Below are 121,122 nucleotides of genomic sequence, written 5' to 3' on the forward strand. Positions count from 1 at the left end.
TCCCAGGAGGATTGGTGACCATCAGGTGAAAGACCCGATGTTTTGCTCCCAGGTTCCACGTAAAGTCCAGCTCGAAGCATGACTCTCCTGTTTAATTTTTGTCTGAATTTAAAACACTTTGGAAGAAAGTGGTGTCATTCTCTGAGCATGAATCCAGCCCGAAAGGTTTGAAACTGACAGAGCCTGAGGAGCTTTGAATTACTGATATTTGAGGGCAGATGGAGTGCTGGATAATGTCTCTGCCTGCTCCAGAGGCAGAAAAGGTGAGCAGGGAACTCCCTGCCAATGGGATGTCCCCTGGGCTCTGGGGAGACAAGCTGCTGTGAGAAGCTGGAGGGCACGCAGAGGTGAAGAGGCACTGAGCTGGTAAAAAAAGCTGGGGAGGGTCATCTGTGTGAAAGAAAGCAACGATCATGAGCTTCGTGAAATAGATAAAGATTAACCCAGCTGTGACTGAAGTTTTGGCCAAAACAACAACCCACAACGAAAGGCGAGGGAATCACATACCGCAGCCCGAAGGGCGGATCGGCGTGAGGCTGCACAAAGCAGCATTCCGAGGGCTGGGAGGATCGCCCGGAGAAACCTTCCATGGGCAAAACCTCCCTTTGCAGAATCTAGAGCTGAAGTGGGTACACCCCTCAGAAGTGCAGTGCTGGACTCCACCTGCCCCGGAGGGGATCGCCGGTAACACCGCGCCGCCTCCTCCTTTCCACCCCCGGCACCCGCATCCCCCGAATTTCCGACTGTGTGGGCGGGAGGGAAGATTTCCCCCAGCCGCCGGGGCGCTGCAGTGCCCGCGGGGAAGCCGGGCCTCCCTCGGGGTCCTTCGCCGGGCTGGGAGGCGGGGAGGGGGCGGTGGTTTCCCCGCAGCCAGGGCTGCCCCGGAGCCAGAGGTTCCAGCCGGCCTGCGGGGCGAAGTGCGGGCGGCCCCAAGCAGGGGGGCTCAGGAACACCTCCGAAAAACCTGGCAATCCCACGGAGCTACCATGAGAACTCCCCTCCCCAAAAACCCAGAACACATCAGCCCCCTGCCCCCCATCCGCTCCGCAAGGGGCGAACCCGGGCCGAGCCGGGAACCTCCGTGCATCTCGGGCACGGAGGGGAGCGGAGCGGCGCTCCCCGGCCGTCCGGCGCCGCTCTCCGAGGGCAGCACCCTCTCGGCTGCGGTGTGGGCCGGGGAGCAGCCGGGTGTCCGTGGGGGCGATCCCACCGGGCTGGGGCCGCGCTCAGTGCGGAGGCAGAGCGCGGCGGTGGAGCCCCGACGGGAGCATCGGTCCCGCGGCTGAGGCGGCGCTGCCCCGCCCGCCCCGCCCGGCCGCCTCACGCCGGGCTGCGGCTGCCACCTGCCGGCCGAGCGGGGCGAGGCGCCGCCCGCCGCCCCCGGCCTGCTCCCGGCTCCCCCCGCCGCCGCCGGGGCCGCCGGGCTGCGGCGGGAGCGGCTTTTGACGAAAGGGGCCGGATTCCCCCTTCCCGGACGGGGAGAGACCGGGATATCTGCGGCACGGACATCCCCTTCCCCTTCCAGCATGAAAAACTCCTGCCCAGGGTGTCAGTTCAGTCCGAAGCTGGGGGTACTACTGGGGAATCAGGGTCACCCTCGGCGCGTTCCACAGTGTCCATTGCCAGCACTTGTCGCATTGGCAAAGCCTGGCCGGGAAACGAATACAGGGGACATATAGAGGGCTGCCATGAATCAGCAGTGAGGGGCTCAATACGAGGACCCTTTGGAGGGCAGGCTGTGGGTGTACCTAGGAGGCTCCAGCACTGTAGGTGTGTAGGCACAAAACTGCACTACCAGGGAGTCACAGGGCCAAAGCTGGCACACAGAGAAAGGCAGAGCAAAAACTAGGCCCTGCAAAAGTGATTCTGTCAGTGGAGACTAAGACTGTGGTGGCAGAGGAGGAGAACAGGTAGCATGACTACAACTCAGCAACCCTGATGTGCCCAGACTGGCAAAGAGTTGCAAGACCCTCAGATCACAGTGACTCCCCCCGGGAAGATGCTGGGACAGTCTGTGGGATGGGATAGGAGAGGTGTACTGGGATCTTACCTGCTCCTAGTAGGATAGACCATCCATCCAAGTCCAAATATGTCCAGGGAAGAGGTAATACTAATTTTGTCCTTGGCCACTTCTCATCTTTGCTTCAGCTGCCCCTTCATAAACTTGGAGGTAGAGAGAAGGCGGCGTGACAGTGCTGGAGTGCTTCGGTATCAGTGACAGCACTTTTCCCGGCATGGAGAAAGACAGAAGCACAGCAAGGGGGAGGGAGGTGGTGGGCATTGCCCCACAGCCACTGCTTACACCACTACCTGCTCTTCAGCCCCTCTGACGTTACCTCTAGGTGAGGAACAGAAACACAGCTGGAGGGGGCTGCGAAAGGGAGCAGACAGTGAGGCTGGCTCTCAGCCCCCAGGTGCTATTCCCTCTTCTTCCTCCCACTTTCCTCCAGCTGCTGGTGCTGCTCTTTCCTCCCACACAGCAGCTCTAAGAGGCTGGAGGAGACAGTAAGGAACAGGGGAAGCATTTACAAGCTGACAGATGCCACTGCCTGGTTTCTTTCCAGAGCCCCATCTTCTTTCGACCTTCACTGTCTCCTCCATTTGCTCCAAGTTGGCAGCAGTACTCACAGAGGTGTCTGAGCTGCATGATGTGGATGAAGTGGGGCACAGAGAAATGTGGGTGCCTGGGAGCTAAAGCTGGTCACTGAGGCCCTGGGAAGAAGTCACTTTGCTGCAAGTAAGGGAGGATAAATGTAAACAAACAGAAAAGTAAAGCTCATGGGTTCTTCCCCCAAAAACCAAGCCAAGATCCATTTTGCTGGAGATCTCATGGGTAGTGTGCAAGCTAGGCTCTGAGATGGTAATCAAGGGTTGCTGGTGACACTTTGAAGTGAAAGAGTCACAGGGATGAATTAATTTCCATTTTATCTGCTGTGACCTTGCTGTTCGTTCTAGTAATACCAACTTTTAAATGAATACTGTGAATTCATTCACACTCTGCATTCCCCTCTCAAACTTCCTAGAGTCATGCTGACAATACTAGAAGGTCTTGTTCTTCTTTTTCCCACTTGAAGGGTTGTGTGCTGAACAAAGAAATCACAGTAACCTGATATGCTAGGACATGCTATCCAGACTGAAAGAACTAAAACTGCCACTCAGTCAGTCAAAAAGATAAAAAAAAAAAGCTCAGGGCTAAGCCAATAAATAAAAAGATGGAAAGAAAATAAAAGCCCTGTCCCTGGATTCACATAGGTAATGGAATGGAATTGGCTTATCTTCTGAAGAGTTTCTAAAGGAACTTCCACCCATTTGGGTTTTTTTCCTTATTTTTGTTTCTTGCACGTCCTCCAACTGAAGAAAGCAAGCTTTGCCTACACTAAAATACACCAAATTGTTTGTTCGTCTGGTCAAAATGTCTTTGAAACATTTTAGGAGAAAGTGTTTCATAAGAAACACTCTAGGTATCTAAAGGCACAAAATATCCTGTTTATGAAAAGGGACAGAGGGTTCTTTGTCAGGGTACCAGAAGCTGTGTGGCACTGATCGGATCTGCTCCTGAGGAAATGCTGTCACTTGGGTTGCAGCCACTCAATTTTCTAAGAGCATTTAGTGATGCTCCAGCTAAGGCTGGTTATTGTAAGCAGGTGTAGGGGGTGTTGCTATAGATATTCAAAGGAAGGCCCATATAAACCCACAGTGACAAGGATAAGAACTCTTGTAGAGCTCTTGCAACCCAATGTGCTGACTAAGCTGCTGCAAATAATTAAAATTGCTCTATGATGACAATCAGGAATTAAATAAGTAGGGTTTGAAAGATCATTCAATTCACCTCTCTCAGATCACTGAAAAAGACTGTAATGCACTACTGTATTCAAGAGATAACACACAGATTATACAGATTTTAGACGCAATTCTCATTATGGCAGTCTAATAGTTAATAGAACTAGTTCAGTGACTGAGGTAGGGTACATCACGTACTTTTTGTTGCGCAAATCTGTACATCCGGCCGTTCTTAGGGACATACACACCCTGCCATCATACCACCCACGTGCACAGAAAACTGCCCACAGGCAGACAAGTCCCAGTGTCACACAAGACATAGAACTCACTATTTGCAGGTCCCCAGGAAAGAGGGCAAAAGTGAGTGGGCCAGAAGATGCCTCTGTGTGCGTGAGGTGTAGATTTGTTTCCCTGGTGTTAACACCTCAGTTACCAGAATCACATCCTGACCTTTCTTTTCCAGATGCAACTTCAGTCTAGGCTGAGAAGGCAGAAAAAAAGCAGATTACATATGCTGTATACAGTCTTAGTATAAAAAAAAAAATCTTAAAATAGCTTTTAAGCAAGTGTTCTACCCTCCCAAAGAAGTCAGTAGACTAAAAGCCAAGCTGAGTCTGCTCAGGCCTCAGTTTAGTCAGGAAGGCATGCCTTAGAATAAGCATGTCACAGAAAAGGCGAGGGAGAAAAGCTGTTAATGATTTTTTTATAACACAGAAGTAGTAGGCTCAAAAAGAATAGATAGTTCTTCACTGGAAACTGACCTCTGGAACTCTTAGCTGTAGGTGACTATGGGAGCTTTCATTCCAGTCCTCACAGGACATTTCTGCACTTACGCTTGTCCCTCAGCCAGGGAGGCTGAGCAGCTGTGGCCCTCCAAACTCCATGGACAATACTGACTGTGCAGGAATGCACGTCAATGCCAGGTGCCCCACTGTCTGCAATGGCTTTGCAACATTGACTTATGGCTTCTTAGATGTCCTTCTCCTTGTTTTCTGATGCCTCCAGACAACCAGAAGGAACCATCCACTTAGGCCACTGCTTTGTCCTTTTTACCTTGTCTAGTTCTGCCACCAGAAAGTCGCTGATGCTACAAAAAGCAAGACCCTTGTCTTCCTTGCTTCTTCTACCTGGAGCTTCCTCTCTCTTCTTCAAGAGTCTCACCACTAAAGCCTAGTTTCTTTTCTGTTTTCAGAGAAAACATTTTCCTAGGTTAGCTTCTAGCATAGTAGTGGGATAAGACTGGCTCCTCCATCCATTTAGTTTGTTTGGATTGCATCTGCCCACAAGTTAGTGTCCCTTAACAACTTTCATATACCAATTCTTTGCTCCTCAGCATATGAATCAGAAGACAGGGCACAGCAAAACGCACTCCTAAGACATAGTGGTAACTCATGCTATCATACTGTAATCTGTAACAGCTGTAGCTTCTGGGAAAAGAAAAAACCAAACCAACAGTAGAATTAGACTATTTTATATATAGTATATATATATATAGAGAGAGGACATGATTGGATTTAGATCAAGAATCAGAACGGACAAAAATTTTCCATTGAATTGTAGTAGAATGATGATCACTGATTTGTCAGAGTATTATTCTCAGAGACATAGGGATGGGTTGGATTTCAAAACCACCAGTGATGTCTGACTGTGGCCAGAAGATTTGACTCAACAACTGTCTGATCCCTGACTAAGGCGCCAGTAGCCACTGAAATTCTTCTGTGGGCCAGTGTCTGGGGCTATACATCCATCAGAGCAGAGACTGGCTCTTCTGTGAAGTACCTGGCATGCCATAGGCACAAATAAACATGCACAGCAATACACTGTTAGACTAGTAATAACCCAATTCTGAAGGACTGAAAATTGAAGGAGAAGCCTGAAACGAGATTAAAGAAAAAACTCAACAAATCAAAACACCTGCATTAAGAAAATACCCCTAGATTATAAATATCACAAAGCTAACTCCTGCTCACCTGTATTCGAAATCATTCCTTCTGTGGCACTGTCATTGCATCTCCTCTGGGACTACTGAACTTGAATACTATTATTTTTTCTCTGGAATCCAGAAGTAGATCATTAGGTTTAAAAGTTTAAAAAACCAGCTACTTACAAAAGTTTGGGGGAATGCTTTTTTAAGCAGTCAGCCTTATCAAAACAACACTCCTAATCAATCCTGAGCTTAAAAACACTTAAAAATGAAAAAAGCTTAAAGTACAAGAACCCTCTCCCTTAATTCAGATTGTCACTTTTTAAAATTTCTTTGTGTGGAATATAGGTTGAACCACTCTTGTGCAGATTCCCTAAAAATGGTAGTGAAAACCAATTGCCTTTAAACTCACTGCCTGTCCCTTTGTGGTAGTCATTTGCACAACTTTCTGTTGGCTCTCACAGATGACCAGCCACTGGACTTCAGTGAGAGGACCATAAATTGATAAGAAATCTTCATAAGCCTCAGTGTTCACAGAGCCAAATTGTTTTCTTTGAATAAATACTGGCACACTTGAGTACATTCAGCAAATCAAGAGTAAAAATAAATTCAACAAAACCAATCCTACATGTGACAAAGCCTTCTCTTGGGGGATGTTTCTTTTAAGAGAGTCTCACTGACTCAAAGATGACCAGCTGGTCCTCTAAGAATCAAGACAACCTCCAGCACTCCAGGACACCTCTAAGTGATGCTTGAGATGGGAACCTGGCACACAACATCCAGTAGCTCTTCCAAAGCATTTTCACTCTTTCAGTGCTGATACAGGCTATTAAACTTGGCCTATTCCCTGTTTCATAGGTTGTTTTTAATTTGGGTTGCTACTATTCGTAACCTCTGACATTACAACTGTGTATCACACCAATTCATAAACAGCAATAATTTCAGTTCCAACCCTCCCCCCCCCCCCCCCCCGCGTATGTTCTACAAAGACATCAGCCCATCAATGAGACAATGTGTGGGAGGGAGAGGTACAGCAAGGAGGGGAAACGTGTTGCCTAAAGCCATACAGGAGGACAACAACAAGGGTAGGAACATTACTGACCAAATCTATTCAAATCTGGGGGTTCCTAAATTGGTACCCAGAAAAGCTAATGGCAGCTACTGCAAATTGTAGGAAGCAAAAGCATCACAATACAGCAACAGAACTAATTAGCATATTCAGCTATACCATACTATTCTAAGGGAGAGGTTGTGGGTTTGTTGTTTGTTTTTAACCTTTTTCCTGTGAGAGGGAAAGAGGGAGAGTTACAGGGTGGGGAAAGAAGGTTGTGAGCTGCATCAAAAAACTTTTCTGATGGCCATTTTCTATCATAGGTGATGCAAGGCATTCACAGGTGATCTGTCTCAACTGCATTTTAAAACCTCCTTTGAATATGATCCTGTGGTCACACTGGATGCCAATACAGTATTTCAGTGTTTCCTTCTTTTGTATGGCATCAGTGCAGTCCTGATCAGTACAACTAAGGCATCAACAGTGAAGCAATTCCAACCATTTATAGATGGAAGTGTCCGATTCTTTTCCTGTACCATTTTCCCTCAAAAACCCCTGAATGTCAGGAGCTTTAGAGGCTATGTCTGAGGATGCTGAGGATTTTAAGGATGCTATCTGTGAAAAAATTGAGACTTTTTTTCCCAATTTATACTTAATTCCTGGATATGCTCTGAAAACAACTGAGAAAACCCCATCTTTTTGGAGAAGAGAGGATTTTGCCATTTACCTATGGTTATGTCATCCTTAAATCGGACTATTTCGGTGATATGTTAAGCAGAGCAGTCAATGTGAAATGAATTATCAATTCTCATTATTAGAAACCATATTGAAGTTCAGTTTGTCAAAGGTATCCCAACAGTCAATGGAAAGGAACAGGCAATTTGTCACGCTCTACAACAAGGAGGGTAGATCATCCTCTCAAGATAATCATCTTTCCCATTTATGAAATACAGAGCCCAGAAAACCACCTTAGCTTATTTTGAAATAACTTAAATGGAAGGAGATGCATGTACTCTCTAAACAGGTAACTTACCCTGCAGAGAATCACACCTTTGCTCTTAAAAATTTAGTGGCCTACATTTCAGCATGCTGCCCAACTTGTTTTCTGTTCATAGGATCAGCATAATTAATTTTAATTGACTAACATTTGAACACAGTCAAACCACTGAAACCCACCACTTCTTGGCATTTATTCCTTCTCCAAGGGCAGAACCCAGCATTCCCCAGCAGATCACCAGGGGGTGAAATCTTTAAGACACACACTGTTGCTAGCATTAGGCCAAGTTTATGCTCCCAAGTAGATCTTTTTACTTCCCTGCTTCAGCTGGATGTACTGCTTGTGCAGTACACATCCAGGAACTGCCTAAAATTTCAGGAAATATAGTTAAGAGGGAAGCATAGGCTATTTTAAAGTTGGCTGTATGGCAGAGAGAGCACGCAGTAGCCAAGTAGCAAATGAACATCTGTACATACAAATTTTATGGGACTAAGGCAGTACACATTTAAGTACTTACCCAAGATTCAGAACTCCATCATCAGACTACTGCAGTTTTCAAGAACCATTTATAACAGGCAATTTCTCTGAAAATGCAAAGATAGCAAGAACAGCAATGTCCTGCTACCTATGGCCACACACAAACTTACGTCTTCCTGCATTTTGCTTGATGTCTGTGTACAGTGCATCTTGCTGTATTTCTTAAATAATTAGTAAACACTGCAAAAAGCAAAATGTAAGCTGGCGTGAGTATTAATTACCAATTTCAAGTGCCCACCAGTATTGTCTATGAGTATAATCCTTGCTGATCCAGAAAAGGTCTATTTTAATTCAATCTTTTGTCAAAGCCATGGATGACCATCAGTGCTCCACATATTGGTGCTTTAGGTTCTTAAGGACCAGCCTTACTCTTCACTTAAATCCCAGCAGCAGTGAGACAGATGCAGTAGAAAATAGTTCAACACATGACAACTACATTAGGAAACCAAGTTGTAAGGTACAAGCTCTGTACCAAGCTAAGTTTTTGCATACTACATTTTAAAACCAGTATATGAAATGGAAGGTTTACCAAATGTATTTAAGTGACTCCCAACTATTTATCAACCACTATAAAAGTGAAGCAGACCAGTTAACAAAACTGAATAAAAGCAGCTGCTCTGCACATTAATTGCTCTTTTTTCCTACATCAAATGAAAATTCTTTCCATTTACTTGCACCTGCCTTGCTATTTTCCCCTCCCACAGCTCTACATTAGAAATCTTTGTAATTCATTATCCGAGTCCATGATTTTAGTGGTGGTATTTGACCTTTCATGAAGTGATCTGCCTCTTGGAGTTTATTCAGAGATACAGCTATGCCTGTCTCCAGCCAATAACATTCAGCCTTCCAGGAGCCTTGGGAAGAGCATAAAATCTGACATGCTGTTGGCTCTGTTGACAAAAATTTGACAGGTTCACACGCTTTTAATAAAAATCTGCCCAACAGTAGCACTTGCTCATACCTCTGTCAGCATTCCTAGATAAATGGAAATTACTTGCAATAAAACAGAGGTAAAATCTGCATTAGAACTGCTCATCTTTAGTCATACATAAAAATATTCAGGGATCCTTTTATGAAGTAGTAAGTTCCAGTATTATAAAATTACACTGATATCACAGTTTCTACCACTACCATACTTACTCTTAATTTGCATCAATGAGACAGGAAAAATATTGGGGGAGAAAAAACACCCAGTAACTTCACAAGCATTGTTAGTTCTTTAAAAAGAATCACAAAGAAGCATGTTTAACACTAGAAGCTGCAGACCGGGTTACATGACAGCTGAGTTAGTTAACTTTTCCTTATTTCCTTCTGCCACAAACAGAATCAGACACAGAGGCGCAAGGAATTTTCCAAGGGTACACACAAAATCACTGGCTGATCAGGATTGTCAAAGGCTTTCCTGGCTCCCAGCTCAGTCTGCTCCCAAGGAAAGGCTGTAGCTCCTCCGGATGAACCTGGACTCTTGCAAGTGGCGCATGACATACACAGTACAGGAGAAGCTGTGAGTTGTTCATAAACAATTTATTTTATTTCAAGTATGTGCCCTTTTTGATTTTGGAGAATCACATCCTCCACCAACCAAAGACGAAACTGATTTGGAAATCTTCCACCTGACTTTTTTGCTGTTGATACCTTGACACCATGTTCCTCCTCCTCCTTGGCAGCTGAAAGTATGGCTCAGGGTGAGCATAAACTTGCACCTTATTCCAAAACGGCTAGAAATACAGTGAACAAAGAATTAGTAAATCAACCACTCAGGGAGGCAGAGGGCTATGAATATACAGACAAATATAAAACATCTTATTGGGATTTTAACCAATTTTTTTTTATCTGCAAGTATGATTAAAAACTACTTTGACTTTAGAGTTCTGCTGTTACCTCCTCCTGATTCCCCCAACAGAAATGAAGAATTCCAAAAATGCTTCATGTTTCTCATGTTTTTTAATAAATATTTAAAAGTCTGTTCCTCTCCTTCCAAAAAAGCAGGTAATGTGGTATGGAGTGAACAAGACTGGACAAAGCATGAGTTTCACATGGATGAATTGCTGATTATCTCTTCTTACTATTTGGTATGGTTGTGTGCTTTGCATTTCCAGTGGCTTAGATTATAAGACATGAAGCAAGTTATTTTGGATGCTGATGCCAATCTGAGCATTATGGAAAAACTAACAGTGCCTAGGTCCTGTTACAGGTGGTCATGGACTCATGGAAGTTTCTTGGTTTAATATTTACACGGATGTTTTAAAATTATGGTCTGTGAAATATATTTTCAAAAGATGATCCTCTATTTGACAAAAAATAAAAAAAGAACCCTTGATCCAAATCCCATCTCTTTTTAGTGGTCTTGTTAAAAATTTCAATTCATCAATTTATCTTAGCACACCTAAGAGCAGAATAGAGAATAATGACATTTTTAAAAAAGAGAAAGATGCTGATCTCTAAGGAGACCGTCGCTCTTTTTTCAGAAGTAAATGACACTGAATGGTGCGGATTCGGTTCTTTGCTGGGGCAAACTCCGGCTGAAGCTTTAGTGTTGACTCATACCATTTCATGGCCTTTTCAAACTCCTCCTAAGAAAGAAAGAAACCAGAGTGCAAAGAGTCAGATTCTAAAAACAGTGAACGCATTTCTCTATGCCTTTCCCATCCCAACCAGTTATGCAGCATGATGTGAACAAAAGTAACGATACCAATCCTTGTGATTTAGGATTTTTTTCCTTCTACCATAAATAACTGATATTTTCTTGGGCTAATGACTCAGTTCTGCATAATCCATGGAAAAGAGTTGAGTTATTGCTGAGAATTATTGACCAATGTTATCACATTTTCTTTGTAATAGTATACCTCTGTATTCTTGCTGTGAAAGTAACTTCTAAAAACAGATTTCAGTCAGAATTTGAGTAGATCAAAGCTTTAAAATCATGGACAATGCAAAACCATCAAATTTTCTGAAAAGCTAATATCTTTAGAAACAACCTGAAATTATTTTGAAAAGATTACTCAATAAAAAGAGTAAACGTGAACAAAAACCCCCCAAAACTTAAAGAGCATACAATAGCTAGACAATTTCAATTGATAAGCTGGACTCCAGGCTGGTAGTTAGAAGCATTCATGTGGAAATAGCACCTATTTTTGTATAGGTGAAATCTCATTACCTATGCCACCCTGCTTTTTTATTAATTAGGAAAGCATGCCAACATCCGATAGAGTATTAGAGGAAAAAATGAGAGGAGAAAAGACCCAAAACATTCTGGGGCTTTCAGTTAGTTTCATAACTTATTTTATTCTCTTAAGTTCCTTTTCTCAGTAACTTTAGTTATGCAGTAGAGATAAGATGAATTTCTGGCCATAAAGGCTAAGTAGGTCCAGGTGAGTTGTAAATCTTTATTTTTTAAAAAGATGTATTTTAATAGTGTATATAGACAGTATAAAGAAATATGAGTTTAATCTCAAATTATGTTGGGCATTAATAATCCAGATACTGAAAATGAACTTCCCTTGTGTTTGTTCACCACAACTGCGAGTTGGGTTTTACTTATTATTCCAAGCTTAGCTCTTCAAGATAGAGACCAAATTAATCGTTAATTTTCCAGAAATACAAAAATATCCTGTATTTAGATGGGTGGACAATCCAAATTACCAATTTGGATTGGTAGACAATGGTACTGTCTTTACAAAGCTTTGCCCACAGCATTCTTAAGCCAGCTTATAAAAATGTTGGCCTTAAAGTACTAAATGAGAAATAGGGGTAAGATAAGTAATAAAAGTTTTGTCTTTGTAAAGATACTACTTCTTGATGATCATACATAATTTCTTGACTGTTGCTCCTTCAAAATTATTTGTGAGAATAAGACTTTTACATACATGTAAATAGTGTCCCAAAGACAGCCATACCTGGGCAGCAGCACACTCACCATTGCTACATAGACATTTGCCAGTGTGAAATGATTAACCACGAAGTGTGGCGCTATTTCCACTGCCATGGTAGCCACAATGATGGCATCATTCCAGAGTCTGGCGTTGTGGAAGATGTTTGCTAGGCTTATTAGTGGTACATCCTGGAGGAGAAGAGCAACAAACAGTGTCTTTTCATTGCAATTGTCTCAGGATCAGCAAGACAAACAGAAGAATCCAGCACCAAACTGCACTCATCTGGTTCCTACCCACTTCCCTCTCTTTTGATGTTGAGAATAATGATCCAGACCTATTTTAATACAAAACTGCATTTGAGCCTTTGTGTTTACAAACAAAAAAACCTCACATCCACATCCACTCACAATAGTGACAAACATTACTCTTGGACAGAAAAAACAACTCAACAATTAACTCACTTAAGTGAATGTACATTTAGTTTTTAGAAGCTCTTAGACCATTTTTCCCCCAAAGATGAGGTGCACTCTTTAGAGACAAAAGAAGCTGTTTTGTTTGAATACCCTCCTTCAGGTCTTGTATAAAAGGAAAGGGAATATGAACAAAGGGAAGAAAACATGGTCTAACCATTAGTGCAAAAGATGCACTATTTTTTGTCCTGCCTCTGCCACAGAATTGTTATTCTGATGCTGAGTAATAGCTATAAACAAAATTTTCTCAGCTAGACACTGATAGTATGTTCTTTATTTCCTGGATTTCCAGACTGTTACCTTGTCTGACTGAAAAAACTGTAGAGCCCTGGCAGCCACAACAGACTCTCTGGGAGCTGGACCTCAAACCTTCAAAGCACAAAATACAGCTTAGTACCAAGGCTTAGGTGCCTTCAACAGGACAATAAAAAGTTCTGGATGTATGTGATCCCTGATTCCTTAACCTACACATGTCAAGGAATACCTGTGCTTGACATGTTTGCAAAGCAGATATTATGGAAGTCATAGTCACAAGAGAACTTCACAGGAAAATTAATTACCTTTTATTTGCATGAGAAAAGTCAAGAGAAAGTAGCCGAAGTGCATAAAAGCAAAGAGGAGGATAAACCAACATACACAAAATAGCTTTTCATTCAGTGCTAACTCTGAGTAAAAGTTGCAGCTCTATCCTGAAAAACAAGATCCAGAGTTTTCTCTGGAGGCAGCTTCAATATGGAGGACAAAAACAAGCCACAAATTCTAAGAGTCATACCATCTCAAGCAACATTATATTATACTTCTAGAAAAAAGCACTACTTCACCATAATCTTGACAAACTGTAGTTTGCAATTCATAGTTTGACCCTTACAAATCACACAGCTAAGGACTCCTTTCCTGAGGAACCGATTGCATGGAAAGACAGGAAAATAAGCAAAAGCTGGGTGTGTCAGGTCTTGGTTCCAATCTTGTTTTAAAGGAATAATGCAAATAAACAGAATTATAGGAAACATACCAAGGATGTGCAGTGGGGATGTACATTTCTTAGTTGAGGCATTTCTGCTGTTAATGGTTAAATCCTCCTAATAATATCCTGAAAGCGTGAATTATTTTGTCTCGCAATTTTCAGAGAAAGGTTGAAGACCAAGATGCCAGCAGAGTTTGCATTTTTTCAGGCTGCACAATTTGTTGCCCAGGTCAAAAAGAAAAATCTGCTATGTTGAGTAAGGAGCCTATATTGCATTTATCAGTTTGCTAGGGGGAACTTGGTGTTTAAGAGCAGACATTACAATGCTCAGCACCTGGCAAGGTGAAGGGTACAGAGCACTTCAGCAACTGAAACACTAAAGAGAAGACTGTGTCCAAAGTACTGACTTTTTTTTTTGAGCAAGGAACTGCTGCACAAAGTCAAGGACTAGTGTACAACTGACATTCACAGCCCAAATGCTTAAGATTCAAGCACTTAAGTAATTCCTTTTGATAATCACCTCCCACCCTCTCTAAAAGCACAACCAGAAAACATACTCCCTTCTCTAAAAGCATAACCAGAAAACATACTCCCACATCTTAGGTTAGAAGACTTGTCCAGATGAAGGCTGATGAAGACTTAAAGTCCTAAATAACAGGAGGAAGTTCAAGTCTGGGATGCCCAGAGGAGGTGTCACACCCACTGAACTGCAGGAAATTCCACTGAACCTTTTCTGCAGTTATCTTAAGAGACAGTCTAAACGAATGATGAAAATCTTGTTTTCACCTCAACCAGCTAGTATCTAATACATTACAAACACCTGATATATAGTGTTGGCCTTAACAATAGTCTGTGAAAGCTCTGCTGTGATAAGCAAAACATTCTTTCACCTGAGCAGTGGGCACACACACGTGTACACACCTTCATGTGATGGGGTGCATAGTGCAATGCTTGCCGTAAACAATCAATTGCCTTCTTTCCTTGGCCTTTCACCCTCCAGTAAAGAGCTGCCATGCTAGAGAGAACCCATGAAGTCTGATTCTGGCAAAAGAAGAACACAAAAAAATACCATGTAAACACCGGTAGTGAATACTCTTCCCACCTTTCGCTCTTCCAACTTACTTGATATACTGAGGTAGAGGATGTTACTTTAAAAGAGCATTAAACTATTACAAAGCAGCAAAAAGTTTCTGACAACATATATGCAACAGCAAGGTAAATGAGACTGCCAAATTCCAAGCGCAACATCATTTCCTTAGGAACAGAACAGCAGTTAAATAGCTTTCAACAGCAACAACAGTTTCAGCAGCCACAACAGCTTCTAACCAGCTCTCTGATGCTGAGCATCTATATGTGCACACACATTACCCAACATATAGGAAAAAACTTAGCTAAATTAGCTGATTGGACCTGTAGGCTCCCTGCAGTCACTGGAAAGAAAAAGGATGCCCTGGGATGCAGCTCAGTCCAGAAGCCTGCCAAAGCCCAGCCTCTATCTGGCTGATTCCCAAGCCCTGTGTTACAAAGGAAAATACTGAGAATTCTGTTTCTAATCTCTGCACTAAATATTCAGCTTATTTGGATAAATCCTGGTGTCTGCAGGGGAAACTAGCATGTAAGTGAAAAAGCTAGTATACCTCTAAAGCGAAAAGAAACTAGCTCTTGTAACGTGAGGATAAGAATAATGTCTTTACTTTCAGGGGATGGACAAAGCTATATTGGAAATAATTTCAAAGTACAGCAAGTACCTCAGACAGTTTTTGGTCCAAGAGGCTAGAGGCACCAAACTATTTTCATTGAGCTCTCTTTTCCACAGTAGTTTGGGATATTGTCCCTACTAGTTGTAAATAGAGAACAGCAATCCCTGACATTCCTGTCTGCTTTGTGGGTCCTGTGAAAATTATGTCCCTAATCCTCTCATCCTAGGGTTCGCAACTGAGGTCCTTTAGCTAGAAAGCTTGGATTGGGAGAACAGGAAATGCAGGCTTGCACATGGTACCACACCTCTGCTGGAACCCATCTGACACTTCAGGCCAACACTGCACCAGGTAGAAGCAGCAGGCTGAAATAACAGGAAGCCCCTTTGAGCTGACAGCAGCATGCCAGGAGTATTACTGGAGAGGGGAGACATGACTTAACTCCAATCTCCATAAGCTCCAGGTCAATGTAGCATAAAGAGAAAGAAGAGGGTTGAGAACTGTTGAAATAGTTTAATAAATCAACAATCAGCAATGCTGCTCACTACAGGGCAGGAAACACTGGGACATCTGACAAGCTTAGGTTTCAGCAGGGAGATATGGAAGACACTTGATGGTATAAGCATAGGCTATACCTCAACAAAATACCTGTGAGGGCATTACAGATGCTAAATAGACACAAATCCTTAGTCCAAGCGCTAATACGTTCCTTGAGCAGGATTTCAGACAAAAGATTTGAGACCGGATTGACCACTACGCCAATCATGAGCAGTAAGCCCAGACTTCTCATCTTCTCCTTTACACATACCTTTTCCAAAGCTTTGGCTATTCGAGTACCAACTTGTTCTAGTGACTGTGGTGAGTCGTGGTCTTTGCCAAGATTCTGTAGGACCTGTGGAAGAGGACGTAAAAGTGCTTAGATGCTGGAACCTGGTAAGAGATGTCCCCTTGCTTGTTGGCTGCTTTTTTGCCTGGCGTTTTACAAATGATGTAACCTGCTTCAACCTAAACACCACTGTCTTTCTTGAGTTGATACTACCTGTATAACACAGTGCTATAGCTCCATGGCACTGAATACTAAGAGTATTCTGAGTTGGATTTGCCTTCACTAATTCATCCACGAAGAGCTATAACTACAGAGATACTAATGGTGTTTTAGGATTTCCCTCAGGCAGACTGTAGATGGCTGGGAAAGCATTCTGGTAAAATTTCATGCTGCACTGTTCTTACAGTTTTATCCAGGCATTCACTCACTGAAAGTCACCTCTGGAGACAAGGCACTGAGCTAAATGCACCTTGAATCTGCCACGGTATGGACACTTCTGTGTGACGGCCTTTAGCTTTGGCATACCTCTTTCAGCTGACTTTCTCCAGTGTAATGCAAGCTGGCCCGACTAGAGACACCTTGCAGGTGGTCCAAAGTATGCATACTGGCTGGGAGGTTTGGGTTACAAAGGGGCTCCATGGCTGGTTCCTGCAGCTGTGTGGCAAAATCAATGTGTTCTGTAATGCTACAAATGTCATAAAACAAGTCAAATTAGTTAAGAGAACAGAATAGTCATTAGAAAGCTCTCTAGTGAAAGTAAACTGCCCAGAATCTGGCAGAATCTCATTTGAGGTAGCTCAAGAAGCAAGAGAAACTGGATCTTTCATCTGCACTTGCACTTTTCAAGTCTAACTGATGAAATTCCACATGATGTTTTCAAACTTAGAAATCCTGGAAGTTCTTCCTAACATAAAATCTTACACACAGTGAAGACCATGTTTACACACACTGAAGACCATGTTACTGTCCTGCTTTGTGTAAGGAACTTACTTAGGGCTCATATCCAAGATACTCACTCAATGTTTTTAGCAGAAACAGCAAGCCACGTGCTGGCTACAGTTGTAAGCTCTACCCTGCGGAGTTTCAGGCATTCATCAGGACTTGGCCAGCCAAGGCTACGGTAGTCACGCCTTTTTCCTTAAGAAAGTAAAACAAAAATAGAAGAAACTTTCTGGAAGGAGAAAGACATTCTACTTCAGTACAATTACTCTTAAAATACTTTATGCCAGTGGGTACATCCCCTACATTAGAAAAGTCACTGTCTTGCAGAGACATTTCTTTACGAACATTCCTGAATCTAAATGGACTGAATGGGACTGGTAGCACGTACAGACAGAACCAGATTGTGCACAAGACAGATTAGGAGATGAAGTTTCAAACCTGTTTCACTACACTTTTTCCAAAACTACAGATTAAGAACAATTGCCAATCTCATTTACAGGTAATGCCGCTATTTAAATGTCCTTAAACCAAATTTGTGAGTCATCATTAATGTTCTGCAGCTACAGCTGAAAACTAATAAAAGTTGACTGGTCTATCTGTTGACAGTTCCAGGTGAAAAATACTGCCAATACTGTTCAATGAGTATTGTCTAAGACAATCAGTGGCTTTTACTGTGTTCTTACACTCAAGATAGAAACCTTCCTGAAACTATTTAACACTTATACTTTTGCTCTCCCATTTTCAGAGAAGCAAAGCAAGGCAGGGAAAGGTTAAGTAACTTGCTTTATGTTAATTAACAGATCACTAAGAGAAACATGAACCTGATCTTCACATATGAACTAAAGCCTACTGAAATCTCTCCCTCAAATTTGGTGGATACTGTATCAAGTCCTAGGAAACTGGCCTGTGTTAAATGTTAGGAAACATCCTCCTCTCCTATCAGAAACATGCAAACTATTTGGAACATAAGAAAAATTCACTACAGCAGTAGATTTGCACAGTGGGAAGCCAAGTTTAACAACATGCCAGTCTATCAAACCAGCTATGTAAACAATATTTCAGTATTTATTTCTAGCTACATGAAATTTTGCCCATTTGGATGCAATGCCTATTCTTCATCCAAGTTACAGTAAACCACTTAATCATATTTTGCAAATAATGAAGAAGTCTGCAATATCATGTATTTTGTAAAATATTGTGATAAAAGGGAAATTAATTTTGAGATACACAGAGGAATTTCAAAGGGAAATGGTCAGTTCTCATCACCACCACTGTGAACTATCCTATTGCAAGCTCTTACTGGCACGAAAAGCAACGGACATAAAGAGGTATGGAAATGCTACAGACATAGTTCAGTAGTCTGGGAAGGAATGAAACCCAAGTCAGATACCATCATTCCTCCGTTCTCCCAAGAAATTCCCAGGTGATCTTCAATTTGTTACTTAAATTTGGATGATTTAGTTCTTGCAAAGAGGATGCCAGCAGACCCTGCCTCACAGGACTGTTGGGAAGATTACTGTACAATCGAGGGACGCTATGTAATAAAGCCTCAAAAGTAACTCGGAGGGAAAGAAGATAAACATTGAGGAAAGGACAGGTGTGTGCTCTGTTTTCATGTATTCCTTCCCTCCCCATTTAAATATTTAATTCAATAACCTACATTTGTCAGTTGCTAAAAAAATGCAGTTGTTAAAGATTTAATGTAAAAGCCTTCAAAATGTGAAATCACTTTCCAGGTCATCAAATCATCAAGGACTAAGATGCACTGTAGAACTCTGCTTACACATTAGTCCCACAACATTAAGATTTTAGCTCCATTAAAAGGTAAGAAAAGAAGTATAGGGGTCAATTACTTGGGTTTTATTCTTTGGCACCATATTAACAGATTATTCTCCAATTCCTCTCATTCAACTAGCAAAAACTCCATCTGCCTCTCAAAATCTCATCTGTGTTGGTGCAGAACTCTACTCTTCTGTAACTACACTGTTTTGGAAGACAGATTCTAAGTTTTCCCTTATAATATTACCAAACAATCATAGCAGAACACTTGATTTTTATTTATTTACTTCATTTTTATTAGACTGAGCTTCTAGCTCTTTCTCTTTGAGTTGCATGTCTTCTGCTTAGCCAGAAGTCAGTACAAACTCTTGTTCTGCATCCTGATAAACTAACTCCTCTGCCCATTCAGTTTATCAAAAGAGATCACCAAAGTCCCCTCTTTCTTTTACAACTTCTACTCACAATATCTACCTCTTTCATTCTCCACTCTCACCACCTCATCCCCAGAAGTTTTGGAAATTAACTAGAAAGTTTTCATTCAACACATAAAGTTAGGCTGCACTTCATCAAGAAAGTGCTGATGGAAGAGATTTCTTGTTTTTCCATGCACTCATCTAGAAGGGACATTTCACTATGTAGTTTTTGTAATGCTTATTTTCAGCAATAAACCAGTGTAACATAAAGGCTGCAAAGGAAATAAACCATAGTAATACAAAAGCTGCAAATGATTTGCTTTCTCTAGAAGTTGCAGGTTACCTATTGGTCCAGGAGAAGGTATCTTTGGTCCACTGATCTCTAGAGTAGTTTGGTAGAAGTTCTCATTTTCTGCATTAGTCCCTTCTTCCACATTTCTCCCAGGTGGCTCCTGAAGATCCAAGGTTTCAACTTTTGGTTTCTTTAAACGTTTGACCTGAAAAGTGATCTACCAAAAGAATAGTATTAGCAAGGTTAACAGTAAGAAACACCATGACTGTTGTCAGCTCCAATGCACTACTTTAGTCCAAAGATGTTACAGATGAGATCTTTGTCTCTCTCTTTTCCTCCCCATCTCAACTCATTCGTAAAGCCTGCTCCTTTTCACTGCCTCACACCATGCAAATCAAATATACAACTTCTGACCTCCAACACAGGAGAAAATCAATTTAACTGCTAGAGAACTGAAAGGCATTTTTCATTACATATTTTACTGGTAAGATGATGACAAGAGGGATTTCAGTGTTTTCATGCTAACTAGAACTTTCGGTTAAAATCTTATTTTATTTTCAACTGTGAGCAAGAAGTTGGTGATGGATTGAAACTACTTGCTCATTTCACACCAGCCATCAGTGACTACGTCTTTTAGGCTCATAGGGGAAGTTCACAGATCTCTATCTCCCAGTGCTAAACCTCTTGAACTGTTCTCATCTTTCCCTTGCCCACAACATTTAGGCCAAGATTTAAGTAAACTAACTCAAACTCACCCATTCAGCTTCATCATCATCACCACAGTCCCCAAAACAGGAGCTAGCAAGTCCATCCTGAGATCCCTTCTTCAGGACCCGGATTCCCTGCAAGTCCATCCGACGACCTTTTACCTCCAGTGCCCCTTCAAAAGCTTCCTGAGGCCAAGAATTTTCAAACTCATCCACCAAAGCCAGCATCTCTTCAGATATCTGATCATCTTCTAAACCCTCCACTCCTTCTGAACCATTGCTTTCTGCAGTGACTGTGTCTAAGAGGGAATACCATAAAAAACTTCAAAAATTATTTTCCCTGTGCTTTCACAAATTGTACAAAAAGAATCTTTTTTTCCGTGACCCGACTTTTCCACAACCCAAGTATCACTGACTACTCACTGCACACTGCAGAGAGAACTAGTCAATGCAGACCTCCTCACCACAAATAAGCATCCCTGTTGTGCTTGGAGAAGAATGGTGAAGACAATGAAACTAGTTTATGGTTACTTGTTACTTTATGGACAGAGAGGGGCAAACATAGCTTCTCAGTGGAAAACAGACAGCTTTTCTGAAAAATCTAGAAACCATTTTATTTGCCAGAACTGATTTTGTAAGGCTGACTTACTTTCCAGTCTCAAGAAGGAGGGATCCCTCGCTGAACTCTGAGTAAGGACTTCTGGATCTTCTGTACCTCCCTCAGAGTGTCCTTCTGTCATTGCTGTAGCTGACTCATAGTGGCCATCAAAGTATTTCTCCTTGCCATAACTGCCATCTGGATTTTTCTTATGACAGTGGCCTGAAAGAGAGAAATTTAATGATATACCATGAGAAAAAACTCCTCCTGGATACAAGTGGAGAAGCTGTATTGTGGAAACTATCATCTTCTAGTTTTCTGTGGATTTTCTATGTTGTTAATCTATGGATTAAAAGAATAATTCTGCAAAGTATGAAAGACTTCATTCAGTGATTAAAAAACTGATCTGCTCACTGACAAGGGAGATAATGTAAAACAGTTACAGGAAACTGTGCTATGAGATATATGCTGTGAACTACTTATGCAAGAAAAATCAGCTACTTTTCAAGGGAAGGTTGCACAGGAGATGAGAAATTACTGTTTGCTGGTACCCACTCCAAGGAACACTCCCAAGACATGTTTTAGTGACAATGCACCATATGAGGTGTTTGCCTGCCACACGAATTTTCACTTAAGACACCACAGTGGTCACCATGCTTACGTGCAAGAGAAAAAGGGCCAAGGCAGACTGATCTGGGAATGCCAGACTGAGCTTCTATGCCAGCAGACAGCATGTTGGTATGACTAGTTCATGAAACAGAAAAACAAAAGCTAAGAGCTTTAATCTGTGCAAAAAATCAGAAGTTTATACAGCTGAAAATTTAACATCTATAATTTTGTGCTCAGGTTACAAGTCCACATTCCACCAAATGCAAAGATCCAGGAATAACATTGGGAAAAATCCAAATGTAGAGTCAGTAATAAGCAGAAACAAAAAAAGCACACATTTGCAACAGTAGCCTTTGAGCATCCTTTAGTACCATATAAGCACTCAAACACTTTAAAGGGTGGCCACCTGCATCTTTGTAACAATATTTTTGATAATAAGTACATTTTAACAACAGATCCCAGATTTTCTAATAGTAATTACTTTCCACGGCCAGAGGTGCTTAGGGAACACAGCTAATGACACCATTCTCCACACGTGCTGGGAACTGCCCTGAACCCCAAGGCACAGCTACAGGGCTGACACACAGACTGGGGGCACTTGTCTCATCACACAAGAAACCGGGCCCCACTGAGGAAAATGTATTCCATGTACACAGCTACTGCTCTAAAACCCTTCCTTCCTTTATTTCAATCACTTGTGAGTGAAAATAGTATACATATACAAATGAATTAAGAAGCCCACAGTAGAATAAACTAAAAATTAAATGCATTAGATTCTCAAGTATATTCCCCATTCTGCCTTCTGAGTGCAAACTGTATTTCTCTATGCATATGGGAAGCATTTTTTTTTTTTCAACCAGAAGCATAAAATAACAAGAATGTGAATAAAGTACATCAGTGACCTCTTTCTACTTCACACAATGATCCTATATTACAAAGGATAATTCTAGGTTTTATGCCTTTATCAGGCCAGTGGGATGAGAGGATGGTTCTAACTCTCATGTAAGGTTAACCTGTTCCACTGCTTCTCTGCAAAGTGAAACTACAGCTTTTAGCTCTCTGCTTCTCCATCTGGGAACACTCAAGTATCATCTCTGGAGGAGAAACAGACCAGTATTTTCTCTGTGTGAGTGACCAAAATCAAACAAATTAAACTAGATTTATAAATCCTTTGGGAAAACTATTTCCTGTCCTAGCTTTTCTGCTGTATGTAAGAAGACAAACATTGTTATGAGTAAATATATAAAACAGAAGTAGTTAACTTCATGAACTCTTCTAATATCCATCCAGTTATACTCAGCCTTTCCTACTCTATCATTGATTTTTTCTTCAATCCCCTGCCCACCTCTCCCATTCTGCCAATAAAAAACTAATTCTTAAATTTTTAAATGAAACTAATTGGTTTCATTAAAAAAAAAAGGAAAAAAAAAGAAAGATAAAACAATAATTTCAATATATGGAGAGCCTCACATTTAGTTATGAGAAATGGTGCACACAGAACACTTAAGTTGCCCCCACTTGACATGAACTTAGCCTGATTTCAATGCAAGTCAGGTGCTTCTCAGAAATGTGATGGCCACAATTCCCTTTGCTGAAGATCCACTCATCATGAGTATAAAGAAAGAAGCAGAGGCGTTAAAACCCAGACAACTATTTTTAATTGAAATTAAAATGCCAAAAAGAATTTTAAAAGTTGGAAAGCACAAGCAGAAGGAAAAAAAAAATGATGGCGCTTAAAATTCTACTTAACACCAACTCTGTTAATATTAATTTACAAATACTGACAGCTAAAAACATGCTAGATGACTGTGCTGGCTTTCTTGGGATCTGAGAGCTGCTATATATAGTAACCTGAGTGACCTAATTTTTTCAAATTGCTGCTTTCAGTTGTCTGATATTGCTGGAGACAAAAATGCTAGTTGAAAAACCAATGGAAGTTGAAGATCTCTAGTGAGTGAACCATGAAGCTGGTGGTACTGAAATACTACAAGCTTCTGTCAGCCAGATGCCTGAAACCTACCAGGAAGTCCAGTGGAGAAGAGTGTAAGACCAGCAAGGGAACAACACAGCCCCAGACTCCAGGCACATTAAGTCTGTAGAACTTTGGGTGCATCACTGCGATGCTTACAGCACCCTTGTCATGTGAAGGACAAAAGTCACCACTGACCTAAAAACGCACAGCTATTTATTATTAATATTTCACATATATTCTGGCTGTCTAAATCAGCACATGTGAGTCTCAGGTGTAAAGTTCTGACACAGTGTTATTACAAAACTTGGAAGTCTAAAATTTCTACATCATATTTGGTAAGTTCCGCTTACTCCATCTTGAAAATTTACTAGAGAAGGATCACTTTCTTGCTCATTTATTTTCTGAGATCAGCTGTTGTCACTCTTCCCATTGATTCTGTAGAGCTAAGCAAGCTCAGAGGGAAGTGGATCTTCCCTCCCTTAAGAGTCTGCCTTACCTTATGTATTATGAGACCTGGTTACTAAATGCCAGACAGTAAAACAAAAATCATAGTGATGATACAAACAGGTGTCTGGGCCTTTATTTAAGTGATGTAAGTAACAGAAACAGTCTGTACCAGAAAACCCCCACAGACTAGATCCTAATTTACAAAGGAAAACCTCTGGAGAAAAAAGCAAATACAAACTCTAAACTGAAGCCTTGAGACCTTGGAGACTAAAAGCAGAACACAGCATTGTTTATTAAAGGACTCTATTCCCATATTGTTACAATTTGTAATTTTTTTGGCCAACGTGAACACACTTGCGCAGCATTAGCACAAACCAAACTTTAAATATAGGAAACATTTGCTAGATTATCCATCCCATTTAGTATTAACCACCTTCATGATTTTCAGGACCCCTCTCAAATGTCCACTGAAGCTGTGGTAACTACTGCAGTTGGTAGGGCAGAAAAACCTTAGACAAAAAGTTAGGCTCAAGTGCTTTAGGAATGGGGTGAACTCTTAAGCTGAAATCCACTTAGCATAAGGAGGGAAGCACCCAGAGTGTTGACATCTGTCATAGGGAAGGAGAAATATTAGGAGGGAGAAGCAAAGCAATAGCTGAAGTTTAAGAGTTGCTCCATCTATGAATGGGTAACAAACACTTATTCTGAACCATATTTAATGTTGCCACATTTCTCAGAAAAGTTACACCTGGAAACCATTATGAACTTTCCTCACTACACATGAACTTTTCTGGTTAATTTTTTTTTTTTTTTTGTCTAAGAGCAAATTTCTGTCGATTTAGGTGGCTCCAGATGCTCAGATTGAAAGCCACTCACCTAAGGCAAGGAAAGAAATGTGGGAAGTATGGAAAAGAGGAAAGATAACAAACAACATCCCCAGAGTATCACAAAGAAGTGCTGCACTTTGAGTAAGGTCTTCAAAAGTAATCAAACCTCACCATTAAATAAGGCACTGATTGTTCTAAAAATGCAAATTAACTGCCACTGTAGCTGTTTGTTTCCTGTGGTACATCTGACAGAGAGAACGAGGCCTCATTAAATATTTTCACTGTTTGATTCCTATATACCAACTAAAGATAGATGATTTGGTGTCATCAATAGCATTAGAAATAAAAAGTAAAATTACCTCCAAGTGTCTTTGGTCAGCACAAAATTTTTACTGACATTTAGCTCTTTGTCAGGGCAGAAACTGAAAAAAAAAAGCCTACGCCATTCCTAACTCCACCACCTATGTTCCAGCATCCTAGGTTTATGAAAATTACTGAGTCCTAACTTCTAATGTTATACAGACTATTCCCTTGAATTTTTTTCGGTACATATTTAGAAATTACAGTGGCAGAATAATGCCTCAGAACTAAAAGTCAAGTCATTTTAAACTGAGGTACTGATTTTTTTTTCCCTACTATTTGGAATAAACAGAGCTGCATTATCTCCTGAATTATTACAAGAGTCAAGGACTGTTGCTGTAGTCAGTGACTTGCATTAGGTTTGGCAAAATGCATGTTATTTGGAGATATGTGTCACTTAAATGATTTGCCTCTTTATGGGTAAACACAGCCACGAGAGAACTGCACTTAATACAGATGTAAGTCAGCCTAATACCTGAGTTGTCAGAGTAGAGAACAAACTTAAACCAAGCTGCTAACACAAATTACTGACTCCATACTTATTTTTTATGAATGCTTAAAACTAGTATTCCCCACAGTGAAATTCAGTAAAGACAGGTCTTTTTTTTTTTTTTTCTTTTTACAGCAGGAATGACATACCACTGAGCTCAGTGGAAGTAAGTTTCAATCACTGCATGCAGATGAACAGACTTATATACAGACATCTCAGCATCAGTGCATCACTAGTCTTCTCTTTACTTCTGCACTGCTTACACAGATGCAGATACACATAAGTAAAAGGAGGTGGTGTATTACCACTTTACATATGAGAATGAGCAATGATGCTGCTTAGAGGTCACGTGAAAAATATGGGTGTGCTCACTACTTGAGTGACGTATATTTACAATTAGGCTAAAATATATTAATTACAGAAATTAAACTGAAACCCAGCACATCAACACCCATCACTTTTATAGAACCAGTCCTGATCAGTGCTTTGTGTCACAGGCAATATAATTTACCAGAGTTTACAAAAATAATCTAGAATGAGAGAATTCACCTACCAGAACCTTTTGTGGATCTAGAACTACTGGGATCTCAGTCATCAACATTTGGGCTAAACGAGCACCTTAAGAACTGTCTTACTTTCTGCACCACAGTGACTCTGTTGCAATCTGACATTAACAAGCCAGGCAGTGTCACAGGGAAGTGCTGTTTGGGAGACCATCCTCTAGACAACATAAAAACATGAACTTTGACTTTCATGGCAATGCTAACACTGGTGATTACCAGTGTTTAATTTTTAATTACCCTGATCTTTCAAGGTGAACATGGTTATTTCCTAAAGATCTTCTGAGACATTAAGAGCAACCATGTTATTCCAATCACATATAAACATATATTTGATTGCAAAGCATTTGCTAAGGGAAAAAATCCAAGCCACTTATTTTGACATGAGTTTTAAAAGCAGTAGGATGAGCAGTAACTACAGAAGAGACCTATCTTTAGCAGCTATTGCTGCTCTGCTCGCCTTAATAATAAATTAACATGGTTTTATTTAGATTTTGCTCTAAAATTAATGCAGTCCTTTTCTTACCGTTTCAATGAAAAAAAAATACGTTTCAAAATGAATCCCACGATTGAGCTCTGAAAGCAGAAACTGCGCAACACTTAGGACTGAACAGGATTGCCATCAAAAATGTTAGCCAAAGGTCACAGGCCATAACTGCTGAACTGTACAACAGTACTGCAATAAAACTCCAGAAGCAATACCAAAGAAATTTGTTGCTTTCCACACACACAAGCAAGTTGTAAAAAAATACAACTAAAAGAATATCCAGTTAATTTTTAGTGAAAAATGATCACCAAATGATAGAGCAGGTACGTAAAAGGAGAAGAAAAGTAGAAGTTTTAATTAGAATTAGCTGGCTGTGCAATACTGATCTGTGAATGTTTGCTAGGCCTGTATTTAGTTCAAGAGAAATACACCAGATTTAGCATACAATCACCGTGCTTTCAGACACACCTTACTCAGCTCCAGAACAGTAACACCAGTGGACCTCCAGTGCCTTTTACAGTTTTAACACACTGGATAAACCACTAAAAAGATGTATCTACTATGCACATATCATTACAGATTCTGTTCTGGATAACAAAGACAGATTGCACTAGGTTCCCACTCTGATGAAGCCAAGTATCCATATGGGTACTGGAAAAGAATGACGAGTGTAGCACCCAAATTCTGAACTAAGCTTTTAATGTGTTTTCTCCCTACACACAAACACTATTTGTTAATTTTTAGCTTTTTCCTTTAATATAAATCCTCCTTTGAAAAGCCAGAATTTACAAGACAAAAATAAACATTTTCAAAGGACAGGACAAACTGCTGATTGAAAAAGTGAAGTATTAAAAACAAATAATGAAAAGCAAAATGAAGTACTTTAAAAGCTGACTTTCATAAATTCCTCCCTTTGATAGCAAGTGGCCCTTCTTCAAAGATGATGAGAGGTGTGTTCAAAAAGGAATAGTCAAAGAAAACATTACATAAAAAGCTTTCATTTGATGCATAGCAAAAAACAGGATGATCATTTATGCCATCAAAATTTAGACCAAAGCACACAAAATCAAGCCTACAGAAGTTCTTTCTTTTTTATTATTTATTCCAACAACAGTTTTCCAGTTAAGAGGCTTATATGGTAAAACTCTTCTCACTCGTAGGAAGTTTTAAAATCTGATTTGTAGCAAAAAAGCTGCCTCTAAATTGGCTTAGCTATAGATATAAAGGTTATCTATTTGTCTCATCACAGCAGTTCCAATTAAACCTTCCAAAACATACAAATGCCAACAATACAGAACCAGATTTCTTGATCATGTTGAGAGAAATATCTCACTACTACATAACAGACCAGTCCCTGACGAACAGATACAAAAATTCTCCTTATGAAATATAAAGAACTGATAAATAAAACATGGGAAGAAATTAAAGAGAAAGACAAACCTATTTAAAATAGAACATAATGCAGTTTAATAAGGGACGTGCATGCAAAACACCCTGAAGAATTCAGCAGGCTACTCTATGACAGAGTAGAAAATATTCATCTTCCTCCCAGCATCACAGAGACTGATTACCTAAAGTCTTCACTCTTCACCCACTAAAATAGGAACTTATTTTTTTCACGATGCACATCTAGAAGCAGAAACTTACTCTGTGATTCCAGGAACAGGGCATAAAACAGAAACATCTAAATATCTATATGCAAAACCCCCCAGTCCTGTCAGTGAATAAAAGAAGACTGGAAAATGTCTCTTTCAGAGGACCCTGTTTCTATGTATAGAGCAGGAAGGTAAGTAGCCCTCCAGTCTGAATTTCAGTCTGTGCCTCAAGGGTAGTGTTTTTTCCTGTTTGCTTGTTCTGAGGAAAGAGAGAAAAAAACCAAGAGAAGTAAGCACATAAAAGTTCTGAAGACAAAGGCTTGTCCTCAGTGACTTCTCCCTGGGCCAGATTTTTTTACTGTAGGTAAGAAAATAGTTACTTATTAATTTGTCACCTGCAGTAGATTCCAAGATAAAGCTTGCTGTGAATAGTAAATGACTAATATTTACAGCCCTGTACACAATACAATTCTGAAATCTGTTGATGATTAAGCAAAAGACAATTCTTAGTTTAAGTGTCACTAGCATAAGCGAAGCCTACCTACAGTGGCTTTTTTTTTGAGCTTTCTAATCTTTCCTCTTTTCCATGTATCTATTATGTTAAGCATCACATATTTTGTAGATCCTGTTAGATCCTAAGTATCTATGAACTCAAGTCTAAAAAGGACTTTAAGTACAACAGTAACCTTCTACTGAGAAATGGTATCAGATACTTGAACTCCATGAGAGTTAGAAACTCCACTATGGGTTACTGTTAGCTTCCCACTTCTCTGAATGCATGGGATTGAAACTCCAAAGCCAAGGAAAGGCCTTATGTGTGTCTCTTGATAATGATTTTGTCTGTGAGGTTTGCATCATATACAGGAATTTAAACAATATACCACAGGGACCTGATTACATGGTTTTTTTATTCTGAAAAACTATTTTGATAGGCTGTATTTATGTTTATCTGTGTATCTCTTTACTAGGTTACACTGCTCAGCAAGAGCAGATTCATAGTCAGACTCGATCCATGACAATTTATAAATTTGTTTGGAATAGATATCCATGCAACTGCTCCTCAAAGCAGAGGTACTGATCACCCAAACATCATACCAGGGTTAACTGGTCAGGTAGGCCTGTCCCTTACTAATCTAAGAGAGCTTTTAAGTGCTTGACAGCTTGCCTGACAGGGCACATTCTACACAAATCCATTAAAAAGCAGAACTGTTGTTGTAAATAGGATAAAAAAAATCCTAGTGTTGATGGTTGTGATGATCAAGATTAGCCTTAAGTAAAGAATACCTGCAGAAGGTTATGTTTGACAAGAATACTGCCAACCACTCTAAATTAGAATTCAACAAGAAAACTCTCTCCTCACACTGCCAGAACAGTACAAAGCCATAGAATAGTTACTGCAGAAAGACTAAAAATTTTTGCAAGAATGTCCCTTTTCCCCAGAATGGTTACATTCAAAAAGTTTCAATCTCTTCCTCTAGGTAAATGCTGAACTGTCCTAGTTTCAGTCTCTAGTAGCCAGAACAGATGATAGATTTAAAGCTTTGAGGACAGTCAGAGCACAACACAAACTCACATGAACCAAGCAACCAACCTTAAAAGGAAAAAACAAATCAATAAAGCAGACAGATCAGGGGTAGTTAAGTGCCTGGCAGTACGTGGCTCAGCATGCAGTGCTCATTTTAATCTGAGCACATGGCATTGCATGCTGCTTCCAGACAACCTCCGCATGACTCATTACAGGCTGAGGCCACACATTACCACTTTACAAGTTCTCAGATTTAGGCCAAGTGAATACAGCCTTCAAGGTCTAGGCCAGCTGCTAATGACACTAAACTACACATTATCATTTTCTCATATGTGCTTCTTTTTTCTTCCAAACATGCTTTAACCAACTCGCTAATTCAGTGTGTACAGCTCAACTATGAACATGTTTGTGAAACTACATCTCCCTGGAGATGTAGCTGGGGAATTACTATTCCTACTAAAAAGGCTGTTGAACATATGCAGTAGTTGGAACTTTTAAAATAGGTCCAGCTCTAGGTGGTGCATCCAATTAAGGTTCAGTAAGAAATTTTAGCAGCTACATGTAAGTAACTGCCACTGGCAAAGACATACTCTCAAACAGAGGGGAAGACAGAGTCACAAATTTCTCATTTTCTCTACATTCTTGTCACAGAAAAGCACCACACTGCAGAGAAATGTTAATACGTCTGATAATTGAAAGTATCAACTTCTGAAAACTTAGTTGGAGAGGGAATCTTTTCCCTTTGAGCAATGCCTGATGTTTCTCCTCCTCCTACATGAACATGTAGCTATTGCTCAAGTAAAGGAAAGATCCAAGTAACATACAAAGCGTAGTCTTTTGCACTGTAAAGGCAGGTAAAAATGGGAAATGTCGTATTATATTTAGTTTAATACTGTACTGCTTTTTCTTCATACTGAATGGTTTTGCATCAGTAAACTCTCACTGAATTCTCCAACAGTTCTAAATTCCCTTCCACAGTGCAATTCTCATTTCCTCAGTCACTCCAGCAGCTGAGGCCATGATTTTCTCCTCTCTCTTCTGCTAGCCAATGGCCTTCTGATCTTGGGAAAAGACAGAATAGATACAGAACACTAAATATTGCAGGTATACCATTCTTAACAGCATGATGCAAAGTGACACTGATGACTGTTGGGAGAAGCTGTCAGGTACACTGCCATGCAGGAAATAAGCAGGCCATGTGTGTAGCATAGCAAGACATACTCTGCGTGATGAAAGAAGCTGCAGAACAAACTCACTCATTAGCATATTTAACACATGCAAAAGAGAATGACATTTGAGCAACACAGATATACTTAAGGAATCATGCATTGTTTACAGAAACCTTTAAGATTCTCAGTGCCTTCCCAGCAAGCAGCAGCTTGGAAGCAATGTGCATAAGCAGTGGGTACACAGCCTTTGGATACTGGTGTAGCTAAAAATGCCATGTTTAATGTAGTACCACATTCCTTCATTTTTCAATTTAAGCATCTCTTATCTATACATCTTTTATATAGTTTTGACAAGAAAAATGCATTGAAAGGAAAGACAGATTTCAATGAGCTTGGCACAGCAGTATTAGGGCAAGGTCGTTCACCTTCAACTTCCTTCAGCCAATCAAGAGATACTAAATGAAGACTTTTCACGGAAAAGTATGATTTATAAATCAGGCTCCAAGGAGTGAAAAGTACCAAGAAGATTGCATCTGGTCAACTATCTTCAAGATCACATCAATATTCTTAATATTCTAAGATTTCTGCAGCAAAAGTGGACTGTGGGAACTGCTTCTTCCCTTACTGGGCTAGTGGTGCAGAAACAGTAGCACAAACCCAAAATAATTGGGTCACAGAATTCTTACAGAGCACATTCTCACGTGCATTTCTCCAAGATCTTCCACTCAGAAGCACATCTGATATTTCCTGATACCCCCACTCCCCAGGGATGTTGGCTTCTACCAAGACAAAAAGCAGATGTCATTCTCCATATCACCCATCTGCCTGTATTCTGCAAGATGTTTTCACTCTACACAAGTACAATTTAACCTCCTCTTACTCCTTTAGCACTAAAGAGCCCAAATATGGTGACCTAGAGTCTACCTGTGTGGCACCCACCAGATGATTCAGATGGACGGTCACTGTACGATCTTCAATGACAGAGATGCTTGACTGCCAGAGGGAGAAAGAATCCAGCTTGATTTTCAGATTCCAGGTGGAACTTGCAGGGTGAACAACAGGTACATGGGTACACTCCTGTGCATGTATGGGGCACCAATAAACAACAGAGTATTTAACTTCAAAGGATAACAAGGATCTTAGAACTGCCACTGTTTCACACAGAACCCACTTTCTCCATGCTACTGCTAAATGACCAAGGTAAATTATTGCCCTGATGTGCTTCTGAGAGCTCTGACAAGCTGTTCATGTGCTTCATAGAATTCTGCTTGTTGTTTAAAAACTCTAGTGGTGTTAACTCTTTTGTTCATACAGATGAACTTTACCAAAAGGCAAGAGAGACAGAAAAAGCAACAGAGAAACAAATGGTCGCAGATCCTTTTGCAAACTCTAAGATAAATAAGAGTACTAATACATGCAGTATTCTCAATAAGGTTCAGGAACACTTACAAATTTTGCCTTCTAATATGCAAATCAAGGTGAGAAAAAGCTGGATTTAAACATACAGAAGTGCTCAGTTCAGAATCCCGTATAATTGGAATAATTTCTGGCCTTTTGCTTCAACTAAAACACAATTAAATTCTGAGCTAAGCTCAATACCCCTTGTTCCAAGAGTAAGCATCTTAGGGGATGTTTGTTCCGTTAACATTAATGTAACGCCATTAACACTGTAAGGGATTAGCATTCATTGGACAAACAAGATACAGCGGCTTGAGAAGGAGGAAACTACTTTTACAACAAAAATGTCTAAAAGGACCTCATTTTATAGGAAATTTAGAACAAAAATTTAGCTGTCAGTTGCTGGGACTATCAAGTCAGTCATAACTAGTAGGGAATAACTGAGTTAAGTGAAAGGTGCATTTAAAAATGCAAAGTATTTCACATTCCTGTGTCTTAACACACTATTGAAAAGAAAATGATGTCATGCTTTTGCTTAATGTTTGTGTATCTCAAATCACTAAAGGGAGTTGAGGTGATTGCAGCTGTCAAACTAGTGTCAGAGGCTTGCTTAAACTGGGATGTTGATTTAAGGAAGTTATTTAATCTGTCATAAGCTTACTATTAGAGTTTCAAGTAGAGACTTTCCTTTCAGGTCAACTTCTCCCCTTTGGGTCAATTTGCTTAAAGGTGTAAGCTTATTAACTTTAACTTGCTTGAACTTGTAAGAACCTAAGTGAGGGATAAAGGGAAATTCATACACATATAAGCTGAAACACCTTTCCCGTGTTTTATTTTAAGGGGAAACCAGGAGTTTTGATTTCATGTGGCACAGAGTACTGGTACCACAAGAGGGCACTAAAGCCACGCCTAAAGCGGATCCACATTACACGACTCACTCTGAGGAAGAAGGATGAACTGCTCTCACAAACACTCACTCTACACACAAGGATCCAGGTTTCTTGGTGGCGTGCACATACATTCATAATGAACTCACACTCTCTCGACTTTGCACAGAGCAGCACAAAGCCTTTTGTAAAAGCACTATCCTGTCAAGGATGAAAGACAGTGAGACTTGAACTTGAAGCTTGAAATAAGTCATGTTTCATGTTCCGAATAGCATCAGTCTATTCATAAGATTTTGAATTTTGGTCTTGTCTAAAAGAATGTGAAGTGCATGAGCTCATAACCAAATGGAACTTTGAGTCAGAGATAGATGCTTAGTCTGATAAAAATATTTTGAGTACAAAGTACTGTTTGCCCAGGCAACAATTCTGTTTACACATAGAAAGGAAAGTCTTATCCAACAGCAACTAACAAATCAATATGTTTCAACGGCCAGCTGACCATCACACTAAAAATATGGTTCTCGTATTCTGTAACCTTTTTAATAAGGCTTGGCAACATCTGAATATTTACATCAGCCAGTGAAGTACCACAGGAATAATCCCACAGAGGATAGTCCTCTACAGACCTTAATACCTGGTAAAAGCTACTTGCAGTATTTTAAGCCATGAAGTGTGCAAGACAAATCTCATCAATGCACCATTCAGTATCAGACAAAAATGATGCTGGCTTTCACTACTTTCACTAGCTTAATTAGCAGTCCAAATATTTCATTTCTGTACCTTTGAGAGTGTCCCTGTTTTTCACATTAAGCTTTTTACACTTGTTAACACACACCTCTTGGTCCTGTTACCTGTGGGTCAGACATGGGTGCTGAAGTTATCTGTCAAGCAACACGAAGTTTCTTAACTTGCTTCAGGAACTGACTCACCAGTAACCTAACAGCTGATGTAGCAACACCCGTAACACTGCCAAGTCACCTCTAGAACGATCACCACAGGATAATGCTGGAAGAATGAAGTCTTCCAACTGTTTTCTCAGGTATTTGGGAATAAGGCACTGTGTGGGTTCTTGCTGTATATAACATCTATATTAGATGCAACTGCCTGAACTCCTGCAGCTGTCTAAAATACCTGTCACAGGTGATAGGGTTGGAATAACTTTGGACACTTCACACATACCCTCCGTAAGAAAAAACCCCCACCAAAAACCTCTGCAGATTTAGAAATTCTTTTACAATGAAAACAAACATTTATATAAACTTGAATACAAAAGGCAAAAGTTAAATAGAAAAGTGTTGGTCTGAGATTTTTAATTCTCATTCTCACGTGCATCAAGTGACTTGGGTTTGAAATATAAATTATCTGTACCAGAAGTAAGTTACTAAAAAACAGGACCAGGCAGCAGTACAGACAGGAAAATATAAGCAAGCATCCAAAAAGTCAGTGTTAGTCTGTCACACTTCCAACGTCCTGTGCTAACAGCAAACGTCCCAACATGCTTGAGAAAATGCCTATTTCACTTATTTGAAATAAACACCAAGCACATACTGTAATCAAAAATCAGTCCATGAATTCAGATTTTTGATCCCATATTCCATCTCATGCTAGCATATAACACCCACTGACCATTTGCTGGATTCTGCCGATGGCTCACGGCAGCAGAGCAAGGAACTCCATGTCTCACTACTGAGTTCAGTTTTCATGAACAGAGGCTTTTGACAGGCGAAGCAAAAACACAGCTATCACATGGGCCTACAACCCAAAGCACAGGAAGCCTACTGCTGTTACTTTCAGAAATACTGAAGGAATGCTCATCAGAACAAGATATTAAACCAGAGAAACATATGACATTCCAAACTGTTGGTAAATTATTCAGCATAAGATATCGATCTCAAAGGATACAAATACTTTATGACATGCCATCAAGTGAATAATAATAACGTCTTTTCAACTGTTTTCCTTGGACTGAAGGAGCAACAGAAGACTCACAAAGTTTTAGGATACTTTTAAGTGCAAAATACGATTTCTGAGTACACATTCTTGAAATCATTCTGGTTTTGGAGACTTTACCTCACTTTCATATAGCCTGTCAAGGTTCCTCTTGAGTCAGCTGAAGTTTACAGTGGGGGAAAAAATACTTACCCCAATCTTATGCAAATAAGATAGGTAAATCTACTTTTCAATTTTTAAATTTTGAGTTTGGACTTAAACCACAAATCACCATCAACGCTGAATTAACCAATATGTTTATTTTACACTCTGCTCAAGAATGTACAAAGAATATTTACGCTTTTTGTCAGCTTTATATTTTCAGGTTTCTTGCACTAAAACAGAAGATGACCTAAAGGATGTTATAAAGCAAAATAGAAAATAAATATTAAGAAAAGTCCTAGAAAAAGGCAAATAGTATAAATAAATATAAAAAAGGCAAATAGTATAGACAGTATAAATAGAGTAAAATACTTAAATAATGGAGTACTGAAATTTAATAAGCACATGAACATGCTAAGGCATATTCTGCTCCTTCTTGATTTAGTAGCTTCACAAATTCCTTATTGACCAAATCCCTACTACAATGTATCAGATGAATATATTCATGCTCACTTTGCTAATCAGTGGCCAAGCTGGCAAAAAAGGGCAAGACAACACTTTTCTCTTAACCACTTTTGAGATGGGCTTTCCCTCACATTCAAGAAACACAGACTTCCTAAACAGCATATGCTGTAACAGCTGACCTCAAAATGAACATCCTGGATCAGGAACCATTGCAAACAGAAGCCAAGAATTAATCAAAGTCCATTATGAAAAGTTGAAGGAAGAAATACATATAAAACAAAAGATGTCATAGATAACTTGGAGTTCAGATACAACCACTGCTTGTTACTGTTTCTGTTCTGTGAATATACTTTTAAATTGCTTTCTGCTTAACTTCAAAATAGAGTAGCTATGACTAAGGTTTGACTGGAATAACTTTAACCTTGTGAGTTATAGACTTTTAGAAGACCTTACTTAAAAGTAAACAAACATTGCTTTTTCTTTTTAGAAGAGTGTGTCTCTTGTGATGAAACGGGCAAGTTCCATTACTGCTCACAGTACCTCCTAGGATTTCTCTACAAGGGCAATCTGAAGTTAATAGATTCATTGTGAGGTACCAGCATAGGAGTTGACATTATGGGTATCGGCAAGAGATCCATCAGCTGGGCCGCTACACCACTCACTACAGTGCACTCAGCCAAACAGAATTCATTTCTCTGCCCAGCTGATGGGCTCTCAATCACAGCAAAATGCACAGGGCCATATAAAGTAGTATTATTTTAATGGCACAGTCCTGAAATTTCACCTACGATAGTGTCATCCATACTTTACCAGGAGACAGGATGGCCTCTAGTCTGTGTTTTGACAGCACAATTCTAGATGCTAAATCAGAGGAGGTTTCTCCATGTCTCTCCACTGGAGAGGCAATTTTAAAAAACCTTCAGAGGTAGTCCTAGCAATGCTAAACATCACAAGCATTTCTCTGATGAGGTTTACGCTCAATTACACTTGAAAATAAAGAAAATATTAGATGGAAAGATACCTTAGTAACAATTTGAGACAGGAGGGATTAGAAAATATATTAATAAATTGTCTTCAAAATTGCTCATGAGTATCATATTGGCCATATTCAAATACAGACAAAGTACTGAAAATATTCAGTAGGATTGAATAAAATTAATGAATCCATCTCCAAAAACTATTACTTTTTTAAAATATAAGTAGCCATTAATGACAATAAATCATTCTGTTGAAAATATTTACCAGTTTTTTGGGGGAGAGATTGGATTCTAAGTCATTCTTACATATTTTTGGAGTGTTAGGAGCAGTGATTGCAGGTCTCATACAAATAATATAATGCTGACACAAGACTGTCTATTCCTTGAAGATTGAACTCTAGAAAATGACAACCAAAGTACTGAACACACTGAAAGGATATGAATTAAAACTGCTCTTCATCAAATTCTTCAGCTGACTGTAAAACCTGAAGGGATGTAAAAAGGGGTTATTGAGCAGCCTAGCAGTAAATGTGCACTTCCATAAATACTGAATCCAGCATTCCTCATTTACCAGTAAGATACTGGTGGTGCTGTTAAGGTATTACTGACAGTCAGGAAGTAATCTGCACTCAGTGGAAGCCCTCTAGATATTCAAGAGGTCATCCTCAAGCAATTATTTAATGGACTGTAACTTTTCCATTAAAAGCAACATCTCAAACGTGAGCCATAAAGGTAGAAAGCACTGTGAAGCAAAATGGTGGAAACTTGGAAAAAAAAGTCTTCCACACGCAAGGCAAAAAGACATTATTTGACTTGTGGTCCATCTTTCAGCAGTCGCTTACCGCTGCACACAGAAGAGGTGGTGATGTTGTACAGGAAAGGATAAAACTGCAAACAGCGGATCATCTTCAGGCTGCTTTCACACTCCAAGCACTTGGCTGTCAAATCCAGAGCATGTCTGAAGGCCTGCAGTGCTCCACTAATGTTGTTCTGAGCCAGGTAAGCATTTCCCAGGCTCAGAAAAGTCAGGGGCTGTGAACACAAAAGTGACACACTGCAGCATTCGAAGAAGTATGTTCACTGTTTTAAGAATGAAGCCAACTAGGAAATACCCTTGTCAAGTCACACCCTCCCAAATTTGGTGGAAAGAATTTAGAAAACTTCCTAAACAGGCATTTATGCCTTTCAATTCTTTGTAAAACAATATTTTTGCCTACTGCTTTTGGCTCCTCTCCCTAAAATAAGTACTTTTTTGAAAAGTAAAGATTATAGACACCTTTTTCACTGGGTAGAACTCAACACTAATACAGGCACACAGTAAAACATTACATTCATTGGTTGACTGAAAAGTTTTTCACTTGGACAATGCAATTTGCTGCAATTAACAGTACACTGCTAGAATAATGAATACAGCATTGTAATTTAAGCAGTCATTTTTCCTACTGAAGCAGTTTTTACATTCATTATCTAAAAATGTGAAGACTGAGCAGTAGCTGAAGATTTTTCCAACTCAGCTTGCATTACTAAACAGCATTCAGAAAACTGTGCAATATGATGAACACGATTTTTTTTCTTTTTAACAGCTTGTGCTGATGAAGCACATCTTTTATTCCCAGTAGTTGTAATTAATTTTAACTTGTATTTACTTTCCATTATATTCTAGGAAATACCATTCAAGTACAATGCCTCCTGCTAATTTTTCTGGTACAATAGGTATTACAGGACTGAGTACACCTGAAAAAAACACGAGCAGGCATTACTGTAATGAGGCAGCATTTACAAATATTTTTCAAGAAAAGCCCTACTCACACAGCATGGTCCTAAGGATTCCTAGGCTCCTCCCCTCCAAGGCTGGTTTTTTTCAGATGTTTATAAGACACATGATTCAAGCATAGTTCTTTCTCTAGTTCCTTTTTGCACTCTTACCTGCCACCCAAATGGACTACATTCCTTTCCAACACCTGAAAATTGGTTTCTGAATGCTACACTGAATAAACTTACTCTGTTTTCAGCTTTTTTATGTGCTAGGTGACTGATGGCTTGGCAGGTTTAAATGCTGTTAATCTAACTAGAGGTAGAAGCACAGGAGAGAAGTCACTTAAACTTCTTACTGAAGTGTCTGTGATGTGAGACCAAAATTATCTGCTAGAAAAAAGGTGTTCCCTGCTATGCCATTCCCTCCCCCTTTCTTCTCACAACTGTTCTGGCCAGTCCAGTAGCTCAAACAGCTTATACAGAAACTGCCTATATGACATAGGTGACAACCTACAGAATGTTTATCATGTTACTGTTCAGAAATACAAAAACCTGTTTTGAATCTATGGTCAGAAGTAAAGCCACCAAACAACTAGAACACATTTTCCTTAATGTATATAGAAAAAACCTAGGGACAAATAAAATTGTACAGATAAAATCAAGTCTCACAGAAAGATGTCTATAAAGATCTTGGTAGCATACACACTACCTTAAGGGTTTTAAGAATGAAGATACAATGCTGACAGCTTGACAGATCTCTGTTTTAGGTTAAGATCTTGCCAAACACCAGGATTAAATTCCTTGGAGGCACTGCTGATAATACAGGTTTTGGGAGGCTAGAAGTCTGTCACTGATTTACAAGAACTCCTCTAGATGTTTATACTCTCAACAGTCAGCATCACCCCGGTGCAGTCAAGAGTTTACATAGAAATTAACATCCATTGCAAATTACCAGCTGGAAGATGAACTAACTGCATGTGCAGGTAAACACAAGTAACATGTACTTAGAAAATAATGAGGGAAAACACATTCACTGCTGGGCAAACACAAAACCCCATCATCTTACCTCAGAGGCATTTATGGCCAAAGCCTTCAGCAGGAGCCTGCTGGCATCCGAATGAAGACCATAATGAAACAAGAGGTTAGCAAGGTTGACTAGAGGGATGTCCTGATACTCATGTGGAGCCAAATTATATGCTTTTTGCAAACAGGTGATAGCAAAGGTGCTATTTCCAACTGCACGCCAGTACAATCCAGCTTCATTAAGCACAAGCCATAGAGGATCTTCTGGCTATAGGAGAGTAAGGGAAAAAGATAAAAGATAAAGGATTTCTGTCTCAGGAAGACAGAAATGCCTGCTCTTTAATAAGAAGCAAACAGAACTCACTCTTGCATACTACATTGTTAACTGGATACAAATTAGATTTTGCTGTGACTATTAGCAGATTATTCAGTCTGCTCCATTCTACTCAAATGGACATGATTTACAGGCTGAACTGCAATTTAGTAGCAGCTGTTGCTCACACTCTACTCATATGAATGCTTTGTACCATGACCAAAAATCCCTTAAGATGTAGAAGTGATAATGGTTAGTTCAGTACAGGAAGCAACGCTTGTGGGCCACTTCAGAGACTTAAAATTATACAAACACAGATCACAGGTCTGTGTAAAATGCTACAATTTGAAAGTCAGGCAGCTATTAAACTACAGTTAGATGCGCTTCCAGGTCTTCTGTGTAATATTACCTTTCCCTGTCAATTCAGGGTTTCAGAGTTATTTTTTCTTAGATTTAGTTATCTATTTGTTTTATGAAAGTTGACAACTGGCATGCATTAGATACTGTTTAAAGATTATAAAATAGTAAGCAGTAAGTGGGGGCAGGAAGTGTCAAAAAGAAGCACTCAAACTAGAGGAGAAATAGCAAAATTTAAAAATAATGACAAGTTGACAGAGGTAGGTAAAACATCCACTTCCAGATGCACTTTGAAATTATTTAGAGGCATGTTCTAGTTTTTAATGTTTTCATCATTCTGTATTACCCAGTTCTACAGAACATTTACAGTATAAAAGCAACTCAAAAGGTGAAATGGATGTTCAGTCCTACCTACATGTCTGAAGCCCAAATGCACGCCTGAGTAGCAAACATGCAGCTAGGATTAAGGAAGCAAAACAGTGATACTATGCTGAGTTAGTAAGAACATTTTTGTTCCGAGTTTTAACAAACCCCTCCCACAGAAGGGTTCTAACTATGGTTCTAGATGAACTGGAAGATATCATCATGATACAATATTGTTTGTTTGGAGTACCTTACATAATCTGTGATTTCAAGATTATTAATGACCTCTGTTTTACAATGCACATACATAACATTACTTGCATGTTTTTTCATTCCAAACTCCTCACTGAATTACTCTCCATTCACAGGTCTCAAGGACCTCCTATACTAACTGTGACATTCCTGCGCTAAGTAGTTTATCATTATCAGAACAGGTAAAACACTAGACTGTTCTTACATCAGTAGGTAGAAAAGTTCAGGCTTTTAGCATGACAGCAACGGAATACTACAGTTAAAACCAAAATATTCATGCACTGCACAGTAAGATATTAGACATGTATAGGAGTGTTCTGAACAACATAATAATAGGAATCAACTCCTACTGCTCATTTTTTCTCCTGGTTAAGACAGATGCACATAGTAAATGGTACTGATTTTAGACTAAAAAAGTATATGCATATAATACCTTGACACAACTTCTACAAGAAAGTTAAACTGAGAAATATTAGCTTGACATGTCAAAAAGAGTCAACGTCTCTGTCAATGCTTCCTGTCATTTGACTCTCAAAGGCCCCACGCAAGATGGAGGTGGCATTCCACAGAGTTCTATACAGAGGTACATTCTTTGCCCCAGAGTGCTAATTATCCTGACAGAAGATTGACAGAGGGTTGGTTGCCTTGGAGGGAGAGTAGGGGGAAAAGCACAGTAGTGGGAAGGAGGAGGAAGAGCACAAGGCAGGCATGCAGGAAAGGGTGGCAGACAGAGGAGTAGTTCCAAGCTACTTCTCCCAGTTAAGCAAATGGCTGCCAGAATTAGCTAATATATTGCTGCTCCATATCCTCACAACAAGAACAAGCAACTACAGGGCTGTTTGGTCGACATCAAGCTAAATTAGATACTTCTCTATGTATTTCTGCTTTACTTGTAAACATTGCTTTTAAAGTTAGTTTCGTCTCAGTTACAGGCAGCAAATAAACTCCTTTCTAGTGCGTCTTTAGAAGTATAAAAACTGACTGCTTCAGAAGTATAAAAACAAATCTCAAGTAAGAATTCTGAATTCATCTCATGTGACAGATTGACATACCTTTTTAATGGCATGATCTAGAAACACTCCTATCTTCGTCAGTGTAATAGTTTCATTGTTGATACGAGAATGCAAAATCTGGAAGACAAATATTTGTTTTTCCCCAAACTACTGAATAAATTTTACAGTCAAGATCTATAAGGGCCATTCAACATTTGCTTCCTTAAATCTTCTCTTTAGCAAAGGGAAGATAAATACCTTGTACTAAAAAGAGGATGTGAACACTTAACACTTAAAGCAACCAATCTCCAGAATGCACTATGAAGTTACCAGCTTGGTAGAATGCAGTAGCTCTTGGAAATGAATTGTATCAAGTGACTGTCAGATTTAAAAGAAAGATGTGATTTCAAAGAGTAAATTAAATTTCCCATTTTGTGTTCTTTTGGTCAGCATCTGAAAGAAGTCAGACAAGTTAACCCTTTCTCCATTACTATCAGAAACAATTTGCCCACATTTTTCAGAAGTACTGTTTACCTTGAAATATCAAAATCTTTCATGATCTGAATAACATTTTTAAGGCAATAAAAAAGAAGGATTTTAAACCAGAAGAGAACCAAGAAAACATCTCTTACTTGTCTTGCTTGATCGTCTGGCATCCTGAATTTCAAATCTAGATTAGTGTCTAGTTCCTTGACCAGTATGTTTAGAGATTCATTATTACGAGCATCAGTAATGGAAGAACAATCTGGTGCCTGTGCTTCTCCATGCCCAACAGTATCTCTTGGGATATTCAGTATTGGCTGGATTCTAGCAATAAGGAGAACCAAGACAAATTAAGAGGATGTGCTGCATGTCACCATACAGCAATCTACTAAGCCTTGTACTGCAGACCTCTATGAGATGCGAGCTGCAAACATGAAGAACTCAAGGATCACCTTTCCCTTGAAAAGTTAATTTATAAGGTCTTTACTTTCCATTTTTAAGCACAGATTAATAAGAACAATGAACAGTGCAGTAGAGATAACAGAAGGTTCTCATATTATCCTAAAAGGGATTCTATGAAGTTTAGGACTAAACAGATATGTGATAAAAAATAGTTGATTTTTTACACTAGAACTTGATTTCAAAAACATCAAAAGGTAGCCAAATTATGCATAAAGAACATTCTAAGATGAAAACTGTTTTTTTCCAAAGGAAGTTGCTGGATGTTTTTAGATGGGAACCTTTAACACAAGCTCAATACTAGTATTATACTGACTAGGTAGAACAAAGCAGCTTTTTTACTACCACTGTTATAATTTAAGTGACTAGGGTAAACAACAATGCATTGATCTATGTAAGTTAGCTATTGCAGTACAAACACATTTATTTTATCCTATAGAATAACGAACATTACTGACTCTTCCATGACTAAGCTGATTTTCTATGCCTGTCCCGAAGGAACAAGTTGGAGCTTTCCATTCCAAATCCTTTTTTACTGTTTTCTGGTCTTCATAGTTTTCTGTCATCATAACTAAAGCTAATATGATATATGTAACGTACAAGAGTTAACTGTAGTTATTAAATAGATGCTCACCTCATTCTCTCTCTCAAGTATTTTTTTTTGGTTAATACAGTTCACAAGACATTCAGACGTGTGCTTAAATCCTCATTCTGTCTGTGCTTAATGTGTTCACTCTGGACTCACAGTCAGGGAAGAATCACCATGAAATTGGATCTGGCTGTTACACTTACAGCAAAGACAACAATCAAGGAAAATACCTTCCTTCTGTGGAAGGGCCAGAGAAAGAGGTTTGAACACCTCTGTGCTGTTGATTACTAACTGCATCCATCCTCTCCACAAAGAAAATACTCTTCACTCATAAAATAAAGATTTATAAATACAGCTTTTAAAAATCAATACTTGCCTGAATCCCCTGTTTTCTGGAGGCAAGAAGTAAGTTGGCAGTTCTTCTGGGTCAGGAATTCTGGGGAAAGATTTCATGCATTCTGACCGCTGAGGCCAAAGAATATGCTGTTTGTCCTAAGGGGAAAAGGAATTATTTTTTAGTATTTTCTCAATATTTTAATATTCTAATGAACAAGGCAATAAAAGGGATATTAAAGGATAGTCTGAAGAAAAACAAAACAAAACTGAGATATTTATAAGTATTATTTTTCCATCTTTTTTTAACATCAGCAGTTGAAATTTATCTTTACTTAGCTGAACTGCTTTACTTGCAGCAGATGTTTACAGAACAACTCCCTCTGTGCTCCAGTAGTTTCAAAGGATGGGAAACCAGTACAGAGAAACCAGACAGACGCTTGTATGTTGAAGAGATTTGTAATGCTACATTCTCCAGTGCTGTCACACATCAAAACTGCAGCCCAAATGCTAAGAAGTTTCACACAAACAAGGAGAGGATTCCCTTTCACCACTCCTCTGTGAAAGGGCAAAGCTCATCCTCTTCACTCACTCTGCTAGGTTCCACACTCCACACTGAAACAACAGAACGAGCCACAGGGGAAGACTGCAAGGACTGGCTGTGAACACTTTGGTTTGCATGAAGATCCAAATTCATGGACATCATACTAGAAGTTGAAGAGTCTTCACCAAACTAGAAACAACAGAAAGATAAATTTTAATAACAGAGATGGTACATTCCTTTTTGAATTTCTCCATGGTATTTCCCTTCACCTCCCCCTTTAGGTAGTTACGCCTCACCGATGAGCTGAAATGTGGGTAGCAGAAAAAAAAAGGCATTTAAGCCTTGTGATCCACTCAGACCATGAAAGAGTAATATTCATACTGTAAAAAAGTGAACAATGAAAACACAAGTGCAAATCAAGGAAAAAATGCTAAAAGGTACGAAGCAGATACTTGTAATAGGCCACAAATAAAATTTACTTATTTAGATTGCAAAGCTCAAGATCAAGTCAGAATTGCTAAGACTCATGGCTTTCAGAATTATCTCAATAATCTGAATTTATAATTACTATAATAGGAAAAACAAAGACAACAAGAAGACAACAGCAAAATTAAAAGAATTATTCCTATTTCTTAAAATAGTTAAGGGAAAACTTCAGAACACACTCCACATTGCAAAATAACTGAAATCATAATCCTTATCTGCAGTTCCAACACAGCAGAGGTGTTGCTTAGGTGCCTGTCATTCTGAATTTTCAGTATTAGTACACACCTCACTTCCAAAACTTCTTAGTACTCTTGTACCAAATTTTCTTGGTGCAATCATAGGAAACTAAGGCTTTGGACTAAAATGAAGTTTTTGAGTTCAAGTAATTCTCTTCTCTAGGTAAAACAAAGCCTTTTACAAGAAATCCTCTCTATTTCTATAGTTCACAGTCTCTCAGCTTGTACTAGTATCAAAAGAAATATGCATTAAAATACTTTGCACTCTGGAAAAGAAAGACTAAGATTTCTCGCTATAATTACCACACCCAAAATGTAACCCTTTTGTCAACCCTGAAAACATTGAAACTATATTGCTAATAAAGCAAATGGGATCCAACTTGAAGCAGTGGTATCAATTCACAGACAAACCTGAACATATTCTACATTTTCAAAAATGTCTCCGCGGTGATAGCGAACAGGCTGATCCCACTGACAGTGCAAGCGATGCTGCTGGTTGCCCAATCTGCAAATCTGGTGGTTCCCTGCAGAGCAGAAAATATTTTTTTATACTACAGAAGTGTGGTTTCTGAGAAGACAAAAGACAGCACACAGTCAACCTCTCTGCCCCCAGTTTGGTCAATCCTTTTTATTTACTCCATCAGTCCCGAGGAAACTCCAACCTCAAAAGACTCAAAAAGAAATCCCTGTTCAAGAACATATCACAATCTCTCGTTTTAATAAGCAAAACACAAGAGCACTCAGGGCCATCTTAATATATGAAGAAGTTATATCCTGACACTTGTTTGAATATGTGCCACATTTCATTGCTTTAATGAGCATGAACACTAAAAATTGTACCTAGTTGAGCTTCTTTTGCCATCTGTGTCTCATGAATGATGTTCCTCAAGATTTGTTCCTCCTGGATGAGCTTGTACTTGTCTAAAACATCTTGTTGCCTAAGGTAATGGTCATGCTGCTTTTGATATTCCTTTAATTCATTTAATGTTCGCTGAAGTGATCTTAGAAATTAAACAGAGAAGATTTACTTTGAATGCTTTTTAGAATATCACCTTTTCCTACACTCTTGCACATTTTTAACTCTAGGCCTCTAAGTTTTCTTATGCTTAATCCTATTGTATAATTAAAGAAAAACAGAAATTTAAAAACAATTTTTCTTGAAATGTAAATAACTGCTGCAACAGAACTACAGAAGTCAGATTATATGCATTGCCACTGGGATATTTTAGTTACCTATGCTGGGCTTCCAATTTTTGCTCAAGTTTTTGCTGACATAGGACAGCATGCTTCCTTTTTACAGCTTGCTCAAACCCTGGTTTGGCCTGTAGAGCATGATCATAACATAGGACTGAGTGGTTGTACTCTCCAAGCATCTGAAGAATGACCGAGAGAGAGAATTAACTTAAATTAACTTAAATTTTAACTTAAATTTTAATTTATGGTAACAAGCAGCCTGTCACTTCTGACACTTAAGCCACTACATCTATTAAAGAAAGGCTGAAGAAGAATTTTACTGGAATTTATTTCCAAGTGCAGATAAAAGCCTTTGCTAATAGACAGACTTTTGAATAAAAGTATCTTGACAGAATCTTAAGCATTAAGCATGAGATACACGATACAAGACACACTGTAAAAGAGTAAACTATTAAAAGTCAACCCCAAAAGATTAAGTAATATTTAATTTTCTTCAAGTCTTGGAAAATAAAGATTGTATTTACTGCGTATATATTTCCTAAAGTGTAATAGCTGGTAAAGAAGTCACTGTAATCCAGAGCTGCATGAACCACAATAGCTGCATCTGCAGAGAAGTGAGCCCGATGTAAAATATTTGCCAAATTTACCAGTGCAATGTCTTTATTTTGCCTAAAAGAATAAAAGAAAATAAAAAGGAAAAAAATTACAAACTAACATTAAAGAAAGGTAAGACTGTGTAAGAATCATGCACAAGGATACATTAATTTGCCAGTCACACATTAAAACATATCACTTGCTAGAAAAATGTCTCAACTATTTATATGCCTAGTATAGCAGAAAGAGACCCAAGAATGAATAACACAGATTATTCCTTAGCATACCAACTTACAAACCAAAACCTGTTTACTAACTAGGATAACTAGAAAAGAAATCTGAGAAGAAATCCTTATTAGCAATTCTTACCTTGAAGAAAAATGAAGGGCACGCATGGCACATTCTACTACTTGGTATGGCTCATTCTTTATTCGCCAGTAAAAAGAAGCCATGTTATAGAGGACCCAGGAAGAAGAGTTCTGCAGTAAAGTGAAACACATGAACTGTAGTAACTACTAACACATGAACTAAAAGGTTAATCAGGGCTTTAATTACTATAGGATGAAAAGCTGAGCACCAAAGTTGGTGCTCAGCTGCTCTAAGCTATCCTCTTCCACTGGAAAGCTGCCATTTGACAACACTTGTCAATGCTGAGGAACACTGAACTAGCATACTAATGTGTTAAAGAAACAATTTCTGCATTTCTGGCAGGTAAAAATACAAAATGAGGTGAAATGAGAGGCGACAGTAGTTTAAGCATCAGCATCTTAGCTGGAATTCAATGAGGGTTCCTAGATTTTGCAGGAAGACATTTAATGAAAAAATACACATTTCACTACTGTTGTTTCTTCTTTGCTCTTCAAGTACCTGTATTTTTTGTTTAAAAACTCTTATTACCTTGACAAAGCAATGAATGTGGCTTGCTAGACAACATAACTATATAAATCCTTAAAGATGACAGTAACTATCTATTTACTGGCTTTGCTGATGCCTTCTCCTGCTTCTACTTGCCTATCAGAAAATGGTCTGTTTGCCTTTTGAAACTGAACTGTAAAGCAAAAATACACGTGCAAAACTGGATCTGACTGCTTGTACGAGATCTAGCTAAACTTGTGAGACTTTTCCAGCACTCTTTTTTTGTGCATCCAGCAAGATTACAGTTTCATACCTTCATGAGCCCCTCATAAATACGGTGACCTATTTCCTCTATACTTCTTCCCAGTCTCCGTGATAAGTATGTGAAGATTGGATCTTCTTTAGGTAACAGGGGTGCAGAAAGATTAACCCTTTCTTGGACACCCTAAAATAAAAATTGAATACATGTATTTGCTGACACTTAAGATAGAAAAATATAAACAAAAGCATGACTCCAGGAAAACGTGTAGCTTGGTTATTTTACAATCTTATCTTCAAGATCTTTGGGAATTGATAGAACAATTTCACCTCTGACAGATAAATAATATGTATTATTGCAGATGGGAAAACAGTAGAAGCAGCCAAAAGCAGCCTTTGCTTGTGAGTTTTACAGGGGAAATATTCAGTTCTGGTAGTTACCAATTTCACTAATGACCACTGAAGCACTTAAGTCAGGGTTGTCAGGTTACATTCACACAGTGGAAGTATCCCTACACCTCTCCTCTTTCTTCCTTCCCCACGCACAAACATGCTTCTTTCAAAAATACAACCAGACCCAGGAACAGAGCTAAAAAAACTCCACTTAGTGTTTAGCTGTAAGAAAATCCTTATTTTTTGGTGAAAAGTCTTGCAATAAAATAAATATCAAGATAAAAGCACTAAAGCTGCATCCGTATTAGAAAATCTGCTCATATAATGTTGTTGACAAAACCAGTTTTCCTACCACTTTTCCACTGTGACTTTTTTAAAGCAGCTGAACTTTGTACTAGTAGGGAACAATTATCCTCTGGGTTAGGGCTTGACATTCAGACACTAAACAGACATTCAGGTTTGTTAGGAGCTACAAAACTGCAAACAATTTTTTGATTCTGAATCTTCATACATTTTAAGGACCCTGTTCAGCACTCTCCAAATTTCAACTGAGGCAATTCACAAGCTAGTTGTAGTCCCAATGAAAGCTATCAATTTGCTAATGAAATGTGTTATGAAAACAAAAGACTCAATTTTCCTAAAAGTGTCCTCTAAAATAAGACAAAAAAAAAAAAAAGAGAAACTGTATACCTGATGGAACAGGTATAACCTCTTTTACGCAGGTACTTTAATCAGGGCCCAACTGTAGTTAAAAAAAAAGTGTGAAGCAGTCTTGGAAGATTACAATACCTTTCAACCTTGAGTGTGAACTGCCAGTTATTTCTCTTCCTCATGGGGAAAAATATTTACGTGCATTTGCTCACTTACCCGTAAGTGCTGAAAAGCATGAATACTGTATGGAAGATCTAGAACTTTTGTACAGTCTGGCTGCTGCAGGTCTGGAGGCACTGGGGACTTTGTGTCTATATAGTCTTCAGGGCTGAGGACGTAATAACATAACAGCAGACTGCAGATTAAAATACTGCTGAAGCTCCTAAGAGACAGTATGGTAGCTGATATAGAGAGTACACTGATTTAATCATCACAGAAATCCCCTGTTAGGGCACATTAGCCCATTTCTGTTGTATTCCCAGATTTCAGTTGAATTGGGATGTCATGAGTATAGGATAAAGTAAATAAATTTGTCTGCTTTAGAGAAAATATCAACATTTGGATAGCCTCCAAAATGCATTAGGGTCAACCTAGTGTATCACTGCTATGATTAATGATGTATCTGCCACACAAATGGCAATGCATTCAAAATGAATGTATTTCATTCTTCAACTGAAACAAACCAACCAATCCCAAATGCAGGCGATGAGAAGTCCAAATGAAGGTGTATGACAATAAAATTGATCTTTTCCCACTTCAAGTACTCATGTGATTATGATAAAAAAACAACTAAAACAAAACAGTCATTCCTGAAGATGAATTACCAATGAAGCTGAATGTCAAGTACACTGACTGCTCATCCTTCACTTTGTAAACACGGGACAAAATATGATCAGAAAGTTAAACAGCTTGGTAATCAATGGAATTTCATTCAAATTTAAGTCAAGACAGTTTCTGCTAAAATAAATATCTAGCTCAAAACACTGAAAGTACACTCAAGCAAATTCAACCCCCTTCTACATGACATATTTCACTTTAATTCATATGTCTGGTTGTATCAGTACAAAGTAACAGTGGTAGAACTGGAAAAATAAAAGTTTCAGGACAAGGCTAGCATAGATAGTTTGGGGGAAACAGTTTTTGTACGTTGTACCTGCTCACAACTAGTGGCAGATGTTGTTTCAGTTTTATTCCACAGTAACACAAAACAAAACTGCCATTTAAAGAAAGTCAGGGCTAGTAATTTTTCACTTGTGTTTAGAGGTACTGTTGATTTGTTTTCATTCAGTAAAAATCTTAGAATATAAAGCATGTTATTAAAGCATCTTATTACCGGATATCTTTGCTCTCTAAGGTGATGTATGTGCCATCATACAGATCTAGGTCCCCCAGGGGCACCTTTGCTTTAATGCAGTCTGGATCTTCTTTATTATGCCTTTGTTCCAGCCCTGTGTCTCTGTCCTCATTTTCCTCTATATGAATCTTTTGAGCAACTAACTGTTTCTGTAGGAAAAAACAGGAAACAGAAGCATATAATATAAATGAAAAAAAATGCTATAGTTATTACAATTCAACAGTCCCACTTTTTCCTTAAAACAAAGTTCATTTGAAAAAAATCTAAAAAAAATCTCTAAATTTTGGGAATACTTCCTTATATTTTATAACATCTCTAGGACTTTTTTGGATTTGGATGGCATATAAATGCTTTCATTAAGGATAATACAACTTGAACGAGCCCTTATTTCTCGTGCTTGCCTAAAAAATGGGCTAGTAGCATTCCAAAACCATGGTAGGCCATTTAGGAAAAGAAGAAATGGTTGCTACAAGTACATCAAATTTTTCACATTTGGCTCCCTTTTTTTCCACTGTAAGACCTTGTGGAAATAACACGAGGCATTGCAACAAATCATCATCATCAACCAGTTCAGTGTGCTAAGTACACTGAACATGAGTATGTGTGAATACCTGTGAAATGAGAAAACCTGCATTTTTAATTAAACCCAAACACATTTGATTACATGCTACTGTGAAACAACAGGGGTACATATACTAGTAGCAATTTGTACAAGAATTTTACGCGCTATCATAGGTAACTTGTGCTGAAAGTCATTTGTGTACCCCAAGTTGGACATTAGTGATTTCCACACCCACAACCCACGCCCCATAAAGCTTGCAAGTATGATTCTATCCACATCTAAAATGTCCATCACCACAAAAAAGATTATACTCTGATGAGAAAGGAGGAGTCCACACCAGGAGCAGTCCTGCTTATTTTCCTTTCTCCTACTTTACCCATTCACCTAAAGCTACCTCTGGTGTTATCTAGCTTTCCGCTTAGTTAGTTATCCCAATCTGATAAAACCAAAGCTGGCGCAAGAAAGGGGTGCATGGCCAGAAGGGCTGTGAGCTGTTTGCTTACCTAAGCCCTATTATATTTAAATTTCAGTTTATGAGTTTGAAGTTCATTAAAGCCCTTTTCAAAAGGGTGGTTTCAGACCCCTTTTTAATAATAAATGGGCTTGAAGAAAAACAGAGATGATTTGCTTTGTGTTCTTCTGAAATACAGTACAACAGAATCTAGTGACTTTATCTAAAAATGTTAAGATTTATGGTTAACAAGAGGGAATTATACAACTGGAGACCAGTTAGGCAAACTTGAGGCAAAAAATTCTTGAGATTAAAAAAATTTCTCATCCTTTCGTTGAAGGAGAACTTTGCCAATAATAAATTATTTGTAAAACAAAAACTATCTATATAAAACTATCTAAAACTATCACTAAAGCTATCACTATAAAGTCAATGGAAAAAAAAATCTGTATTTTCAGAATTAGTTAGTACTTAAATGTTATGCTTTACCTCCAGTTCTTTGAGGTAGTTAACTGTTGTTTCTTGTCTCATAAGTATTACCAAATCATGTGGGTTTCTCAAGTTCATTGGTGAATCCACCTGCAAGACATTTTAACAGTCCATCATGTAAGATATTCATCTAATTACAGTGATTTTAAAAGAAGGTAATTATGTTCATTCAATCACAGTTTGTCTGTTCAGAGGTTTTCTGTCCAGTCAACATTCATAATATGTCCATTATGAAAATCCATACTTCAAACAACATTGTAATTTGAGAATCCAATTCAACTCATGCTTTAACTTTAAATCTATTTTAATTAAATCAGGCACACAAGTTCTAAGCATAAGAGGCAAATAAATTTCCACAACAAACATTACTAAGAGTACTTACTGCTGAAATACTAGATATCTTAAACTGCAATCAAAGAAACTTATTTTGTTTTGTAACTTTAAAATTCCTCCACCACATCCCTCAAAAGGCATAAAGTAGTTCAGCTTCAAATCCTCTCTGCAACTAATTTAACACACTGGCCTACCATTAGGATCTACTGCCTTCAGGATTAATAGGTAAAGGAACAAAATCAAGAGGGAAGCAGGGGAAGACTGAAAACTCTGTTACAGAAGACCATGCTACAGCTTCCATAGCTACACACAGGCATTCACAGCTCCATGAAGAGGGACGTTAGAGGCAGGTCACAGATAGAGCAGTTCCACATCAGCCCCTAGCTGGGCTCAGTTAATTATGGCACTTGACCCCACAGCTGAAACAGCCCAGCCTTGCCCTCATGCCAAACTCTGCTGTCTCCCTGGGTGGGGGAAAGTCCCTAGAGTGGAGAAGATGGTGTAGTAACAGCAGCTAAGCTGATGCAAAGGCTCACTTCCAGGCTTGCAGCCCTGTTCCCTCCCATGTGTCAGTGTGAGAGCAGTACACTTGGCTGCACACCAGTTGTGGTGACCACCAGGATCTCTTGGAAGCTAACCCAAACTCAGGAGCTGAACAGAACGTAACTTCCTCCTGGTTGTTTTGTCTGAACTAGTAAACTAAATTAGTTAATGAAGGATTCAAAGGACATGAGAACAGAAACAAGGAAATAGGAATATGTGATGACAGGATGAACAGACAAGGTGACAAGGACAGCAACATCTCACACTTTTACCATAACTGTTAGATGCTCTACATCAAGATATTTTTCCTGGATCTGCTCAGTTTCCATTCAAGCTTTCAGGATACAGAACCAGCTGCCGCATGAAGATGTGAGCACTTACCTGTTTGTTAGCACTGATACCTCTAAATGGGCTGTCCACCTCCATGACATCTGTGCAAACTTGATGACATTACAATTGAATGGAAAAGTCTGCCATATATACAGGTGCAGGAGAACATCCTGAGCTACAGTTCTTCCTTTTTTGTCACCTTTCCAAATAGCTTGGACAAATTTCTGTTACACTCTCTTACTTCAGAGAACTCCATCTCCAGCATATTTTCCGGTCATCCTAACGTGGCCTGTCAACAGATTACACCTTAGGCTGTACTCTCTTGGTTGTGAGCTCAAATCTACTTTCTTTGGACTACTGACTGTGAAGTCTACATTTGTTGCAAGATTCTTGACTGAGTAAGAACCTTGTCCTCTGAGATATAAATGCTTGTTCCTTTTATTAAACCCCAAGCATGGTTTTGGCTAAATTTGGCTAAGTATTCATTTCCAAAGTAAAAGCTGCAGTGCTTCTTTTAGTATGGAGCCACTTTGATGAGTGGCTACCTATATAGTCCAAACAGTTATATAAAAAACTCATTTTCTTCCTTAGCAAATTAATTCTTTTATATCACCAGATGAATATGGTGAATGGGTGCTACTGACACTAATCCATTTTTACACTGTGAATTTGGAGATTCTGGATTCAACTGTTGCAAATAAAGGATGACCAAGTATTCACCATGATGCAGAGAAGCACATAAAATACCATTTTAAAAAAATCGGATGATTTTGTTAGTTGAAGTATTAAAGTCTACAGCATTTTATTCATGGTCATGTTTCCCATTTCCTCCTATGGGCCCCACCTCACTTTGAACTGGCTGCACACAAAAGACGGAGTTATGCACTGAATGTAGCACTGGTTTATGCCTCACTTGCTGAAGAAACTACCACAGTATGTGCAAATGAATGAGAGATTAATTTGCAAAGAAAATAAGTTTCACTGTGTTTAAAGCACTTCATCACCCATTCCAAAATAGCACTGCTCATCTGACATCTAAAGGCCATTTGCATGATTCTACACAGTCACTGAGGGAAAAGTCAACTATCAGCTCCACTTTCAGTGATGAACAGCATCTGGGCATTTTTGGAGAAGTTATGCAGGCATCACCAATTAGAAAACCTTAGTCTGAAAGATGAAGGATGTTGGCTTATCATCCATTCAGAAACAGAATTATATTCAGGGTCACCTTCTGTTTTTAACTTTTGGTAAGACAGTCTCATGAGAGGTCAGAATTTAGTATTGGAGAATTTGAAGTGGGACATTACCAACCCAGTGTGCGTGGGTTGACAGGAAAGCAATGCAAGAAGTACCACACTCCCATCAACTATCATCTGGCAGCAGAAACTAAAGTTTCAACAACCAAACAGCAATATCACTGAATTAATTCATAAAGTTATGGCGATCCACCAGGAAATCATCCCAGTTAAGGATATTTTTCTTTAGTCTTCAGATTTTCTCTTCCACATCTGACTCAGTTGGTCACCAGCAAATAAGGACTTTTTAGTAACAGCAGAATCCTTCAGCCTAGTAGAAAGTTAACCTTACCAGTGTGTAAACACAAAGCTCCTAACACAGAATTTTACTAGTCGCATTGGGTTTGCATGGCAAGGGGTGCCTTCTGTGAGAAGCTGCCAGAAGCTTGCCCTAAGTCCAACAGAGAAGACTTCAGCTGGCTCCAAGACAGATTCGCTGCTGGCCAAGGCCGAGCCCACCAGTGACTGTGGTAGTGCTGTTGTGATAACACATTTAAAAAGGGAAAAGAAGTTATTGTGGCCAGAAAAAAGCGAGAATACGCAAGAGAAACAGCTCTGTAGATATCAAGGTCAGTGGAGAAAGAGTGAAGAAGGTGCTCCAGGTGCCAGAGCAGAGATTTTCCAGCAGCCTGTTGTGAAGACCATGATGAGGCAGGCTGTCCCCTGCAGCCCATCAGGGAGCAGAGGTCCACGTGCAGCCTAGGGGGGACCTCACACCACAGGAGGTGGATACCCAAAGGAGGTTGTGAACCTCTGGGAAGCCCACACTGGAGCAGGATTTTTGGCAGGACCTGTGGCCCTCCAGGGGACCCACACTGGAGCAGCCTGTTCCTAAAGGATAGCATCTTGTGGGACTGACCCTGAGCTGGAACAGTTTGTGACAGCCCATGAGAAGGAACCACACTGGAGGAGTTCATGCAGGACTGTCTCCTATGGAAGGGACATGACATTGGAGCACAGTAAAGAGTTCTTCCTTGGAGGAGAAGGAGTTCTTCTTGGAGGAAGCTGTGGTAAAATTACTCTGTGATGAACTGACTACAACGCCCATTCTTCATCCTCCTGTACCACCCAGGGGGGAGGAGGTAAGGAATCAGGAATAAAGTTAAGTCCAGAAAGAAAAAGATGGGTTGGGGGAAGGTATTTTTAAGATTTGCTTGTATTTCTCATTACCCTACTCTGATCTGATGCGTAATAAATTAACTAATTTCCTCAAGTTGAGTCTGTTCTGCCTGTGGTGGAAACTGTTGAGTGATCTCTCCCTGTCCTTATCCAAACTCTTGAGCTTTCTCTTGTATTTTCTCTCCCCTGTGCAGCTGAGGAGAGGAGTGATGAAGCAGCTTTGGTGGGCATCTGGTAAGCTCTTCATCACCCCCTTCTCTGTAGTGACAGACAGATGGCTTTTGAACTGACTTATTCATCTCAGATCCAGTCAGCAACACTGTGAAGACTTACAGCTCATTATCCAGCTTTCTACAACACCCATCCCTACATCAAACACATTTTCTTCACAGTGCCAGCCATTTCTACAGTAGGAAAAAGACAAAGCTGACGTACTGAGCTATGAAGAGCACCAATACTGTATTTGCTATTGAGGGCAGTAGTGACACCTCATGAAGAATACAGTGAGTAAGCTGCAAACAAAGGTTTGCATCTGCATAACTTGCGCAGCACAGATATGAGTAGCAGCAGTGATAAAGGTAAGTAGGAAGCAGGATGTGCTGAAATCAGGAAGACACACTTGAAGCCCTGCAGGGCTTGTCACATGGATGCTCACACTTCCCTCATGCTGCTTGTGCTCAAGATCCACCTGGCATCTTCCTGCTTTCCTGTGCAGCCACATCCCCAAACCAGGAAAATTATACCCTGAATAAAACCACAAAATATCTCAGAACTTTCTTGTGAGCTGCTGCTTATTAAGATTCAAAGAGAAGGCAACATACCCCAAAGCTTTGGAAAAGCCCTCAGAGCTTCACTCAGCTGTCAAATAATTCTTTAGTCGGAAATACAATAATCCAAATAAAAGATATTTGATGGATATCTAGAGACTGCTCTGGATTATGCCCCTTCCTTCCCACAACAAGACTCTAGGCAGATTTCAGAGGATATTGGTTTCACTCAGACTCATATCATGCTTGTGCTCTTACAAACCCTTGCCACCTTCACCCCTCCATGCAAAGTCTGTTGTGCCTTGTCACCTGATTCGGGACTCAGACAAGTGAAAAATACACAGATATTGTGACTTGGATCATGTTTTTCAAAATGTAAGCAACTCTCCATAAGGCTCCTCTGGGATGAAACAGAACAGACGTCAACCTACACAGCAAACACAGCCTCATGGTGTGGAGAGTGGAGACGCCTGCACCAGAACAGATGCTTTGTCCAACATACTCATTTTTAACTCAAAGTGTTAAAATGCTGATGGCAAAGCACCACATTCATTTACTCTTCCTCCAAAGTGCCGAAACTGTGACATGCAAGTTGAAGTGCTTGAAATGCAAGAATTTGACTTCAATTCCAACACAGTAAACAGGGAAAAAAAAGTTGCGCTGAAAAGCTTTCTTTGAACCTTTGACAGCTACTGTAGTTACACTGCAGAGAGCCTGCCAGTAAAACACTTTTAGAATAAGTGTTCTCTGTTCAACTTTGCCCAAAGGTGAAAGTTTCTTTATAAACCACAGTTCAAATTTATTCACTGTCACAGAGTACACCAAGAACCTGATTCAGCAAGAAACACACAGAATTTGGGTAAGGAAAAAAGACATCAAGTTGAATCAAACCCTGAAGTTTTAGTCTCCTATGTTACCTCCATATATCAAGAGTCTTTCAGCAATTAGACTTGCAAGTTTTGCCAAACTTCCAGCATATTTTTCCCAACAATCCAGTTACATTGCACTAGGAAGTATTTTTTTTTTAAATGAGGGTTGATAAATGCCTCAGTCAATTATTTTTAAGTAAGGTTTTTTTAAAAAGTACTGCAGAAACCCCACTGTTAACTGAGGCACAGGCACATCAAAATCAGAACTGCTGTCAGTGCCTCTGCACACCCTAAAAGCATTATACTACATGCAGAAGGCAGATTATTAGAGAAAGAAGCTGAAAACACACAGTATTAAATGATGGCATACAGAAAAATGGGGTCCCCATATTTGTTTTATAGGCCATTTAAAAGCTTACTGCTGCAGAATCTGTTAGCAAAGAGCACTAGATATTTTGATATTATTAATACTAGCTGTGCTACAGGGAAAACACAAATTCTAAACACTTGTAGCACTTCAGAAATAAAACCTAACAAAGTTGCAGTATAATTGAATAGCTCTGCTCAACTGAGATCACACAAGCTATGAATATCCTAGGTAACAGATCCAAATACATCAAAAGGAAACAAGACTTTACTTGGAACACTCCAACGTGTGTCCAGTGTGTTGCTAGTCATATTTAAGGGTACAAATTTCCAACCTGTATGTTCTAGGCAAGCCTTATATTCTTCAGTAGCCATATGCTCAGCTGAATCAAAACAAGAGATGGAGAGATCATTCAGATTACATCTGTAGTGAGCAAGCACTTTTTTTCATAAAAGCAGACTGGTTCTTGATAGTCCAGTTCACTGCCAAATCCTAAAAATTTCAAGTGTTCTAATATTAAAAATACAGACAGCAAGACTAATTATTAGACTTACAAGATATCTAAAAAAGACGAAACCTGAGCAGTAACTTCTTCAGCAAATGAACAACATGAAAACCCATTAACTTTTTCTGTTAAAATTTGAAGGGAATTACTTTATCCAGAAGTGTATTTTTAAAGCAGGCAGGTACATGTAATAACAGTGGATTTCAGAGTCTTGCTGACTGCTACAATGCATTACCCGGGATGCAACAGCTGACTTGGCTCTTTTGGGCTTTGGTGGGGTCTTCATGCCAACATGTGCTTGGGCCAATTCCAAGGCTACCCTTCACCTGTGAAGTTCACAACACAGGGAAGCCATTCCAGGCACCAAGTGTAACTCTCACCTCAGAATAGCCAGTTTTAAACAGTTGATTAGTTTCATCTTTTCAGATTGTCCAACCCTTATTTTAAAGGTGACAGCAAACAGGAAATCAAATTGTGAGGATCCTAGGAGAAACGGGACCTGGGAACACACGGTGTCCAGAGGACAAAGGCTGTATGAAAACCAGGAGCTGAGGAATCAGCAGGACATGGCTACACATGGTCAGAGCCACTGCTAGAGAACTCTGGACTTACAGCCTGAACCGCCTTGGCGTGTATTACCAAGCTCAGCTAAATCCAGACATCTTTGCACTAAAGCTTTTCTGTCAGCAGTCAAAACCTGGCATAAGATTACCTGCTGGACTACGGCAGCTGTGAGGGGCACAGCCACCAACAGCTACAGCTCAGCAGCCCTTGGGATCTGCCTCTTAGCTCATCCACCTCAGATGCAAATCTATGACTGCTGAGTTGAGAGCAGTGGAAGCTACTTCTCTACCACCGCTCCACTGAATGAAACATTTGCATTTCTGATACCACATACAGGCTACCACAAGGCCTATTTTTATAAATTCGGATCTAGTCGTGATGTTCACAGCGACACAGACATACATAGGCTGTACTCCCCTGAGAGCACACACTGCTGGTGAAGTGCAGTTCTAAATGCCTACCTGGGACAAGGACATTAAACAACTCAGCCATTCACAAAACATTCACATTCGAAAACTTATACACTTAGGTAAAGGCAGAAAATTTAAAGAGATTTTTTTTTAACTACTATTTTTCATAGCACATGAAGGCCTATGGTGCTCTGGTGATCAAGAGAGAAGTTTTAAACCAGAACAAGTTTTCCTTTTCTTGAGGAAAACCTCACCTATGCCTCAGAACCATTCTGCTTCAGCTCATCACCCTATGGATAGGATAACATCTAATAAACTACAGAACATTCAAACCAACCAGCCCAGATGTCTTTGCACACCCTCATAAGGAGGGACTGACAACTGTTTTGGGGAAAGCATGGCTTCACCTTACACACCTCAGTAAAAATGAACAATTTTTTTTGTGTATGTCTGTGTAGGTTTTTTTGTTTTCTTGTTTTTGTTGTTGAGTTTTTTTTTTTTTTTTTTTTTTTTTATTTGGCTGCACTAGAATCTCAGCTTTCCTTGGGTTTGGATGGCTGCTTTTCCTGTATTCTTGAGCACATGGACCACTGCTCTCATCTCAACCTGTTAGCATACATGTGCACTCAGATGCCAGACAGAATAATGCATTAACTAACTCTAAAGCCATCCATGAATGAACTTGCCTTGCTGCTGCTTGAGGTGCACTCACACTCAAATCTGCAACCAAATGAACAACTGGTAGGTACTGTCTCTCGACTCTACTGCACTAAACCAGAGTGAAGCACACTACAGCACTGCAGGAAATTCTGATGTCACATTCATTGAGCAGCTGGCTGTCTTAGGTCCAAATAAGTTAGCCAGCATTACTCTTTGACTCTCCAGATTATCTCTCATGAACTTCAAAACACATAACAACACATTAAAATGAAAACAACTTTTTGCCAACTCAGATTTCTTCTCTTTGCTCCTGACAACACCCTCCCAATTCTGCTTTGGATCATCTGCCTGGAAAATTTCTGTGCTTCATTTAGTTTAATTATTCTGACCTAACTTCTTCAGCATTTACAGCAGTCCACAAAAAGGCAGCCCTTGAGTCCCCACTAGCTTGCTCAGTTTTAATCACCTCCATCAAGGCATCTCTAGAAAGACCCCCACCTCTGCTCTCGTATGGTCTCTGAGCCATGGTAGCAGCTGGTCCCCATCATTAAAGCCATGCATGACTGTATCCTGCATTGAATTTAATCTGACAACTGTCTGTCCTCTCTTTACGCCGAGTTTCTCTCTTCTCTTGAAGTACACTAGTATTTCTGCAGAGTGACTAGCTTCCTTATTGGCAGACAAGCACTGTCTAAAATCAGGTATATATCAGCCTGAACTTTATACTGTGAGTTGTGAAATGGCTTATAAACATGTGCACTGAGCTGATATAATCTCATTAAAGAGAGACGATTACTCAGTCTCTGGCTTTGCAAGAGCACACATTTGAAGGTAGACTCAGACTAAAAGAACATGAACTGATCCAGAGAATGATGTCTTTGATCTCAAAACCAGCTACTGTAGCAACAGATACAGCTTGATGGCTGAGACTCTGAAATATTATATGCACTGCTAGTAATTTGTTCTGTCATTTAGAAATGCTCACTAGAAACTTGAAAAACAGTACCTACTTAGCAAGGACTCCTGTTTACTAGATGAGATCTTGCTGACATATAGAAAATTGTTCAGTCTGTGTTAATTTTGCCACTGCTGCCAGGTTTTTGTACCACTAGGAAATCAAGTCTGAGCCAGGGTACACCTGTGGTCTTGTGTCACAGAAAAGTCAATCTCACTTGAATGCTTGAATATAGTCTCATATTAAATGCTTGCACCCTTGCTGCACTGTAAGGAGAAACAGCTAAGAGATTTTAGGTCAATAATGTATAATAATCTCACCTTTCTTCCCTCAAACACATTCCAGCAACTATATTTTGTATTTAGGTCAGGATCTGTGACTCCTGCTGTCAGCTCCTCATCCACAGGTTCTGCACTTTGGTAACAAGGAAAACAAAGCTCACAGTAGCAAACTGAAAGCTACAAGGAAGTCAGTTGTCACTGGTGCTCAGCTGCATTTTCACTGATAATGGCTCATTTAGCAGTAGGAATGTCTGGGTCTTACTACCAACTAAGTTTTCCCTACCTCTTTATTATAGGCTTTATCCAGATAAACTGAAGTAAACCAAGTGAAGACCAAGCCTGTACCTCTCTAAAAAGTTGGTAATCGTTGAAGATGTGTTTCAGACTTTAAGAATTCTAGTATTTCCAAAATTAAATCATATAAAAGCTGATTAATATCACCACTCTTTGCCACCAGCAGCCACTTCCAGTCAGAGACTGCTGTGCTGGAAGCATTGCAATGAGCAGTGCAAGGTCCAACAATGGCTGACCACCAGCAAACATCCCTCAGGGATCAATACCAATTGTTACTAACACAACTCTTTACTACTGACAGCGATAAAAAGAACCACAAGTGTGGTGTCCTCTGCAAAGGTGGGGAAGCGTGGCCATTGCAGGGCTGCAGCAAGACAAAGGGGTGGAGAATGGGCTGGCAGGGACCTGTCTCATGAAATCAACAACAGCAGCCACAAGCCCATGGGATGAAACAGCCCCATGCAACAGGAAAGGCTGGGGCTGAATGAAAAACAACTTTCCAGAAATGGCATTTGGGCCCTGGTAGGGAGAACGCTGGTGGTGAGGCAGCTGCCAGCCCTTGCAGCTCAGGCAGCCAACTTGCACCCACTGATCGTGCCCCTCCACCAGGCACCCACGTGAAGGCCCCTGTCCCCACTAGGAGGGCCAGCAAAGCCCATTTGAGGTGGTGAGGGCCCTGGAGCACATAACATGCAGAGGTTTCCACTGCCAATGAATCACAGACTATCTCAGGTTGGAATGAACCCGTAAATTCTCATGATACATAACAATTTAATGAAGAATACTCTGAAAAACTAAAGCAAAGGAATGCTCTGCAGTGAAGTTGGAGGCTTTTGTCCTGTTGTTGCTATTAGGAGGAGAGCTTAAATATTTTGGAATATAGTGGTTCTACCAATTAACTGATAAATCCCTTATGAATCCTCCAAGTGCTGCTGAGTTGCTGCTTGAACTCAGACAGATTTGGTGCTGTGACCACTTCCCTGGGGAGCCTGTTCCAGTGACCAACCAACTTGTCTGTGAAGAACCTTTTCCCAATGTCCAGTCTGAACTTGCCCTGGAACAGCTTCATTCCATTTCCTCGTGTCCTCTCACCAGTCACCAGGGAGAGGAGATCAGCACCTTCCCCTCCACTGCTCTGCTTGAGGAAGTTGTAGGCTTGGATGATGTCTCCTCAGAACTAGGCTAAAGGAGCTCAGTGACCTCAGCTGTTTCTTGTAAGTCTTACCCTTGAGAGCTTCCATCCTCCTGGTTGCTCTCCTCTGGGAGGGAACACAGTCTAAGAGTTTAACGTCCTTATCCTGAGGCTCCCAAAACTGCATGCAACTGCATGCAACACTCAAGGTGTGACTGCACCTGTCCAGTAGAGAGTGGGACAGGTAGAGACTGTCACTTTTGTTGTTAACTACAGGACCACTGCTACATTTTGGCACTTAAAACAATGTTGGAGTTCACTAAAAAACTTGTCCAATGATTCCCCAAAACACAAGAAAGTGGAATAAAATAAATTCAGAAGTGCCATGCAGAGTTTGCAATAGCAATAACCACAAATTTAAACATCATTTTCATGAGAGTCAGGGACATGACAGTAACAGATGCCAAAATACATCTAATTACAAAAAACTCACCGGACAATTCACAGCACAACATTACAAGTACTGAAGAATCTGGCTTCTCATACTCCAAGTAATAACATATTTATAATTGGAATTTCCTTGCTGGAAATGGCTGAATGAATTTTGACCATGCAAGTAAGAGAAGTTATTCCATGGATAGTGTTTTCTCACCTCACCTACAGGCCTTGAGAACTTGACAGAGGGAACACGCAAATGCCCCTGCTTACAAAGCATTTGTAATAGAAAAGACAAATGCACAGCAATGGTATAGTGGAAGCTTCTACCTTATACCATCAGTTAGCTGACATCATGAAATGCCATTTCTTAAAATAAGTAATGAATTTAGCTAGTAAGATTTTCAAGCCATTCTAATTGGATTTTTTCCAAATCACAGCTGTTTAATAATAATCAAAATCAACACCTGGCCCAAATTTTATAATATACACTCAGTATACACAAAATGCTTCCAGACCACTATCATATACTTGCACCACTTTCCCACTATGATAAGTCAGGAAAAGAGATGAGATAGCACTGGAAGTGGTGTCATTAATTGATTTATTATTAATGAGGGTGTTAAGAGTGCCTGGATCCACCCAGACAGCCGAAGTGCAGGAGAACCATAAAGTCAGCAGGAGTTTCCGGCAGAGAAAAGTCTGCTCCACCTGTCTGAGGACTTCAATGCATTTTGACAGGAAAACCCGACTAAAAATCCTCACAAATGGAAGCTGATAATGGACATTCATGTCTCAATTTTTTTGTACAGGGGGAAGGCCACATTGCTTGCTACAGCGATCAACTCTTCCACTCCAGAGGGAAACGGACAGATCTGACACAAAAGCAAATTTCTAGTACTGCTCCCTTTACAACAAAGAGGAAAGCAAGCAACTAAGAAAAAGCCTAAATATGAGCTACAGTTCGACTCTTTCAAGCCGCTTAGTGAACGTGAGGCACAGCCCACTATCAAAATAAGACATTTTGACTAAACCCACATGGCGTGCGTGCTCTCCTGCCCGAGCACACGCGCCACCGTTTCTCTTTCCTACTTCCAGGAGGAAGGAAAAGCGGTCGGGTCGGGTGCGGCTGGATGTGAAAAATCGCAAACTCAGACATCTCCTCCCCTCGGCGAGGAGCCTGGGGGTGCCGGGGCCGGCCCCGCTCGTGTCCCGGTTGCGGTAACGCTGCTTCCACCACCAAAGCGGGACCCGGCCTCGTGCCGGAGGCTCCCCGGGAGCGGCCCCTAGGCAGGAACCGTCGCTGCTCCAGATTTCCAGCCGAAACCCATCCTCGCCTCACCCCGACTCACCAACCGCCCCTCCCCGTTGCCTCGCCTCGGGGCTCCGGCGAATTTAAGCCACGTTTCACAAGCGACGCCACTTCGTTGCGGGAGACACCCGTGCCGGGGCCGCGGGAGCGACCGGCACCGCCGCCCTGCTGCTGCAGCGGCTGCGGGAACAGGCAGGGCTTCGCACCGGGCCGAGCAGCCCCATGCCCCGCAGCTCGGGGCACATCAGGGCTATGGGTGAGCGACAGCGCGGACAAGGGCTCTCCGTGCCTCCGCAGGCGGGTGGGCAGCGCCCCGCGTCCCTCGGGCCGCTCACCTGCTGCTGGATCTTCCCGTCCTCGGTGACCACCCAGTGGGTGGTAGCAGCGGCGGGCCGCGTCCCCGAGGCCAGAAGCGAGCACAGGCCCAGGGCCCAGCCGGAGAAGACCCATACCCGCCCCAGCCCGCCCCGCCCGGACACTCCAGCCACCGCCATCTTTCCCAATCCCGGTCTGCTCGCAGCCCCCGGAAGCGGAACGGCCGCCGCCGCCATTTTGGGAGCGGGCGGTGCCGCGCGCTCGGCCCGGTGCGGCCGCGCCGGGGGGCGGGGCGGGGCGGGGCGGGGCGGGGGCGGGCCCGGGTCGGTGCCCGAGGCGGCGCCGTGAGCGCCCGGCCGGAGCGCTCTCAGTGCCGGGGCAGCCCCGGGCTGAGGGGCGGCACAGCAGCGGGGGCGCAGCCCTGGAACACTGTTAGAGCACCGCGTACCAACTGCCACGCGCGGGGAGCCGGGTCCGCCCAACGGCGCCTTCCCGCACCCCTGGCAGCCGCCGGTAACGGCCGAGCTGCTGTCTCGAGCACAAGGCCGGCGTTAAATGCCAACAAGCGCCGTGTAGCGACACGCTGAGGGCTTCAATTTAAAAGAGGTAATTTTTGTCCGGGGCACTGGAACATTTGCCACCACAGCTCGAGGGAACGACTTTGTGCCCAGCGCAAAGCAAGCCGTACCTGCAGTCATGCACACACAGTTAATGCCAGCCTTCCTAGGAGCTGGATGAAGAGAGCTCTGAAGGCCACATCCCTTCTAATGCTTTTCAGTTACACAGCAAAACCCGAACTTTTCCTGTTCTAGTTGACAGTAAATACCAACCCAGCAGCGGGAGCCTGTTTCCCCAGTACCGAGAGAAATCTAAAAGCTGCCACGTTCAAATGCTGTTCTGTTCAATCTTTTTGCAGTCCAGCTTCTTGGGAGCACCAAACTTCCTGGTGCCTATTAAACAGCAACATTCATTTGCAACTCAAACTCATTAAATGGAAATAAAAACAAGTTTAAAAATGATGTGTCAGTGGTTCAATGGATTTGGTTTCTATCAGCCTAGAGAAAATACCTCACAAGTATGATAATTCCTTACTGCTGCCAGAGTTTTCAAATCGGGCGTATTAGATTCCACAAAAAACCCTACGCTGCTCTTCCAAGTGGCTCTTGCTCTATTGTAAGTGCCAGGAAAATCCACAAATGCCAGAGGTTTATGTCTACAAAGGAGACAGAGGAGTCCTGCAGCTTTATCCAGTAAAAGGAGAGAGTTCAGTGAGGCACACAGCTGTGGGGTTTCTCTCTGGGGTTTTGGAGGGCGCAGCCTCCTTTTATCCTAAACTGGCTGCATGTTGCCCTCTTCCTTTCCCCACTGGCTGAGGTACCAGGAAGGTACAGCCTTCCTGAACCGCCTTCCACATATTCCTCCCTTGAATCTACCATTTTACCCCGAAATTCAGAAACTCGGGCTTGTACAGAGCCTTGTCTGTTTCAGGAGCCAGGCTGTCCAGGCTCTGCAACAAACCTGCTGCCCAAAGTTAGGAGAGACATTGAGACCCATTTCAAAGATGTTAACACCCACACCTTCATCCATCAAATTGTTTGTAAACATTTGCTTTCCTCTCCTAATGTACTAACAAAGTGTATCACACTGTCAACATCGAGGAGTTTGAGTAAGACAATGACTGACTCCTTTTCACCGAATTTCCAAATAAGATGTAAACATGCAGCTTTTGCTGAATATTTAAATTCCCCCTCAAAATTCTGCATTTGAAAGTTGAAATACTTAAAACTTGAAACAGTTAATGCAGTCTTATTATGATCCATTCCTTAGTGGTAAACAGCTTTCTGGATCTACAGCAACCTAAGGAGTAACCGAACTACAACAAAAAGGTACCACAGAACTTTTACTAAGATGACAAAATACTGCAGAGTAACTGTGAAACAATGAGCCAAACAAAATTACAAAATGAATTTATTCCAAAGCTGTAAGGGAACATTTACAATTCAACAAGATGGTAAACAGGTGTTTCCACAAGAACTCACTATGTTAAAATTAGATAGGAAACTGGAGAAAAATAATCTAACTACTTCTGAGGCCACAAGAACTTTGCACATCACCTCTGAAATACAGGAGTCACACAAAGAAAACTCACTCAAAATTCAGTGAGAATAGAAGCTGCGAGTACCTAGTTACTAGTCTAAATACAAGCTATGTTTAGGCTTTAGGATTACATTATTAAATCCCCTCAAAATACCCATTATAGCCACAAGTGCAAAATGACTTTTCCTTTTTTCCCTCCCAATAGAAGCTTATTACATATCTAGTACCTATTTTCAGAGTGACATTTTGACCTCAGAAATTTCTCCTTCAAAGCTTTTAGCCAAGTTTCATGATTTTAATGCCAAATCAGAGTTTAGCAGCTGGCATGTAATGAGAAATCCAAAGTCAGCTCACATGTCCTGGAATGTCCAAAATTTCCTACCTACTGTTCCAGAGTTAAGCAAAAACAGACTTTGAATTTAGCATCCTCAACAGATGTTTCTAACTTGGACATAATTTTGGTATTCTGGCCTTCTGATTGCTGATTGTAGTGATAAATATTAAAGAATGTTAATGAAAACACCTGAATCAGATTCACAAGCAAATACAAATGGAACTAGGGTGGGGAGACATCACCTGTGGATATTGCTGGGCAAAGAAAAGGAGGGTAAGAAGTATTATTCACTCTTCTAAAGCCTAAGGTATTTTTCATCAACATGCTCTGGAACACTTAATTAAAATTCTTTTCCTGTTTTGACTTCTTTTTACTATATACTAATTCCTTTACAATGTTGAATGACCTGAGAAGTTAAAATTTTGAGTGGTGAGAATTAAAAAAAAAAAGCATTGTGCTCTTACATTGTATTTTCTGGGTGCACACCAGTAAATAAAAATCTCAAGTTGCTATGAAAAAAAATAGCATGGAATTGTTAATTTTTCCACCTGAATCAAACTATGTAGCTGGAATTTTTCAATGTTACCCAAAATACAATTTTATTTATATATTTTTAAATGCAACTATTGGTTAAAAAAAACCAAAACACACACACACACAAAAAATCACAAAACAAGAAAAACCAACCAACCAGCCCACCCTCAAGTGCCAACTAATCCAGAAATCTGCATAAAACAGAAAAGAGCCAGAAACGCCTGTGGTCCAGCTCCAGTCTAGGAAGCTTAATCACTGCATCAGTCTTTACCCATTCCTGAAATAATTCGTCATTTATTGTTTTGGTTTTTTATGCTATTAATTTACTGAGATTTCACGGCATAACTATATGCACATATTCATATTAAACATTAAAAATTAATTTTCAAAACATCACATTTGTATTACAATGCACGGAGAAGAGTAAGATGTGCAAACCAAAAAATGCCACATTCTCCACATCTCTAAGTAAGAAGACTGCTTCATGCTACAAGCAGAACAGATTTCCAGCCATGTTGCAAACTTAAAAAAAACAGCATGTATTTCATTCAATTCAATTAAAGAAAGTAAATCAAAGCAAATTTAACAATGGTACTCTTCTCCACATATTGCAAAATATGGTTATACATGAGGAAAGGATTACTTCAGCTGCTAAGCTTATCTAACACATTATTTCTGTTGTCATGCCTTTCCTGTCCATTACTTAATACATAAACTCGATTATATATTTCTGTTATGCAGTAGCTGACTTTTAGGTTAATATACAAACTGTCAAGATGCAGCTTTTGATGAAATATCTATGCTCTTTTCCAATTTTGAATCTTGAAGACACTTCAAAAGTAAGAACCCAAATCTGCTGACTGTAAGCATCCAAAAATACAGTTGCAGTTTCACTATGGACAAGTTGTAGTCCGTTAGAAAAGTAGATCATACATACAAAGGTATAAAGAACATTTAAGTCAGTCTCAATGGAAGGCAGTCCTTGAAGAAAACAATGCTCCAAGCAAACTTGCCGAGTAGCACTTTCACTTTAGCCCTTCAGGGGCATGGAAGATTTAGCAGTCTTCTCAGTAGATTCTTCCTCGGCTGCGATTGCCACGTCCTCCCCAGCCTCTTCCTCGTCCACCCCGGAAACCACCTCTTTGCTCTGAAATAGAAGTTGAAACTTTTCAGGCAGGTTTTATGTTGTATACAGATCCAAACTGAATAGCAGGATCTGGAGGTACTGAAGGGTAACTTCAGTCCCTGAGGCTATGCCTGCTTATGGACCATGAGATTGCTGACTTATTTTCTGATGGAAAATGGACCCCACTAATTTTAAAAGGAGGTCAGGAGAACGAGCTCATCCAAATTAAGTGCAGCCTTTCTGCATACTAATACTGTGATACATAACTGTCCCTGTAATTTAGGACCATATTTGGGCCAATCCATCACCACAGAATTGAAAACTGGCTGCTTAGCTCTTCCTTCTGTTCAATAACACAATATTAACCTTGAGGTGTCAGTCTGACTTGCTACTAGTGATTTTATGGAACTATGGAAAACTAGAACTTTGTCTTTCTATCTGTCCTTTCCTATCTTTAACGTTAAGTTATCACCAGCATATTATACTTTTTTCTGGGGCTGATATTAGTTACAAATCCTAGCTAGAGATGGATACCACACAAAATACTTGCATACTGTAAATTTAAAGTTTTTCCTTTCTCTTTTTTAAGAACTTATCTTATCACAGCAAAAAAAATCCCAACAACACAAACTCTAATTAAGTTTCTTTGGATTTGTTTGAAGATGTACCAAACCCTCATTCCCCCTTCATGATTTTTCTTCATGTACAGTCTTAAAATACAGTTTATATTAATCTACAGAGAGAACTGCATGCTGGTTTTAAAGGCCATAAAAATCAGAAGCTGACTGATGAGGCTGAAGCATCTCACTACCAAGAAACAGTAGCAAGCAATAAAACATTTTTGGTTGAAAGCTTCCCAATCCTTAGATCTGCAGGATTACAAGCTTATCTTGAAAGACACAGGTGTGTCACCTGAAGTCTAGAATAAGAAATTTTCAGATGGTGTTATCTCTTCTCTTTGCTTTATGTATCTGCCAAAGCTTTATAATAGTTTTTCAACCCATGGGTGTGGGTGACCATTTGTCAAGTTTATTTGACCATTTACTTGCCAGAGGTAGGACCAATGGACCTACAGTAAAGACAGGAATTGGCTGCTGCCATTGCTGGTCCTACTCATTCAGTCTGCAACTGCTTTTGTGCTTCACCGAAAAATATGACTTGCAGAAAGGCAGATTCAGTGTGACTGGGAGCATGAGGACATAACTGTGTGTATGCACAGTGAACCTGGCAATTCCCAGAACTTCTGGATCAGGTCTGCAACATCACCAGTGGCTGTAATAGGAATGCAGCACAGGTCCAGTCGTATGACAGGAGGTGACCCAGCACTGCCATTTGCTGCAACTGGCCTGTTCAATGGGAAACCAGTGCACTGTGTGTCGTAACAGAGAACACAACAGTTCAATTACTAACTCTAGGTATTAAAACACTACTAAAATTAACTTGCAAATGACATAAGTTATAGGCTGGTGACATTCAAACACTGCCAATACATCAACAGCTAGGAAGAGACCATCACAAACAAAAATTCATGACAGTAGAATTTGATCTTCCATGAATGTGATATTTATTTTCCCCACCCCAAGACACAACTGTCACTAGACAAAGTTTTTCCAAGCTGCCTAACTTACCGTAAGAAAAACTACCCAGGTTACTGCTGTATTTTCCACTGGGAGGATTATATATTTGCCTGGCATCCCTTTTTGGTCCTGCTGAAGCTTTCTTTGGGGGTGAACTTGAGGTTGTATCTTCACTTGCTCTTTTTTGACTGACAGAAGAAAACAAAAATGTATCATTACAGCCCTATGGTGACAAGTACAGTAACAGTAGCTCAGCCACACAGTTTAACCACTGGAAGGCGGCAGCAGCAGCCAATGACAATGCCCTGAACAACAGTATCTCAAAAGAGTCTCCAGTTGATTGTCTTTAGTATCCCTAAAGCAGGACTAAGAGCATCACTCACAGCTACAGGATGGGTGTTCTTTTTGATGTGAAACTTTTAGCTCACATTCTGTCTGTATTGTACAGACACAGCTTGGGAGAATAATTTTTACTTTTTACAAAATAAACCCCACTATTTTCTTTTATTGTATGAAGAACTCTTACCTTGCATCTGCCTTCTGTACTGGTTTCCAGGACAATGTAACTGTACTTTTGTAAGAAGGAGGAATGTGGAAGAGATCCTATGGATGCAGAATTGGACAGTTTATTCTACAGTTAAATTTATGTCAACTGCACTTCAAAATTTTAGCTACTTACTGAGACTCCAAAAAAACCACTTCTTTCCAATAATTTTAAATCCTTTAGTCCCATGGCAGAGAAAGAAGGCAGTAGAATACTGCCTTATCTGACTGTCTTTACTAGGAAATTCAAGTAGAATTTATCTTAGCAGAATAGTGTCTTACGCCGACCAAATACAGAATTATAGACTAGTTTGGGTTGGAAGGGATGTTTAAACACCATCTACTTCAATGACCCTGCAATGAGCAGGGACATCTTCCACTAGATCAGGTTGCTCAGACCCCCATCTAATCCAGCCTTGAATGTTCCAAGGAATGGGGCATCTACAGAGAAAGCCCAGGCTTTCAGGCTCTCTCCTTTCCTGTGCACATCACGCATCTTACAATGAACTACAGTGGCTCCGGCTGGAAGACATCTGATATCCCTATGATGGTACAAGATAGGCTTCTCTATATGGTGGGCTGAGTTTTTGGTTTATTGTGGGAAGTGAGAGTGAAGAAAGAGAGGAAAAGTGGATTAGAAGAAATCAGAATGGTTTCATGGGCTCCAGATGAAAGTCTCTTTCTTGCAGCCCATCTCTTCTAGGTGTTTTGCAGAAACAGGTTCTGTACAGAAGCTTGCTTTGCCTCCTCCCTCCTTTTTATCTCCCTGCACCTCTTTGAACTATTCCGTACTCCCCACTGACACTGTAGGAAAGGGAAATGACAGGAAAATCCAGAGACCCCTAAAGAAGCAAGGTGGTCTTTTCCTGGGGACAACTAGTGCTGCAAGAAAGTGTGTCCACACCCGATCCCAAGACAATTAGCAGCAAAAGCTAAGCTGCTAGCACGATCAGCAAGATCCACCTCTCTTCAGCACCAACTCCGAGCTGCCTATCACCAACTAACACAATAACACAAAACAACTTGGTTTAAATCTATTTCTTTCTTCTGCATAGGTTACTCTGCAGTGGGAATTTAGTAATTCATAATGTGAGGACTTACCTTGATTAAAACATTAATGTTATTGGTTATTTTCAAGGCAACCACTTTAATCTTGTTCTGTAAAAAAAAACCAGACACCAATGAGCATCTAGTAGCTTTATGTCAACCTCATTACATGAAGTAATAACATTAAACACACTGCTCTTCCTAGTTAATTGCTATTGTAATTAGTAGTAGTGATAGTGAAAGGTGTGTACACTTCCAAGTTTTTATTACAGCTGCTTTTAAGATTCTTGTAGTTTCACACTAACTAGTTCCATTTAATGTTCCAGTGTAGTTCCCACTGTGGGTTTTTTTGCTCAACAATGAAAATTTCCCCTTCAAAACAAAGCACAAAGCACAATTAAACCAAATAGATGTGGCTGCAGCGAGCAGCTGAAAGTTGAAATTAGATCATCTTCACTTGCAAAATGGAGCATAAGGTAACATGCACTTGCAATAATGTTAGCTCTATTATTCCCTTAATCTATTTGCATACTTAAAACTGACTGCAGCCTATTAATATGTACCAATGGTTCTTTCAGTAGGCTCAATTAGAAAAATCTGAATTCCTGAACAATTCTTACCTCCTCTGTTTTCAAAGCTTCTCCTGTTTTTCCTTGAAGTGCCAGACGAAGCTGTCGAATATACACCTGCAGCCCTCGAGCAAAATACTGTAGCCTAAAACATTTAAAAGCAATCCCTTAGTAAAATTTACATAGTCCTGTAGAAACAAAAGCATAAGCAAAGGGAAGCTGTAGTCTTGTTTCTTTCCCTTAAGGAAAAATGCTCCAAGTAAGTTTTTGATCAATTGAATTTAGCATCCAGACAATAATTCACACTTTAGAGTCAGAGAATTATAAAGGTTAGAAGAGACCTACAGCATCAGCTAATGCAACTGTCACACCTAAACCATACCCCCAAGTGCCACATCCAGATGCCTCTTGAACACTTCCTGAGACAGTGATTCCACTACCTCTCTGGGCAACTTATTCCAGTGCCCAACCAGTCTTCCAGTAAATTTTTTTTCTCTAGTATCTAATCTGACCCTTTCCTGGTGCCACATAAGGCCATTTCCTTGTCTTTTCCATTGAAACATAGCAGAAGAGACCAACTCCTACCTCACTACAACCTCCAGTCAGGCAGTTGTAGAAGCCAATGAGATCCCCCCTGAGCCTTTTTTTCTCCAGACTAAATGGCCCCTACACCCTCAGACACTCCTCATGAGACTCGTCATGCTCCAGACCCTTCCATGTCCACTGCCCTTCTCTGGACACACTCCAGCACCTCAATGTCCCTTTTGAAGTGATGGTTCCGAAACCAGATACACCATTCGAGGTGAGGCATCACCAGTGTCAAGTACAGTGGGACAATCACTGTCCTGGTCCTCCTGGTCACATTATTCTTGATACAGGTCTGGATGCCATTGGCCTTCTTAGCTACCTGGGCACACTGCTGGCTCATACCCAGCTGGCTGTCAACCAGCACCTCCAAGCCCCTTTCTGCTGATCAGCTCTCAAGCCACTCTGGCCCAAACTGCAGTGCTACATGGGTTGTTGTGACCCAACATTCCACCTTATTAAATCTCATGCAGTTGTCCTCAGCCCATCCAAAAGCCTCTGCAGACCTTCCTACCTTTGAGCTGATCAAAACTCCCACTCAACTTGGTGTTGCCCACAAACTTACTGAAGATGCAGTCAATCTCCTCATTCAAGTAATTGATAAAGATGTTGAATAGGACAGGCCCCAGTACTGAGCCCTGGGGAACACCACTAAAACTTTTTAACAAATACCTTGTACCAGAACATTAACGCTTACCTGATTTTGAAATCTTTCAATTTCTCTGCATTCAGCTTGGCTGTGAGGAAGTCTGGAAGTTTGCGACCTAGCTGATGGAAGCTATACAATAAACACTCCACATAGCTGAATTGCAACTTGGGCTCTTCATTGCCAGCATTTTCCCCATTTTCTGCTTCCTCTGGTGGGAGGGGCATATACTCCTGAAGAACAGAAAGGAAAACAAATGCATGAGACACATTTATGCTGACTGACTGCTCTTTCACAGTGTTTGAATTGGATGTTTTATCTGTGCCAACAATTTAAGAAGTATCCACCATCTCTATGCTAATAAATGAAGTACTGAGTAAAGTCCTGGTGCAGGTTGTTTACTGACACTTCTGTGACTCAACTCAGAGGAAATACTATGGTGGCACAATTACCACAGGAAGCAATAATGTACTGCACCAATGCTTCTGAAATAGTGCTGAATTTGCTTTGAATTGTCAGTGTAGATACAGTGTTTAATGACATCAACATGAGTCTCTCATTACTATGAAATTTAAAAAGAAGAAACACACATGAGTTTACTGGATTAAAAACATTATTCAGGTAACAGCTTTCTATCTACAAAGGCTTTAAATTGCAAAATTATATTCAACATTCTATCAGTGGACAGGCATATCTCTGAAATAGCCACTTCAGAAAAAGGATAAAGAGATGAATACATAAAAATAACTTGTTTTGATGAAAACTTAATTTCTTAGTGTTTTACATGAATAAAAATTGAATTAGTCTTACCAGTAATTTATCAAACAGCTTCTTCAAATTTGATTCAAGCTTTTCCATATCACCACAAAATGAACTCATTTCAGCGAGAAGCTTCAAAACCTACACATAAGGATAGCCAGGTTTTTGTGTGTTAACTGAAAGTACACAAGCTTAACATTCAACTTAAAATCAATTATCACATCACTATGGCTGGCACAGTAGAGGCCAGCTATTACAACTAAACCCCTCCCAAAACAGCAAGAAGGAATTCAAGGAAGAACATGCCTAATTTGTTTTTCCTGTCTGTAAAGAGAAACACAGGTTTGTGTGTCTAATCCCAACAAGCATTAGTCAACAAGTAAACAAAACTTAATCTTCCACATCTGCAGCACAGCTCACCTTCAAGTGAGAGCCACAGAGATCTAACTGAAGCCATAGCACTGATTAATGTAAACAAAATTACACACATTAAGCCACTCCCTTAGGAGGCTAAATTAGCCCAAACTATGCAACCATCATTTCAATAAATGCTATGTGCTTAAAAAAATTGAGAGTAATATAAAAACGATTACACTGATCTACTTATTCTACCTTGCTTCAAAAGCTTGGGACAGATGACACATGCTTTAAAAGGCAATGCTCAGTCATGCCTCAAGGGAGCAAATGTTTTTTCTAGTGCAGCTGCTTTTCCTACAAGCCAAGAAATGAGAACTACTTGAGGAAGCAGCTTATGATTTTTAAAATAGCTGTCTTTATCTAGGATGGTTATTTTTCACTATTTGGAAGACATTTTAGTTTTGGCTTACCTCTAACTGGATATCAAGACCCTCCACTAGAGTAGTCAAAGAGCTGAGGTTTGGCAGAACATGCTCACAGAAGTAAGTAACAAATTTTGTGGAATGAACATTTTTCTGAAAAAAAACCCAAACCCACAAATAAACCATCACACATCATTCACGTTACTCTTGAGTCTGAAGGGGCTAAGTGTTTTTCTCCCATCACCCCTCCACCATTATAAATGCCCACCTCACAGCTGTACCTTAAAGCTTTATTAAACTTCCCTCTTATTTCTAAGACACAGACCTCCTTGCAGGTAGCCTAAATTCAGAGGATGTCCCCAACAGCAGCTGTAAAGATTGCTTGCAACCCAAGAATAGGCCCTTAAGCTCTGCAATTGCCCGGCACTAGACTTGAAATAATAAAATTCATGCAAAATAATGTGAGAATCCTGTCATAATTCACTGTAATTGTAATCTTAAATTTGAAAAGAGAAGAGACTAACACAAAATATTGTTGTAGTTGGAGGCTGTAAGGATGTTTTCCAACATTTGGATACTTTAGAGGTTAAAAATAGAGAAGTACTGATTTGTGGTCTTTCAAACATAATCATTGGGAACACCAAAGCCAAGCTCCAACCATTAACTTTCCTCAGTAGTCCTCATGCAAAGCAAACAAATACGTACTGAGAACAATGGCACTGCCTGCCGAGTGCACTGCAGAAGTCTGTCCACACAGTCCGTATCTGATGGATTGAACGTTTGTTCCAGGTCAGCCTGTTCAGCTACCAGCTCCACCAGTTGCTGCCTCCCACTGACTGTCTGTAAGCTTTTTAATCCAGACAATATTTTCATGAACAGAACAAATTCCTCGCCTGTCACATCTTCCAGAACCTTAACAGAGAAACAGAAAACATATTTTTGTGGTGGCAATTTGCAAACCTCCAAGTCAAACCTACCCGATTTGAAAAGGTAAAGTATGCAAATATTTAGCATTTAGTTATTTCAAAATAGAAGTTTGAAGGAACATATGAAAACGTTTAGTATAACTGAATGCACCTACAAATCAAAGCAACTGTCATCAAGTTGTGCATAGGAAACAATTTTTTTAACTCTAAATTGAGAACAAAGTCCTATCTAACAAAAATCAAATCCTTCAGGCGGAATAAATGTTAAACAAGTATCTAATCATTATTGGTTATTTTAAAATTTTTGCATCTTTCTCAGCTTAGGGAATGCACGGAAATTTCCTAAGATTCCACAAAGACAAATGCCAAATGCTGCACCTGGGATGAACCAACTTCCCTGCATCAGCACAGGTAGGGGACTGACTGGCTGGGGAACTGCTCTGCTGAGAAGACTGAGGTTTCTGGGTGACAGCAGGCTAACACAAGTGACAGCACCATACCTTGGGCGAAAAGCAGTGTTCTGGGCTAAGGACAAGAGCAAAGCCTAAGGGAAACAAAAGGAACAGAGGATTGACAGGTCCTTGGCTGGGCTGTCATCTGACCAAATGTGGAATACTGCACCTAGTGTTGGGCTCTCCTATATGAGGAAGTGCTTGATAAGCTTTAGGAAAGCAAATCAACAAGGTGATCTGTGTCTAGAGCACATGAGCTGTGAGGAGAACCTAAAGCAATCGGGCTTTTCCAGCCTAAAGGAAGAGAGCTGTATGTGGGTGGGGCAAACTAACTAATCTTCCAACTTCAGAGCAAGACATCACCCATAGCAGCCAGGTTCTGTGATGAGGTGGACATGGTCAGAATGAAACAATGACACAAAACTAAAAGGGGAGGTTTCAACAGGATAGAGGGGGGGAAAATGATCTCTTGCAGACAATTGAACATTGAAGCTGGTTGCCCAGAGAGTATAGGAACTCTCCTTTGTTAGAGGTTTTCAAAACCCAACTGGAAAAAGCACAAAGAAGTCTGATCAGAATTCAGCTGAGCACGATTCACTGAGCTGATCAATCTCTCAAAGATCCTTTCTGATGTGAATGATTAGGTCCAATTCTAATCAAAGTCACTCTTACAAAATTACAAGAGCCATGGTTTTAACATTACCACAAAAAATGCTGCCAACTTTGGAGTGTATCAGAATAGGTAACTGCAAGATCAGATTTGTACAATGCTCAAACAGACCTCCAAAACAACACCAATGATAAGGGATGGTTGAACAATACTTGAATTTGAACTGAAATCAGACACTCACCTTCTTTGATTCAGTCAATATGAATTCCTCCACCTCCTTTGTCATCACTTCCTCTGGTAAGGTTTTCAGTTTTGTAGAAAGGAACTTAATGGCTCGCTCTCTCACAATATCCTCTCCCTGAAGAATCTGACTGAATAAACCTCCCAAAGTCCCTGAATGAAGAATAAATTGGGTAACACAAATTATTTTAGAAGTTGTGACCTGGACCTTTTACACAGAGGAAGAAGTCCCTCCTTTTAAGATCCTATAATACATTTTAAAATAACTGCTATACTAACTTTTTTTAAAAAATTACAATTTTCACATATCTTGACATAAAAATTCACACTCTTTTATTAGTCTGCATAATTCAAATACATAGTTATTAAGTTCAGTACTGTTTGCAAAACCAAACAATTAGTGTGTGTCTCACTTTTGCACTGTACTAGCAAGATACAAAATTGAGTCCTATACTCATCCTACTACAGACTGGAAAATATTAATAAAAGCCATGTATATAAAAACGTGTCCTTTACCTTTAGCATCCATCTTAAATATACTGAGCAAGGCATTGTTCACCAAATTGAATTCTGCAGAATCATCTGGAGAGAGAAAAAAAATTAATATACATAGACTCAAAATGGAAAGGTAAGAGCAGAAAACCAAAATGGCTAACATTGCACAAGAAGTATTCTGTCTTCAGCATTTACCTATAAACAACATAACCTGTATTTTTAAAAACTATTAGACTGAGGAAGTTAAAAACAATGATTATGGAAGCTGAAAGCAAAAAAAAAAAAAAAAAATCAAAACTTGAAGGACTGAAAACTTGAAGGGAAGTTATTAATCTATATATTTAGTTATTTTAATAAACAAGCTAACTTTCACTTAATTTATGTAAAATACGTAGTTATTTATATTTAAACTCTTAATTAATTTACAGTATTTCTATGTGGCAGGAACTATTTCTCTCTTAAACTAAATGGAGAAATACATAAATCTCAGAAAACCCAAACCTATCTTATTGAGAAGCCCAGAGTCTTAACCATGCAGTTTTAATGGAAGTTTGAACACCTAATATTTAGTACTTTATAACTTACTGAGATTAAATGTATATTAAATTCTGAATTTACCCCCAAGGTATTTATTTTGCACCAAAAGTACAACTGTGTGGAACAAAATGCCCTCAGGCCATTTCAGGTTCTAGAAACTGGATCAGAAATTCAGTAACTCTTTTTCAGAAAGCAATTTGCTGCAGTCCATAACTGGAAGGTTTCCCCCCCCTTGCCTTTTTCTACAGATGCTTTCAGAGAACTTGAATGAAAAAAAATTGTTTTATTTAAAAGACAGATTTTTTGTTTCAATTAGAAAAATTACTGCCCTTTCAGCCTAACTGTACAGCAAATATAAAACAGGCGAAAACACAAGAAGGACAGGAACAGCACTGGGATAAATTATGAATCAATGAAAAATGTTTTACAGAACCAAAACTGTATACATATTTAGGTGTGACATGAGGAGATCAGCCAGGATATGTCTCTTACCTGACTGCAGAAGCTGGGTCAGTATGTCTGCTACCCGAGGAAGATTATCTCCAGTAGCAAACTGAGGCAATTCCTTGATTGCTTGTCGACGGATCTGTTGAAATTGTCAATAACGTAGAAATTAAAAAAATTTTAAAATTTCAGGAATTACATAACACCCCAAATCCCAGTATTTTGACATATTCATGAAGAAAATAATGTATTTTTCTTAGAGCTAGGCAACACTGGAGAAAAACCAAATTCACACAGCACTTTTGTTCACAAAACCATTCATATGATTGACAAAATAAAGGCTGGAATGTGCATTATTAAGGAGTTCTATTTGCTGACAGGAAGGACAGTTCTACAGTTGTGCAAATGGCAGGGCTAAGCTCTAGGGTTTGTTCCCAACACTGAAAAAAATCCTTCAATAATCTGTCGAAATCCTTTAAGACCTGATAAACAGAGATGCTTCAAAGGTACAGCTTCTACCAGTACCAAAGAACCAGCATGAAGCATCTCAAGAAGCACAACAGTCAGAATCACATCCCCGTGGTTCTCAGGTGCAAACAAGATTCTGTCTCCCAGCAGCATTTATTCATCAGAATCAGTTACCACAAAGTGCCTTTTGATAGGAAACCATGTGAATGCTATTCAAATAACTTCAAATGCTATTCAAATATTCAAAGTTTCTTTCTACAGAGTTATTCCTTTGATCAGTGGTGGGAGCTAAAAAAGATAAATGAAAACTCATGCATCTTCCCAAACCACCACACAATGAATTAAATGCAAGAATACAATTAAATTTATCTTCTCCAAAGATCAACCCTTTTCTCCCAAAAGACACAGACCATTAAACAAAAAGAGAAAACAATAGCAAAATATAAATTCAAAGTATCAACTTGCTACAAGGCTCTTATTCTTACAGAAACATCTTCATCCTCACAGAGGTCCAACTGGGCATTGATAGCTGAGTCAGCTAACTCAGGAAAATGCTTGAAGAACTTAGGAATAAACTGGGCTGCAAGTCTCTTCTCCTTGGCACCTCCTTTCACACCATCCAAGATCACCTGGTAGGCATCCTTATGCTGAAAAAACAAAACCAGAATACATAAATGGAAAAACCCTGGGTTATTCTCAAAACAAGGAAAGACTTTTTTCTCCCATTCTCTGAAACTATTTAAGTGAACCACATTATACAAGCTTCTTACAAAGGAATATATTTTTCTCTTAGCCATGATATAGCCATGCCAATTTGGCAATATTTGCCTCTGTTGCCTAGCTTTTACTGTTATTCTGGCTTCTGTCAGTTCAAGCGTGTACCGCTCCAGCTGCTGGCCCTACACCTCTTGCACACTGTGATTAGATTAGTGCAAGGAATTCTGTGATCCCTGCCACTGAACTTGGCCAGTTTTTCAAGGAGTTTCTGCCTTTTGTATGCTCATGTATTGTCTCTGAAGTACAGATTACTTTTCCCAGTAACTGTGCCACTGCAGTGGATCATGAATTCTTATTAACATATATGGTGCTAAAGTATCTTTGGTATCTATTCAGGTAGTTAACTTCACTTGGAATCTCTGGTATCGATTCAGGTAGTTAATCTCGGATGAAACACAGTGCTTGGAAGAACTGTTAAGGGAAACTAGATTAAAAAAAAAATCCCAGAAACCTCCAGTTTTAACTATAGAAATATATATTCCAAATACAGGAAGAAACACTTCCACAACAGTAAAATTTTCTCTAGCTGCTCCAACTAGAATCACATAGGTGCTTCTGATTCTGTGCCTGCAGGAACAAAACTTTAAATTAATTGAAGTTTTTGTTGTGTGTTTCTGAAATAGAAGTCAGCATTATTAGGATACTAGCAGAAATCAGGAACTTTTAAGATTAATTTTCCTCATGGTTGTGAAAAAGAATGCTTAAAACAGCTTATTCTACTTTGAAAAGCAACCCTGACAGCACAGGACACCTTCTTTGCTTTATTTACATTAAATTTCTCAGAGCCACAGAGATACGTGTATCACCACTACGCCACATGAAAGATGTCCCATAGCAAATACAGATACTGATTTACAAAGCAGCACACTGTATTAATGCCCTCTAAAGCAAGCTGCATTTTAAAATTTAGCGCCCATGCTCCTGAAGCACTCCCTACAGTTTGTTGCTAGCTGTGTTGCCAGAATCTGGAGTGGGACACAGATCTGGATGAAAAACAAGCAGTGAATGAATCAGTTGCCTTTCAGCTGAACCACATCATCACCAAGTTCACTCTGTAGCTGGGCCAATGCAGTGGACTCAGCAGCAAAGGCAGGAATGAGCCAGCACAAACTAGCAATGAAAACACACATCAGTACAGACATGGGCTCTCAGGCTGCATGTTAAGAGCAAGTTCTGTTGTAGAACACATAAGATAAAACTTAATACATATGAAAAAGCATTCACGCAGCAATGGAACAGAGTAGCCTGTGTTCCCTGCATTTGTGTTCATGCATGCTAATTACTCCTACCTGTTGCATCCCGGAGTTTGGGTTTAGATTAGGGTTTTTAATTTATGTTAAGTTCTGTAATCCCGCGTTTCCCCCGTGTTGTTCCCCCCCCGCGGTTTCTGGCCCCATGCTGCCTGTTGCCGGATTCTTCCCCCTGTGCCGCTCCTGTAACCACCCTGCCGTCCGGCCCTGGGAAACCTCGTGCTGGCCGCCCCAATCCACACGATCCCGCTCAGCCCAAGGCTCGGTGCCCGCCCCTGCGGGGTTCTCTGGTTGGTCGCGGTTGCTGGCGTCACCGCCACGGCAGCCGCCCCTATTGGGCAGCACGCCGTGGATCCTCTCGCCCCACCCCTCCATAAAGCCCTATCCCGCCGGCAATCAGGCGCCATTTTCTCCCATGCGAGTGCCGGGAGCGGTCGCGTCTTTCCATTGAACCGCGCCATGTGTGACCAATAAACCGTTCCTGCCAAGCACGGAGTAAATGGACAAATTCCTTCCTCTTTGCCGGGTCCCTAGCGCACGGTAACAGCGGCTGGCCAGCCCACGCACCCGAGACACGGAGCCGTGTCCGGGAACCCGCGGCAGCAAACCCCGGCAGCACGTGGAAGCTACGCCACAGCCGGGCTCCCAAGAGCTGCGTGCAGCCGGGGAGAGCGAAAACCCACGCCGCACCTACCATGTAGGCAAAATACAGTTCAGGCAGGAGCTTGTTTTATCTGTACCTGGAGGCATGGAATGCTCTAGAAAAACCACAGGCAACTACAGATGCAGTGTGATCCTTCTGTTTTGTGCATTCCCTTCCCATCTGTAACAAAGGAATGTCCTAAGCTGGATATTAATTGACCAATCATCCATTAACTTCTCTAGGTTAGTTCTTGAGTCAATTCATACCCTGCACAGTGTCCTGTGCCAAGTCTCACAATGCATTATGAAGAAATGTTTGTCTTCCTCTTTATTTTCAGCCAGCTTCCTAATAGTTTTTTTCAACTTCTCACCTTCATTCCACTTGTGGACACCTCATACCTGAGCCCCTTTCTCAACTGAAACACTCTTTTACAAGCTCAGTACTTCTTTTGATGACATAACTTCTGGTAGTCCCCATGCCCATGCTCAATATTTCTTTATTTGAGACAGGGTGACCATGACGTTTTGCAGTAAGAGATCACATTCATGATGTTGTTAAGAGATAATAAAGCACTAAGTGAGATAAAACTGATGAACAAGGAACAATTACTCATGGCTTCTCAGAATGCAGAAATTGGAGCCACCAAGCAAGATTATGAAATGACAAATTCAAAGAGGTAACTCCGTCACAAAGGTTAACAAAACAATGAACTGTTTTAGCACAGAACACCAGAAGCCAGAAGCACACTCAGCTCAACAAAGCATCAGGAAAGTTCACTGAAGAATAACCTCACAAGTTATGCTTGTTACAGAGACACTTCCTCTGGCTCTGGGAACCCAAAAGCTGGAGAGGGGCAAAGCTGGGAGAGTGTTTTAGGAATCCCCACTCTATACTTACCCTCAGAGGTTCTTACACACCTACCTTGTCACAGGCTGCATTTCTTAGCCATGCTGGAGTTTGCTCTACCTAAGATGGCCATTCCTTCCTCACAAAAGCTACTCACAAGAATCAAAGTGAGATGAACTGCATTTCTGAAGTGACAAGGTAACAGCATGTTTTACTCTGCACCTCTCCCTGCATTTTATTTGCACTTTCTTTTTGGCTCTGAGGTGATGCTTTGTTTCACTAGGGCATAACCACAGAAGCAAAGTGAACGGACCTGAATTAAAACTAAAAACAAAAAAACTTTAACATCCCCCTGCCCCCAACCAACCACCAAAATATTTGTTCTCTTAAAGAACTAAGTGACATTGTATAGCAGTGTTCTCGTTTAATTTACAATCCGTGGTTAGATACAGATATGGCAAAACTACTTTCCTGCTTATTGACATTACAACCAAAAGGAAAAAAAAAATCTGCTTTTTCAGGGTGCCATTTGGGAAAATGAGGGACTAATACAATTCCAAAACTAGTTGTAACTAGTCATAATATCTTATACTGGTAATATTCCAAGTAATCTTCTTTTCTTGAGTAATTCAATAATGGTATAAACAAGTGGCAGATCTTGCCAAGATTTTACAGAAAAAATCTTCTTCAATTGGGAAGGTCGACCTTACCTTCTTGCCTCAAGGAAGAAAAAAACAAAGGGCTACGGGAAGCTTTCAAACCATAACAGACTTCACCTTCCCTCAGCAAGCTTTTTAGCAAGACAGCCTGCCAGACGCCCTCCAGATCTGCAAGCGCGCTGGATCTGCAAGTGCGGTGTCAAAAGACTTCAAGGCCCGAATTCGCCAGGCGAAACTCCTCCCCCCTCCTTTGAAAAAACAGCCTGACTCTAGCTAAGAGCCGGTCAATATCCGAGACGCCGCATTTAAAGGAGAGCTGCTGACACAACGCGGATGCTGCAAAAGCGACGGGAGCTACTACGGTCCTTGCAGATCCGCGGGCGCGCTGCTCATTTCCACCCGCCCTGCGCCGCCGCCGGCCTGAGGAAACCCACCCCGAGCACAGCCCCGGAGGATCGCCGGCTGTGCGGCGAGGCGAGGAGGCCCTCCGACGGCACCCCGGCCCGCCCACCCCGCCTCGGCCCGGAACTCCTCGCGGCGGCGCTACGCAAGCCCGAGGCCTAGCGAGGCCTTGCAGGCCGCAGCCACACTGCACCTGGCCCGCCGTCTCCGTGGCGTCCGCCAGGATGCCGTAGTTGCGGTAGAGCTCCTCCACGGTGGGCATGGCGCGGCGGGGAAGGGGCAGAGCCACCGAAACACCGAACCCGCCACTGACGCCGCCGCCGCTCCGGCCGCCGCTCCCGCTCGGGCCGCGTCGTCAGCACCAGCGAGGCGCCAGTCCCGGAGCGGCCGCGCGCCGCCGCCTGCGCGCCGCCGCCTGGCGGTGGGCGGTGGCACTGCAGGGCCGCGACCCGCGGGCGCCAAAGGCGGAGCGGGAGCGGGAGCGGGAGCGGGAGCGGGAGCGGGAGCGGGAGCGGGACCGCGCCCGCGGAGCGCCCAACGCGCCGCGCTCCTGCAGCGCCCGGCCTTAGCGGCTGCTCACCGAGCCCTGCGTTATCCGCCCCGCCACAGACTCGGGCCGGGGCCGCGCTACGGGGTTCTTGCGCTCACAGATGCGCCATGGCCTTCACCTCTTGCAGTTTTTTTTGTTCCCCCCTGCCCTCCACCCCCCCCCACCCCCCCCCGGGTTTTTCTTCATACTCCTTCTCCTTCCCTTGATTGATGCTTTTCCCCAGCGCCTCTTTTCTGTATCCCTTTTTGTCTGTCCTACACAACTACATTGGAAGATGCTCGGGAAGTGCCTGTTGCACGCTGAGCTCCTAGTACGAGACAGACTGCTTTCCTGTGATCTGGTGATTTGCATCTTTTCCTGCAGAAGAAGATGCTCCCTAATTCCAGAAACTGAAGTATCTGCATCTCATACCAACGAAGGCAGCATGTGTTCTTTAGGCTTTAATCGCCAAATAGAAATTGTGGCAAAAGTTTTAAGGCTGTAGCAGTCAGTGTCTTCTCCTTGGATATCAATATGCTTTAGCCTCCTGCAAATTTCACAGGCACTTAAAATGAAAGATGTGAATCTGAGGCTGATCTACACAAAGCACTGGACCTTTTTTGAATATCTTTCCCAGCAGCATGAATGATGCTGTTGGAGGCATTTGAAGCTCCACCCTGTCTCCAGAGTCCATGCAGCAGGGATGGACAGCAGCATCAATCATTTACCACCTTCTTTTTCTCTATTCAGTGTTTTAGCCAGTGGCAGTAGTGACAGCATCACTCATCTTTCTCTCCTTCCTTGAACTAAGACCCAATGCCTTTACCTGTCCACTGGTGGATTCATGTCATTCCTGCACACTCTGACGGGGTCTGAGAGTGTGGAAGCTTGTGGCTGCTGTCAGATCCAAGAGAGCTCTAACCACATCCTGCCCCTCCGTGTTCTTGTGGCCATCATATTTACCCGAAGTAATCTTAAAAGAATATGCTGGCTAATCTTAGTAGTGGGAATAAAATGTAACATGAGAGAAGAAATATTTTTAATGTCACAAAAGATCCGCATGCTTAGGAGAACCTCTCATTTTCTCCTAAGGGAGAAAATGAATAAGGCAAAGCTTCCTCAGGCAGCCTGGCAGATATTAAGAGATGTCAATCTCTTGTCCTCCAGCAGTTTCCAGGCAGCATTGCATCTGAATGCAGATTTTAGAATTCACTATAAGCATCTTTATCAGCACTACCATGGCAAAATTTTACAACTTGGCCAGAATGGAGGAAAGATGAACATCTCATTAAACTACCTTTTACTCTCCCCCGCTGAACTTTTTATATAGATGGAGCTGCCTTATTATCTCATTTTCTTGCCTTTTTTTTTTTTTTTTTTTTTTTTGGTCAAGAATGCTCTATCAAACTGTGATTACATTCCATAGCAAGCATGGACAAATATGTAGCATTTATGCATTGTTGTATGCATGACAGTTATGGAGAAAAAGTAAGCATGAATGAAAATGGTTGTGAGAGGGGCTGTGTACCTTCTGGGAAAGACTGGCTCTGCGTTCTGTAGCAGAGCAGAAGGGGTGCTTCAGACACTGGAGAGTGATGGGAGATGAACTCCGATGCTGGACTTTGGCTGCATGGCAGGGAGATTAACTGGTAGGGTGGGATGGTAAGCAACTTCAAAATACTATGATAGCATTATGTATTTTTTTACAACTAACTATTGTAATCACATCTTTATAACATCTATTATAGACCTTGGAATTATACTTTTCTACCTTCTGTAGCAATGATACATTCAGCTGTTCTCATTGTCTTTCTAACAGAGAACACACAAAATTAAAAGGGGTATTCAGAGCCACATTAAAAAAATTGTTTTTTCTGAGGTTTGTTCTGTTTCCATCCTTTGATCCTGGAATTTTATTTCCTCAATTACTTCCTTGTTTCTTTACATCATTAATTTCATTTTTTCTCTCCTGACAAGAATTTCCATTTTTTAGTCTTTCATTTTCACCTATTTATGAAATATATATAACGTTTTTTGTAATGAACCTCTTTAAAATTAATCACCATTAGTCTTTAGCTTTTATATGAAAGGAAAATAAATGAAGAGCTGATGGTGTTACACGTTTTGAAGAAATTGTTTGAATTTTTTTTCAAAGTTAGTAATGGATCTCTTTGTTAAAGTTGTGATATTTTTGAAAATACATTTGTAGGAACTCAGAAGCTTGAAATGCACATTTGAGAATGACACACAGCTTTTTTAGACTCTGCAGTGCAAGTCTCATAGTTTCACAAAACAGGGTTAATCTGGCCATCAGTCAGGATTTTTCTCTCTTTTTTCTTCTCAATCTCTGCAAACCCAAGCATGTGGTGATAACCCTGTGGTAAATTTGATAATTAAGTGGTGTCGTTGTACATCTGACTCCCATTCCTGTGTGCTGCCCATAAATCAAGTACTCTGGAATCACTGCAGGTTCTTCAGAGGGAAAATAATTTACTTGCAAAATTAATGAAGTTTTCTGTTTTCCTCAGAGGAAAAAAATTATTATTCCTATTCCACAAGTTCTCAGTTTTTTTGTGTTGGACCAGCCTCAGACAAAACCATAGATGAGGCAAGAAAAGACTTCTATTATGACAGAAGGAGAAGACATGCTTAATGAAAACTTCACACTGGAACAGTGGTCTAACCCCATGAACCAAACCTGGAAAGTTTCTGTGAATAATAAAGTGACTGAAATAGAATCCATTTGTTGGCTTGTGCTGGACAAGCAATTGCTCCTGAATTCCTCTAATCTCACTTTTTAGAACTGGGCTTTGGTCACTAACAGAGGTTTTACATATCAAGGGGTACAGCAATTACCCTCCATCCATCTTAAAAATCTGTGAAGAGTTTTTCAGAAAAGGGTATCCAGATATCACAGGGGAACACAATGAATGCATGATTATGTTTGCAGATGTAAAGCCCTTTAATGGCCCACACTAAAGGCATCCTGCGTGGCTATAAGCACCTAGCTGCTGTGTTCAAAGAAGCGCAGATTTTCCACGAATTCCTCCTAATGTTTTCGGGTTTTCTTGCAAAATATCTTCCTGGCAAGGCGAGAAATTTTTCCCATAGGAGCGGCAATCCCTGCACCTGCAGTGCGGACGCGCTCCCAGGCGGTGCCAGCAGGCGGCGCTCGGACCCCGCGGAGGAGCCGGCGGGAGCCGCTCCCGGCAGCAGGAGGCGCCGGCCCTTGCGGCGCTATTCCCCTGCAGCACTGCATGGCCCTCTGGAAAAAACCTTACGCCTAATCTGTTCCAAGTCACATCTCCAAATTCAGCCGAAAAGGGGAATTTGAGAAATAGAGCCGGGTTTTTCTTTCCCTCTGTATTTTTTTTTTTCCAGGGTGCTGCCTTTGTACACAGTCTGCTTGTACCCTTCTTACTTCTTACCCTGCCACAGTGTGTAGGAAATGTAGAACATCTTTTTAAATGGTTTGCGAATGTGTTAGTCTCTTCTACAGTTCAGAAGCTCCCACAGCCCCCATGAAGCGCGTGCCGTGCGCATTAACTGTGCTCAATCAGCGCGCTCTGATTTGCAGACCAAAATGCTGCATGTTTTTCCACGCAGGCAAGGCTGGCTAAAGATTGAAAACCCAGCCCTCTTCAGAGTCTTTGACAGTCTTGTTTGTTGCGCCTGGCTCTCGGCGGCCACGGGATGGAGGCTCGCCGGCTCGCTGTCCCGCTTGTGGCCGCAGGGCAGACACGCGAGTGGACGCCCCCGAGTCTCTGCCGAGACTGTCGCGGGTGGCGGTGATTGCTGCGGCGTGGGTAGCACAGCAGAGGCACAGAGCACAAGGAAACCGAGCCAAAGGAATCAGGGAGGGACACTTGTCTGAATCTCCAAACGTTGAATGTCGAAGTCGGGGCAGAGCAAGTGAACCAAATCTGAACCTGAAGGAGCTAGTTTTTATAGGGATGGGGGAACACAGGGAGGACACAACCTTTGACCAATAGGAAGGCATTCGGGGAGGGTAAGGGTTCAGGGTAAGGGCTCCCCAATAGAAGCCAACATGGGGAGAGAGCAAGCCCCACAACCCAATTCTACCCTGAGGAAGGGATGAAAGACAGGGAACACTCGAGAACCAAAGGAGTGTGCTATCTTTGATAGACAGGGGTGAGACAAGGGAACAAGGGAGGTATACAGGTGGATTGACATGTGGATTGACATACATTTTGGCAGGGAAAACTGTGGTAAACAACTCAGGACTGAACCATTAGGGAAGCCAAATGGGGTACAGAGACTGAGCCACTACAAACTTATAACAAAGAATATTAAAACCTACTACAGAAGAACCAACTGTAAAATAACAGACTGCCACAGTTTGTGTGGAACATTCATACAGCAATATTAGAGACAAAACATCTTGAAGAGTAAGAAAATGGGACTGTGAAATATGATATTTGGCAAGAAGACTTAAAAGCAAACATAGCATAGATTTAAAAGCAATTCATAGCATGAATTGTTTAGCTCTAAGAGCATCTGTGAAAGGGGGACAGATAACTGGTTTATACTGAGTTTATGCTACTTTCGTTGAAATGTTGCACTTGTATACAATGCTGGCCAGGACAAATTAATAGGATACTCCAAATTAATTGGGTACTCTATCCTTCATTGAAAAAACATAAAATGATTGGGATGTTACTTTTCTACAGGCTGAAGTTTGGATGCATTATAGCTCTCTGCTATGATGGTCATCATTGACTTGCCATGCTATGATTCCTACCTCCTGGAACATTCCAATGTGAGTCTGTTGCTTCTCTGGGCTCACTCAGAACAGGTTTAATCTCTGAATTTTGCTTCCAAGCTTTTGCATTTTCACACTGCCAGTTCATGGTCCCCCATTACATCCTTCTCTTCAAACTGGAGAGTGATGGATTTGATGGGTGGGCTGTTAGATGGCTGAGGAATTGCTTGGATGATCGCCTCCAGAGGGTAGTGGTCAATGGCTCAGAGTCCCAAAGGGCATCAGTGATGAGTGGTGTTCCTCAGGGGTCTGTATTAGGATAAGTGTTATTTATTATCTTCATTAATGACATAGAGGATGGGATCAAGAGCACCCTCAGCAGATGACATCAAGCTGAGTGGTGCAATTGACACACATGAAGGGCAAGATGCCATCCAAATGGAGCTGGACAAACTTGAGATGTGGACTCATGGGAATATCATGAGGTTTAATAAGACCAAATGCAAGGTGCTGCACCTAGCAGCACTAGGTGCAGCAATTGTGGATTGTGGCAATCCACAGTATCAATACAGGCTGGGGGATGAACAGATTGAGAGTAGTCCTGCTGAGAAGGCCTGGGGGGTGCTGGGGGATAGGAAGATGGACATGACCCACCCACATGCACTTGCAGCCCAGAAAGCCAAACGTGTGCTGGGCTGCATCCAAAGCAGTGTGGCCAACAAGGTGAGGGAGGGGATTCTGCTCCTCTGCTCTTCTCTGGTGAGACCTTACCTGGGGTCCTCAATACAGGAAGGACATTGACCTATTGGAGTGACTCCAGAGGGGAGTTACCAAGTTGGTCAGAAGTTTGTTTCTTGTGAGGGAAGACTGAGAGAGCTGTGATTATTCAGCATGGAAAAGAAAAGGCTTTGGGGTGAGATAATTGCAGCCTTAGAGTACTTGAAGGGAACTTGCAGGAAAGATGGGGCAAGAGTTTAGAAGAGTGTGTAGTGACAAGACAAGTGTGAAGAGAGTTCAAATTGAAAGAGTATATAGATTAGATATTAGGAAAAAATCCTTAACTGTGAGGATGGTCAGGTACTGGAAACATTACTAACAGAGGTTTTACATATGAAGGGGTACAGGGATGTTTAATCCCCATCCCTGGAGGTGTTCAAAGCTGGGCTGGATGGGGCTCCGAGCAACCTGGTCTGCTTAAAGGTGTCCCTGCCCATGGCAGGGGGGGTTGGCATTGGATGATCTTCAAGGTCACCTAACCCATTCTATGACTCTATGAAATTCCCCAGCACTTGCCTTTTGCTTGATGAATTCAGCCATGGATGCTGACCCAGCTCCCACAGTGAGCAGCTTGACATCCTGTACCTTCCACTGCTCCTGAGGCTGCTGCTGGTGAGACAGCTGTTGCCACTGCTTCTGAAAACATGTGAGAGCTGCTCTGCAGCACAGTGACAGATTGGAAGTGCTAAAGCCACATGGCAGCAAGCTGGGAAAACTTTCCCACAGCTTCTGTGTATTTGCAGTGGCATTTGCAATGGCATGGAGCACTGTTTTCATCTGTGCTGGCTGATAAAGAGTATGGAAATGACAGTGGCTACACAGAAGGAGCTAGGTGGTGACAAAAGAGACAGAAGAATTTTGGGGAATGAGATTTATTTTTAGTTGGTTCTGACAATGTTATCCAGACATACTTCAGAAAAATCCCGGCAGTGTGGATGGAATACCTGGAATACTTGGAATAGATGCTCAAGTAGTACATAATAATGGTCCATGCCACCTGGATGACACCCTGTGGCCTGTAGCAAGCTGTGTAAACATGGCTATGGAAACCACAGTCTGCAGCACTTGCTGTGGTCCAAGTCATAGTTGAAATAGGATCTCTAAGCAGATGATTCTTTTCGACTTGGAACTTGACTAAATTAGAATGAAATAGTATTCCTCCAGCACTTTGAGCCACTCTAATGTGAGAAATCATCCTAAGTAGATGCAGACCTTTGTTATAATGGAAAAAAAATGATGGCAAATTGAATCTCTAATTACTCTGAGAAAAGAAGAAAAATATTCTTTTTCCTTCTCCCATTTCTTGAACTAGAGAAATTAGACTGCCAAAGAGTTTTTTTTCTGGCATAGCTCTAAGAACTTCTGTTGTCATGGGGATGTCAATTAATGGTGTTGTTTTTTATATTCTTAACCTAGCTGTGCCAACTAAGCTTTCTCATGCAGACCAGGTCTTACACCAATCTGAAAACTCATAATAATAGGAACTGGGCTTTCTGTTTAACAGATTCTCTTCTGAAGACTTTACTGTATGCCTTCATGGTTTGTTTTCTCCTCAATAGCACACTTCATTAAGTAAATGAATGTACGGACATGCATTGTATACATACAAATTGGAAGATGTTGTAAACACAGGTTTTGTTAATGCACACAGATATAAGTAATCTGAACTTTACTGGCATGTCTGGCTGTGTGCAGGTCCTGCAGGTGTGGGTTGTAAAGTGCAGGCTGTTCCTGTGCTTTGTATGATCTGCAAACACACTCATATAATGCACAAATATGTATATATGCACAATGTCTGGCATCATGCATGTGTCAAATATATAGGCCTGTGTGTAGTGCATGCCTGAGTGCTAGATGACATATTTTGTTGAGTAAATACAAAATGTTTTACAATTTGTATAGTCATTTGTCACAAATGTCTGGGAGTCTATAGAATTCAATGAAAAGATTTTAGAGTGTGCAGTGTGATGCATACATGAGATTTAAACCTGGAAAGCATCTTTTTGAGCATGTTTATATTGCATAGGCAATTCTACCTTTCCCATGAAAAATATTTAAAAATTATTTATATATTTAATTGAGCTCTGAGTCTACCATGATTGCTAAAAATGTTGAACAGGAATAGATATTACAACAGTTTCCTAAATGTTTTGCACTGGAGCTCTTCAGCTGTCTACTCTACCTCAAGAATCTGTGTTTCTTGGAGCATGTGAATATTCTGTGCTGAGTAGAAACCCTCGCTGTCTGCCAGCAAAATGTTGGTAGTGCCCTTTGTTGGCTTCCCTGGGGAGTTCATGCAAATCACTTTGAAATACAACAAACAATAAGGTCCCTAAATACTTTTAAACAAGACCAAATTAGAAAAAGCCTTCACATTGAAAACATAATTTTCAATTAGTATCTATTCAGTGGGAATGGGAATGAGGTAGGTGAGAGCTGGCATGTGAGATAAACTGGATTTGTTAACATGCCTTGAAAACACTTGTTGGCTAGCATGTCTTTTTTTCCCTTGTGAATACCTTGCTGTAATTTGGTGACATTTCCATAGTCTCTCTGCTCTTGTACTTCAGATAGAAATGAACTCTGCCCAGCAGGAGGTAGACTTGAGATAACCACCAGCCTGCTGTGTTTATGCATCATGTGGAGAGCTGAGTGTTGCTGCACAGGCTCAAAGCTGGGGAAGGAACAAATATTTTTCTCTTATAGCAACCTTATGGCAACATGCTCAGCTTGGAAACCTGGGGGAAGAAGATGAAGGAAGGAGAGGGTTGTTAAGAGTGATGGTGTTTTTTTACCCAAGTAACCAGGGTGTGATGGTGCCCTGCAATCCTGGAGATGGCTGAACACCTGCATGCCCATGGGAAGCACTGAATGAATTCCTTGCAGTTTTCTGTTTATGTGCACGGCTCTTGCTTTACCTTTTAAACTGTCTTTATCTCAACCCATGGGTTTTCTCACTTTTACCCTTCTGATTCTGTCCCCCATCCCATGGTGGGCAGTGAGTGAGCAGGTGTGTTGGGGCTTGGTTGCTAGCTGTGATTAAACCACAGAAATTCTCTCTGTGGTTAAACCACAGAATTCTTTGTTTCTCTCATCTCTTTTCCCAGGCTCTGAAGCCAGAGGTGTTAATTATGTACATCTTGTTATTCTCTGACAAATTGTCCCTCAACTCTATAAACTGGCCATTTTCTTCTCTCTCAGCATCTCATCTGTAATATATTCCAAATGAGGACAAACACCTTATTCAGTGCCTCTTTCATCTCTGCATCATTTAGACAATCCCAAGCAAAGTGTTATCTAGTATAACTATATCCTTTCATGATGGAATTCTGCAGTTGCAATACAATCTTACACATACTATGGAAAGCTGAGTATAATATATAGTAAGAGTGAACAAATTCACTCTAGAATGATGTTGCTGACATCATATAATCTCATGACAGTTTGGAAGAGGCATAGGCTTGGCCTCAATTTGTATTTTTTTTAATGGTGTGAAACAGTGACTAGTGAAAACATGCAAGAGTCAGCAGAGTTTGTGGCAGTTTGTGGACTGGCTAAACTTTTTCCCTTACCAACTCCCTCCTCTTTCCATTCTGAATTTGTGCCAACTGAAGACCACTGAAATACCTTCTCAGCTTTGACCTAGTATTGCCCAAACCAACTATTTTTCAGCCTAAACTGAACAAACTATATAAGAAGATCCTCTGCAGCTATGTATTCCTTCCTGCTTTGTTTGATGCAGCACTGAGAACTGTCTCCTGTAGGGGACAAGCAGGGAACAGACTGTTTCCCTTTAGCTAAAGAGACAGTCTGGACTTTTTCTTCTGGCCTTTCTTCTGGCCCTTCTTTAATCAAACGTTTAAATTCCTTGATTATTTACTGCTTATAGTTTGGCTAATAATACAGTCTGCAGCATGAGGAGCTCTGAAAGAGAGACCTATGATTCCCCTATTAAGATACAGACAGAAATATCAGCTACTGTCAAGGAAACAGCAAAAGGTTGACCTTCTGGACATGCACCCTTTAGAAGTTTACAATATGAACTGTCTCCTATTAGCCTTATTGGTCCCAGTGAGGCATTCCAATTACTCCCTTTCTCTTGCCATTGAATTTGTCCCTTTGGGCAGCCAACTCAACTAGCAATTGATTATTTATATGAAACTTACCAAGGAGCAAGACAAAATTAAATGCCTGAATCACAAATGGAGCAGAGACAAGTTTCTTGGAAACACCAGTTGTTTTCTCAGAACTCTCTGTGTCATAGATGAGTGACTCTGACATCCCATGCAAAAGAGTAATTAGGCTGGGCTGTTCTCTCCTCTGGATTTATTTAGCTGTTCCCTGAGTCAACAGGCAACCCACTCAAATGTAATCTTGAATATATGCCAAGTGATAGATAAAGGGGAATTTTGAACCAGTCTTGATTATTCAAGATCCATGGGCACCTTTTGATGATGCTGGTGCTCAAATCAAAACTCAGATCTCAAAGTACCTCTTTATATATGAAAGAGGTATGTGAATCTCTTGAATGAGATATTCACATATGACCCTTTCCCACTTGCATACCAGAAAATGTTGGAGTAGAGCTGAACTAATCCAAACTTTTTGATTCATCCCTATATAAAAGCCTATATAACTTCAGTCACATTTTTAATTGTAAAAAGGCTGTGAGTTTTTCTGTGCTCTTGTGAACAGCTGCAGCATTCTCCCATGTGTTTCCAGTGTTTTATTGGCAAGTCACAGCAGTTATGAAAGGGATTAGATGATATTGTTGCCTGTGATAGCAGAGGACCAGACTCAATGACCCAAGCAGACTCTGCCAATCCTATGTCCCTATTTTCCTGTAGACGACGTAAATGATATTAGGACTGCTGGCATGAAAGCCACAATGCTAATCTTTTTTATTATTGCTTTATCCATTTTGAGCTAGCATATCCAAATCACAGTGCTTGATTTTCTGTTGTCTTGCTGCTTATGCTGTCATATAAACTAACCCATAAAGGATATCAGAACTCATCTGAATAAGACTGGAAAGGCTTGAAGTTCATTTTACACAGATGTAAAATGATTACCCAAGCAGGGGGAGATCAGCCCCCCACATATATTTTGATATACCAAAACTCCAAAGCCATTCTTGTACCGTTGGTCTGTGAACTTTTTTCAATGATTTAACACTTCAAAGTATAGACATGCCTGTGCAAACAGAGGATTAGGATGTTCCAGGCAGAGGATTATGAATGCAGAAGAACTTTCATGCAATGAAAGGCTTCTTTGCTAGAGAATTACCATCATATATAAACATGTAGTTCTGAGACCAAATGAACTAATGAAGTCTGATTTCCTATGGGTTTGTATATTATGGTTGGATTTCCCAGTATCCTGTAATGTACACACTGTAGGTGAGGCATTTCAGACAAGTTTCTTCATCAGAACTCTAATGCTGAGTGAAGATGATCAGATCTCAAAAGCCTTCATTTTCTCAGACATAAAAAATACCAGGTAAGAGCAAGATTTACTTCCCAGCATTGTCACTAGGGCACACTAGCCACCAGAAAGAAGCTGGAGCCTTTCCTCACATCTGTCCATTTATATGACCTGGTACAGTGCACAAGTCGTAGATTCAGGAAGAAATGTGCTGCTCTGCAGCCCATCTGTGTCATGGGCCACATCCAGTTCTGCAGCTGTTTAGCTATGAGAAGCTAATAATTCAGAAGCAGGGTTGCACATACTTTCTGTGAGATGTTGGCTGCTCCTTGTTCTGGTTTGAAAGCAAAACCAGTGAGAGACTCCAAGTCAGAAATACAATTTATTGGGAAAAGGAAAAAAAAAAAAAAGACAAAAATACATGCAATGATACAAAAGGAAGACCACTGGCAAAGTTAGAATACAACCTGACATCCGCTTTGGCCAGTGTGCTGGTAGCAGTCCAAATTGGAGTGGCTGCAGTCCTCTTGGAGTGGCAGATGTGGTTGCTGTGTCTTCTCGGAAACCTGTGGAAAGGCTGCTTTTCTGTCTAGAAATCCCTGGATTTATCCAGGTGGGAATGCTTAGCTTCTCTCTCTGGGTGGAGCATCTCACAATGGGCTGATGTTATTTTGAGTCACAAGGTGTGTTTTTAATCACCTGTTAAACAGAACTGGCTCCTGGAGAGTGTTATCTCTGAGTCATGTGGCAAGACATTGATGGGCCCATTAACAGGAGATAAGGAAAACTGTCCAGATGCAACTGCTATTCGGATGGTAATAGGAAACATCTTGGTGCTCAGTCTTGGACACTCCTACAAGAGCCTCTGCCTACTTTCTGTCACCCTGGAACTCATTATAGAATAAGCTTTTTTTTTTTATTTTATTTTTTTTTTTTTTTTGTAATGACAATCATATAATAAAGCACCTATGACCCACTCAAACATGTGAATCTTCAGCTTGGCTCTAAATAACTCTGCAGCTATTTTATTTTATTAAAGCCTCAAAATGGGCATTTTGTTGTCCTCTGTGAGGTAGGGAAAATTAGATTGCTTTGCACTGCATAGCTCTTTTATTATAATAAATGCATTGAGGATTGAGCTTTTTAATTAATATCTGCAAAAGAAAGGGAAGGACCTACTACTGAAGCCCTTGGGCCATCTCAAGGAGAGGGTGAGAGTTAGAATTAGCTGGAGAAAAAGAAATAAAGCAGCTTTCTGAAAAGAATACTCCTTGATACTCACTTTATGTCCAAATACCATGGGAAACAGGATGTTTTTTTAGTGGAGGAGACATTCCAGGACCATCACAGAGAGCAAATCATGGTGTCATTTGGGTCAGCATCACATTTTATCTTTCCTGAGTCACTTTCTCTGAAGGTTCTGAAAGCAACTGAGCAATGACTGTTTGGCCTTCTGCCCTCTGGAAATCTATGTGTAAAGGTTGTGGTTTCCTTTTTCTACCTGGCAAAGTGCAGCACTGGAAAATGACAGAGCAAGGTACACAGCAAGGAGGTCAAGAGCCTTTCAAAACAGCATTCCTCTACCCTCTCCCCTTCTGTTTGTGGTGTGCATGCAGTTTTGCCAGTTATTTGTATTTTCAAATTTAGGGAAAAACCTGCCTTTTTCTTGCTGGACAACCAGAAGGTTGGACTGGAAACTTTCAGAGTTTCAAGCGAAGACCCTGTGAGGGTGTATGCTTCTGACACATAAAACTGTTCTCCCAGGCTGGGTGGCCAGGACTGGAATGTGTTACAGTTGTAACCCACACAGCTCAAGCACACAAAAAATTGGGAAGATTAAATACCTCCCAATGGAAACTTTGACAGGCAATACATCTCTCATAAATATTGAATTTGCATGTAAAATAAAAGTGTAACAAAAGAAAGAACAAAGCTAGTCTTCTGCAAAATACAACAAATCATGTTGTATTCTTGAAAGAATGTCAAGAACATGTGAGTGGTAAGTACAAAATGAACTCTACAGTCTCTTTGGCAGCTCTTGCTCATTCTGCCTCCTAACTTGCCAGCTTAAATATTTAACATTTAAGAGATCCATTTTTTTCACTGGACTGGAAGAATCCACTTAGAATCATAGAACGTTATGGGTTGGAAGGGACCTTAAAAATCATCTATTTCCACCCCTGCCTCCATAGGCAGGGACATCTCCCACCAGACCAGATTGCTCAAGGCCTTATTCAACCTGGCTTTGAACACTGCCAGGGTTGAAGCATCCACAACCTCCTTGGGTAACAGTTCCAGTGTCTCACCAGTCTCACAGTAAGAATTCCTTCCTAACACCTTGCCTAATTTCCCCTCTTTCAATTTGTACCCATTACTCCTTGTCCTAGCATTACATTTCCTGATGAATGGTCCCCTCCTCAGCTTCCCTGTAGGCTCCCTTCAGATAGTAGAAGGTTGCTATGGGGTCTTCACACAACCTTTTCTTTTCCAGGCTGAGTAGCTCCAACTTTCTCAGCCTGTCTTCATAGGGGAGATGCTCCAGTCCTCTTACTGACTTCATGGTGTCCTCTGGAATTGCTCCAACAGTTCCATTTTTTTCTTATGCTAGGGATATTAGAACTAGATGCAGCACTCCAGGTGGAGTCTCACAAAAGTGTGGTAGGGGGAGAATCTCCTCCTTTGACCTGCTGGTCATGCTCCTTTGGATGCAGCCCAGGATTGGTTTGGCTTTCTGGGCTGTGAGTACTGGCTCATGGTGGGTTTTTCATCTACTGTTGCCCCCCAGTGCTTTGCAGGGCTACTCTCAAGCACTTCTCCACCCAGCCTGTAGATGTTTCTGGGATTACAGCTATCCAGGTGTAGTTCCTTGCACTTTCCTTTGTTGAACTTCATGACATTTGCCTCAGCCCACCTCTCAAGTGCGTTAAGGTCCCTTCTTCATCACTGAGTCCAGAAAGTCTCCCCCTCGGTTCAAGATATATTTTGCTTACCATCATCCACAGTAGTTCAGCTCCAGTGACTGTTGGATGGTACTGCAAAAAGTGGCTTTTAATTTTTGTATATATTTCATTTTTAACTTATGCCATTATGACAGAACAGCTGTACTGATTCTGGATTTGGTGCCAGCCAGGTTGGCATAAGTGGGGGTCAATGCAGAAGACAGCACTGGGCAGTGCAGACACAATTCAGTCATTCTCAATCTTACATCCATGAGCTCTGAAGGAGTTGTTTCAGGTTGGCTGCATTTAAGACAGAATCAACCAAAAATGTTCATGTTACCAGGTTGGGTGAAGTTTAAAAGGGCTATGGTCCGGCCCCACAAATTTAATTCAGATGAGCTATAACAAGGAATCACTCACCCTTGGGAAAATAGGCTTGTGGCTACACCGTGGACAGTTAACTGAAATGGCACAACAGGTCCTACTTGTCTTTTCTTCCAAACCTGTTCTAGAAAGGCATAAGGAGAGGCTGGATACACAGGACTGACTTGAAGCAGCATCCTTTGGTAATTAAGATCTTACTGGCTGAATGACTTTGATGACTCTCTGAAGCACTGAACTGGAAAAACAGGGGCAGATTCTCTTTTGGCATGCTAATACAAGCCTCTGCTATGAGCAGCTCCTAGAAACCATGCAAATAACAAATGAAGTCAGAAGATGAGTTTGTGAAACAAATACCAAGTTTGTCTTTCATTCTCTTTACTTTGATCTCTGCTACCAATTAAAAGATAAAAAAATTTTACAGCACATATAAGTCCAATTAGATCTTGTAACGAAATCCTCAAGTACTACTGAGGTGGAACTTGCAATAATTAGTTTTGATATATAAATAAATTTTCCAAATGCAATTTTGTTCTTTTAAGATCATGTTCCACTTTGAGTTCATAGTGTTTTATTATTTCACTGATCTGTGAGAAGTAGCTTCCAATGTTTCTGTTCCCTTGGTTCTTTCAGCCTCTATGCGAATGCATTAAAAATAACTAGAATTAATGACAAATCTAATAAATAATTATTATAGTGGCAATGCTATGAACTGGAATTCTGACTTTAGGAATAGGTGAAAAATATTCATAGTCCTTAGTTTCATACTCTCATCCATCCAGAGAAGGACAAAGAAACTGGATTATCACGGCACTGAAGGCTTAAAATAGATTTTACAAGTGAACAGTCAAAGTCATGGCTAAGATGCTGTACTTGAAGTTATGATGAGTTTTGTAAGCAGCTAATAATTTCACAGGCTGCAGTAAAGATTGTCTCCTTAGTGTGGTTATTTGAATAAAACTCTAAATATCTGTCCCACATCCCCTTTTTTGGAAAAGATATAATGTATTTATGCAGGTAGAGCTCAAGCCATGCATAGGTAGAACTTTTTCACTTGCTACTTTACTACACTCCTCTAAGACTTGCTTTCATTTAAACAAAGTAAGAGACAGTGTCATAGTTTACACTAGGACAATACACAGGAAGGATGTTTTTCTGGCAAAAAAACATTATAAAAAGTGAAGATCACGAAAGTCCCCTTTTCCATACTGCACATTTCTGAGTTGATGTAGACCTTCATGTAGAGTGAGTTTTTGGGACATTAACCTATACCTTCAGAGGGTCAGAGCCTGTCCCCTTTTTGCTGGAAGTTTATGTTATTCAGGTGCTTAAATCCCAGCTTTGACGGAGCAATAAGGGTGTTGTAAAAATAAATACATGAATATTTATAAGAAACATATGGAAATTCAGGTAAAAGTTGTTTTAGTCATTCTTAAACAGCAGTGTTTTCAGGTGTTTGTACCATGGCACTGGGAACCGAGTAACTGCACACAAAAGATAGGCAGATGCTAATTACCATCGCTCATACCCCGCTTATCTTCGACAGCCATAGACATTCAAATGACAGGGGCTTTCTGAGTCTTGTAGGATGCAAGGCACAATGTTGCAGCTGCTACCAGGTCTGCCTCTTCTATAATGCTCTAAGCCCAGTCTATTGACTTTTCACCTCAAAAGACTTTTCTCTGGACTCCAGTCTCGGCTGCCTTATCAGTGTACTTCTCATGCTGTCTTCTTGCTTTCTTCTGACTCTCTCTGGCCAAATAATCCTAGCTTTGTCAAAATAATTTAATTCTATGTCCTTGCTGCACATCTTAGGGTTTATCTTTGCTGCCATAGAGGGAAACTCAGGTAAGGCTTGGACATATACATTTCAGACCAAAATCAGTGCAGACAGTAGAAGGGGGAAAGGCCAGGCTTGTTATCCCACAACACAGTCTGTGGTCAAAAGAAACCTTTCTGAGAAGAATATGTCAAGCTGCAAGGGGCTGGGAGTTGGTGGACATGGTAGAATAATGTATCTTATACTCCCTGATAGCTTCTGTTGATTAAAACACCTTCATGCTCCAAGTACCCCAGAAGCCCATGCAAGGGCTTCTCACCCAGTTTGCTCTTTATAGATATTTACAGTTAATACAGGCAGACCATGCCACCTCTACCTGGCTACAATGCTTATTCCAATGGGAATATTTTCAACATCACAAATTGTGGATCCAGCCTGATGTATACTGCCTGCTTTAGCAATCTTGCTAAAAATCTCACAGTCATTATATTTCTGACATCTGGATTACATCAATTTCTATGGCTTTCAGTGGGGAGGCACAGACTGGCTTCATTCCATCTAGTCTGGGATGTTTAAGTCAAGCACTTCACTGGGGATCAAGGTATAAAGATACCTGTAATCAAGGGAAAGTGATTTACCTCCAGATAATTACTCAGGTATAGCTAGTGAGAGGTTGTGTTGTAGTGACATCCTTTAGATTAACAGAACATGACAACTAACTAAAGTAACACCTGTAGTCTGGAAGCCTTATAGTTGCCTTATAGTTGCTCTGTATCCCAAATTTACAACAAAAGCACATCTCTGAAATGTGGTGGGTTTGAATGATGCATACTGTTCATGTACTTCTTCCAAAGTACAGCTGGAGCCAAGCCAATTTATAATGTTGTTTCAGTACCTTACAAATAACTGTCAGTGAACTCCCAGCTCAAAATACAGCTAATGGCAACATGGCAACAAAAGTCTGCTTTTCTCTCTGCTAGCAAACAATGAGCATTTTTCATTCCATGACTGTTTAAGCAGTGAAGATATTAGCCTTCACTGGGGTACTCTGTCATTTAATTTGCAATATATTCATGAAAAAAAAGAAAAAAACTTGCTTGTTATGACTCTCATAAATTATGATAATAATAAAATGTCTTTTATAAGACAAGTCAATCAAAATCTTATTTCTTAGATGGCAAAATAAATGTCTGAGTATCACGGATACTAAATACCACAAAAAAAAAGTGCTAAGGACATGCTACGGACTACCACTTACAAGAATAAGAAAGTTTAATTATCTCAAGAATCATGGGGAATCTGAATGTTCATTGCATATCATCCTCACTGAATCATTTTAATTTAACACAAAAAAAAAAAAAAGGTGAAATGTCTTTTTCAAAACATCTGCCAGGAGCTAGGCAACAGAGCAATACAAGGTGCCTGGTCTCAGTTTTTATTAGAAAGTCTGTAAAATAAGTCAGTGTGTGGGAGCACACAGAAGCAGCCCATCAGCATCTACTCAGTCCATGCACAGCCCTGGCTGTGGGGGGATTGTGATTCCCAAACTGCCAAACCAAAGCAGGGCATTCCTCAGCTTGGAAGAGGAGGTACACCAGTGGTGGCATTTCCAGTGTTCTCAAAGAGGAAAAGGGTACTGGATGATAATATTTCAGAGCAGAAATATTTTTTTACACTTTTTAAAAATGCTCAGACCTGTAGTGACACACAGCTTCCCTGAGTTTATTCCTCCCTAGGCAGACCCTTAGAGAATGATGAGATGGGTGACAGAAAGGATGAAGAACAACTCAACAATAGCAAAACTTCCAGTTCACGCTCCATTTCCCCATGTCCTTGGCAGGGTGTTGTAGACACTGTTCTGGAGAGGAGCTGGGTGTCACACCCCCACCCAACAAAAATGTGCTGTGGTGTCTTGTCCCCTTAGTGAAAAAATGAGTGAATTTAAACAGGAATGGAGATGCTAATAGGCAGAGAAAATAAGGCTTTCTTCTTTACACAGAGCTCTCCCTTCTCCTTCATCCCAAAGATTTCCTCAAACCTGCAAACATACTTTTAATTGAAAAGTTTAAACCATCAATCATATAAAAAGCTTGCCACATTCTGCACTACCTACAACCTGCTTATGAGGAAAAAATAGAAAGTATCAGAGGAGCATATGAATTGAATTGTACTGAAAATTTACTCAGTCAATCTTTTGGGACCAATTTTTGTCTCTCAAAACTGATTTCACTGCACGATTTGTCTTGGTAATATAACCAGAAGTGTTTTCTTCCTTCTGGGAATTGAAACGCCTCTTGCTCTAACCTGCCCAGCATCTGAAAACATTGGGGCTCTATTACCTACCAAGCAAAGTCCAAGCCATTAAAACCTTTCTATTCTCCATTGTGGCCCACTTTCAGGTACCCTCTATTCTGAACAGAAGAGACAGCTCAATAAAGCATTCCTTCAGAGATGCCCAGTCAGGTGCATGCCGTACTGTTCAGCAGTGAAAAGAGAAGATTGTGATAGACCATGAAATAGTAGCCTTTACACAGCACTTAAATATTGCTGATGTTTTACTCTGTCTCTGAAGAAAAACTGATTTTCATGTAGCTAAATCCTTTAATAAGAAACGCCATTCTGAAGCTGCAGATTTTTGCTGTAGATGCTGAGAATGAGGCATTAGAAACAGAATTACAGAAAGGTTTGAATTGGAAGGGATCTTGAAGATTACCTAGTTCCAACCTCCTGGACATTGTAAGGGACACCTTCTACTAGACCACGTTTATCAGGGCCCTCTCCAGCCTGCCCTTGAACACTTTGAGGGATGGGACATTTGCAGCTGATCTGGGCAACTTATTCCAATGTCTCATCAGCCTCACAATAAAGAATTTCTTCCTTAGAACCAATATAAACGTTCTCTCTTTTAGTTTAAAGCCACCCCCGCCCTTGCCCTATCACTCCCTGACATTGTAGTGGCACTCAAAAACTGCCCCTGGCTTTTTTTCAGGCTTCCTTTTGGTACTGGAAAGCAAGTTAAAGCCTGGTGTGCAGGCAGGTGACACTGCAGGTAGCTCTCAGCTATCAGTATTTTTGCAAAGACATACCTCTAACATGTTTGTATTGATCTTTGAAGTACAAGAAAACCCTTTTGAGAAGAACCAGACTTTTTTCCTCTCTTAAATATTCCTCACAAAGGATCTGTTCCCAAACATCCTTGGTATAATTTCTTGCCTTTTCTTGATCCTTCTTTCAAGTCCTGTTCTAGAAGATTGATTTGTCTATAGTGTGCATGGGAAATCCTCATCAAGTCCACTCTACACAAGTCCCCAGTCCAAGCAATTTCTCACCTGCCGCTACTGTGATCTATGGGAACAATATATATTGACTGGTGGCTGGACATGAAACTGTGCAAGGCTTCTTTTATTGAGAACCAATTCCCTGTTTGCTCCATTTTCCTGTTATGAGCTCCAGAAGCAGAGATTAATGACAGCTGTTCCACTTGTTTAAACAGCTGATGTCTCAGGCCTAGATCCCACCTGGGGCTCCCATCTGGACAATAACAACACGCCATTTCTGAGCTAAGCAAAAAAACACTGTAAAAACCAGCAAAGTTTTAGCTTCCCTTTTGGCAAAGAAAATAATTTCTTCAGGAGCAGAAAACCAGTTGAAGGACAGAAAATGAGAACCACTCTGGGCAGCCACAGAATTTTTACTATAGCCCATTACTACTGATTTTTCATAGACACAGATTGCAAAATGAAGACATTGCTGGGGTGAGATGCAGCTGTTGGTTATGAAGAGACACAATTGCCATAACTGAATGATGGATGTGTTCACAGTGATTAAAATGTAGAATAATAAATAGAAAAATAATAATAAATGTGTAGATACAGAGGGAGAAGCTGGAAGAATGTAATAATGAAGAAGAATAGGGAAAAGCATATGGAGCTATTTAGGGTTCTTTCAGCAAGTGTTTTTGACACAGAGAATAAAGAGGATATAGCAAACAGACCAGCTGGACCATATATTAAAACTACTGCTTTAAAGAGTGGTAACGTAGGAAAAAACTTGGCATTTCTAGTTCCACACCAAAAGTCCTGGATGAAGATATATATAGCCCAAAAAAAGATGTAGGCTGCTTTGCTTCTTCTTTGGCTACAAGAGAAAGAGGCTGGCAATATTAATGAAACATAGAGAGATTGTGTAACTGCTTCTTGTGCTACACGTATTCTTTGTTTAGGGGACTTTGGATTCCAAGGTTCTTGTTCTGGTACAAAAATAAAATTATTGGAAAAAGTGGCCAAGAATAATAGCTAGATAAAAGTACTCACTCCTGCAGGTGAGTACTAAAGGTTCATTGCTTTCTATTTATTCAAAAGTTCTATAGTCAGTTTTGTTTTGTTTTTTTTTTTTTTTTTTTAATATAACACATATACATATTTTTAAGTGCAAAATTTTACAAGTAACTCTCAGGTGCAATCAGAGAAATAAGAAATAGGCATCATGCAGCCATCAAGCTTTCCAGTTATATTTTCATTCCTCATTCCACATGAAAAATACCAGCTGAGCCTTGAGTTACATACCATTGTTAGATCCTGTAGCTGCCCTTAACTTGCAGAGATGGGGGAGTTTGGAGAGTGTTATTTGGCTGCCATGTATTTGACTAAGAAACAGATAGGGAAAGGAAATACTCAACCCTCCACCCCTGTCATCACCACTTTGTCTATCTCCATCTGTCATCCAGACAGGCTCTTAGTGATTAAATTTATAAGCATTTTCAGACACATTGAGTGAGTACTGCTGAATCAGGAGAATCACAATCTGGTCTCAGCAATGAATTAATATTTTAAGCCTCATGTTAGTTAAAGGACTTTTACAGCTCCTTGATAAAAACCCAGCTGTTATTTTCAGAGAACTTGAGCCAGAGGAGAGCTCTTAGATCCCAGTTTCTGCACTCTGAGACTTTGGGGAGGAAGAATGAAGAAAATTTTATTTCTCTGCAATAACCTGGTTTGTCTCCTTTTCCTTTTTTGGGCAATGAAAAGCTACTAAACCTCACCAATGCAGTGAAAAGGCTGGGCTGGCCTGGCATAGCCACTCTGAGGTGTTCAAAAGGACAAACAAAAAAGTCTGGAGGGGTCTTACTCCGCAAGCTGCTTTGGCCTCAGTGAGCTGCAGAGCATCCTGGCTGAGCTGCTGCTGCGGTGATGGAACCTGATGCTCTTGTCTGCTGACCTGATTGAACTACTCTGCAGTGATGGTCCAGAATGACAGAGTGCTATTCTTGGTAGTGACACCTTGATAAAGGCTGCCATTGCCTGGGCTACTTGGGAGATAAATAAAGATGGGAACTTCTCCCTGGAAATTTTGTAGATTTTATTGATATGTCAAAGAAAACCCTGGCTTTTGAGTTTTCTTTGTACTGTTGCTTTGTGCTTTTGTGTAACTATCGGGCTTCCCTGTGCATCCTGATGAATCAAAGAAGTTGCTATGTAAAAATCAAATAATGTATCCTCAAAGGCTGAAATTTTGAGATGTCAGTTAAAGGATTTTAAGGAGAGAAGATGGTGGCAACCTGCATATACCCCACATTTCTACTGAGAAGCAGCTTGACAGCAATTTCAGGTAAAGGAATCCTGGCTCTCAAGTTAGGACTATATGAAATAAAGCTCCATTGATTCCTCCTGAACTGTCTCACTAAATCTAGTTTGACTCTTCAAATAGCATTCTTCAAATATGTCCGATAAAATGAAGACGCAACCTCCAGTGTAAGTCTTTAGCCACTCCTTTCCTTTTGCAAACAACACATAAATGTCAGAGTGGTTTTACTGACCTCAATAAATGCTTGCAGGCAAGCAGGGATGATCCCAGACACTGCCAATAGGAGGCCATTAAGATTGATGTTATGTTTCCACAGTCTCTGTCAGCTGAGAGAACCTTTGCAGTTTTACAGTCTGGTGGTAAGCTTGAGTCTGGTGTTCAGGCAAGAGAAGAATTGGGGCTAAAAAACAGGTGATTGTCTTTTGTCTTCCTGCATTCCATGTCTAGTCAGGGCTGAGCAGCACTTGACAGGCAGCTCCCATACAGCCAGGTGGGATGGTGATTGGAAAAAAGCAAAGTGAAAGGGAAAATCTGCAGAGATATTGTTCTGCTTCCTACTCATTACCAGCCAGTAGAGCTTGCTCATTGCGTGGGTGAGAATACATTATGCCTCAGGACGGATTTTAGGAGCAGGAGTGATTCTTTGCATTCCAGAATGCTCTGACTGCTTTCTTTAGAGTCCTGAGGGGCAAATTTATCTCTAACATGAGTAAATGGATTTTCACAAGAGCTGAATAAACTCCACTCTCTTTTGTAAGAAGAATAAGAATGCTTTCAGCAGCTAGGAAAAAAAAAAAATTATATGATAGGTCTGAAATCAAGCTCACACGTGGTATATTGTTTCTGAGTGGCAGATACAAGTGTCTTTCCCCTGCTCTCTCCAACAGCTTCATCCCGAGGATGCTCGAGGTGTGCAGCTCCCAAATATTACAGCAATGCTCCCCTGGTAGGCAATGGGGTGGCAGAACAGCACGCGCACACACTGACCAAGGAAGGGCTGCGCTATGGGACATTTGGCTGCTATGCAACTGCAAATTCTCACAGACATTTAAGAGGCAATTAGGCTCTGCAGCAAGGAATCCAGTGCATTGTGGCTGTGTTTCTTTCAATATCAGAGATAGAACATTGTAACATTTATTACTTGCTCGATTTCCTGGTGCTTACTTTCAAAGCCTCCACAGGAGAACTTTGCTTTGTTAGTATGTTTCTAGCATTGCCCTCTCATTTTGGATTTTCTATTGTACTTTACACAGATTAACAGAGGGAAGATTGAGCAGAAGGTGAGAAAACAGGATGCTGGCTCACATTTATTTGTGAAAAGAAGGAGTCTGACCTCAGCTGGAGAACAATGACTCCTGTAGCAGGATAGCATATGAATGTTAATGCTTCAGAAGCCTCAGATTATTTTTAGTTTTCCATCTCAAGGACAGGAATCCCATAGTGCAGGTAGAGTCTCTCTCTGAAGTTGCTAGACCACACAAAATAGGCACACACCTTTATAATGAAGGAATTTTGGCCAGAACTAAATAAAGTTGGATTCTGCTCTCAGTTACAGAAGCAAAAACTGAATAGGAGTTCTGATGCCAGTGACATAATTTTGGATTTGTTCCTGAGCACTGAGCAAATCTCCAGCCCTCAGTCTTCCCTCCTTTATGTTCACAGGAACTTTCTACTGAGAGTATGCATTAGTTTGTACCTCTCTTTTCATCTTTCTTTCAGCATGTAAAATCCCAGACTCAAAGTAGAACTTGGAAGTAGTAGTCAAGAAACAGATGGATCCAAAGAAGATGTAGAACTCAAAGGATGATTTTGTCTACACAGATCTCAGCATACAAATGTTAGTGAACTTGGTGAATATCTTTTCCAAGTTTATTTCAAAGTCTTCCAGTACTCTGAGGAAAGCTGGCTTTGGTCATCCCTTCCTTCTTACATTGTATTCCATTGTCATCCTTTGAAATATTTCACTCTTTCACTGGAGTTTTTCTCAGTCTAAGACATTGTCTTTGCATCTTTGAACTGAGCACGGACAAAGTAGAAACAATTGACAGTCCTGAGGAGTGAAGTTTCCTGTGGAGCAGAGTTCTGTGTTGAAAAGCAGTGATTGTTAAGAAATCTGGAAAGAAAGCTTTCCCAGAGAGACTTTCTCTTGCTGCATCTCATCTTCCAGGGAACTCCAGCTATTCAATATTTTATCCTTTCTCAATTGATTTTTTTGTCATTTCAATGAACAGGTACTTTGGAGGAAGCACTTACTTCTTTATGTTTTAATCTAGTTTAAGTCAATTCCCTGATCACAGCATACCAATGATATAATATTGTGTATGCTCACTGCAGGTTGTTTTCAAAGACTTCCAATATTTTGTGAATCTTCTGTTTCAGCCATATCTCCTTTCCTATTCTTTTTCTTCATATCTTATTTCCATTGGTTCTCCATCATACCAAAATGCCATATTGAAATATCTTTTGCATTGTCCCTTTCTCTAATAGTGCCCTGAAACTGCTGTTGTTAAATCCCATATTCATTTTCGGTTTATTTTTAAACTCTCTGGAGATTTTGAACTTCAACATTTCTGGCCCTAATTAAATGACTTTAATAAAGCCATCCACATATGAAAATGTGCTAAATTATTTATCTCAGAAGAATTATATAGCTGCAGCACTTCCTCTTTTTCTCCAGACAGAGTCTTAAACCAACAATCCCAAGAGGGCTACAGCCCTCTAACAGCCATAATATAAATCCACATTCTGGGGAATGTGAATGGATGGAATTTGTGAGCACAATATTTGTAGGGAATGTTTTTGAGATTTTGGGATATATCTGTATTTTAATTAATATCGTTGTCCTGCATTCTCTTCTGAGAGAAGGGCAAAACCCCACAAGTTTTGTGAGCTCCCATAGGTTCATTTCCTTGGAAGTGATAATATCCAGAGACAAAATTCACCAGATTAAGTCAAGGGAATCATAAGGAAATGTGTGGTTAATCCATCTAATTTTGTGTAACAGGGAAACTGTATGTTATACGTGCAGAAACTGTAAAAGAGATTTAAGGATAGAACACTGCTTTATACAGGATTGAAAGCCACTCTGACAGTAGTAGGGAAACAGGAAGGAGGTATCAAATTGAATTTAAGAGATGCATGTAAATGGAAAGGTAAGAGATTTTCCAGTGGTGAGATCAGGTAGATGTCAAGTATTGGAAGGAGAATTAAGGTTGATGAAAAGCACCATCTGTCCTTTTGTATGTTGGTTTATTTAAAACACATATTTTCACTTATATATTGGTCTATGTTTTCCTCAGCTTTTCCAAGGTAAAATATTTTTCAACAGAAATTGGAACAGAATTATATTCTTTAAAAAATATACTCCTTTTTAGCTGAAAAGGGGAGAAAGTTTCTGTAAATATTGTCACTGAAAACAGTATGGATATATTTTCCCAACAGAAAAAAAAAATGGTTTGAAATTAAACTTTCTCAAGGAGTGAAGAAGAGTGCCTTAGCTATACAAGGGAAGAAAGAAATTGGAGCACTAGGAGTAGGACCTTGGTCTGGATGCTTGCCATAGTTATATAGTCCTCTTGCTGACTGCAACCAAGCATTCAAAAGTCCTTATTCTTCTACAGTAAGAGGACAGAGGTGACTTTGTTACACTGCTAATAACTGGAGACTTATCTGTAGTTCACTTGGGAGAAGCTTTTGGTTTTGAACCAAAAGCCTGTCTGAGCATTCTTCAATTACAAAGGGGTTAATCTGCCTGCCCAGTGGATTGATACACCTAAGGACAGACCACAGCTCTTTGGTTTGCAATGTCAAGTTCAATACTGGCTTGCATAAAATATTATTACCAGGCAGCTGCTTGCTGATGTGGCTAATTGTCTGACAAACAAATTGTTTGCTAACAGCAAAGCACAGAAATCAGAAGTAAGACATGGAAGGATCCCAGTGGCAAAGTAATAATTTATACAAATCAGTCAGTTGGGTCTACATGAAGAATCAAGATCATAAATAATATTTTAATTTGTTGTGTCTCCTTCAAAAACTGCTCTATTTTAATATATAAATTTCTGTGTAAAATACATGATACATTTTGAAGTCAGCTTTACTTTGCTTTTCATTGCCGTTTATTATATCTGAACAATATATTTCTGATTCTAGTTCAATGAAAATCTCAGGTGTGTCAGCCTAAACAAAGAAATTTAGCCTAAATACAGGAGTAAAAATAAAATTGTGTCTGGAAAACAAGGTGTTAACATTGTCCACCTGCTGACAAGCTCTTGCCATGGGTGAAAAATAGATTTTCCCTCAGTCCCCTCAGTTCTGATTAACCTCAGTTTGTCTGGAGTGTCTCTATTCACTTTAAAAATGGGGAGGCAATATCTACAAAATCCAAGGTGTTCAGAGCCTGGGGATTGAAGCTAAGGTCTGTTGTTCCAGAGAGCAACCAAGGAACATGGAGGTCTCTATCAGTATTTTCTTCCCTTGCCCTTTACCTGTCTTCCTAATGTTTAACTAGAGTTTCAGGATTTAAAAAAAATTTAATAATTTAATATTAAATTTAATAATTTAATAATCAAGCATGATGTTTCTGAAGCAAACTGACTGGAAGATTCATAATGCCACAAATTCAGGCCCAAAACATATAATTTAGATTCTTATGAAGCTTTTTTCAACAAATTATATAAAGCATCTGATGGGTCAAAATCTTCAGAACTTAAATATTCTTGCTTGTTCCTTGCTTTTCTTCTGAATAGAAAGATTTTTTAATTTCCCCTTGCTGACCTTCATTCCTCTATCTGCTTCTATAATTTTTACAGGAGTTGTGATTTGTTTTATGAACTGCCTTTGTCTGGGCTGCTTCTTGAGTGCATTTTGTTTTGGCTTGCTTAAACCATTCCTTGTTCTTTGATAATATTAACAAATCGAGCTGCCTCACTGGATTGACTTTTGTCCTCATTTATTTCAGAGAGCCTTTTGGTTTGAAATCTCCAAGCACATCACAACTGCCATTGTAAATCAAGCTGACAGTCAATTACAAGATGGACTATGTATTCGAACAAGGCCAGCTTTGAAAGCCCAGCTATTTCTAATACACTTACAGACCTGCAAATGCTCTTTGTTTGCGGGACACAGGGATGTCCACTACATGCGAATGACTGGTGCTGGGGTGTGGTGTAAAAAATCAGCAGCACTTCAAGAGAACTCAGAGGAGTTTAGTCAAAACAATAAGAAAAGTCTTATCTGCCTCCCAAGGAATAAATCTTAGTTGGTGGGATACTATTTTTTATGAAGCTTTATTGTAACATCAGAATGCATTAACTCTTGCACTGCTGACAGAGCAGACAGGCTGGGATGTACCAAGGTGTTTCAGAAACAGCCGGGCACATTGGAGCATATAGGAAACTTGTGATCCATGAAGAGATGCACAATAATGCACCTTACACCACTTTTAGTTCTACTAGAAAAATATTGCAGCAAGACAGTTTGCGATATGGGTGTATGTATCTGTGAGTAAACTCCAGTTAGCACTTGGCATAGTTTAATTCCTCTCCATTTGGCAATTCATCTGGTGTTCTCCCTTCTGTTGCATTTCTCGGAATAAAGTTGAAGGGGCTGTCTTCAAGTGTACAAAAAAGGGGGAGCTTAGGCTGCACAATGACTATGTTCCTAATGCATAAGAAATGAGAGGAGTTTTGTTAGATTTACCATTCTGTTATGATCAACAAAAATCTGCAGAAATGTGGAAACAGCACTGGCTGGATAATCCTGCAGAAAGCATACCATGGTACTCAGTATGGACTTTTCTCATGAGAGCTGCTTCACTGGGGTGGTGTGTATAACTCTGTATATAACCTTGTATTGAAAAAGGTCTGACAAAAGCAAGGAAAACAGCTCTTACTTCTGGGAGGATACAGTCAGTCTAGCCCAGGTGTGGCAGGACATAAGACATGAATACACTGTGTGAGTCTCTCTGTCACTCTTCAGTTTATGGTGCCAGTAAATCTGCTGGCTTGATTTGAACAATAATAAGAATAATATACAATAATCTAAAGAAAGAATGGTTTTATGAGCCGGTGGAGGAAAGAGAAGATTGATTTTTTAAAAGTGTTCTTTTGAAGCAGTTGAGGAATATCTTGCCTTGGGAATCAACATATATTCTATGACTCAAAGACCTGGACTAGAAATAAAGACAGAAGTCACAACTCACATGCTATGCTTATGTTACAAGCAGTCCTGTCTCCCTTGCCTCCAGGAACTTTCACAGCACAAGGCAAAGCACAGGAAATATAGTTGTGAAGAGTGTACCAGGATTAGCAGGGAACAGGCCTGTCCCCATCTGCTTCTATGGCCCCTGCTGCTCTCCAGGAACATCCTGTCTCTCTATTGGCTTAGTCTGGAGCAGAACAAAAAGGAAAAAAACACCATGGTGCTCAAACTTGATAAACTGCAGTAGATGCAGATAGTGAAATGGCCAAGTGCTGCTCTTCAGGTGCTCTACCACTGACCTGTCTATCCTCTCCACGCTGGTAGGAAAGAGATTAATTGAGATTCCTGTCTCACATCAACTCTTTAAAAGCCCTCTTCACCATCTTGGCAAGCCTATGACTGAAGATGCTCTTCCCTTTCTGTGACAGTTGGACCCCATCAATCCCCTCAGTGGACCAGGTTTCCCAGAGCGATTCCCATGGTCTTAGTAGGCAAACATCTCAGTAGGCTATTGCATCAGAACTGTAACCCTTTGTTGAATTTCCAGACCTGACTGGCCCTTTCAAACTCCTTTCCTTTGATTGGCAGGATTGATGAAAAAACTACCTCTACTCCAGAGTCCCTTACCATCACTCTCAGAGCTCTGTAATCCTTGACACACCTCAGACTGCTCCTGGCTGTATCACTGGCACCCACAAGAAGCAAAAGCAGTGGGTAATAGTCTGGACTGTACAAAGCTCCGTAGTTTCTCAGTGACAACCCTGACAGGAGCCTCTGCATCACACCTCTCTAGAGAGTGTCAGGTCAGCAAATGGCTGCCTATGTAGCTCTCAGAGGACAGTGGCCTACTTCTTCCACCCATTGCTTTTTCTTAGTTGTGCTGGTTGTTACCAGCTGGTTGGGGAGAAGATTGTGCTGCCTTACTCAGCTCCAGTCTCTTCTGATGTGATGGGTCTTTCCTTGTCCATCTGCAGAGCCATAAAACGATTCTGGAAAGGCACCTCAGGCTTCAGGGGAAATATTTTCCTCCTGCAGGTCCTTGCTGTTGCAAACTTCCATTCTTGGACATTATTGGCTACCCTCCCTTCTGTGTATGTCCGTGAAGGAGTTTCTGGTGGTGGGCTGTGAGTCCACTGCAGACTGTGCAAGTGTTTTTCCTGCCTTCACATTCTTGGCTGCTGGCAGCTTTGTCTGTTGACAACATTGTCACCAAAACTGCAGAAAAACAAAAACTCTTCAACAACATTTTTTAGTGTTAGAGAATTAAGACATTACTTTATTCTGGCTAGGATGTTGTTTTGGCCAGGATGTGCAACAGAAATCACTTCATCTACACATTGCCTGGATTGTGCAGAAAAAGTAATTCTGTCACACATGGTCTATACTAGATTTTTCACATACTTATTCAGCCAAAACTCAGAGAAATAATTGGTTCAATGTTCGTTGGTCAAGTTACACAGGTCTTCGTACTTGGTTTCCTATTGGTTGTCGACCCCTTCAGCTTCAATGTTGATTAGGTTCTCATTCTTCATTCTCTTATCTATCTTTTCCAGCTGTCTCCATGCCGGGCTAATGTTTGAAGTTGATGTTCATTAATGGTCATTATCTTTTGTATAGCTTTGTGTATCAGCCTGTTGAGATGTTAAGCTCATCAGGCCTCGAGTGGTGAAACGCTCCTTTGAAAAGAAACTTCAGTTCCTTTGCCCCTGGACAAAGGCAAACAGAACCCCTGACTAAAGTTATATAAAAATTTTTAAACTTTGTGTCATTTCCAGCAAGATGATGCTGAAGTGATGCAACCTGTTTGTTGCTGCTACTAGTGTCACAAGAGGCATGATAACAAACTGTCCCTGCCAGCTGCTTAGCATCACCCGCCTATTGTGTGTAGTTCTTTGTCTTTCACTCAGCTGTAACTTGAATTTGGGCCATATGTTCTGCTGTGTGGATGAAAGAAAGACTCACTCTTCTTGGACCAGTAGTTATTCCAAACTTGCCTCAGGTAGAAGTTGTACATTGCACATTTTATTTTGGCAAGGTTATTGCAGGCAGTGCAGCCTGGTTATCAGAGTCAATTCTCGGGACAGGTGTCTACTCTATGCTATGATTGTGTCAATATCTCACCTAAAAGCTCACAATGAGTTCTGGCAGGGCTGTGGATGGATCCATAAATGCTCCCAGAACAGGAGACAAAGTCTCCTGCTACTGCTATTCCAGCAATGCTGCAAAGAGTTGTAGTGGCCCTAGATCTGTCTCAGGTGTTGAAATATTCCCAGTGAAGAAATGCCTATCACTCCAGAGGCCATACAATATGCTTTAAGCACCTTTGAGGACCTATTAACTCTTTTTTTGACACTGTTTTAGGAAAGAAATGTCAGACCTGTGTCATGGGTGATACTGAGGGCTTCAGACAAAGTTTATTAGAGAAGTCCTGTTGCTGAGCCATGAGGCACAGACGGGACCCCCTGCATTGTAAACTCCTTCTCAGAGAGAAGTCTGGTGATGCCTGATCCCAATCTTAGCGCCAGAGTGTCAATGGATTAAGTAACCTTGTCCTGCAGGATTAAAGATAGTAAATCAGATATATTTATATGAAATAGATTCTTTATTATGACAAATTATTAGACCAAAATATTAATCAAATTAATTATTGTACAGTGTAAAAGCCAGAATTACTTGTAGTGTATAGTATAGTATAGTATAGTATAATACACTGTATCAAAGCAATAATATTAAAGCTATCAAAAAGAAACAATTATTAAGCAGAGATTGATGTACCTCACTATACCAATGCTCGTATACAGATCTCTTTCACTCAGCCTCGAGGAGTATCCTTGAAGGGCTGTCCCCACTTTAAGGGAGAAAACTTCATACACGCTCTCCAGGAAGGAGTATGTCAGAAGAAACTACCATATAAAAGTGGACTGGACTTTTATGACGTAAAGTGATATGACTGCCAGTCATATGGATTTTGTTTATCCCACAGTTTTGCTGACCGTTTGTCTCCAAGTCAGCCTGGCAGTTTATCTCCCAAATCTTTATTTCACTATCAGGATGTTAATTGGGAGTTGATGCATCAGGTTGGTTTTAATAGAATTCAACACCAAACCCAGCATGACACCCCCTGTCAGTCCACCACTGATAGCCTTGCAAATAGGGTATTGTCTGAGTTGTTTGACCCCATTCCAGGACAGAGTGTCTTGCGACAACCAGCAAAGTCTGCTCTATATGCTGCAAACTGCTCATGTACACGTAACAAACAGCAACTATGGAAGTGGGTCAGAAGGTCCAGTTTTTGAAGAGGGTGTGCACAGAAGGATCCCTGGAAATACTATTTTTGCTGTTTGACATCCCAGAAAGAAACGATGCCAGTAAACTAGAATGAGATCACATAATAAAGGGATGAAGAAAATGACTTATTATGAAGAAGGGAGGAAAGATATACATACTCATTCTGGAATCTTTCTGCAGTGGTAGCTTATTGTAGTTAAAAATAAGGAATGTGAGAAATAGACATGCCTCTATGTAGAGTTCCAGGTATTTGTACCTGTTGCCTTATATATTTCTTGTCCCCATTTATGTTTTAGATTAAATTAGTGAATTTCACTTTTTCCTTATCTGAGTATTTTATGGCTCCAGCCCTGTTCTCCACCTTCACCTTATATTTAAGTTTTTTCTTCCTTTCTTTGGTCATTTGCATAAAATCATAGATACAGAATTCTGGGGCAATTAATGCTCACCAGTCCTTTAGCACTTGCTCAGACATTCTTTTTCTGGCGCTTTTATATACCCACATTTCCATTCCTATGTCTTTTATACCAACATGAATATTTCCAGTGTTAATAATTCTGTAACAGGTTTCTTGGATGAATGGCAAAATTAGTCACTTTAAAAGTATACAGTAACAAAGAGTGAAATTTATTCTTTTCCAGAGAGCCACCACAAGCTTTAGGTACCACTCAAGTCCCATTGTCATGGCAGAACTAGCTGAGACTTAAGCACACAGAAAAGTGAGATTCATTCAATAGCCCTACTTTGGCTGTCAGATCTCAGCCTGGAGGAGGGAGAGCTACAGTAACTCCTAAGTGTGACTAAGAAGTGAGAAAAAAAAGAGCTCTTACATGTAGTTGACAGCACTCCTGGTGCTGTGGCATGGCCGTGACAAGACTGCTGCCAAGTGCGTTGTCAGGTAGGATATGAGGATGGTCCTTTCGTGCTTGCTGCCAACTTCTGAGCTATTTGAAACCTCCTTTTGAACCACCTCTGCATTATTCCCTTTACTTCAGCTGCATCACCAGTTTTAATGAATATCACCTAATGTCATGGTGGAGAGGAGAGTCCAAGAAAACAGTATGTTTGCAAATTTGATCTAAAGTTTTAGTCAGTTCCTAACATGGGCCATCTGGCATCCATGCTATGGGATTATTTTATGTGCTTGTGATTTATAGACTTCTTAGGTGTTTAAATATTGTTTTAGTTAAACTTCCTTAAACACAGAGATATTTACAGGTACCTAGAGCTTAAAATGGACCAGTGTAAAACAGCACCTTATACTGGCATTTAATTTTTCAGAAGTTTAAATTATCTATACACTTAGTGTTTTGAAAGACCTTTTTTTTAAGGAATAATGAAGATACATGTCCAGATTTCTTTCCCTGTTCTTGGTTATTTTCTCTACGTCCCACTTTCTTTTCTACATTAGCAATAATAAAAACAAATCCAGCATCCTTTCAAGTCATTACAATTTTGATCAATCTTCATGGAACAGTGACCCCAAATTGATACTAAGTTCTTTTTCCTTCCTTGTATTTGTGTAAGGCACCTTGTTTCATGGAAGAAGTGGGTGTGCTGGGAAAGCAGTGGTGCTCTCTATGATGTTGGAGTAGGGGACCAGGCAATAAATCCCATGGAAAGAAGGTAGAATCAAAAATCTATCCCCTTCACTGCAGGAGAATGCATCTTTTGGACAAAAGATGAAAAGTAGGTTTTTTTCCATGATCTTTTGATCTTTATCTGTTCTTGAAGAGATATTCCAATACTGCTGCCACTATTTTGACACAGGCATTTTTCTTTCCATGCTCAGCAAGTAGAAATGGATTATGATCCTTGACAGTCTATCTCCTGTGCCCCCACTGTCTTTCAAACACATTAAACTCAGGACCTAGTATGAATTATTTTCAAATCTACGATTAAGTATTAAATTGATTTTTAATCCTCTAGTCTTTACCAATCTCATCTGAATTTGCCATGAATCAAATGGATCATTTGGTTTTAGACAAGGCTCACTATTTGGAATGAACAACTGTACACTTGGTCAGCTCAAGGCCTCTTTTAATACTCTTTTAATACAGCACCACCATTTGGATACTCTTTGTAGGACTTAAGCAATAAAGAGACATTGAGTTCAATTTCTGAACAAGAAGAAACCCACTCTAAATAATTACACAGATGTTGTGAACTATATATCCTTCAATCTATTCCACTCATTTTCACCTAGTGATAAATGGATATGGATATTCATTTACTCCTGAGGGTTCTCTGTCTAGTTCTCTTTCATGACAGTTAACTTTATCTGAAACACCAGAATGGATGTATAGGGAAGGAAGAGGAAAAAAGCAAAACAAAAAATCCCATTCTACCTTAAAACTGACAGAAAATTTCTTGATGAAGTTGTTCTTTGCCTATGTAATTATTCCATTTCAGAAGTATGGGAATATAAAAAATTTCAGTTGTAGTTCAGCTTACATGATTAATAAAAGACCTGGGTGGGGTTTTTTGTGGGTCGGTTTTGGTTTGTATTTTTTCATTTTTAAAATTTTGTACAGAGCCATTTTAGCTGAAAGAAGGCATGGTATGCTTTAATACTAGATATTCCTTGAAGGAATTGGCTGGTCTAAAGATCAGGAAAATAATGATATTTTTTCATGTGTCAGGGTGACTTTTTAATGTATATTTTAGATAATTCAGCAGTTTGTGATAATATTGTATTTCCTTCTTCAGGCTTTATATTAAATGGATAAAGATTTCTGGGCAAGCAAACTCTTCTCCAGTTCCAAAGTTTTTTTCTCCATGTTCTTTATGGCAATGTATTTCTATTAAAAGAGCTCTTATGACTCTGTTTTTTTTTTTTTTTTCCTCCTGGCTTTTACTATGAATGATTTCCCTTGTGGAGGTAGCAGCACAAATCCTCTCTACCTCATACTGCAAAAGGACATAAGACCTTGAGCTTCATGTATGGAGGCAGGGGATCTTAAACTTGCTCTCCCATTCACAAAACCAGGAACATCTCAACTTTATCAACTGAGTCAACTGAACATTGCAGTTGCTTGTGCAAAGTAGCTTTACACCAGTGTACATTCATTGCTTAATACGTGATTTCTTGGATATGGAAGACAGATGTGGAAGATACATAGATACGGAAAGTCGTGTCCCAAAAGGATGGACACACACTATTTGTGTTTCAAAACCAGTTCATCTTTTCTGCAGCACTGCTTTTAAGATTCAGGCACTTAACAGTGACAGTGAAGGAACCAGTTGTTCTGTGTATGAACTAGTAAAGAATGTGAAGTGTTGGGTTGGCATCATCTGGAGAGGCAAAAGAGAGCTGCACTAAATCCAGTCTATATTTTACAGAGTTCACTTTGCACAAAAACTGTGACTCACTTGCCTTACAAATGTTTTTCATGGAGATCCTGAGCAACAGAAATCTCACCTACATGACATTGGAGCATGGGACTGAGGTCTATGCATGCCTACTAAGTAGGTTGTTACACATAGCTAGGGCAGTAACTCTGCCTGGAGATACTAGTTTTTGTCCTGAAAGCAGTGTGATCAGCTTAGCAAGAAGCACTGTTCAAGTTGCAGGTAATTGTCTCTGGATCTGGGCTGGACTGAAGTGCTTGGGGAGCTCTTTGCATGAGTGTCTCTGATGTATGGTGTAGTACAGTCATGATGGAAAGCTGTTGTAAGAATGAACAAAATCTTTCACTCTGTGCTCAGAGAAAATTTGATCTATTAGAGACACAGTCTGCTTATGATATTCCTGATCATTCCTTCTGAATTTCTAAACTGCTATATTGCAGTTCTTACACGTGGACATGATAAGTTAGGTGCTACCTGGTGTATAGAGACCAAAGACCCTGATGAGCAGGGGACTGTAGAGATGGGGATCTGTGCTGTCATCTTGGGCCCTGAACCTGCATGCAGCCTGGAAGATCTTCAACCCTAGTGCAAGTAGGGAGCTAAGGAGACAAAAAAGGGTGCTTTTCTGTGGTACATACCTGGCATACATAAAATACCACATAAATTATCATCTCCTTTGAAAGGATAGATGCAGACAGCCTGTACTAAAGAAAATGATTTACCTATCTGAGTGGATAACAGTAAATGTCTCACAGAGAGCTGAGCTGTACAGCTCTGGGTCTAAAGATACTGCAGGTAATAGAGGGATGAAAATGCATGAGGTATGTTAATTGAGCAATAAATGAAATGTATGATTAAATTAAGAGCTAACCTTTCTAAGGTAGTGTGCATTACTTTGCATTATGCCTTTGGGCTTTTCTGCACTAGAAAAATAAGCTGAAGTAAGGTCATGTTGGGTTCAGTTAACTCTGACCTAAAGATGACTGCTTTGCTAGTACAGTTGTGCTGCAATGTTTTATATCTCAAATGAGCAAGTCAAGGGGTAGCCTTGACTCCCTGCAGACTCAGAGTGATCACAGAAACAGTGTTTTCTACCACCTGTGCTTCTGCCTTACCCACTGCCTGTGCATGCCACTGCAATCTGTCCATTGTGACAGGCATCAGGCACTTGGGTGAAGTACCTGATTGTGAGCAAGAACAACAGCAGGTGGTTAATTCATACTCCTGAGATTCTTCCCAGAAGAATTGGGGCATGACTAGGAAATATGTAGGGAAACCCCCAGTCTGTTTCACCCTGCCGATGGTCAGAAACTTTGTGAACATTGGCAGCTGTGAAGCTATTCATATGTCCAAAATCTATAGTACTGAAGAACAAGGGATTGGATGAGAACATTGTTTCCCTTCTTGATGATGATCTGATATTACAGGTAGCATGAATGTATTTTTGGCAGACAGTTGTCTCATGGCTTTCTGAGTGTTCCTTTGATTGCTTTCTGTGTGTAAGGAATTTTTGCCATTTGCTGTTTGGATTTAATTAGAGTAATGCAATACCCTTAAATGGACCACTTAGAGCATGTCTTGTTCTCTCTAGTCTGGAAGGAATTTTTTTTTTCCTTCTGTTAGTGAGGTCCTCTGTAACTCTGTGGATCATGTGTGCTTCCCCATGCCTGAATGAGTAACTGCTGAGATCCCCTGAATATTGCTGGTACAAGTTCAGGCTGCCCTGCTCTTCTCTGATCAGCTATCTATAGGTACTGTTGTACCTGTTCCTACAGAGCCCACCATTTGCCATTTGCCTTAGTGCATAGGTAACTCAGTGAATTCCATACCCACATTTGGACAATGCAGCTCATCCTTATGTTTGGCATCTCTTGCTCTTCGTAAGTGTATGTGCTCACATGCTCCATAGGCACTCTGTGATAAGACTGAGAAGGATTAAAGTAACTAAATCTGCAAATCCAGTTGTGATGCCAAGGAAGAGCCAAGCCAGATAAGCATAGCAGTCTCCATGGCTCTGTGATATGAAGCAGACACCCTTTGTAGTAGGTTTAAAAAGACATTGGCTGTGAGGTGGCAGGGCCACAGCTTCATGCAGATAAATACTCATATCTTGCAACTCTACAAAAGCTTGTACATGATCTCTCTCCTTCACAGATCACAATTACATTCATACTGCCATGCCTCTGCCATGTTCCAGATCTCGGTATCCCTTTTAGCCTTGCCAGGAGTGGATGCACTTGGAAGCAGCTGGGCAGCCTAGGGGAGTTCAGAGTACCAGGAATGTGGTGAATGCAGAGTTCACAGACTTCTGATGGCTGTGTCTCAGATTTAAGGTGCACCAAGGTTAGTCAGGGGAGCTTAGATGGAAGAAAAAGGAGATCAGCCTGAAGACAGTAAAATTTATTTGGGAGCTGTCCTTTGAGTATATATGAGGACTTTAATTTACAGCCAGTAAGTGGAGCTAAAGCTCCATGAGAGGTTATTTCTTTAAAAAATTGGTTAAAAATTGCTGATGGAACTTTTTTCTCCCCATTTCCTTGTATTTATTTAGTCCTTTTGTTGCACATAAACAGTCACACTGCTGGGAGCTCACGGTGTGAGCTCTTAACTTTTCTATTTCA

At 40.5% G+C, this 121,122-nt stretch overlaps 2 protein-coding genes across 8 annotated transcripts; both read right to left on the minus strand.

Annotated features, from left to right (window-relative positions):
* Positions 1-9,794: 9,794 nt before the first annotated feature.
* On the minus strand, positions 9,795-64,640 carry TTC17 (tetratricopeptide repeat domain 17). Of its 4 annotated transcripts, XM_053980453.1 has the most exons (26): positions 64,201-64,488; positions 51,695-51,784; positions 50,172-50,341; positions 49,055-49,166; positions 47,850-47,981; positions 47,051-47,160; positions 46,612-46,756; positions 46,127-46,266; positions 45,734-45,894; positions 45,305-45,417; positions 44,220-44,360; positions 43,671-43,786; positions 42,396-42,570; positions 41,824-41,901; positions 39,530-39,754; positions 37,551-37,740; positions 20,901-21,071; positions 20,300-20,550; positions 19,596-19,761; positions 17,135-17,255; positions 16,644-16,803; positions 16,101-16,184; positions 14,517-14,636; positions 12,206-12,349; positions 10,702-10,862; positions 9,795-10,007 (listed from the first exon to the last, which is right to left on the minus strand). In XM_053980453.1, the coding sequence occupies exons 1-25, from the start codon at positions 64,414-64,416 to the stop codon at positions 10,731-10,733; spliced, it is 3,663 nt and encodes a 1,220-aa protein (XP_053836428.1). In that variant the 5' UTR covers positions 64,417-64,488; the 3' UTR covers positions 9,795-10,007; positions 10,702-10,730. The 4 variants fall into 4 exon arrangements, with proteins under 4 accessions (XP_053836428.1, XP_053836431.1, XP_053836429.1 ...); XM_053980456.1 differs by having other exon boundaries at positions 9,795-10,862; positions 64,201-64,640; XM_053980454.1 differs by lacking the exon at positions 14,517-14,636 and having other exon boundaries at positions 9,795-10,862.
* Positions 64,641-66,131: 1,491 nt separating this feature from the next.
* Positions 66,132-83,855, minus strand: API5 (apoptosis inhibitor 5). 4 transcript variants are annotated; one of them, XM_053980457.1, is made up of 14 exons: positions 83,719-83,855; positions 79,434-79,595; positions 78,529-78,622; positions 77,521-77,586; positions 77,006-77,157; positions 75,482-75,688; positions 74,825-74,929; positions 74,049-74,138; positions 73,290-73,471; positions 72,059-72,152; positions 71,493-71,549; positions 70,375-70,451; positions 69,900-70,036; positions 66,132-68,292 (listed from the first exon to the last, which is right to left on the minus strand). In XM_053980457.1, exons 1-14 carry the CDS (start codon positions 83,785-83,787, stop codon positions 68,213-68,215), a joined length of 1,572 nt encoding a protein of 523 aa, XP_053836432.1. In that variant the 5' UTR covers positions 83,788-83,855; the 3' UTR covers positions 66,132-68,212. The 4 variants fall into 4 exon arrangements, with proteins under 4 accessions (XP_053836432.1, XP_053836433.1, XP_053836434.1 ...); XM_053980458.1 differs by lacking the exon at positions 83,719-83,855 and adding an exon at positions 82,622-82,735; XM_053980459.1 differs by lacking the exon at positions 83,719-83,855 and adding an exon at positions 81,885-82,508.
* Positions 83,856-121,122: the final 37,267 nt, after the last annotated feature.

This window comes from Vidua macroura, chromosome 6 (genome assembly GCF_024509145.1).
Source record: "Vidua macroura isolate BioBank_ID:100142 chromosome 6, ASM2450914v1, whole genome shotgun sequence".
NCBI classification, from domain to species: Eukaryota; Metazoa; Chordata; class Aves; order Passeriformes; family Viduidae; genus Vidua; species Vidua macroura.

Excerpts from the sequence above, each read along its gene's own strand:
- TTC17 (XM_053980456.1), bottom strand. The coding sequence starts at position 64,416 with ATGGCGGCGGCGGCCGTTCCGCTTCCGGGGGCTGCGAGCAGACCGGGA. Across the intron at positions 50,342-51,694 it reads ACTACCTCAAAGAACTGGAG|AAACAGTTAGTTGCTCAAAA; the intron begins GTAAAGCATAAC and ends TTTTTCCTACAG. Across the intron at positions 47,161-47,849 it reads TTTATGAGGGGCTCATGAAG|AACTCTTCTTCCTGGGTCCT; the intron begins GTATGAAACTGT and ends ACTTTACTGCAG.
- API5 (XM_053980457.1), bottom strand. The coding sequence starts at position 83,787 with ATGCCCACCGTGGAGGAGCTCTACCGCAACTACGGCATCCTGGCGGAC. Across the intron at positions 77,587-78,528 it reads GACCCAGCTTCTGCAGTCAG|ATGATTCTGCAGAATTCAAT; the intron begins GTAAGAGACATA and ends TTCTCTCTCCAG. Across the intron at positions 68,293-69,899 it reads CCTGGGTAGTTTTTCTTACG|AGCAAAGAGGTGGTTTCCGG; the intron begins GTAAGTTAGGCA and ends CTTCTATTTCAG.